General features: G+C 36.1%; 1 protein-coding gene across 12 annotated transcripts; it reads left to right on the top strand.

The window, feature by feature from the left end:
* Positions 1-23,393: 23,393 nt before the first annotated feature.
* Positions 23,394-108,983, top strand: RBM26 (RNA binding motif protein 26). Of its 12 annotated transcripts, none has more exons than XM_032864179.1 (22): positions 23,394-23,589; positions 53,730-53,848; positions 54,478-54,614; positions 57,528-57,616; positions 58,489-58,706; positions 60,626-60,886; positions 61,661-61,900; positions 62,321-62,491; positions 62,927-63,082; positions 69,448-69,559; positions 70,666-70,825; positions 72,785-72,949; positions 73,598-73,729; positions 74,945-75,016; positions 82,033-82,158; positions 82,487-82,561; positions 83,949-84,116; positions 85,768-85,872; positions 89,364-89,564; positions 92,266-92,352; positions 100,678-100,791; positions 108,036-108,983. In XM_032864179.1, exons 1-22 carry the CDS (start codon positions 23,519-23,521, stop codon positions 108,057-108,059), a joined length of 3,003 nt encoding a protein of 1,000 aa, XP_032720070.1. In that variant the 5' UTR covers positions 23,394-23,518; the 3' UTR covers positions 108,060-108,983. The 12 variants fall into 12 exon arrangements, with proteins under 12 accessions (XP_032720070.1, XP_032720064.1, XP_032720065.1 ...); XM_032864173.1 differs by lacking the exon at positions 108,036-108,983 and adding an exon at positions 102,439-103,170; XM_032864174.1 differs by lacking the exon at positions 108,036-108,983 and adding an exon at positions 102,439-103,170 and having other exon boundaries at positions 73,607-73,729.
* Positions 108,984-144,179: the final 35,196 nt, after the last annotated feature.

The following is a 144,179-nucleotide window of genomic DNA, read 5'->3' on the forward strand; positions in this document are numbered from 1 at the left end:
TTGTATTTGTGATCGTTCTGAGGAGAAATTACAGAGAATTTCTCTTTAGTAAAAAGTTAAAAAATTTATACAACTGTTTTTTCTACTTAAAAAAAATCTCGGTTATTAATTAAAAGAAGATGTGTTGATAAGTGAGTTTTGTCTGTTCTCTGTGGTTGGGTACAAGCTGTATAATCTGTTCCAACCTACTCATCTACATTACTCATCTCTATCACTGAATAATTGAAAGTTAGTTTCACATTTGGGCACTTACTGCTTGTCTTCTCATACATTCTTAATATTGTATTGTTGATAAGTTGATAATGCACCCCTTTATATTAGAAATAAATAATTAATTAAAGGTGTTGAACTCTGGGAATATGAGCTATCAGCTTTCCTTTCCTCCCTAAATATTGAGTTTATTACTTAGATCACTTGGATCAGTGGTTAAAGTTAGCCCATCCTCTGCTGAACACTGAATAAGCATCTTCAGGAAGCTCCTTCTGCAAATGAGCTAATTAATTTGATCAGAAAAGACAGAAAGAAGCAAGTGTACAGTTCATAGTACTTGCTAGGAAATATTTGCAACACAGGGGAACTTGCTGAAAACTGTATGAAACATTCTTAGGCTTTGTCTATAAATTTTAAGATGAACATTGAACAAATTAACTCCATTCATTCATTCATTCATTTACTTAGTCCACAAAGATTTGCTGAATCTTTGATTATATCTTATATCAAGTCCTAGAAGTAGAGCCTGAGATGAGGATTCTTGTTAAAATAATTAGTTGAGGAAGCGATCTCAAAAGAAGGTGGGTGAGAGAGGCAAGATGGTACAGGGGAAAAGGTTGAGAAGGACGTAATCTCTTTAAGACATTAGCTTCAGTCTAGTTCCCCAGGAAATTCTCATCCCATCTTGAGTGAATGGGGCCAAATTTTGTGCCCCTTGTTGGTTGGTTATCACATGGCAGCTATAGCTCTCAGGGTGTGGCTGTTCCAGTCTCCTGCTGAAAGGAAGAGAGCAATTCTCCTGAGGTGGGGACAGCTCTGAATGGCTAACAACAGGAACTCATAACAGCTAGGGGACTGGGGGTAGACAAACCAGCCAGATAAAGGGAAGGTGGCCACCCACACAGTCTAGTAGATGACTGTTAGAAATGGTCACGACTTACATTTTTAGAGGTAGAATGTACTTTAGAGATTAGATAGGGAGGTACCCGGGTGGCTCAGTCAGACTTCCAACTTTTGATTTTGGCTCAGGTCATGATATCAGGGTCGTGAGATCAAGCCTGCATTGGGCTCTGCGATGGGCATGGAACCTGTTTAAGATTCTGTCTCTCCCTCTCTCTCTGCCCCTCCCTACTGCTCACACACTTCCGCTTTCTCAAAAAAACCAAACCATACCCAAAACACAACACTCATTTTCTACATAAGCAATGCTGAGGCTCAGAGACATAGTCTTAAGAGTACCTAATTTGGCACAATGTGGATTACAGCACATACATAACTTCCACCAGGATAATTTTATTATATCGTAATTCCTAATTCCAGAAATTTTTCTTTTGATTAGTATATACGTTGCAGAAATCTTATCTCCAGTATTTTTCTTTCAGAGAACTAAAGGAACTGATAACATATTTTGAGACTAAATGAGTTTTGTGAGAGGAAAGAATTAATAGCCCAGAAACAAGTAAATGGACTGCTCCTGCCTACAATGAATTTAAGAAGAATTCAATATCTAAATTTAGATGATAATGATAAAAAAAGGCAGCCCCAAACTGGAGATAAGAATAAGAAATAAGAGATCAATTTTTTCCTATCACAAGTGATGAGGCAGAAAAATCCCAAGCAGCAATAATGCGTAGTAATGAGAGAGAAGAAAGAGATGTCTTGTCATTGGATTTTTTATTAACAGCACTAAGTATTTTGACCACATTTTATGAGAAAGAACCTGAGAGAAACCGAGTTAGGACTCTGTTTTCAAGTCTTTAGACTTGACTTAGACAAAACCCAGGAATGTGACTTTTCTCTTAAAACATTCTTGCTCCTGGGTGCCTGGGTGGCTCAGTGGGTTAAAGCCTCTGCCTTTGGCTCAGGTCATGATCCCGGGATCCTGCGATGGAGCCCGCATTGGGATCTCAGCTCATCAGGGAACTTGCTTCTTCCTCTCTCTCTCTCTCTCTGCCTACTTGTGATCTCTGTCAAAAAAGAAAAAAAAAAAAAAAAGAATTTGCTTCAAGATGTATTTACATTGTCTTTAGGACGAATAACCAAAATGTGAGGGTTATGAATTCTGTTTATCTGTTTATTATCAGGAGTTCTTAACTGGAAGTCCTGGTGTGCCCGAAAGGTCCATGGATAGAATTCAGAGGGTGTTTGAACTTGAGGGGTAAAAAATTTACATCTTTATTTTCAGTAAGGTTTAACTGAAGTTTAGAAAGTCCTTCAAGTATGAATGTTGGCAAAACCTTGGTTGCCGTGACTTGGTCACCACTAGAATTCATAGATATTTTTAGACCACAGTGAAGTTATAGATGTCTTAAACTATCATTTGTGCTAATCATTTCTCAAAAAGTGCTGCCGTACGGGCTCTCAGCCTCCCAGTTTGGAGCTGGCCAAGTCCAGTCCTCCGACTGGTGAAGCTATATAACCTCATAATAGAAATTTAACTACCACAGCTTCCAAGAATTTTGGCATTCTTTGAGGGAACCTATCCATTTCTTGTGAAGCAAGGTATGGAAACTTTAATTAAATTTATGATAATATATTTTTTGGCGATCCAAATTGTCAATACTTGTAACCAACAAACCCCCAAACTGGACATCAATAGGATACCTTACATGACAGACACGTTCCCTTGTCAAAGGTGATCGTTCTTATTCTTATTCAGTAACAACGACCTTCACACGGTGTTCTAAAAATAAAACTTAACTTTGACTTGAAATTAACAGATTTGAAATCTATTATAAGTTAGTGTATTTTTGAAAGCTCATATGTTGTTACATTACAATAATAATATTTTATAATGTTTTCAGTTGAATTACTTATTTTTGGTAATCCTATATGTTTTATGTATTCAAAACCTTATTCTTGGTAGGAATCCATAGGCTTGATCACGCTGCCAAAAGGGTCCATGATATAAAAAAAAGTTAAGAACCCTGGAATTAGGAGGTATTTATTACTTATATCAATTATGACACTAAATAGTCACTTTCACTGGCCTTTGTTTCTGTGTTCTGACTCAAATTAGTTAATTATTTCCTTAACTCATATTATCTCCTATTTTTATACCTTTAGTGAGATGTTTTTTACATATTATAAAATGTACCCACTTCAGGTATACAATTCAGTGATTCAATTAGTAACCTTATTTTTTTAAAGATGTGTTTACTTATTTTAGAGAGAGAGAGCGTGTGCACAAGCAGGAGGGGCAGAGGGAGGAGTGAGAATCTCAAGCAGACTCCACGCTGAGGTTGGAGCCCCACATGGGGCTTCATCTTATGACCCTGAGATCGTGACCTGAGCCAAAACCAAAAGTTGAACACTTAACTAATTGCACCACCAAAGCACTCCTCAATTAGTAACATTACTGAGTGCTGCAATTATCACCATAAGTCAGTTTTAGAACACTTACAACTCCAAACAAAATCAGTCTTTAATTTATTATTGGGCATATTAAAATTATAACCTACCCTCATCATTGATTATGTTTTTTAGATTTTAGGAATTCATCTATAATAAAAGTCCTATGATTATGCTAACACTTAACACAGCATGAGTGGTGTGCATTTTAGAAACAAGTCTAATTTAAAAATACTCATTCTAATTGATTCAGGTAGTAGTCATCAATGGATGCTCAAACTAGTGTGTAAATGTTTGAGAAGTAACAGGATGGTTACACAATTTCAAAGTATCTTTCCAAAAGTCTTCTACTAAGTCTAAGAGGTAACATAACAATGTTATAGTGGAGAACTGTGACAGACACCACCTTCGCCAAATGATCAAGGTTAAGCACAAATAGTGAGACAAGTCAGCAGCATATGCCTCCTAATGTGGTACACTGAGAACCCAGCATCCTTTCTGTGATATTCCTGTATAACTTGAATCTAACAATGAGAAAACATCAGACAAAACCCAATTTGAAGGACCATCTACAAAATAATTGTCCCGCACTCTTCAAAGAGGCCAGCTTCATGAAAAATACAAAGAAAGTCTCGGGGCTTCCATATTGAAGGAAAGTAAAGAGTTATGACAACTGAATGTTATGCATGATCCCAAATTTCTTTTTCTGTAATTGCCTTTACAGGTCTATTAGTAAAATCTGAGTAAAGGCTGTGTAGTATATAATAGTGTTGTTTTTGAAAATTGTGCTCTTGTTACATACGAAAATGTTCCTGATTTTAGAAAATGCACACTGAAATGTAATAGCAGGAAAGAACTTAATCTTAAATGATTCAGTGTGTGTGTATGTGTGTGTGTGTGTGTGTGCATGTGTGTGCGTGCACACTCACATGTAGAGAAGGAAAAAAGAAGATTATGAGACAATAAAAGTTAACATTTGCGGAATCTGGGTAGAGGTTATTCTAGAATTCATTGTACTATTTTTGAAACTTCTCTGTAAGGATGACACTATGTTAAAGGAAAACAAAATAAAAGACAGCCCTAAGTGTACTCACTGTCCTACCAAACTCCGAAAGTTCTGACACCTCAATTTACATCACTTTTGGTTGTATTTAGCTGCTGGCTAATTTTCTCCATAGATTTTTTTGCTTCTTTCATTTGAGTATTTGTGCTCTCTTCTTTTGTTTATTATTTCCTTAGGGCATAGGTTGCTGAGTTTCAAACATATGGCCATTTTCATTTTCTGCCATTCACCTACAAAAAAAAAAAAAAGCGAAAAAGGACCAACCATTGTGATAAACTAAAATAAACTATAGAAATGTGGAGCAGAATGAGTCATATATTTTGGGAATCTGCAACTTTGGTTAGCTACCAACTCAATTTATGACCTTGGAAAAAAGCACATCACTGCTTTGAACCCTATTCTTCCCATAATCTTTTTCAAAACAGCACTGAAAGGATTAACTGATGAATGTGCATCACGTTGACTCTTCTTGGTTTAGCTCTTAAAAGAGGTACCACAAATAAATACCACTATAAATAGCAAACTTATGAAAATCTTTTTCTTGGTATTTTAGTAGTTGTTTTAGAACTCTAAAAGCTTTTCATAATGTTCAAAGTATTACCAGCACTGGCTGGAAGTTGATTTTCTCCCTGTGGACATTATATTATTGAATAATATTGATGAGAATAGGAATCATGCCAGGGATTCATAGATCACGAGTATTTTGCCATTTTTGTCTTTTCATTTCTAGACTGAAAGTATCTAATTATTTTTTCTTCCAAGTTTTTACCCTCTCTACCAGGCCTGTTAATTTACCTGCCTGGCGTCCATCCACCCTTCTTCCAGATCAAGTTTAATTTGGAGACAAAGGGCGCCTGGGTGGCTCGATGGGTAAAGCCTCTGCCTTCGAACAGGTCATGATCTCAGGGTCCTGGGATTGAGCCCCGCATCAGGATCTCTGCTCAGCAGGGAGCCTCCTTTGCCCTCTCTCTCTGCCTGCCTCTCTACTTGCGATCTTTCTCTCTGTCAAAAAAAAAAAAAAAAAAAAAAATCTTAAATAAAATGATTTGGACACCAACCTGCCCCAACTCGGTTCATATGGTTTAGCTGGTACTGACCCAGGAGGATGAAGTCGATGGCACAGATGGGACCAATCAGAGCAGCACATACCCTGTCTACAACAATTGTAGGAATAGGCACATGATACCAAGAACCATGAGTTCTCTTAATGACGCTAAAATGAAGAAACAGGTGATCTCTTTCCACTGAGATTGCTAAACTGGGAGAATGTAAGCCCATTATTTCTAGTAGCTCTCTTGCCTCCAGGAGGGGAAAATAGGTCTAAGCCTGTTTCTAATACAGGTAAAAGCACAGGTGAGAGATAAAGGAAATAATTTCCTAATGCTTATTTGAGTGCCTAGATTGGTATGCCTGCATAGAGATAACCTAAAGTTCACTAATGGGGGTCAATATATTCCCTGGTTTTTGTTGTCACTGTTGTTTGGCTTAAGTTGTTGGGAGAGCTCCAACAAAATCATTTGGTACCGGTGGCGGAGACAGCTGGTTGCTTATTCAACATCCATTTTCTCCTTTATCCTTAGCAACATAATCTCAATTTTATTTAAGGTTCCAAATGCCCCAGCTTTAAAAAAAAAAAAAAAAAAAAAGTACTTTGCAACCTTCTTTGTAGACAGGTATGACTATGTAACTAAGTACTAGTCAAGATATATAGGTGAAAGTGATAGGTTGGGATTTATTAGAAGGCTCTTATTAACAGAAGGCTTGGATGAGTCCTTTCATTCCTTGCCCTTCTATTTATTCCTGCCTAAAATGGACATATGATGGTTGCAATTCCTGTTGCCATCTTGTGACCTTGAGGATGGAAGCTATGTGTCAAGAAAAGCACTGTCAAACTATAGAAAGGCCTGGATTCCTATTGTCTTTATGGAACTCCATGCTAGTGCGAAGAGTCAACACTCGAACTTCTTTTATGTAAAACAATAAACTCTTAGGTGTTTAAGCCATAGCAGTCAGGTTTCTATTGCTAGCAGCTGATAAAATCCCTATGTAATATGATACATCTGCAGTCAAATACTAGTGGTACTTCATGAAATGCTTAAATTGATTTTTTGTGAATGGAAACTGAAGAGAAACAGAACTTTTTTGCTTCAAGCTATCATTAATTTACCTCGTTTATGAACTTCAGGTGACAAGCAATAATTCTGGTTGCTACTACCTCAATCCTTTTTCTGATCATCTCTACACACTAAAGAAAATTCTAGATGGGTCAAATGTGGCAGTTCAGAGTCACACGAGCTTGCAGATGTTCCTAATTGCTTGCCTTGGGCTCATTTGTTCTTGGGCTCATTATTCCATTTTAAGTCATTGTCAGCTTATTACTTGGATTTCTTACATCCAACCTTTGTTACTAAACCCAATTCTCTGTACTGGCATTACAGTAATCATTCAAATATAAATCATGATCTTAAAAAAATTCCTCACAGAACTAAATGAACTGGAGAGTAAGCAAAATTAGGCAGAAGCTGGAGGGAGGTCAACACTTGAAGGAAAAGGCAACAGGTGAAAATATTATATGTGATTTCTATCCTGAGGGCAGGCTCCAGTGAAGGAGCTAAAATTTGAAGAGAAACCCATGGCCATTCCGGTTTCAAGAAATAAGAAACAAAGCATAGAGTTTGGGGTGACCACTATAGTCAGAATTAAAAAGGGGAAATATACAAGAGAGGTTCAGAGAGGAGAGTTCCAAATACTCGGCTCAAATTTTAGTTAAAGACTGAACTCTAACTTGCTCAGGGCAGACTTAAAGTAACCCAGAGAACTCAAAAGATCTGAACAGAGATTTCGGCTGCTGCCTTCCATAGGTAAAACAGTGTGAGTCCAGTGATGTTAATCACCTTTAAACAACAAGAACAAAACAAGATACCACTCTTAGTCAAGTAGGAATAGAAAGAGAACTTCTTCAATTTGTTAAAGAACATCTACAAAAGCCCTGCAACTAATGTCATACTTAATACCGAGAAAGTTGAGGTTTTCCAGATAAGATTAGGTACTGGGCAAGGACGTCTCCTGCACCACTGCTTTTTAATATCATACTGTTAAGTACAGCTAATGCAATAAGACAAGAAAAGGAAATAAAAGTTATAAAGATTGGGAAAGAAGAAATAAGTCTTTGTTCTTGATGACATGATCGCCTATGTAGAAAAGCTTCCAAAATTGAAACAAACAAACAAACAAAAAAACCCAACAAAAACCATGGGAGAATTCTTTATAATCTGCTAGTGGGGATAGATTTTCTATAAATCAAAATCTAAAAGACTGTAAACAAGATTGATAAAATTTATGTAGATATGAAAATTTCTGCATGCTAAATATATACCATAAATCAAAAGACAACAAAGTGGCAACACATAGCACAAAGGGCTAGTCACCCTAACAAGGAGAGACAGCAATTTAATAAGGACCAACAACCCAACAGAAAAATGAGCAAATGATTATGAACAGTAAGTTCCTGAAAAAGAAATAAAAATGGCTTTGTCACTCCTGTTCAATTAACGCACTCATAGTAAGAGAAATGTACATGTCACCTACCAGACTGGTAAAATTCATAAGTTTGATAACATTTAGTTGACAATATTGTGATGAAATAGCTACACTGTTCCTGAAGGAATGTAAATTGGTAAAACCTTCATATATAGTAATGTGGCAACATCCATTAATATTATAAACTCATATGTCTTTTTACCTAGCATTCCCACTTTTGGGGACTTCATCCTTTAGATACACTCTTTACAAATACAACATGGTCCATGTATATAAGGTTATTATTAAAAAATTATTTGCAGGGTGCCTGGGTGGCTCAGTGGGTTAAAGCCTCTGCCTTCGGCTCAGGTCATGATCCCAGGGTCCTGGGATCGAGCCCCACATCAGGCTCTCTGCTCAGCAGGGAGCCTGCTTCCCCCCCCCACCCCGCCTGCCTCTCTGTCTACATGGGATCTCTGTCAAATAAATAAACCTTAAAAAAAAAAATACTCCTTTAAAAAATTATTTCCAAGAGAAAAAGATCAGAAACAACAGTTCAGGGGTGCCTGGGCGGCTCAGTGGGTTAAAGCCTCTGCCTTCGGCTCAGGTCATGATCCCAGGGTCCTGGGATCGAGCCCCACATCGGGTTCTCTGCTCTGCAGGGAGCCTGCCTCCTCCTCTCTCTCTGCCTGCCTCTCTGCCCACTTGTGATCTCTCTCTGTCAAATAAATAAAATCTTTATAAAAATAAAAAAAAGAAACAACAGTTCAACAAATGGGAACATGTAAATAAATTGATATGTTCTTAAAATGCACTTGCTATTCACTATACAAATGTTTATTTTTATAAAAAGATTTTATTTATTTATTAGAGAGATGGAGAGAGAGCACAAGCAGGCAGAGCAGCAGTCAGAGTGAGAGGGAGAAGCAGGCTCCCTGCTGAGCAGTGAGCCCGATGCAGGGCTCAATCCCAGGACCCCAGGGATCATGATCTGAGCCGAAGGCAGCTGCTTAACTGAATGAGCCACCCAGGCGTTCCTCCAGTATACAAATGTTTAAGAAAAATGAGTAAGTTTTCTATAATAGACTTAATCGAAAGATTTCCAAGATATATTAGTGATAAAACTAAAATACAGAATAGGATATATGATATGCTACTTATTGCATAGGAAAAGGTGGATTAGAACGAGACTTTACATTCATGTATGCCTGTGTATTCCTAAGTAAATCCTGGAAGGATACTTAAGAAAATAATGAATGGTGTTTATGTATGTGGAGGGGCTGAGAACTGAGTGAATGGGAATGTGTTTATATTTTATTACATATATAAGAATTAAACTTAAAATGTGTAATATTTTACCTATCATGTTAAATGTTTACAACCAGCAAGTTTTCATTATAGTTTGGTCCACTTTACCAGAACCAAAAATCTTGGTAAAAAAACAATTTTGGAAGCGCAGGCTATGGAAAAAATAAATGGAAAGAATGAAATTTCAGTTGTCTGCCATTTCTAAATAAAATTAGTGATATTGGTATCTTATTTGTGAATATATTTTTAACTGAAGAACTTTTTATTAATACATTCTATTATTTAAATAATAACTACATATTTTTCAGAATCCAGCACCTTTTATTTATTTTTTATTGTTACGTTAGTCGTCATACAGTACGTCATTATTTTTGATGTAGTGTGCCAAGATTCATTGTTTACATATAAACAAACACCCAGTGCTCCAATACTTGCCCTCCTTAATACCCTCATCGGGCCAACGAATTCCCCCACCCCTCTCCCCTCTAAAACCCTCAGTTTGTGGGGCAAATTGGAGGGGGAGAGAAAGCATGAGAGACCGTGGACTCTGAGAAACAAACAGAACAAAGCACCTTTTCAAAGAAAATAATCTTTGGTAGTGATTTAAAGAACAAAGCAAAAAATGTTTGAGCTCCCTCTGCCGGCTCTGTAGTAGCACATCAGCATGTAGTTTGGTTTTATTTAGAAACAAACTGGCACACAGTTAATGCCATTAATTCATTTGCCAATATTAAAGAGAATAGTTTTAAACTGTGTGTTTTCCATGCTCTTACACATGTTAAGTTCTGCTAATGTACTACTACAATTAGCAAGTAAGATGAACATTCAATATTAATGTTGAAGTTTTATATAGTATGTGCCTGTTCCATTTAATACATCCCTTAATATTGGGTTAAGCCTCTGCCTCCCGCTCAGGTCATGATCCCAGGTCCTGGGATGGAGCACGCATCGGGCTTTCCGCTCAACAGGGAGCCTGCTACCCCCTCTCTCTCTGCCTGCCTCTCTGCCTACTTGTGATCTCTCTCTCTGTCAAATGAATAAATCTTAAAAAAAAAAAAAAAAAAATCCCTAAATATGGTACCACATTAGTGGGTTGTGTAGGAAAAAATTTCTACATGCACAATATGTATAGGGGTATTTTAGCTTTTTAATTTATTATGGCTTTCAAATTTCAGTGTTCATAAATGTTACCGTTGTGTTAGTATATTCATATTTAATTAGTTAAAAATATATGCATATTTTGAAGCTAGGGAGGAATGTAAAATATTTGCAGAGTTAAGCAATAATTCACATGACAATTTTGAGTATCTATAGTTTTTTGTCACAACAGCACAATCTATGATGTGCTTTGCAAAATTACAACTTACCTCTTCCTTTTATGTTTTCTATTTTTATTTTCCAGAACACTTATTAGTGTCTCAGTGGTGACCATCTGATCCTTCTCTTTATCCACTAAATTCTTCAATTTTTTTGTGTTGAACTTAATTAAACCTCTCAAAGGATGCCTTTTAAAAAAGCAATTCAGGTTTTCACCTCTCTTTTATTTTTTATCAGTTCCATTTTCCTCTTGCTTGTTCTGACTGCTATTGCTCTCTCAAACTACTGGTGCTTCTCGTTTCATGTGTTGCTGAATTCTGGTTGCTGAAATATTGGGAATTCCCCATGTGGTGGAAGGTCAAAGTGCTTCTAGTCAATGGTGTGCTGGAGCCCTCTGTTAGCAGCCTGTAAGAGCTTATTTACAAGAATTCTGCAAGCTGGTTGTTTGGACAACTATTAAAAACTATCTAAACTTAAAATTACCTCAATTATACCTTAAAAGGCAATAAGTACTAAAAACTTATTACTTCCTAATTATTCGACCCTATTTTATTATTATTTGGGCCCCTCGGGTTATTTATATCTATTGTATCTGCATGGTGGAAATAGTGTGCAAAGATATGTTACTGTGACTCTCTTTCCAACTCTGTAATCAGCGATATGTTGATAACCTGAAATAGGCTAGTTTGGGAGCATTTATACCATGGAAATTGGCAACTGCCACAGAGTAGGACTCGATTTATTGTTTTGTTGATTATCTAGACATAAAAAAGTAATCCAGAAAATGTTACAGATACAAGCATTTTGTAAAAATCATCTAAAACATTTCGTCAGAACCAATTTGTGATAGAGAATTTGTAATAAAGAGTATTGTATATTTTATTATTTGTTAAGTTGTGTTTTACATATCCTTTGTATCGGTAAAACTTAGTACATACATATGTATCCATACATTTTATTTTCTAGAAAGACAGTTGCTAAACATTAACCAGCAGAGCCCCAGTCTCTATCCCCGAAGGTAGGATAGAAAGGCAAGCAGTCAATTCTCTGCTGATGCTCCTGGAGGAATCACTGATGTACTACTCATACAGCCTCAATGGTAGTGCTGTGGTTTTAAAGTAAGTCCACAAATTCTTTGAGGACTTTTTATACAAAAAGTCCACAGCACCTCCCCCGCTCCCCGCCCCACCGGAATGTGAGCTGTACTGTAACTCTAAAGAACAGAATGTGAAAGAAGTGATGGTATTAGATTTCCCAATGATGTAGGCAAACATGGTGGGGAAGGGGTCTGATACCGAAAGGGGCAGGGATGGATGAAACTCCCAAGTTTCCTCCTGTTGGCCCCTCTATCTCCTGACTACTTATTCTCCAGACATGTGACTACCTGCTCTGTTTGGGATGTTCTGCAATTCCACAAGCTAAAAGGTCTCAGACTCCTTGAGGGTATGGCGCAACGGGCTCTGAAATCAGGCAAATTGGCTTGAAATGTTGGCTCTCCCACCTCCCACTGTGCGATGTGCCCAAATCCCCTGAGTCCTTCCTCTTAGCCTCAATCTCCTCATCTCTACATGGGGACATGAATAGTATTTACCTTATGGGATTCATGTGATGAGTAAATGCATGTCAGCTCTGAGAATTCCATGAACAAAATAGGCTATTCAAGACCCTGGATTGATGGAAAATGATGACATATTTTTTCTTTAATTTACAAGGACATAAGCAATCAGATAGATGCACCTTATGCTCCACAAAGCAATTGCCTTAAAAATATCTTTAAGCAGCATTTTTTCCCCTAAAGGTCTCTTTGCTTAACACATTCCTGGAACTTTTCTTTTGAAGTTGCCTCCAGCATGAGTATCTTTAGTAGTGACAAATCTCTTTCCTTTGGGGATGCATTAGGACCAGAACAGCCAATCGGAGTCAAGTACAGTATTAAGGGGCATCCTTTCAGTTAAATGTGAGGGGCAATTCTGAAGTTCTAATCTGGTCCCAATACATGTGTCCCGCTCTATCAGCTGCCACAACTCCCCGTAAAAGGCACTCAGAATTCCTCAAACCTTACCATTTCCTGAACAAGCCTTTCCCTGCTCCCAGGACTCTGGACGACTACTCCCCCTGAATAGAATGGCACAGCTTTATCTCGCTGATCCATCCAGAAATATCCTACTTAACTGGCATGCCCCAGCTCACATTCAACTCCTTTGTAAAGCTTCTTCTCTGTCAATGGGGCACATTAGCACAGTGAGAGCCCAAAAATAGGGCTCAAGGGAAGCAGCAGACCAGGTTGTGGACCAGGGGGCCAAGTGGGGAAGGTCTGAATCCTGCCTCTACAATGTGGTCACAAGTTCTGTGATCTTAGATGAGTTATTTTACTTCCCCATGAATCAGTCTCCTCCACAGTGAAATAAGATAGAGTGGTAGCTACGTCAAAAGTCTGTTTTGAAAAAAAAAAAAAAAAAAAAAAAAGGTCTGTTTTGGAGATTAGATAAAGCACCTAGAATAGTACCCAGCAAATATTTGCCTAATAAAGTCCTAGATCTATCATTTCTTAGCAAGGTGACCCTCTGTGGGTTATTTAACCATTTTGCATCTCAATTTCTTGACTTTAAAACAAGAAAAATAATATCAATTTCATAGGATTTTTGAGGATTAAATAATGTATGTAATTTGCCTAGTACTTTATCATATGTAGAGCCTCACATATGGCAGAATATCAACAAAATGGTAGTTTAAAAAAAAGTTTGTTGCTTCTTCTGAACTCATAATGCTTTATTTTTATCTTATTATATCAAATTATAATAGCCTAGATTGGGAACTCCTTGAGAGGACAGGAGATTTGTCATTATTCTTTGGATAAAGGGAAAACTGGTTCACCTGGCAACTAGGATGTGAAAAGGGAACTGAAAGTTGAAACAGAAACTACCACTAGCAAAACCATATCATCACCCACAAAATAGAGAAACTGTACAAAACCATGACACGCAAGCTAAATTGTCTTCAGACTCTGCATAGCAACTTATCAGACGCATGGTAGTCTGAGTAAGACCACACAGACAGACCAACCGAACAGTAACTCCACAACAAGTCATGTGTCCTAAAGATACAACTACCGATCGTTCCTAGTTTACAAATTCAGAGCAATCTCTGCCAAGGCCATCCTATGACTACTTCCGGTTCTACAAACTCTATATAAGTATTCTTTTGTAAGTGCCACCTGTTGAAATGTTGAACTCCCCACAGTGTACATTCTCCCTCGTAGCAGCCAGCTGATAAACCTGATTTGAAGAAAGGAAAAAGAACTATCTATTATATGTTAGGCACTGGGAATAAAACAGTGAATGGAAAAAAGCTTTTGCTTTCAAGAAATGGGATCTTTTAATGTGGTGGACAACTATTAACAATACAGGGTGATATAATTATAGTAGGGATGCACACTGTGAACACTCAACCCAGTCAGAAAAGACTTCTTAGAGGAAGTGATTTTTTAAGATAAATTCTGAAGTGTGATTAAGAGTGAAGTACAGAATAAGGCTGGGCACGGTAAATGTTCTTAACAGCAGGGGTTCTTTGTGCAAAGAAGAGAATAAAGGGCAGTGTGTTTTGGAATAGAATAAAGGACAGTTAGGAATAGACTGAGGATTTTATAGGCCTAAGGCATCAAAAATATTATAATGCTTTTCCATTTTAAAGTCAATTCAAAATAATGTTAATAACAAAATACATGCAGGAAATTCCTTCTGTCTGGTTTTTATCATGTTCAGTTGGACTTTAAGAGAAATTCCCAAATTCTCTAAAAAAATATTTATGTTCCTGTTTTGATTTTTCTTTTTTAAGATCTTATTTATTTGTCAGAGAGAGTGCATGAGAGCACAAGCAGGGGGAGTGGCAGGCAGAGGGAGAAGCAGGCTCTCTGCTGAGCAAGGAGCCCAACACGGAATTACCTGAGCTGAAGGCACTTAACCAGCTGAGCCACCCAGGCATCCCCTATTTTGATGTTTTCTTCAGCATGTACTAGTTTGCTTATTGCTCAATACAGTACTGTTTATTTGGGGAACTACACAAATACTTCAGTAGAGTGTGAAAGGTGAGGAAGTGAGATGAATTTGGAGAGCCAGACAGATACCAAATAATGAAAGATTAAGTAAAATGTGGTTAAAGAAGCAGTCACTGTTGTTTAGTGATCTGAGTTCAAGTTCTACCATGCTTGAGTACTCCCTGAATGTACTTAGACCACTCAAGGCTTTAATTTTCTCAGCTATAAAATGGGAATGCTAAATTGTGAGGATTAACATAATATCTATAAAGCACTTAGCACGGTGCTTAATACCATAAAACACACTACATTTCAATTAGATGTTTTTTTTTTTTTTCAATTAGATGTTATTATGAATAAATTTGTACTTCAGTCTGGTAATCGGGGAGTCAATAAAAGATTTTAAATTGTGACATGATTAGCATGGGCTTTTATGGATTTCTTTGGCTGCAGTGTGTAGCCTGGGCTAAATGATAATGAGTAGACTGTAGATGTACTTATGAGGAAGACTCAATAAGTATTAATGATTAATTGGATGGTGGTTGAGGAGATATATGCATATATATATACATATACACATATATACACACACACATTATATATTCATATTCACATATGCACACACAAAGCCCCTTGTATAAACTGCCATAGATGATGACAGATAGGTATAATTCTCAGTATCCAGAGGAAAAAAATCTGTAATGTTGTTAAAACCATCTGTCAGAAACCATAAGAGACTCTTAATCTCACAAAACAAACTGAGGGTTGTGGTGGGGGTGAAGGGAGTAGGGAGAGGGTGGTTGGGTTAGGGGCACTGGGGAGGGTGTGTGTTATGGTAAGTGCTGTAAAGTGTGTAAACCTGGCGATTCATAGACCTGTACCCCTGGGGCTAATAATACATTATATGTTAATAAAAAAATAAAAATAAAATAAAATAAAATAAACCACCCATCTGTCAGGTAAATGATGTGATGTTTATGTTGTCAAAATAATTTGAAATAGAGTAAGATGAGAGTATAGAATATCAATGAAATAAGACTGATCATGAGTTGATAACTGTTGAAACTAGATGATAGGGAAGATTATACTTTTCTGTGTTTGTCTATGTTTAAATTTTTCCAAAATAAAGAACATTTAAGAAATTATTAAGGAAGGAAGCTTGCCTGTCTTGTTTACATCTATATTTTCAGGACCTAGAGAAGTTCATAGCACACAGTAGGCTCTCAGTATATTATTTGTTGAATGAAGGAACACTGGGAAACAATACTTATACCCTGGGTGAGAGTCTCACAGCTTAGGCTCAGAGTAAAGGGTCTTGGGCTTCTCTTCATCTTTCATAATACAAGTAACATTCCATCAGCTACTGTAAAGATGAGTGCCTCAAAACAAAAACAAAAACATACCCAAAGAGAAAACAAAGAAGGTTGACAAACTTCACTTTGGAATTCACCATGAGAAGTAGGTATTTACAGGCTTATATGCATATGATCTCTAGAGAGCCTCTGTGGGGACTCTGCCGTATTATTTCACGTCATTGCTTTTTTCCCAACACATATTTATTATGGAGCAATCTCTGTCCTTCAAGCCAAGGATCAGAAGAAAACTGGGTATACCCTTTTGTTCCTCCCCCTCTCATTGCCTGGCTAGTAAGAAGTGAGGGAGGAATGAACCATCTTTTGAAGAAAGTTCAACTCTACATTTCGTTCTTGTTTCCTTAGTAGCCTCAGGACAAAAAATATCTATTACAAAAGTAATGATGTAGAACCTTAATTAGGGTCTTTGAAATTCAAGCCCAATTTTATTGAAGGCCAATACCTCAGCAGAGGAAAATAACCAATGACACTGAAACAACAGACATCAGCCATAATTAAATACCCGCATGAGACACTCTCTAGTTTTAAAGCTGTGCTGTCCAAGAGCATAGCCATTAGCAAGGTGTAGCTATTGGGCACTTGTGATGTGGCATGCTTAAATTAAGAGAGCTACAAGGGTAAGATACACACTGGATATCGAAGACTCAGTAACCAGAAAAAAGTAAAATATCTCAATAAGTCTTATATTACACACTGAAATGACAGTATTTTAGTTACTATGGGCAAAATAAAATATATTAAAAGTAATTTCACCTTTAACTTAGTTAAAAATATGGCCACTAGAAAATGTAAAATTACATATGTGGCTCCTATTATATTTTTATTGGACAGTGCTTTCCTCAAATGGAAGAACTTTACTCTCCTTAATTAGAATAAAAAGCTCAGTGTATTAATAGCACAACTCCTAGTCCTCTTATTCTACTGTTCTGCTACGTTTTAGATCCCTTCCATTAAAGTACTGCTATAGGGAGTCATTATAATCAATTATGGGTATAAATGGAGTGCCCACTAAAGAATTGGTGATTGTCCTTCAAATTCTTTTATTGCAACCAGAAGTACTCTGATCTTATTAAGGGGGAAATCATATGTCCTCTGATCCTAGTTTACACGACTAGCAATTGCTGAAGGGTTTTCTCTCAAATTACCTAAGGACATACCTCACCACAGCAAAACCTTATTTCTCTTTTCAAGTTATTGGTCTCTAGTCTCAGATGAGAAAACTATATTCCCTTTATTAACATGATCTTGATTCTACTTCTAGGGAAACAAAAATCCTAGCATTTTTATGTTAAAGGTGATTTGCCTCCTTTTTGTTTTTATTTAAAAACTCCCAAATTTAATTAAGCTTTCTAAGAAGTGTATACGTTCATGTTTTTAATTCAACCTGCCACACTGAAAACCTCTCAATTGATGCACATTGTATTTTATTTTTATTATTTTAAAAAGATTTTATTTGTTTGACAGATTGTGTGTGTGAGTGCACAAGCAGGGGGAGTGGCAGAGGGAGAGGGAGAAGCTGGCTCAATCCCAGAACCCCAGGATCATGACCTGAGTCCACGGCAGATACTTAACCAATCAAGCCATGCAGGTACCCCTGCACATTAGATTTTAAATAAAATCTTGTTTAAAAATCTTAACATGGCCCTTGTTTACCTAATTTGGCCTATAGCTGTTTCTTCCTGACTTGACACACTCTCACCTCTCTGACCTTTAAGATCCTGGCCCTTCCTTACCTCAGGAACATACCTCAGGAACATTTATGTAGGCCAGAAATGTTCTTGTCTCTATTTTGCTTCACATGGCTAACTTGTACTCATTATTCCATTTTCTTAACCATTTAAATATCATATCCTTAGAGAAACCATGCTTCAGCATGCTAAACTGTTAAAATGGTTCATTTCCCCCTCTTTAGAATATCTAATATATTTTGTAAGTTTTTTTCCTATATGATTATTTGTTAGAAGTCTGCCTTCTTCATGAGCCTATAAGCTCCTTAGGGCAGATACAGTGTCTTTTTCGTCTATCACTGTATTCTCAGTAAGCAGTGGAGAAGAGACCTTTAGGAAACATTTGTTGAACAATGCATTGGAAAGGCCTAGTAGAATACAAGGGTTGAAAACAGGAGATAAAGAAGTAACTGAAGAAAAAAAGTACTCAAGGAGGTCACAGGGAATTCAATTCAATGAGAGGTACTAAATCAATGACAGCCAGAGAAAGTCATAGGCTTGCCAGAAGGTATGTGTTGGGATGAGATTATATTAAATTGAGTTGGATAGGGATGGTTTCAAAGAAGCAATTGGGCCAGAAGGTATGGCTAGATTTTGTTATTAATTATGACTTTAATTTACAAAAATAGAATGAATCAGATAACTTGTGTCATTAGTTGGATTCTCCGGGGAGATGCTGAGTTAGAAGTGCAAAAGCTTTACTGCAGACTAGCACTTGTGAAAGTGAAAGAGAGGAAGCAGGACTGGGCAGGGGAAGCTGTCAGACTGCCATGCAAGATCTCACAGAGCCTCTATCATCAACGTTGAGTATGTCCTTATACAATACCTGACACTGTCTTTGGCTGAGAATGGGCTTGGGGAAAAGGGGCTGCCTTGAAAATAGTGTAACTTCAGCTTGAAAGCTCAGATAAACCTAGGAGTTAACAGCTGGAGGCTGTCAGCTAACTATATGCCTTCAGTTGCGCATCGAGCCCTTTCTCGAAGGAATATCTGAGAAGTGACCACCTGTGACGACCATGCAACCAATTAATTTATAAATTCAATAAGGGATTTTTATTTTACAAGCTCAACAATCTTGTTCTAGGAAGTATTTGGAAGAACAAAGGTTTACATTAAGTAAAATTTGAAAAAAAAAAAAAAAGCAAAAAGGGGGGATTTGCCCTTATAGGTATTAAGATAGACTATAAGATGTTGGAAAATAAAAACAACGGGTTTTTTTTGTTTTGGTAAGTAAAAACAACAGGTTTTATTTATGACAGTTGTAGTCATAAACAGAGAGACCAACTGAAGAGTTCAGATCCAGAGCCATATATAAATGGAAATAAGATATACAATAAAAGTGCCATCAAAAACCAATGAGAAAGGGATATACTGCTGTGTAGAATTTCAGAGAAAAATTGGCTTGCCATCTGGAGAAAAAATAGGCTAGCTCCCCACCTTACACCAAATAAAGGAATGTATTCCAGAGAGAATAAGGATCTAAATGTGATTCTCTGGAGAGTAATGAACTATAAAGGAAATAGAACATATAGAGTATCTTTGTGATGTAAAAATACAGGCTGAGTTTTTAAACCAGAGCCCAAAGACACCACTGAGAGTAATAAGATTACATCCATCAGCTAGGAGAGAGAACTGGAAGAACCTATGAAGGAGTTAACTACACTATGGAGAATCTTCCTAGGATCAGGGCAGCTAAATAAACCATGAGGAGATACAAGTCTATTAGGAAGTATCATTATGGCTTGTCTGTCCAAAATATTTTCCCTTGCCTCTACTTCTTTCCTATTTAAAATTAAGCACATATCCTTCAGTAAACATTTCTGAGTTCCAGACACTGTGCTAAGCGTGGGAAGTACAATGATGAATAAGCTTGAGTCCTAGTCCTTAAAGAGTTCATAATCTAGTTAAGGAGACAGAGGAGAAAACTAAACAAGATGTTTTAACTCATATCCTACAGGTAGCAACCAAGAGGCAACTATCCTTGCCTAGGGCATCAGTGAGAAGCTGGTTTTTGAGCAATGAGGAAACTCATTCCAGGCAAAAGGAACATCACTAACAAAGTCAACGGGCTTTCAAAGAGCACGGTGTATTGGAAAATGTTAACTAGGTAACCTAATACTGACATACATTCTGAAATGTTTGTTACTGAATGCAGAAAGTATTCAACAGAGGTTGTTTTAGTCATTTCTTAGCAGCAGTGATAATAACACTAGCTAATTATCACTTAAAAAAAAGATTTTATTTATTTGACAGAGAGAGAGATCACAAGGAGGCACAGAGGCAGGCAGAGAGAGGGGGAAGCAGGCTCCCCACTGAGCAGAGAGCCTGATGCGGGGCTCAGTCCCAGGATCCTGAAGCCATGACCTGAGCCAAAGGCAGAGGCTTAACTCACTGAGCTACCCAGGTGCCCCTAATTATCACTTTTGAAGGCAAAGCCAAAGATGAAGTACTGAAGTGATAAGGGATAGATGTTAATGGTTAAGAAAGAGAAGCACGCTACAAAGCACTGATGACTAAATATGGAATAATAACAAGCACCGTACAATGGATTCAGAGGAGGAAGAGGTCATTGTCAGCTTCGTTGGTCAAGGAAGATTTCATTGAAATGGCAGAGCTTCACTGAATCATTAAAAAAACTGAGAGCTGATTGAATATATTGGGGCTTTGCTTGGAGCAGGAGCTGCAAAACTATAGTTACTAAGGGAGAGATAATCAGATACTTGGAAAAATAAAGCAAGAGTGCTGTAACAGACGCAAGCACAGGAGAAAATCTGAGTGACTCTTGGTTTAGAGCAGGGAGGTTAGGGATGCCTTTCCAAAGGGAAGGCTGTATACACTGAATTATGATGGATGAGTTGATTTCATCAAGTGAAAGGGAAGAAAAAACATTCGCAATAGCCCCATTTAGTGTGGGAACACACCTCCTTCCAAGGAACATGCAATAGCTCAAGATGGCTGAAGCAAAGCCTGAAAGAGAGTGAAAGAACTTTCTAAGGCAAATAGGTAGGGGTTTGATTATGAAAGCCCTTTTATAGAATGTTGGAAAATTTTGATTTTTATCCTAAAGACAACGTGGGAGTTGATGAAGATTGTAAGCAGGGAAGTTACAAGATTACATGCAAGTTTTACAATGATTGCTATTCAAGTCAATGATGATAAAGGCAACTAAAGATGAACTGATAATGGGGGCAGCCAAAGAGGCAGAGATTAAAAGGCTGTTGCTATTGTTTAGGAAAAGTCAAAGAAGACTTCAAACATACAGTACCAGTGGTATTAGGAGAGAGTGGGTAAGGTTTGAGCAACCAGAGAAAGAAGCGGAGGTGTTCCTTGTGGAAATGATGTAGATAAGTGTTTGGAGAAGTAGAGGGTGAGTAAATCGGTTTACCTAGAGTATACAGTATTGGTAGAACGGTGGTTAGCTTTGGAAGGCAGGAGCAGAGGGACATACATTTAAGGAACAGTTGGTGATGAAGTTGAAAACCCTCCTGGAGTCAGCCCGAGACAAGTCTCTTAAATAAACAAGCTAAACAATTAGGATTTTACTTTTCCCACAGCAACATTAAAATTAAAAAATCAGGGGTGCCTGAGTGGCTCAGTGGGTTAAAGCCTCTGCTTTCAGCTCAGGTCATGATCCCAGGGTCCTGGGATTGAGCCGGCATCAGGCTCTCTGCTCAGCGGTGAGCTTGCTTCTCACCATCCCCCCCATTCCACATGGCCTGCCTCTCTGCTTACTTGTGACCTCTGTCAAATAAATAAATAAAATCTTAAAAAGATTAAAAAATCACTTTTATTGTCATAAAATATACATAAAATTTACTGTTTTAATCATTTTAAGTGTACAATTCGATCTCATTAACCATGCAACCGTCAACCCTGTTCCTCTCCAGAAACTTTTCAGCATCCCAAATAACTCTTTCCCCATCCTACCCCTTACTCTCCCACCACTGACACCCAACCAACCATTCTACTTTCTGTCTCTGAGTTTGGCTACTCTAGGTACCTCATAAGTAGAATCATATGATATTTGTCCTCTTGCTTCTAACTTATTTCACTTGGCTAATCACTTTAACCAACATCTGGGTGATTCGGTGACTGAATTCTAATTTCATTCTACTCTACATGCTGTATTTTAAAACAAATGTCTAGCTTTTCTTATTTGATAATCTTTCCCACTTATTGCTTAAGGACACTTCAATCTAGCAAATTACAAACGCAGAGTTCTTAAGGACAATTTCGTCTACCACCGCCTGCCACGAGAGCTTTTTATTGTTCTACTTATTCTAAATGTCTTTATGTTGCTAATTATTTTCATTTCATTATAGTTTACAGGCACTAGACCTTTCGCAAAATCCCACCTAGTACCTTAACCATAGTAAATAGCAAATAAATTAACACAGACAGGATTCAAACTTCCCCAGAAGGGAAGTTAATTTATTTAGAACGCTGATATGAAGGGTCTTTTGACACTATTTAATTTCCTATCTGTGGCTGAATCGGCTCTAAAGGAAGAGAATTAAAAACACACTGTTCTTATTTTAGCTGGGGGAAAAGTCCGAAGTTTCAAATGGTTCGAAAACTATTTCGGAACCGTCGAGGTTATCTCACCTTTCTTTTGGGGGCAGCCCTAGATCATTACCTCTCTGCAATCAAGGCGAGTAATTTTGGACAAGACACCAATCCTCTAGAAGTCTCCAAGGGTTAGATTACACCAGCCTGTGCTTCCCAATCCTGGCCACACCACAGCGCACAGTACGGTACTGCAGGATAAACGGAGGAGGCAGTACAGCACACCTGGAGACCACGGGCCGCCCTGAGTCCCCAGCACAACGTGCAGACGCTCTCAAGTAGCGCTCCGGTCCGGAGGTTCGTTCCACTCATGCGCCACAGCCATCTATTACATAGGACGAACTGGGACTCCCACTCTTTCTGAAATCAGGGGCCTCTCCCTTCTCGTAAGAAAGGAAATCTTTATTTCCGTACGCGGACCAAGGCGTAAAATAAAAACACAAAGGCCGCGAACCACGTAAATAAGCAAAAAAAAAAAAAAAAAAAAAAAAAACCCGAAGTACCGCACTCAACCAGCGCGCTCCCCGCCGATCTTACGTCTCTTCCCAGCAGGCACCGGGAGTCACCGCGAGACTTCATCAATTCTCGCGAGATTTATCGGCAGCCATCTTCTTGGGGGTGCTAGGAGCCGGGAAGACCCCCCGAATCGTTTCCATTGAGCTGCCCTTCGTCTTCGCTTTCTTCACTTTTGCCTGTTCTGCGTTGCCAACACCACCTGATCCCGAGGCTGAGTGAAAGCCCGGATCTAGGCGCGTGTCGCGCTCCGGGTTCAAGATTTGCTCGGGTGGAGGGAAGGGGGAGGGCCCGGGCAAACCGTTGCTGCCTCAGTCGGGGTCCGGGGACGGGGAGCTCCTGGCACCCCGTGGATTCGCGGCCTGCGACGGTACCCGCAGAGCTGTTCGCTGATCGGGGCTCGCGGGAACTTGCCACCGGCGCCTCCCACCGCGGCCCACGCGGGAGGCGCGCGGAGGAGGGGGCGGGGGCAGCGGCGGCTGTAGCGGCCGCGACCTGGGCGGGCAGAGGAGTGTGACGGGCCTCGGGGCCGCTGTGGATGGTTTCTAAAATGATCATTGAAAACTTCGAGGCACTCAAGTCCTGGCTCAGCAAGACTCTCGAGCCCATGTGAGTATCCGGGGGCTATCTCCTTGCAGGGATGAAAGTGGGATTTAGGCGGACACAGAGATCTGTGCAGTTGCCCGAAGTGCCTGTGATGGAGGCCGAAGCGGTGAACATAGATCCCCGGGTTTTGTGTTTTCTCCATTTCCACCCTCGCTTACAGGTTCAGGATTCCCCAGAGAGCCTGAGCTGACCTTTATCATACCGCTGAGTTGGTCCTCCAAATGATACCTCCTCTTGTTTTCCCGTTATATGTAGACCGATCCCAATCTACACAAACATTTGGTGAGGGCCCCCAAATCGGTTTCTTTTCTTTTAGTGAATCCGAGCATAACCTCTTGCCCACAGACTGTTTTACCTTGTTTCTTTAAATGAAGTGAATGGCCCTTGTTAGGGATGAGGACAGTTCTAATGTAAGCCATTCACGTTTTACCTAAATATAGTCCCCGAAAGAAAGGCCACGTTTCCCATGTGCTATCTGGCTCACCCGCACCTCTCTTAACTGATTGAAGATGTAACAGGTGCTAAGCTGCCCAGTAAGATTCCCTTTTCCCACTAGCAGATTTGTTAGCTTGGAGAGGAGGAAGAAAATGTTATTTATCCATATGGTATATTTGGCACGTTTAAGTGGGGTGCTGTAGATGGACTCAGTGTGTGTGTGTGTGTGGGGGTTGTTCAGAATGCTGGAATGTTTTATATTGGAAAAAATAAGAGTGTTTTAAGGATTTAACTTTTAATACATACAAAATATATCGTGGGTCAGGTGCTTTATCATTAGTTGATTTACAATAAAATGAAAGAGGGAAAATCCATTCATTTAATAAGTTTATTAAGTGTCTGCTGTATATTGTGGGAAGCCTTGGTGATAGAGCTTTTAAATTCCAAAGTTGAGAAGACAATAATAAATGAGTATTAAAGAAATAAGATAATTCCAGATTAAAATAGCAGTGACGGTTGTAATAATAGAGGGTCATATAAAAGACTGATTAGAAGGCCTCTCACAGGAGGTAGCATTTGAGCAACGCTTAAGGAGGAGAAGAAACCATCTGTGTCAAAGTCAGGAGAAAGACTGTTCCTTGTAGAAGGAACAGCAAGTGCAAAGGCCCTTTAGCAGATATGATCATGGTGTGTTCAGGAAGAGAAGGAAGGCAACTCTGGCTGCAAGGAACATTGTGATGGGGGAGAGAATGGAATAACAGGAGGTTGGAAAATTAGTCAGGAGCACATTATTTAGGATTTGTGAGGTCATGGTTAAGACCTAGGATCTTATTTAAAATACAGTGAGACCTTAAATAATTTAAAGCAAGCAGGGATTGATTTGATTTTAACACCGCTTGCTTTGCGGAGATTAAGGGGGCAAGAATGAAGAGACTATTCTGAAGGGCACGGTAGGCAGAAATGTAGGTCGTTTATATTAGAATGGTAATGGAGACAGAACAAAATATGATTTATAAGTAGATCTGATAAAACTTGCTGTTGGGAGTGGATGTGGGAGATAATGGAAAGGGAAATCAAGGATAATGACTAAGAAGTGAGCCTAAACAGCTGGGTGGGTGATGATGGAGAAGGCTGGGGGAGAACAGGTTGAGGGGAGGAGGAAAGGTAGTTGGTGTTTGTTACACCTTCAAGTTAGATATTTAAGAGGTGGTTGGGTTGAGTCTAGAACTCACGTAGGACTAGAGAAAGAAAGAGTCTTGCAGAGAGTATTTGAAACTACGGAATTGTGGGAGATTTCCTAGTCAGAATGTTGATAGGGAAGAAATGAGGGCCCACATTTGAGGTAGATCTCAAGACTGAGATTTATGGTACTTAAGAAACAAATGTATGGCAAGAGAGGCGGGTTGTCAATTTGATGAGATGCTACAGAGTGGATGAAAAGGGTAGAGGCAGATAAGTGGCCCTTAAGTTGGGATAGGTAGGAGTCATTGGTGACTTTAGCAAAATAGTTTCATTGAAGTGAGATGGTCCAGATAGAAGCCTCATTTCAGTGGATGGAGAGAGAGAGAGTGCAACAGTGGTTGTAGTGGTTTAGTGGATGAACTTCAGAGTCAGAATGGCTGACTTTGAATTTTGCCTCTGCCACCTACCAGCTATATAATATTGGGTAAATTACTTAACTTAGTGCCTCCCGTTTCCTCATCTGTATGGGGAAATAATACGTATTAATCTTTAGACACTGCCTGGTTTGTAATTAGCACTCAATAGGTATTATATGAACAGAAAGTGTAAAAAAAGATTTTTGAGTTTAAATAGCATTCCTTTTTAAAGAAATTTTTGAGTTACAGTTGACACACAATGTTACATTAGTTTCAGGTAAGCAACATAGTGATTTAACATCTCTATATGTTATACTGTAACCTAAAAGAAGGTTATAGTTACGTAGTGTATGCTTGTGACTTTTATTCATTTTTAATAGAGTATGTTTCAGATATCTTATAGCCTACTTAGATGACTGTAGCACTGCAGTCATTACTGTTAGGATAAATAAGGCTGCTAGTACAGCCTAGACAGTGGTAGGAATTGGGATTGGTCCTTTCATAATGTACATTGCTGTGGTAAAATTGAGCCCTTATCCAAGTTCCTGTCCTTTCATTGCATTTTAGGTGAGTTCTCTATGACTTTTAAAGCTGATTCCAATTGCTTAAGACTTGTGGTTTCTAGCCTTGGTTTTGTGAAACTTTAGGATGTGTTATCTAAAGGGATTTTTTTGCTTTACTTTAAAGGTGTAATTGCCAAATAGCACTTATTTGAAGGGAGGACATTTGAAGGCCCAAGGTTAAGATGTAACTCAAAACTTGTATGGAACTTTCTAGCTACCTGTGCTAGTAAAATATCTCATGGTTTTGGACTTCCCCTGCATTTTCAATGTTAATTCAGCAAGCATAGAGTACTTAATCTGTACTTTTTTTTTTTTTTTTTTAAAGATTTTATTTATTTATTTGACAGAGAGAGATCACAAGTAGGCAGAGAGGCAGGCAGAGAGAGAGGGGGAAGCAGGCTCCCTGCTGAGCAGAGAGCCCGATGCGGGGCTCGATCCCAGGACGCTGGGATCATGACCTGAGCCGAAAGCAGAGGCTTTAACCCACTGAGCCACCCAGGCGCCCCCTTAATCTGTACTTTGTGGTGTGTTAGATACTGGGGATATTGGGAAACGACCTGAAATAACTGTATTCATATTGTTTACCATTTAGCAGGGAAGACAAATGTTGAACAAGTAATTATAAGATCTTTGAGTATTGTGAAGTCCAGAGTGCTGTGAAATGTATGTTTGGAAGGTCAAGAAAGGCTTTTGCTGGCATAACATTTGATCTTAGCTTAAAAGGATGAGGATCAGTTTGCTAGGGCGAAACGGTGGGAGAGCTGTGAAAGCATTCTAGGTTTTGAAGAACAGATTTATGAAAGCCTTAAAATGAAAGGAAAAAAGTGTCTTGGGGGAAATGAAAGAAATTGAAAAAAAGAGCTAAGGATAGCTCCAGAGAGGAGCAGGATCATTCAGGACTTTGTTGAGTCATGTTAAGGATTTTGGATGTTAATTGAAAGATAGTGGGAAGCCAGTGAGGCGTTTTAGTGCATGACAGTTTTCAGATGGACATGAAAACAGACAAAACCCCAGCCTGGTTGCAGTGTTTTTGGCGTGAAATAAAAGTTGGTAAATCTGCTTGTTATTTGATTATAAGGTCTGTGGATGTGTCAGGGCTCTGAGTTTTGCGGTTTTTTCCCCCCATTGAAAATGTAGGTGTTAAAATTGGCATCTTGAAATACTTAAGATTGATATTTTGTTCTCTCAAGCATTTGCTTAGTCATACTTGCTATAATAAAATGAAATTAGATGTTGGTCTTTTCTTTAACATTTATTTCTTTTTGCTAATGTGAAGTCCTGGAAAAAAATTTTAAGCTTTGTGTGTGTGTGTGTGTGTGTGTGTGTTCACTTTTTCTGTTTTTGTTTTCTAAACAAATAGAGAAGGTTTTCTGCTGTATTTTGAAACTTTTTATGAGTTTTTACATCACTAAATGGGTAACTTAATAAAATCATAGACTTTTTTAGCCGGAGGGAAACCTCAAAATCAAATCAAATTCAAAAAAACTCCTTAATTTTTCAGACGATGGAGAGGCAGATAGACTTAATGATGTTACCAGATTTTGTGAGGTTAGTAGTAAAAAACAGAATGCATAGTTTTGTGTTCCTGCTGCTATATAGTGCTGGGGAGTTAATGTTGTGTAGGGGAAAGAAGCCAAGTTTTGTAACTGTATAAACTAGTGCTCACAGCTAAGTTCTGCCACTTACTGAGTAATCTAGCCAAATGAACCTCCCCTTTCCTTATTGGTATAATAGGGGGAATTATACTTATTTCCTTCTGCAGTTGAAAGAAATGAGACACTTTTTTTTTTTCAAGATTTTTTTTTCAAGATTTCTAAATTAATTAGAGAGCCACAGCCTGAGATGGTCACGGTGAGGAGAGGGAGAGGGAGAAGAGAGAATATTAAGCAGACTCCCTACTGAGCTTGGAGCCCTGCCAGCTCATCTAACAACCCTGGGATCATGACCTGAGCCACCAAGAGTTGGATGCTTCTCCGATGAGCCACCCAGCAACCCCTGAGACACAATTTTTAGGAGCCTAGCCCTTCTGTCTTTCCTTAAATACTGCTTGATTAAACATAAATAGGTTACTTTTATTACGACCACTGCTGCTGCCACTACACCTGCATGTGTATGCATTGTTGATAGTTTTCTATTACTTCCAAGTTCTGAGAGGTAAGGAGACCTCCATTTTGCAAGTGAAGACAGTCTGGCACAAAGTTCAGGTACTTGTTTAGAGTCACACGGTAATTTAAACTCGCGCTTTTTTGCCTCTGGAGCCATGTACTTAATTTACTGCTACACAGTATAGTGTATTCTGCCCTCTTACTGTATGCACTTTTTATCCTATTACATATTCATAATACTAGCTGCCGTTATAAAGGAGTAAAGTTTGAAAGCATTATGGTTATCAGTGCTTTACAGTTTAAGAAAGAAACTTCTTCAGTTTTTGTAGTCTTTCTCCCCTCACCCACACTTGTTAGCTATACCTTTCTTACCACATTAAAATTATTTTTGTTCCTGTTTTACAGGAAGAATTTGAAAGGGGATCTTTCCACTGCTGAACTTTATTCCTCTTTCCCTCCTTTGATCTTTCTTTTACAGACCTTTTTGCAATAGAAAGTCAATTTCCTAGTCCTTAAGGAAGAAAAACTCAGCAACAACAGCAGCAAAAGCAAAAAAATAAAATAATACTTTTCTTCCAGTCATTTTCATGCTAGCTTTTCCTTTCACTAGTAAATCTAGAAATAGTAGTCAGTTTTTAATTTTTCCCTCCTTTGTCCCCAACCATTTAGTTTCCTTTGTCATTTAGTTTCTTCCTCCTTATACACAAAATTGCTTACCTCAGTGTTACCAATGAATTTATTAAATGTAGAGATTTTATATTCTTTGTCCTGTATATATAACATTAAGCAATGCTGATGCTGCTTTTTTTTTTTTTTTTTGAACTTCTATCTTAAATCCCTAATACTTTGGCTTCTCTTTCTTCTCAAATCAGCTGTCCTTTTCAGTTCTTTTTCTTGCCTTTTAGTTACATTTTTTCAAGTTCTTTTTTCATGCCTTTTTTCCTCTCAACTATTTCTACTTCTGTCATCTCATTCACGTTCATTCCCATGGATAGTTTCCATTATAATCTGTTCCAGTGGTTCTTAAAACCTGTGTGTGTGTGTGTGTGTGTGTGTGTGTGTGTTGGAGTCTTTGAAAGTTTGATTAAAGACTTCCTACCTTAGAATATTGCATATGCTGTATATAAATTTGCTTTGAATTTCAGAGCTTTTCCAAGAGAACCTCTAATCTCTACATCATTTTTCACATATATATTTTCAGGCATAACCTCTCTTCAAAGCCTTATTCCAGTTGCTAGCTGTATATCCACCTGGTTCTCCCATCTGAACTTCAAACTACATTTCTGAAAATAAATGTTCTCTGAATTTACTAATTTCTATTTCATTTCGTCAAATTTTCCAGGCTTGAAATTTTATTTTTTGTTTTTCCTCCCTTCATTCTTTCCCCCTTCAGTTAATCATTGGGTTCTATCTCTTTTAATAATTGTTACTAATGACATTGCTCAATAAGGGGGCCTCACACTCCTTATCTAAACTTTTGCAGTTTTTTTTTTTTTTTTTCCCCTTCCCTTAGTTCCATCCTGGATGCTCAGTCTTGTTTATATGCTTTCATTTGATCAAAATCTTTAGCATTCCTAAATAAATTGCATACATTTTGGCTTAGGATTCAAAATGTACAATCTGCTTATCTTTCCAGTTTTATCTTCCCATTTTTTTGGTGAGTCTTAATTTCAGCAAAGCTGAACTTTTTTCTATATCACATTGTTTATACTGTCCCCTTTTCAGACTTCTAGAGGGTAATATACATTGAGTGCTTATCATATACTAATCATTGTGTATTCATTGAATGTGATCTAGATTCTGTTATTTCAGTTTTAAATAATGAGGAAATTAAGTCTTAGGCAGATTAAGTAATACGGTTCATTTGTAGTTGATAAATAATGGAGAAATAATTCCAAACAAGATATTTTGATTTCAGAGCTTTGTTGCATGTTATGATATACTGCCTTTCTCCATATCCTTTACATATGTTGAAATCAAAGGTGAAGGATGATTCCAGTTCTTCCAGAATGTTATGATCCATCCATCTGGAAGGAGTGACATGACTCTTTTCTCCTAGCACTGGTTTGCATCAATTATGACATCCATCATTTGCATACTTGTTTAGTAATTAATTCTTACTACTTTAGCTTCATTATTAGAATCTCAGGTCCTTGAAAGTGGACTCCAAATCATAAGATTTTTAACTGTCTTCCTGTCGTATACAGCACACAGCATAGTGCCTTGTGTGTCATAAATTAAATGCACTGGTTGAAATTTCTAGTTTGGGTAATCATAACCTAAGGAGAGAGAAATGTAAACTCTAAATTCTACCAAACTTCAACGAGAATTTTATTTCCGAGCAGCAGATGTGTGAGCAATTTGAAAAGTTACTAATCTCTGGGTCTGTTTCTCTTTAGTTTTGCTTCATAGCACCTTCAGATTATGTAAAGCCTAAGTGATTTTTTTTTTTTTAAGGGGGAAAGGACACTGAAAAATAATAATAACATTTACTCAAAGTATTTTTGAATTCTGTTATGTGTAAGCTGTGGGCCTCCATGGAGCTGCCCAGAAAAGAATGCTATATGATAATTCTAGTCTGATGAATTTTACAGCTGGTAGAAGAATTTTTCTAGGGGCCCCTTGGGTGTCTAAGTCCTTAAGTATCTGTCTTCAGCTCAGGTGAGCCCAGCATCAGGTGCCCTGCTCAGCGGGAAGCCTGCTTCTCCCTCTGTCTCCCCCTGCTTGTGTTCCCTCTCTCGCTATGTCTCTCTAAATAAGTAAATAAAATGTTAAAAAATTTTTTTTTCTATACTTAATTATTGGTTAAAATATTTTTCATTATCTTCCTTATCCCTTTAACTTTTGTTGAGTTGACTCTCATTACCACATTTCGCTGCTCGACCTTTTTTGGCTTTTTCATCTGAGTGCTGAGTAGTTAAAATGGATATAGCATTTTCTGTATGTTTTAGCACATCCTTGTCTTTGGCTTACAGTAGTTCTCAAATAAAATCATTTTATATGCATATAAATCAAAACACAGAGGTACTATTATGAGCAAAATAGGAAGTCAGATATTCCGGTGTTTGGTGTCTACACATCAGGAGTGACTAATTTAAGCTTGAGCTAAAAAGCTTCTAGGAATATTTTTTCCTTCCTCCTGCTTCCTTAGTCCCAGAGAAAAGAGAATGAGAGAAATGAATGGATGGTATAAGCCCTTCCTACCAAACTTAGTCACTTACTTACTCCCACTACCTTATTTCTGTGGAACAGTCCTTTTTAGTCTACAAATAGTAACTTCTCAAAGAGGTGAAAATTTATTTTTAACTTGGGGTCATATTTAATATTGTGTGTGTGTGTGTGTGTGTGTAATAATGGAATTCACTTGAGATCTGCTACTGAGTGATTCTTCCTGAGATATTTTACCAACAAGTAAGCAGGTATGTTTATGTATTCTTCTTTCTCCTTTGTACACAATTGGTATCATACTTGGATGTCATTCCATATAATACATAAAAGTGTTGCCTTTTTATTAAGGTTACATAGTATTTTAATGTAATAGATATACCATAATTTAATCATCTGTATTGATGAACTGGACAAAAAGTACTACAGTGTATATATTTACCGCATGACACACCCATGTATACCCATCACTCTGATTCTGCTGTTAATATTTTAGTGTACTTGCCCCGTCCTTTGATTGATTGATTGATTGATTGATTGATTGATTGATTTGACAGAGATCACAAGTAGGCAGAGAGGCAGGCAAAGAGAAGAGAGAGGAGGAAGCAGGCTCCCTGCTGAGCAGAGAGCCCCATGTGGGGCTCCATCCCAGGACCCTGGGATCATGACCTGAGCCAAAGGCAGAGGCTTAACCCACTGGGTCACCCAGGTACCCCAAATGCACCACTTTTTTTTTTTTTTAAAAGATTTTATTTATTTATTGGATAGGCAGAGGTCACAAGTAGGCAGAGAGGCAGGCAGAGAGGAAAGGAGGAAGCAGGCTCCCGCTGAGCAGAGAGCCTGATGTGGGGCTCGATCCCAGGACTCTGGGATCCTGACCTGAGCCCAAGGTAGAGGCTTTAACCCACTGAGCCACCCAGGTGCCCCCCCCCCCTTTTTTAAAGATTTTATTTATTTATTTGACAGAGAGAGAGATCATGGGCAGGCAGAGAGGCAGGCAGAGAGGCAAGCAGAGAGAGGGCAAGAAGCAGGCTCCCTGCTGAGCAGAGAGCCTGATGCAGGGCTGGATCCCAGGACCCTGGGATCATGACCTGAGCCAAAGGCAGAGGCTTTAACCCACTGAGCCACCCAGGCGCCCCTCAGTATTTATAGTTTTAAAAGAAGTTTGATACAGTCTTTATATAATAGTGTACACAGATCTTAAAGTGTATCCTTTGATGAGTTTTGCAAATGTATACATCTTTGTAACTCAGTTCCCTGTCAAAATAAAGAACATTCCCATCATTCTGGAAAGTTCCCTCATTCCCCATCCCATGCTACCATTTACCCATAGAAATAAGCACTATTCTGATTTTTTCCCACTGTATATTAGTTTTGCTTGTTATGGAACTTCATTTAAATGGAATTTTAGAATGGGTGCTCTTTTGAGCAGGACTTCTTTTTACTTCTCAGATTGTTCTTGAGATTTATCCATATTGTTGCATGTATCTTGGTTTTTCCTTTTTACTGCTGAGTAGTAGTCCATTGTCAAATGCATGCTGTGTAGTTATAATAATACCTGTGCTATTTTTTTTAGTACTGACTAGTTAATTTAACAGAATTTTTCTTTTTTCTTTTTAATTGAAAATAATACATACTTGTTTTAATAAAATCTCAGAGTATAGGAATATAACCTAAAAGTGAGTCTTCCTAACCCATCCTGATATCGTATGTAAAAAGATCAACATAATTGTATATTTATAAAAATAAACATACATATACTATGTTTATATAGGTATATGCAATTGACTCTGAATATCACTGGTTTAAATTGCATGGGTCCAGGGTGCCTGGGTGGCTCAGTTGGTTAAGCATCTGCTTTTGGCTCAGGTCATGATCCCGGAGTTCTGGGATCAAACCCCAAGTCGGGGCTCCCTGCTCAGCGGAGAGCCTGCTTCTCCTTCTGCCCCTCACCCTGCTCATGCTCTCTTTCTCTCTCCAAAAAAAAGAAGGAAAGAAAGAAAAAAAGAAACGAATTAAATTGCATGGGTCCACTTACACATGAATGTTTTACAGTACTGTGAATGTATTTTTCTAATAACTCAATATTTTCTTTCATCTAGCTTATTTTACTGTAAAAATACAATATATAATTATATATAACGTACGAAATTTGTGTTAATTGTTTATATTGCTAAGGTTTCTGGTCAGCAGTAGGTTAGTAGAATTAAGATTTGGGGGAGTCAGAAGTTATACAGATTTTTGACTGTGTGGGATTATCACCCTTAACCTTTGCATTGTTCCAGGATCAACTGTAATTTTTTTTAACATGGGCAGGATCATGTTGTTTATATGTTACTGTAAGTGATATGGGTAACAGACACTCTGCATATCCTCCCATGTGAGTATATTCTTTAGTTTCCTGTTCTTCCCAGTGGTTCCATAGTATTACATTATGTGAATATACTATATAATTTATTTTAATAGTGCTTTACTTAAGACGTGGGCATTACTTTCTAGAAAAAAAATTAGCTTATTTTCTTAATGTATTAAATACCTGCACATAGTTGCAAGAAAGAAAAATTGCCAGAAGGCTTTGAAATGAAAAGTTAAAGTCCTCTTCACACTTCTCGCCCTAGCACTTTTAGTATTAATATGTAATCTTTATACCTTTAAAATGGCTGATTCCAATTTTGAGTAGCTCTGCCATACTTTACTTAGCCATATTTTTACTTGTGATTTAGTTCATTTCCTAGGGGTTTTTTGGTTTGTTTTTTTACTTTATAAATAACTGCAATGAACATCTTGCCATTTGTAGTTTATTTTTCTCTAATTTTTCCTTCTTTCTTTCCTTTCCTTCCCTCTCCAGCTCTCTCCCTTTCCTTTCCTTCTCTTTTTCGTTTCTCCTCCTCTTCCCACCCCCCTCCTGGTTCCCATTAGAGAGGAATTATTTTCCAGATGTCACCTAATACTGCTGTTGGAGGCCTTTTTAACATTAAAAGATGTGTTGAAAGCTCAGCCAGGTGTGCTTCTGGTGGTGATTGTTTAATAAATCCCGTAGTTCAGATTAGCTTTTTTTTTGAAGTCATGTACTGTGTTGTGGCAAGTACTTTATCTAGTGTTCTTGTCTCAGAGAGCCATTTAAAAAGTGACAGAGGGAGAGAGAGTGTGTCAGTATAAATTCTGGTCTGTTTTTGACTTTATAACTTTCTACATCCTGCTGTTTTGACACTCCCTGCTGCTTTGCCCACATTCTCCAATTATTAATTTTCCATTGCTTACTGGCAATTTAAAAGCTACTGTGAAAAAGCATTTCTACAAATTTAAGATTCATACAAATCTTAAAAAGTTACCAAAAGTAAAAGATACTTGATTACAATTTCTACATAAAAGCATTAAAATATGCTGTTCAGCAGATCGTTTGTTGCTCTTTGTAATACAGTTTTTTTAATTGAATAAATTTGCTGAGTAACATTGTATAATTTTTAAGGTGTAGTGTCTCTTTAATACATTTATATATCTTAGTATGACTGTCGATGTAGTGATATTTATCATATAATTATAGTACAGTATTATTGTCCGTGTCTATAATAACTGTGGATTAGGTCTCTGTGGCCTATTTATTACTCATTACAAGTTGTGACCTTAAATACCATCATGCCTGTCTCTCCCCACCCCCGCCCCTCAGACCTGCCCACCCATCATAGCCACCATTTTACTCTTTTTCACAGGTTTAACTTTTTTTAGATTTCACATGTAAGTGATTCATACAGTACTTATCTTTCTGTCTGATTTATCTTGCTTAGCATAATGCACTGAAGGTCCATCTTTTTTTTCACAAAAGTAAAGATAGCTTCCTTTCTTGTGGCTGAATAATATTCTGTTTTATTTATGTACCGCATCTTTTTATTTATATATTGATGGGCATTTGGGTTGTTTTTAGATCTTGGCTGTTGTGAATAATGCTGTGATAAAAATAGAAATTCATATATCTCATCAAAATCTTGTTCTCATTTCTGTTGGGTACATATCCAGAAGAGGAATTGTTGGACCGAATGCTCTTTCAAAAATTTTTTGAGGAACCTCCATGTTATTTTTTTATAGTGGCTGGGCCACTTTTTTCCCCCACCAACAGTGTATTCCCCAAAAGGGTTCTCTTTTCACTACCTCTTCACTAGCATCTGTTGTTTCTTGTCTTCTTGATGGTAGCTTTTCTAACACGTGTGAGACAGTTTCTCCTTGTTGTGATTTGCATTTCCCAGATGATTCATGATACTTAGCATCTTTTCATGTGTGTGTTGACCATTTTGATGTTATTTGGGGAGGTGGCTATTTAGTTCTAATTTTTTAATTGGAATGTTTTAGAGTTGATGGAGTTTTTATATCCTTTGGATATTAACCCTTCCAGTTTATGGTTTACAAAAATCTCCCTATCTTCAGGTTATCTTTCATTTTGTTGAGGGTTTTGTTTGCTCTACAGAAGCCTGTAGTTGGATGTAGTCCCACTTGTTTATGCTTTTACTGCTTTTGCTTTTGGTGTCCGCTTCAAAAACTCATTGCCAATACATTTGTCAAGGAGTTTACCACCAATTTTCTTTAAGACCTTTGTTTCAGGTCTTAAATTTAAGTCTTTTCATCTGTTTTGAGTTAGTTTTTGTATATGGTATAAGCTTTTGGTCAAGTTTTATTTTTTTTTGCATACAGCTTTCCAAATTTCTCAGCATTTATTGAAGATACTATTGACTCTCCTTTCCCCAATGTAAATTCTTGGCTTCTTTGTTATAAATTAATTGACCATGTTTGCATGGGTTTATTTTTGGACTCTGTTCTGTTTTATTGATCTGTGTGTCTGTTTTTATACCAATACCACACTTAAAATTACTATACTTTGTAATATAGTTTGAAATCAGGGAGTGTGGTACCTCTAGCTTTGTTCTTTTATTGCTTTGGCTATTCAGGGTCTTTCGTGGTTCCACGAAAGTTTTAGAATTGTTTGTTCTATTTATCTGAAAAATACTATTGGAATTTTGGTCAGGATTTCACTGAATCTTTAGATTGTTTTGAGCAGTGATGGACAATTTCACGATATTAATTCCTCCGCTCCATGAACATGGGATCTCTTCCCATTTGTTTGTTTGATTTCTTTCACAGTCTTGTAGTTTCTGTTTTACAGATCTTTCGCTTGCTTAAATTTATTCCTAGGCATTTTATTATTTTGGGTGCTATTGTAAAAGGGATATTTTCTTCATTTTCTGTGTTTCATCATTAGTATAAAGAAATGCAACTGACTTCTGTATTTTGATTTTGTATTCTGCAACTTTACTGAAGTCATTGATTAGTTCCAAAAGCTTTTTGGTTGAGGTTTTTTTTTTTTTTTAATTAAATCATGTTATTGGGAAATAGTTTTATTTTTTACTTTCCAATTTAGATGCCACTTATTCTTTTGCCTTGCCTAATTGCTCTAGTAAGGACTACAGTTATGTATTGAATAGGAGAAGTGAGAGTGGGCATCGTTGCCTTATTCCTGATCTTACAAGAAAAGCTTTCAGTTTTTCTCCATTGGATATAATGTGAGCTGTGAGTTTGTCCTATATGATAGCCTTTATTGTGTTGAGGTATGGTTCTTCTCTGCTCTATCTGTTAAGGTCTTTTATTATGAAGGGATGTTGTATACTGTCAAATGTTTTTTCTGCATCTGTTGAGATGATTGTGTGATTTTTATCTTTTATTAATGTGGTGTCTTCTTACATTTGTTGATTTGCATATGTTGAACCATTTTTCCATCCCAGGGATAAATTCCATTTGTTTTGACGTATAATCCCTTTAATATGTTCCTGAATTTGGTTTGCAAATACTTTGTTGGGAATATTTGCATATGTATTCATTAGGGATATTGGTGTGTAGTTTTTTTGTGGTGTTCTTATCTGATTTTGGTGTCAGGGTAATGCTAGCCTCATAAAAGGAGTCAGGAAGTGTTCCCTCCTCGTTATTTTGGAAGAGTATGAATATTATTTTGGAAGAGCTAATTCTTCTTTAAATGCATCAGAGACTTCTCCAGTAAAGCCATCTAGTCCTGGCATTTTCTTGTGTTGGGAGTTTTTGATTACTGATTCAACCTCTTTACTAATTATTGGTCTGTTTAAATTTTCTATTTCTTCCTGATTCATTCTTGGTAGGCTGTGTGTTTTAGGGATGTATACATTTTGTCTAGTTTATATAATTTGTTGGCATCTAATTATTCATAGTACTTTAAGATTTTATGCATTTCTGTAATATCTATTGTGTTGTAATGCCTTCTTTTTCATTTTTTTAAGGTTTTATTTATTTATTCATGAGAGATGGGGGTGGGCAAAGGCAGAGGGAGAAGCAGGATCCCCGCAGGGAACCCATTGTGGAACTTGTTCCCAGGACCCTGAGATCATGACCGGAGCCAAAGGCAGCTGCTTAACAGACTGAGCCACCCAGGCACCTTCTTTTTCATTTCTGATTTTATTTTATTTTATTTTATTTTATTTTATTTTATTTTATTTTATTTTTGAGCATTCACTTCTTTTCCTCTTAGTCTAGGTAAAGGTTTATCAGTTTTGTTTATCTTTTTAAAGAACCAGCTCTTAGTTTTGTTAATCCTTTCTGATGTTTATCTGGTCTTTATTTCATGTATTTCTACTGTAGTCATTATTAACTTTGGGCTTAATTTATTCTTTTCCTAGTTCCTTGAGTTGTAAAGTTAAGTTGTTTATATGAGATATTCTAATTTTTTAATATATACATTTACTGCTATAAATTTTCCTCTCAGAACTGCTTTTGCTGCATCCCACAATATTTGATTTGTTACGTTTTTATTTCATTTGTTTCAAGATAATTTTTCATTCCCTATTTGGTTTCTTCTTTGACCTAGTAGTTTGGAAGTGCATTGCTTAGTTTCCACATATTTGTAGATTTTCTTACTTTCCTCTTGTTGATTTCTAGTTTCATACCATTGTGGTCAGAGAAGACAGTTGGTATGATTTCAGTTTTCATAAATTTGCCAAGATTTGTTTTGTGGCATATCTTGTGCTCTATCTTGGAGACTGTTCTATGTGCACTTGAGAAAAATGTTTATTTTGCTGCTGTTGGATGGAATGTTCTATATGTCTGTTAAGACCATTTGTTCTGAAATGTAGTTCAATTCCAGTGTTTCCTTACTGATTTCTGCCTTGATAATCTGTCCATAACAGATGGTGGGGTATTGAAGTCCCCTACATTTACTTGTTGTATTGCTGTTTTTCCTTTAAGATCTGTTTTAGTTGCTTAATATATTTCTTTTCTTTCTTTTTTTTTTTTTTTAAAGATTTTATTTATTTATTTGACACAGAGAGAGAGAGAAATCCTAAGTAGGCAGAGAGGCAGGCAGCGGGGGAGGGGGAAACAGGCTCCCTGCTGAGCAGAGAGGCCATGTGGAGCTCCATCCCAGGACCCTGAGACCCTGACCTGAGCTGAAGTCAGAGGCTTAACCCACTGAGCCACCCAGGCGCCCCAGTTGTTTAATATATTTCAGTGCTCAGGATTTGGGAGTGTATACGTTTGCCATTGCTGTATCTTCTTAATGGGTTGACTCCTTTATCATTATATAATGACCTTCTTGGCTCCATAGCTCAGGGGTTAGAGCACTGGTCTTGTATAATGACCTTCTTTGACTCTTGTTACCTTTTTTGGCTTGAGGTCTATTTGTCTAATGTAATTATAACTCTGCCCACCTTTTTGTTTTTGTTTACTTCAAATATCATCTTCTGTCATTTCACTTTTGAGCCTGTGTATGTCCTTAGAGTGGAAATGAGTCTCTTGTAGTTTGATTTTGTTTTTTTTTATCCATCCAGCCACTCTGTGTTTTGATTGGTGAGTTAATGTTCATTTATGTTTAGGATGATTGTTGATATTTAAGGATTTACTACTGCTGTTTCATCTTTTTTTCTTCTGGTTATTTTGTTCTTTTCATTGTTTTTCCTTTTGTTTCTGTCTGTAAGTTGGTTTTCCATGGTGATTTGCTCAGTCTTCCATTTTGTTTAGTTTCATGTCTCTGCTGTAGGTTTTTGCTTTGTGGTTACCTTGAGGTTACATAAAAAATCTAGACAAGCAGCCATTTTCTGCTAATAAAAATTTATGTTCATTTTCTTATAAGGATTCCATTGTTTTAATCTTCCCTTTTGTATTTTTGATATCATAAGTTGTATCTTTTTATATTGTGATTTCATTATCAAGTTGTAGCTATATTTTTAATATGCACTTGTTTTAAAAATTTTTATTTTTTTATGTTAAGTAGGCTCCATGCCTAATGTGAGGCTCAAACTCACAACCCTGAGACTAGAGTTGCAGGCTTCACCACCTGAGCCAGTCAGGTGACTCTTTAATATGCTATTTATTGATTGATTGATTGATTTAAATTTTTATTTGTTTGACAGAGATCACTAGTATGCAGAGAGGCAGGCAGAGAGGGGGAAGCAGGTTCCCCGTCAAGTAGAGAGCCCGATGCGGGGCTTGATTCCAGGACCCTGGGATCATGACCTGAGCTGAAGGCAGAGGCTTTAACCCACTGGGCCACCCAGGCGCCCCTAATATGCTTTTTTAAACCTTTATGCCGTAGGTAGGAATTTAATACACTTCTAAAAAAGAGTTACAGTATTCTCATTCTGGATGTTCTATTTATTACCTTAATTAGAGTTTTCTGTCCTTTGGTCTTTTCACTTCAGCTTGAAGAGCTCTTTTTAGCTTTTTTTTTTTTTTTTTTTTTTTTAAGATTTATTTATTTATTTTAGAGAGAGAGAAAGGGAGCAAGTGAGCATGGGAGAGAAAGTCTTAAGCATACTCCATGCTGAGCATGGAGCCCAATGCAGGGCTTGATCTCAGGACCCTGAGTTTACCACCTGAGTGGAAACCAGGTGTTGTACGTTTAGCCTGCTGTGCCACCCAGGCACCGCTTAACATTTCTTATGAGCATGTCTAATGATCGTGAACTCCCTTAACTTCTGTTTGTCTAGGAAGACCTCTATGTCTCCGTTGTCTCTCAAAAATAAATAAAAACAACCAGCCAAGAGTATTCCACTGGCAGAGTTATTTTTGAGATACAAAGGAGACGTAGAGGTTTTCCTAATTTCAATCTTTTGAATATGTCATTCCATTTTCTCTTGACCTATAGAGTGTCTGCTGAGAAGTCAGCTGATAGCTTATGGGGGTACCTTTGTAGGTTACTGTCTTTTTTTCCTGGGCTGCTTTAAAATTCTTTATCATTGACTTTTGACAGTTTTCATATAATGTGTCTTGGAGAAGATCTTTTGTGTTGGTGTAATAAGGTGTTCTGTTAGCTTTGTGGATTTGTATATCCAATTATTTCCCTAGGTTTAGGAAGTTATCAACTATCATTTAAATATGTTCTGTGCTCCCTTCTCCCACTCTCTTTTTTTTGAGATACCCATTATTATTGTGGGGCTTGAATTCATGACCCTGAGATCAGCATTGGTATGCTTTACTGACTGAGCCAGCCAACACCTAGGGTTGTTGTTTTTTTTGTTTGTTTGCTTTTTTTTTTTTAACTTTTTAAAGATCTTACTTCTTTCTTCTCTTCCACCTGAATCATTTCCATATTTCTGTTGTTGAATGTGTTAATTCTCTCTTCCATAGGATCTGCTGTATTTCTAGTACATTCTAATTCATTCTTCATATATTGAGTTTTTCACCCCAGAATTTTTTTTTTTTTTTAGTTTTAATCTCTCCTGCAAAATACTCCTTCTGTTTGTTAATTTTATCCCTGAGATCACTGAATTGTTTTTCTGAGTTTTCTGGTTACTCATTGAATTTCTTCATAATAGCTGTTCTCTATCCCAAGTTAGATCACAGTATTTCATGTCTTTGGGTTCAGTTACTGGAAAATTGTCATTTTTTATTGTGATGCCATATTACTGTGGTTTTTCATGGTGTTCGATGGGAAGTGCTTCAATTTCTCCATTTAAAGTAGTAAACACGTTTCTTATTTAGGTAAGGTTTTGTTTATTTTGATTCTTAACAATTCAACAGGTTTGTAATTAGGAGCCTTCATTTTGTTTCCCAGAAGGTGGCACTATAGTACAAGCCTTTGGTTTCTCTTGACAGAGCTGACTCACGGTTAAGGTTGTTGAGCAGGTCCATTTAAAAGAAAAAAAAAAGGACCAAAGGGTGGCTGCAGAGCTTGGGGAGGAGTGTATATTTAGCACTTCAGGCTTTGGGATGTTAGTGGTCTGCGGGGGATCCTCAAGTTGTTGGGGGGAGGATACCAGAGGTCCTGGGTGGTCCTCTTATCCCCCAGGGCAGATAGCAAAAGACCCTTTCCTTCTGTTCTCTTTGCCTACTTCCTTTTCCTTCCCCTCTTCCCAGTCACTGTGGTCTCTGCAGAGAGAGCAACTGGTTTTTGCAGCTTCAGCATGCATGGTCGGGCAGACCCCTGTTGTGCCTTTACCCACCACCTCCTCTGCCGGAAAGGTTGTGCTGGCTGCCTGCTGGACCAGCCACCACCTTTTCTGCTGTTGCTACAGCCTCTGTGGTCAAGTCCACTCACTTTCAGGTGTGCAGATGGATAGATCTCTCCGGTGTTTGTGTGTCCTTTGCAGAGGTGCTCCCCCCCGCCCCCCCACTTCAGTTGTGGATATCTAGTTAGTTGTAAATCATAGAGGAGAGAAAAAGGTAATGACCCATGCTGTCATGATGCTGATGTCTATAATATAATTTTAAATGTAATAAGTACTTCAAGACCTTTTTGGGGCATTTTATAAGAAATTGCCAATGTGACTGTATTTGTATGTTTATATTTTCTTTAATGATATCTCTAGTATTTATTTTACGTTTTATAAAGTTTAATTCTTTATAATAGTGAATGAGATAGGTCCCATTTTGAAAACTGTTCATACACTTGCAGTGATCATCAGTCTCTGAAGTTTTTCATGTACTCTCTCAAATTGGATTCTGTTAAACTTTGAAGCTTCTGATGACATTAAATAGCCAAAATTGGAAGAACAGTTCTGTGAGGAATTATGGCTGTTCATTTGGGTTAGGAAGAGGCTTTGTTGGCTTCAGAGTAAGATTAGATTTTACTGCCATGCAGAAGTGTTTGGACATTTTGGGGACTAGGTTGTGGTATACCGGGAAAGATACATTAAATCTGGGCTGTAACTAACAGATTTTTTTTCTCTTTTTTAAGATGAGTGTGTGGAGGTTTGATTAGATTAAGCATTTTTGCAGGCAGAGAAGATTAGTTAGCTGTTCTTTCTTGTAGCTTTAAGAGCAAGTTGTGAAATGCCTGAATTTGGACTTTGGCAGGAGGCTAAGAAGAAATGGCAATGTTCTTGGGACTTGGGTATTGACAGAGATGAGATGGAAAGGCAATGAGGAAAGACCTGTCGGTATGCTAGAGACATTTTATTGACTTTGTATCTGCGACAGGTCTTTGAACTTGTTGGTACACTTTAAGTTTGTCATAATTGGTTTTGACCTAAAGTGAGAGCTGTTTTTTTTGAGTTTTTGTTGATAATACTCTTGATTTAGTGTGCTCTTAAATAGTGTGACAATTAGTCGATACTTCTCAGCACATTGTAGTTGGGTCTGGGAAAAAGGTAGACGTAGTTACCTAGAATCCCTGTAGGGGAAACAAACAAGCATAGCATACCACAATAACAATTTAGTAGGACACACATGTGTGCAGATCTTAAGGTCTGGCAGTTCTGGAAAAATTTATAAAATGTTTCTGCTTAGTTGAATTTTGTTATTATTTATCTCTTCCAAAGGGTTAAAATTTACTCATGAGTGTTCAGAAAGGGGGGATTCTGTGGCTCTTAAAAAATAGGTAGATGGAAATTTTTTTAATTTTCAGGTTACATACCGAATTATTTTAAAGTTCAGTTAGCTAGGTTTTTTCCAAACTTCTTATTTTAGTGCTATTTCTTTTGGATAATTCTGCCTCTTCTTGGTCACAAAAAGAAAATATTTCCTGGCTTCCTTTCTCTTTTAGTAACTAGATGAACTACCTCAGCTCTGGTTTGTAAGTCGGTAGAATGTGCATATGAGTAACTGAAGCGGTGGCCTTTGGAGGCCAGAGTCCTTTCCCAGAGAACTCAAGTCTTCTATGAATTGGAATATGAAACAAGGACTAAATGTGGAATTTTGTTGTGGGCTGACATATCAGCATTTCACCTCCAGTCCCACTTTTCTTTTAAGAGAGAGTTCTGTGACATGATACTATAACCATACCTGTCTGTGCTCAGTTTGCCATTTGGGCTACTGTTCTTTGCAGTGAACAGCATAGAGTTTTCCAATCTGAGTTAGTTGGTCTTATCTTTGAGAAGATGAAATTGACTTTGTCTTTGAATCACATACTTTACAGATACTTTCTTTTTTTTTTTTTTTTTTTAAGATTTTATTTATTTATTGGACAGAGAGGGAACACAAGCCGGGGGAGTAGGAGAGGGAGAAGCAGGCTTCCTGCAGAGCAGGGAGCTCAATGTGGAGCTCGGTCCCAGGTCCCTGGGATCATGACCTGAGCTGAAGGCAGATGCTTAACCAACTGAGCCACCCAGGCACCCTTAACAGATACTTTTATTTTATTTTATTTTTAAGATTTTATTTATTTATTTGAGAGAGAAACAGTGAGAGAGAGCATGAGAGGCAAGAAGGTCAGAGGGAGAAGCAGATTCCCCATGGAGCTGGGAGCCCGATGCGGGACTCCATCCTGGGACTCCAGGACCATGACCTGAGCCGAAGGCAGTTGCTTAACCAACTGAGCCACCCAGGTGCCCTAACAGATACTTTTAAAATGAGTTTTAAAACATTGGTTCTCAAGTGTGATGGGAGGACTCGTGAGCTTTCCTGAGACCTTTTATAGGGCCTGTGAAGTCCTCCCATTTCCAACTATTTATCTGTATGAGGTCAGATTTTTTTTTTTTTTTTTAAGATTTTATTTATTTGACAGACAGAGATCACAAGTAGGCCCAGAGGCAGGCTCCCTGCGAGCAGAGAGCCCGACACGGGCCTCCATCCCAGGACCCTGAGATCATGATCTGAGCTGAAGGCAGAGGCTTTAACCCACTGAGCCACCCAGGTGCCCCGAGAGGTCAGATTTTTTTATGTATTTCAGCCAAAATATCATATACCAACAGATTGAATATAAAAAAAGATATTAGAATTGTTCTTTTAAGCCAGACATTTAATGGTATTTGTAAATTGTGAAACATTGTTTTCTCACCAAATTTTTATTCTGTTGTGGAAGTATTTTTTCATTTAAAAAAAAGTAGGGTATTTCGTTTCAGGGCAGGCTGTTAGTCATGGAACTCTGCCTATCCCTGCCCTGCGTAGGGATATGGCCCAAAGTGGGGAAGATGAGTCATTTTCAAGGAGCAGTGTGATGCAGGAGGAGAGAAAGACAGTTCCCTTTCCCTGGATTCACTATCAGAATGATGTAAACCTGGAACTGCTCGGGGCCATCTTTGTTGCCCTGTGGAGAGGGTCTGCTTAAAATGAAATGAATTCAGGGGAAAGCAGAATGGAAAGATGGTCCTGGTGATTATCATTGGAACCTCTGGATCCAGCTATGCCTTAAGTTAATTAAAAATTAATTTACTAAATTCCTGCTTTTGATTACCACCCACCCCAACCCAAAGGGCTACTCATGTTAAATTGTAGGTTTGTTATTTAATTTGAGTTGTTATTTTAAACTAAATAACTTAAATTTTTTCAGTTTTCCTAATATGATAAATATTGATAGATGTAGTCCTTTTAAATGAAAGCTCTTTAGAGTTCTCTGTAGTTTTTAACATGTAAATCGATCTTGAGACCAAAATGTTTGAGGACTACTGTTCTCAGGAAAAGAAGACATTGCTGCTATTTCTTGGGACTAATATAGGGAATGAAAGACCTGACTGAATAGTTTTCAGTGTTGTAATTACATGTATTGTAGTAAGTGTTTGCCGTGATAAGTGATTTGTATGATGCTCATGGATGGATCATGTTAAGATATGCTTATTTTGTGGTCGTGATTTTATTTTGTAGAATGAAATGGGTGTGATCATTCTTAACGAATAACCTTTGCTGTAGCTAATTACTACATGCAAATAATCTGTTGTTGCCTCCTTATTTGAATTGAATGAAACTTTATAATAAACTATGGCAATCGAATTTTTCAGTGTTTATATTATATTTGTTGTAATGGGATTTGGATTTTTAAAAGAATAATCCTAAGTACAGAATAATAGAACTATGACTTTGATGCAAATTAGATATTTTTCTTGAATATAAAGTGAAAATTTGGTAGGAACAGATGTGGGTGTATATCCGTGTTCTAAAGTTACTGAGTTAACATATTCAAATTTAATTTTTAATTTCCACTGCCACCTCCAGCTACACCTTCTCAAGATTACCAAAAATGGAAGCTTGGGTTAAATTCCTTAAGTTATCTTCCACAGAATTTCTAAAGCCTCCAAGAAACTTGAGCAAAACAAAACAAACTTCTTTTTGAAAGAATGTACTGGAAGGCTAGCTTTTTTGTTTTCCTTGTCATTACTATTTTGAAAGTCCTAAATTAAAATTAAAAGCTAATATGAAGAGTGTGTTAGGAAGATTAATTATAATCTTTATATCTATAATCTTTAAATCTTTTTAATATATAATCTTTATATATCGGAGTGATTTGATTCATGTCAGTGCTTTTGGGAAGTTTTATTATAACATTTGATTTTCTGCATTGGTTTGGCTTCTCCAACATTCTTAGTGTATGTACATCCCTCGTCAGATACTTTAGGAAAAGAATGACCTTCCTAGATGGTTACCCCTGCTAATGTGTTTCATTATTATTACTATATCCTTAACACAAATTCAGAGATTGCTTAAATTTTACTTTTTTTGCCTTTAAAAGCATTGATTTGAACGATTTCATAGTGATCTGCACACTTAATCTGTTAAAGCTCATTGAGCATTTGATTTTAAATCTTTAGAGGTGAGAGATTAGAAATCCAGCTGTTCATGAATACTCTGTTTTCTCCATCCCACTGGACTCCTGTGCTTCATGTATAAGTAGGCATCCACTTCAGACCTTTTCTTTTGGGCTCCTTTGGCCTGGGCGGTTCTTTTTCCAGCTAGCCCAAAGCTTGCTTGTATTCCATTTTGATCCCTGTTTAAATTCTGATCCCTGTTTAAATGTTATTTCAAGGTTCTTCCCTGATGATCTTAAATATATTCATTCATTCTTTCTCCTCTTTCCATTTCTTTCCTCCTTCCTTCCCTTCATTCCTTTTACTCTATATTTTATCTTCATGCTTTACATTATTTTTCCTCAGTGCACTTGCACATGACAATATATTGTATGTATCTATGTACATATTTTGTCTCCTCCACCGGAGTTTCAGCAGCCCCAGTGTAAATTCTCTGAGGACAGGAACTTAAATTATTTTTGAAGTTGAATCCTTAGGATCTAGAACAGTGTCTTACATATAGGTGCTTATTAAATATTTTTGAAAGATGAAGGTAATATTTGGAAGATAACCAACTATTTTATTCTCAGTACTTACCTTCATGAAGATGAAAAAGAAAGGGTCCTTGATAAAAGTGAGCTATTGATCTAGTGGGATAGATTTGTATATATTTTCTCTTATTATTTCTTAGGTATTGTGTTAGGCCCAGAGGCTACATATGTGTGTAAGAAGTTCCGTTTTTGGATTTTGGTATAAACTCTTATGTAGTACATATATAAACTCTTATATATATCTGTAGTGCCAGGTCACTTAAATTTTTTTATTGCTAATACTTACAAATTAATTGAAAAGAATACTATATTGTCTTATATTTCATATATTTGCAAAATATTCCATAAACAAAATTAAACCTAAGGGTTATTCTCTTTCAGGTTTGTGAGGGATTTACTATTCAATCCAGTGCTTATCTGCCAGGGGCTGTTCAGCCTATGCTTGAAATCATTCTAATGATGGAAAATGCACTTTGTTTCAGGCAATTTATTCTGCCTTTGGGAGGCCTCTGATTATTAAAAAAGTTCATCTCTATTTTAAGCCAAAATCTGTTGCTTCTACTTACTGGCTCTAATTATATCCCATGGAGGATGTATTGAATAAGTGTAATCTTTCTTATGATAGTCCTTCAATTATTTGAAAATCTACCAAGTTCTCTCTGACATTTCAATTTTCCAGGCTAAGAATCCCTAGTAAGCTCTCTGATAATGATATCCATTTACCATTCTGGTCATATTCTGGGAATCTGTTTGGGTTTGCTCCTGTATTTGTAGAAGTGCAATGAAAGCTGTGGCTCTCTTTAAGGCTTGGGGAGCTGTACTGCTTCCTCTTTAGTGCTGTGTTCTTTTTAAATTAACATATAATGTATTATTTGCCCCAGGGGTACAGGTCTGTGAATCATCAGTCTCACACAGTTCAAAGTACTCACCATAGCACATACCCTCCACAGTGTCCATCACCCAGCCACCCCATCCTTTTCCTCCCCCGCAGCAGCCGACAGGTGTTGGCGAGAATGGGGGGAAAGGGGAACCCCCCTCTTACATTGTTGGTGGGAATGCAAGCTGGTGCAGCCACTTCGGAAAACAGTATGGAGGTTCCTCAAAAAGTTGAAAATAGAGCTACCCTACGACCCAGCAATCACATTACTGGGCATTTACCCTAAAGATAAAAATGTGGGGATCCCAAGGGACATGTGCACCTGAATGTTTATAGCAGCATAGCAGCAGTGCTCACAATAGCCAAACTATGGAAAGAACCTAGATGTCCGTCAACAGATGAATGGATAAAGAAGATGTGGTGTATATATATATACGATGGAATACTATGTAGCCACCAAAAAACCCGAAATCTTGACATGTGCAACGAAGTGGATGGGACTAGAGGGTATTATGCTGAGCAAGCAAGTCACTCAGAGAAAAGCAATTATCATATGATCTCTCAAAATGAGGAATTGGAGAGGAAGGGCGGGGTTCTTGAGGGGAAGGGAGGGAAAAATGAAATGATGGAATTGAGATGGGAGACAAACCATAGTACTGTTATCTTTTTTAAATTGCATCTTTATGATTTAAGTTTCCCCCCAACCATTTCACCCTTTATCTCATTTGACATACTAAAATACTTAGTTGCTCCTTCTCCAACCCACCTTTCACAAATGCTGTTGGCAAGTCATGTCTCACGCCTGCCTTATTCTGTAGTTAGTTTTGTGTTTTGCCCACCCAAACTTCTCAATCCCCCAACACACACAGACACAGACACAGGAGTAATTGGAGTTGGAGCACTCTGTGGTTGGTTTGATGCTTTTTTAGCAGGTTATGTACTTGCTGGATTGAGAAGTCCTTATGGAATATAGAATCAGTGGGAATTCAGCCTGTTTGCTAAGATAGGGATGAAACCTGTCACTCAGTGCTCTTTGTACCTAAACATTTTCAAAATCTGTCCCTTCTCTCTGATCTGAAAGATTTCAGTTCCACTTTTCTTTCACTGTTTCTAGAATGCTAGTAACATAGTACAGGGTAGAGTCTAGCTCTGACAAGATCTGTTCATTGAAACTGCAAACTTATCAACAATGGCAACTGGTGCCATCAAGTACCACATGAACAGTCTCGCTTGCCATGGAGACTTTTTTTTAAATAACCTCTTACTATCTTAATATAATTTTCTTTTGATTAAGTAATTTAAACATTTTTACTGCATTAATTTTACATAGCATGTTGTTGGGTGTTCAGATGAAGTAGTATTGGCACTTTTAATTAAAACATGGAAAAGAGAATATGTATTTTGCCCTTTCTCCTTGATTTATAACGTGGCATATTATTAAACCTCTGTAGTTCAGATAGTCTTTTACTTAGCTGCAATTTACGTGTACATATCTTTTTTAAAAAAAATATTGAATAGGAAATGACTATAGGATTTAAGAAAAATTGCCTCTCAAATGTAAATCTACCCATTTTGGCATTAAATGTATATAAACCTTGTTTCTACTATATAATTTGTAATTTAACCAATTTTAAGAAGTAATTTGCCCTTTCAGACTGTTTCAAGGATTTAGAATTTTTGTGTATAGTAGTTCATTTGCTGTAGTTGTGATTTTATTGGTTTTTTATTCAGTTCAGTAGCTTCCTATAAAAGACGTTGAGCAGTGATTGTTCAGGAATGATTTTGTCTTACTGTTTTATAAAACTGTGGTCTATAAACCATAATAATTACAGAAATCACAAAGGTCTTTTAATACATTTTTTAAAAAGATTTTATTTATTAGAGAGTTCAAACAGTAGGGAGCGGCAGAGGGAGAGGGAGAAGCAGACTCTTTGCTGAACAGGGAACCAACATGGGGCTCAATCCCAGGACCCTGAAGTCATGACATGAGCTGAAGGTAGACACTTAATTGACTGAGCCACCCAGGCGCGCCTGTGTTTTTAACTGCTAAAATTTTATTTGGCTCAACCTGTCCTATTTAGAAAAGTAATGGAGTGGCAATGGAATAGATTTGGTGTTTAGTTAAGAGAAATGTAAAGTCACAGTTAAGTCATTAGAAAAGTCATTTTTAAGTTGAAAATTCACCACAACAGTAAGACCAATGTTGAGTTAAACTATAGCATTTGGACTCAATGTGGAGACTGTAAATTTGTTCATTAATAGCAGTTGCAATAAAACAGTATAACACAGTGGTAGTATTATGTTTCACATTGATTTTTCAATTATTTGAATATGTTTATCTTGTTGCCTAGTTAAGTGTTTAGTTGACTGTGCTTATTCAGGTTACCTAACATGAATAGGCATTGTTTCATTATTTGTCATGCAGTATTACTGAATTGGTGGGTATGAGTATATCTGTAAATACATCATAAGGTTATATATGTCCCATTTCTTTGAGCTTATTTCATCACCGATGTATTTCTATACTCATTGTGATAAAACATAAAAAGTCATAAATCATTTTGTCTATTTTTTTTAAATGTTCATTAAGTATATTGAAAAAAGAATTTCAAAGAAAAAGTCCTTAAAAATCTTTCATGTTCTTCTCCTACCACATTAACCCCCCATGTTGCATCTCCTCTCCCTCATATCAGGGAGATCATATGATAGTTGTCTTTCTCTGATTGACTTATTTCGCTAAGCATGATACCCTCTAGTTCCATCCACGTTGTCGCAAATGGCAAGATTTCATTTCTTTTGATGGCTGCATAGTATTCCATTGTATATATATACCACATCTTCTTTATCCATTCGTCTGTTGATGGACATCTAGGTTCTTTCCATAGTTTGGCTATTGTAGACATTGCTGCCATAAACATTCGGGTGTACGTGCCCCTTCAGATCACTACGTTTGTATCTTTAGGGTAAATACCCAGCAGTGCAATTGCTGGGTCATAGGGTAGGAGAAGAGTAAATGAAGCAAGATGGGATTGGGAGGGAGACAAACCATAAGTGACTCTTAATCTCACAAAACAAACTGAGGGTTGCTGGGCACAGGGGGGTTGGGAGAGGGGGCTGGTTATGGACATTGGGTAGGGTATGTGCTATGGTGAGTGCTGTGAAGTGTGTAAACGTGGAGATTTACAGACCTGTACCCCTGGGGGGGGAAAAATATATATATATGTTTATAAAAAATAAAATTATAAAAAAAAATCTTTCATGTTCCATTAAAATGGAATTTTTTTCTTCTTGTTTGAGTAATAGCCTATTTCAAGACATTGTAAATACATGTAAATAGATCTATGAGAAAAGTATGATTACTGACAAATTACCCTTCAACTTAATTCATTAACACAGCAGACATTTACCACCTCATGATACTTATCATCCCTGCGTCAGGAATTTGGAAGCAGGTTAGCGAAGTATTTCTGGCTCTGAATCATGAGATTGCAGTTAAGCTGTAGATCAGTTCTGCGGTCTTCTCAAGGTTCCACGGTGACTGTAGAATTCACTTCCAAGCTCATTCCCATTTGGCTACTGGAAAGAGACCTCAGTGCTCTGTTGACTAGAGTCCTCATTTCATTGCCACATGGTACTCTCCATAAGGCTGCTTTACTGTCCTTGGAGCATAGCAGCTGTTTTCCCTAGAAGTGATTCCAGAGTGAGAGCAAGGATGATGCCACAATACTTTGTAGTCCTAGTCTCTGAAGGTAGACACCCTCACTTCTGCTGTTCAGTTTGTTTAGAAGCAAGTCCCTAAATTGAGCCTACTCTCAAAGGGTGGGGAATCAGGCTCTGCCTTCAAAGGCAGGAGTGAAGAATTGGCAGACGTACTTAATGACCACAGTAATGTAAATTAGGAAGTCTTAGAACATATGATAAATGCTATATTAGTTCCTTAATAGAGTAGTTGTCAATTCTGATGCTGTATTAGACTCATCTGTGTAGCCGTTCTAAAACAAAAAAGCAAAACACAAATGGTTTGAATTAGGTCTGTTGATTTGCTTGCAGTCAGGTGTTTCTATAGGTGTTTTTTACTGTGCAACCAAAGCTCTTCATTATCTTTTAAAAGATGTACTGTTTGATTCAGTGACATACGTTACTGCTGTTCTTTTGTAGAACTGTTACAGAATAGAGCTGAATACAGTATGTACAGTTCATGGCACAAACTAGGTGTTCGGTAGATATTAGTGTTGGGCTATTGCTATTATTTTATTCTTATTTAACCTAACTTATAAAGTGATCATTAATTAAATGGATAACAATTTTAGCTTTATCGAAAAACAGTTAATTTGGCTTTTTGTCAGGATGGGCATGGCTCAGGCATCAAAAACTTTATTGCCTCACTCTGTTCCTCCTTCAGTTAGTCCCCACTGTCTCCCCACATCCAAAAAAAAAAAAAAAACCAGTAATGTTTGTTTGTACTTCCATATATTTATTATTCAAACATAAGCCAGTCCAAATACATAGTTTTTTCTCTTCCCCCCACACAAATGGTAACATGATGACCAGTTTTCTCTACCTTGCTTTTTAAACATAACAAATTATAAGGAGAATTTCTGTGACAGGAACACGTCCTCATTCTTTTTTGTGTCTTTTTGCTGTATTCATTCTTTACTGTAGATTAGTATAATTTCTTTTTCCAGTCCTCTGTAAATGGACATTTTGCACATTTCTTATTTTGCAATGAATGTGCCAATGAGACTTGTGTATGTGTCACTTTGTATATGTAAGTATGTCTGTAAAGTAACTTCAGAGAAGTAGAATTGCTAGGTCATTTGTACTTGGGATTGGATGCTACCATTCCTTAGGGGCTACCAGTCTCCTCACAGCAGCCACAGTGTTTGAAAACTGCTTGTATCCCCATAGTCTTACCTCCAGAATATATTTTCATACCTTTACATTTGCCAGCTATATAACTGTAAAATTGTATTTCAGTATAGCTTGAGTTTGAATTTCTCTTATGGATGAGGGTGTATTTTTACTCATTTAGACTTATTTTTCTGTTTAGTGTCTATATTATTTGTTTCCTTTCTCTTACAGTTTTGGTCTTACTGATACAAACTACATATTAGGAGAATTCACCTTTTGGAATGGGAAGCTTTTTTTGTCTTTTGACTCTTTCATTCCAAAGTTTTTGGCTTTTTTTTTTTTTTTGGTGTAATCAAATCATTCTTATAGATTTCTGTCATTACTCAGAAAATCTTCATTACTCCAAAGTTGTAAAATAACTTTCTTATTTTTTTCCCTAATACTTCAGTGGTTTCATGTTTTTCAGTTTTAGATTTATTATGGTGTATAGAATCAGTTATGGAACCAACTTAGTTTTTAAGTAGATAACTATCAACTTGTCTCAGTATCATTTATTGTGTAATTCATCCCTTGTTCATTGACTTGGATGCTACCTTTATAAAATCAAAATTCATACATTTATTTACTTGGGTCTGTTTCTAAACCTGTAGTATGTTTTCAGGTTTTCTTTTAGTGCCCTCTCTGTCTGGGTTTTCTAGCTAGTTCTTGGGGTGGAGGTAAGGCAAGGGCGCTTTTTGTATTTTTATTCTTTCCATGCTAATAGTTTTTGATGGTACTGTGTTATAACTTCTCTTTTTAGTAATAATAAAGCCTACGGCGTTTAATACATATATTAGTACAAATGTGGAAGGATACAGAGTAGTGGCCATGTATGTAATATAAAATATATTACTATAAGGGAGAACTTAACATTTCTTTATTGCTTTCCATGGGTAGCTGCTTTTTACATATATTAATCCACTTAACTGTTTATCATACAACTAAGTCTGTAACTGGAATTTTTAGAATGTGCAATTGTTTATGGCTAAATTTCCTTCAATATTGCTTTTTTTTCTTCAGTTGTGATGCAGATCCATCAGCCCTAGCAAAATATGTTCTCGCTTTGGTAAAGAAAGACAAAAGTGAGAAAGAGTTAAAGGCATTATGTATTGATCAACTGGATGTATTTCTTCAAAAAGGTAACATCTTTAGTTTAAAAATACTACTTTATTTTAATAAATCCTTTAAAGCGAGATTTACCATAATATTAAAGGAACTCAATAAGAGAATAGACTATAATTGTAACAAAGTTGAATAAACAGTATTATTACTGATTATAGCTTATTTATAATGAAAACCTTTTTCATTAATATCTTTATTCTCTTTCTTAAAGCAAGCTGGTATTTTTCCTTAAAAGATTAAGTAAATGAATGCTTGTTTATTTAAAGATCGTGTTGCTTAAGAAACTACTTGGAATGTTAGCTTGATACTGCTTCTAACTTTTTTCATTTTGCTACTGTCTAGATAATAATAATACTTATGTTCAGCACTCTGGGTGCAGGGTCAGAGTCTAGTAATGGCTGGAAGTGACTGGCCCAGAAGCTCTGGCCATCTTAGTTCCACTACCCTGAATTTGAATGGATTAATATTACCATAAGATTTGTGTCATGACTCACTGGTTGGGAAGCTGTTGGTCTTAGTATATTTCCAGAGTTATAAAAGTCAGTATATACTTCATCATATTGAACTCTGATGTGTAGAAGAGGAGGAATCAATCTTAGTAAGTGTCTTTAATCTACATTTTTTTGGTCTTGGTTTTTGTTTTTAGAGACACAGATATTTGTGGAAAAGCTTTTTGATGCTGTGAATACAAAGAGTTACCTACCTCCTCCAGAGCAGCCATCATCAGGAAGCTTAAAGGTAGAATTTTTTCAGCACCAAGAAAAAGATATTAAAAAAGAAGAGGTAAGGATTTGTGTGTAAAACCTTAGATGCTCTTTAAAAATATAAGGAATCATTAAACTGAGTTTTACTTTCTGTATTTGTGTCAAGGGTCCTCAGGATCATCCGTAGGAGCAGTCATAGCACTTAGCGCTTAGTCATACTCAAGGCTGTGACTTCCTACATCAGAATCAGCAAAAAGAAAAAGTAGGTGTTGCACAGTCTGGGGGAAAACAGACATAAGCTTCCAGAGACTTCTCCTAGGAGAGTCACAAAGGATGCACGTAACAAGTAGTTTCAACACATTTGAACAAGGGAAGCTCATTAGAGACTCAGTGTCCAGGGTTTTTATTTGCGGCTGGTCACAGATGCACCTTCTGCCTACTATGTACTAAAATTGCGATTTCCCGGAGGAAAGCATGTGTTCAGCTTAGAGCCATATCAGTGACACAAAACAATTCAGGCATATGGTGAGCTATTATTGTCAGGGAATGATGGGAACCCTCCAGAAATCAAAGTTCACAGATACCAGCCTAGAGCCTACCTTATACGAAGCAGGCCTTTCTAAAGATAACAGTCTTAGGCTTGCTTTTTAACTGTTTTCTGCATAGTATCTTATATCTGTGGACTTTCATTATCTGTGTTCTGTGAAAATAATTAGATTAACACTAGACTAATTTGCTCTGTCCTGCCTGCATTTTGTAGGGGACTGTTTTTAAGGTAGTCATGTCTAAAGACCTTCACAGGGCAGTGGGCATGACTTCATCCTTTAAGAGATTTTGAAGAGTTTACCTTTTATACAAGATTGCCGTTCTTGCTTAATAATCATAAAAATTCAGATCTTCTCAATTTGATGTTTAAAGATTGTAAATTCGAGCAAAACTAATTGATAGTTAAGCTGATATATTTCTGCAGTTAGTCTTGCTTTAGGTCAAATAAATCTTGGTTAAATTTTTGCTTTATCAGTCAGTGCTTTATGAGCTTGGAAATGTTACTTTTCCAAGCCTTAGTCTGCTTAGCTGTGAAATGGAAATATATAGGGTTTTTTTGAGGAATAATAAAATGTTGTCTCTAAAGCACTTGGCGTAGTGTGTAGCACATAGTATATTCTCAATAAATGGCAGTTCCTATTATTGTTGAGAGATTGTTGGTGTGATGGAAGATGTGATTGGGTTTTTCCCCTCATACTCTTTTTTTTCTTTACAGATTATGTAAGTAATGTTTATTATGTAATAATATATGTATAACTTTACATAGTAATTCTCAAATATATTTTTATTTCTGTATCTGAACATATTTACACACATGTACATGTATATAGTTACACAGACGTGCACATAAAACACCTCTTCTCTGTGTAAGGGAAAACCAGAAATAATTTTGTGCGTATTTCATACCTAACAGTGGGGGTTCTGTTCTGTTAATAAGGCAGAAAGGAAGAGTGGCTGTGGTGCTGGCACACTGCTTATACCACATAGAGATGCACAATAATTTATTTAAGTTTTGCTCACCAATGGAAGTTTGGTGGGTTAGTTCTAGATTTTTGCTGTTTCAAATCATATTTTAATTCTTAGATAATCTTAAGCAGTCTTCTCTTGATTTGAGAAGCAGTAAGAAGTCTATCCCCAAAATGAGTTAGTGGCAAAAACCTTAGTCCTACGTCTATTGACATAATAATATTTCTCCACAGTTTTCTTGACCAATTGTGAAGGATATTTATCCCTGATCTTTCAGAACTGTCAAAATGTCAGATGACAACCTGGATTTAAAATACCGTGGGTATAGTAAAAGTTCCCAGTTGAGCATGTACTGTGGAATATGATGATCTCTCAACATAAATTACTCGCGAGTGTGTGTTGAAGCAAGTAGAAGGGAAAAGGTGCATTGAACCCTGTTTTGCTTTGTTTTTTTTTTTTTGTTTTTTTTTTTTTTTTTTTGGGTGGGAAAGGGTTGAAATGGGTGGGAAAAGGAGAATGAAAGTATTTATAAGAACAAAAAGACTGTTAAAAAAAGAAAAAAAGAAGGCTTTTAAGCAGTGCTTCTCAGAGTTTGGCCTATTGATAGGATTTCCATTTAATTTATCACCCAACATTGGACACTTCTGACAGTAAGAGGCTTTTACCCAGAGGGGTATTGGAACAGCTGGCATAAACTGGGACACTGTTATATTATCCTGAAGACTGCCTGCATCAGATTGTCTTAGAGTTCTTATTAAAAGTGCAAAATCTTGAGTCCTTTCGTATTTACAGAAGCCACATGTTCAGTATTTCCTGTATTTGTTTATCCTCTAAATCTTTTTTTTTCTAGTAACACCTGTTAATGTCCTATATAACCAGTGTTCTGGACAGTATAGCATGGAAAATTCTGGCCTCAGAAAAGTAGCCCTGATAAAGGGAATGTTTTCCAGGGCTGCTTGCTATTGATAATATAATACGAATGGAGGCCCCTTATAGGAAAGAGGAATATATAGCTGCCATACTGTTGAGAACTGGAGAGCTGTTTGATCTTATGTATCATTTTCTCTTATTTCTCTTTTTCTGACTTGGTTAATTCTAACGCATTCTGCTATATTTCCTAATGTGTTTGGTGCTAGGCCAAATCTGTGGAACCAAAACAAGAGTGTGTGTTAAAATTTCGAAAGAATTAAAATTGACTTTCTACTAATAATGTTAAAATGAGGACATTGGCCTAAGTGTTTTCCCACCACTATTATCTAAGATAAACATTTCTGAGTTTCTTTAGCATTCACTTTAACTTTCAGCAAGCCTTTCTTCTGTGGTTAAATTAAGTGATTGTACTTAGAAGAGAAATTTTTTTTAATGCTTTTAGAAAAGAATAATTTCACGTCTGTATTTTCATGTCAATTAAATCATTGAACTAGTGACATGGCAAGGAATAATTTGCTAAACTTAATGCATATTTTTCTTTGTATATCAGATCACAAAGGAGGAAGAGCGAGAGAAGAAGTTTTCCAGAAGGCTAAATCATAGTCCTCCCCAGTCAAGTTCCCGATACAGAGAAAATAGGTGATTGATTGATTGAACCATGTTCAGTGTTTAGACATTGGATATCTTTTATATGAATGCTTAGACTTGATTATCTTTCACCTAGGGGCAAGTAATATCTACTCTTCTGTTGGTCTAGGAAAGTGTAACTCAGTTCCTTTCTTACAAAGAATATCTATATCAGATTCGTAGGTCCTAGAAGTGAGATCTGGAATAGTGCTTAAAAAAATTATTATGGTATTTATTTCTAACTTCAAATTCCAGTGAAATCTTTTTTTTTTTTTTCAAGATTTTATTTATTTATTTGACAGACAGAGATCATAAGTAGGCAGAGGGGCAGGCAGAGAGATAGGAGGAAGTGGGCTCCCTGCTGAGCAGAGAGCGTGATGCGGGGCTCGATCCCAGGACCCTGAGATCATGACCTGAGCTGAAGGCAGAGGCTTTAACCCACTGAACCATCCAGGCGCCCCTCCAGTGAAATCTTAATGTGAGAACTTTTTTGCATGAAGTTTCCCTTTAGTGTGAATAAATTATTTTTCCCATTGAGATTTCAGAAGCATTTAGTGTGGGCAATAGGTGGGCCACATGCCTTTAAGTATGAGGTTGTGTGTGTACAGGACACCATGTGCTAGGAGATGGCATGTACTGATCCTAAATGTATAGATGTCTTTGTGTATAAGGGTAAAGATTGAGACTTTGACAGTTTTTTCCCTTTAAAGGGGTTTTAGAGTTCTTGAGCAGATCATGTTCAGTTTTTCAATTTGAGTTTCCTAAATATGTGGTGGAATAAAGAATCATGATGTTTACAGGAATTAAATGTGACTTTTTCATTTAATGAGTTTTTTCTGTATCCACTTAATTATTTTCCTAAAAGTGATCATTTATTTCTTTAGAAGTCGTGATGAGAGGAAAAAAGATGATCGTTCTCGCAAAAGAGATTATGATCGAAACCCTCCTCGAAGAGATTCATATAGAGACCGGTACAATAGAAGACGAGGCCGAAGTCGCAGTTACAGCAGGAGTCGGAGTCGAAGTTGGAGTAAAGAGAGGCTTCGTGACCGGGATAGGGATAGAAGCAGGACTAGAAGCAGAAGCAGAACACGAAGCCGGGGTAAATAATCCACATATATGTGTGTTCTGATTAGCATTCTTCTTTTGTGAATAAGCTATATTTGAGGATTTTAAAAATGGTTTTAATTTTTGTCAGCGTTGTCTTCATTTTTCTATTGTGATGTATTTTGTGGTCTAAATGAATGTTTTTTAAAAAAATTCCTTTAAAAATTTTATTTAATGCTAATTAAAACCACAGTGAATCACCACTGCATGCCCATTATAATGACTACAAGTAAAAAGGCTGACTTTATCTAATACTGGTAAGGATAGAGGTAAACTGAAATTCTCTGGAAAACACTTTCACAGTATCTTAAATTTAAATCTACACCTACCACGTGACCCAACCATCCCAACTCCAACCTATTTATTTAAGAGAAACGAAAGTGTATTTCCGCACAAAGACTGTACGCAAATGATCATGGTACCTTCCTTTGAAATAGACAGAAACTAGAAACAACCCAGATGCCATGTGAGTGGATAAACTGAGGGATCCATACAGTGGAAGAAAAGAATGGAACTTTTGGTATATGTCACAAAAGGATGAGTCTCAAAATAATAATGCTGAGTGAAAGAAGCCAGACAAAAAAGAATATACATACATATCAAGTTTTAGAAAATACAAACTAATCTCTGGTGACAGGAAACAAATCATTGCTTGCCTGGGATGGAGTAAAGGGTGGAGAATTATCAAGGAGTGCAAGGATATTTTGGGGGGTGATGAATATCTATGTATATAATTTTGGTTATGTTTGGTTTCACATGTATATACATAGATAAAATTCATTGTATAAATATGTTCAGTTTATTATATAAGAGTTATATTTTAAAATCAGGAAAACAGTTAAAATTCTCATTTCAGGTGAATATATTTGCAAGACCATGTCATTTCCAACATTTTATTTTCCAGTGTGTGTTATTGAAAGGAAGATACTGGAGGCAATAAAACAACTAAAACACTTTCAAGTAAAATACCTTTACTCAAACTTAGATTTTTGCTACTCTTTTAGCCTTTACTGTACAGTCAACTTTAGTCTTTGGGAAATAATATTTATGGCCTTTGTATATGCTTTATACTTTTACTGTTGCCCTGGCGTTTTCCCTTTCTGTGATCTAGGTATACTAGGTCTTTTCTGCACATTGCTTCACTTAACTAATCTCCTTAATTCCTTTTCTCTCTCCTTGGGACCATATATAGCCCAGTTAATTTTTTTTTTTTAAAGATTTTATTTATTTATTTATTTGACAGATCACAAGTAGGCAGAGAGGCAGGCAGAGAAAGAGAGGGGGAAGCAGACTCCCCGCTGAGCAGAGAGCCCGATGCAGGGCTTGATCCCAGGACCCTGGGATCATGACCCGAGCTGAAGGCAGAGGCTTTAACCCACTGAGCCACCCAGGCGCCCCCCAGTTAATGTTTTTTTTCATGTTTAGTGTGAACTCCTTTTCCTTTCTCTTGGCTCATCTGTTTCCATCTTCAATAAATAGTTTTCACTACTAATATTATTAATAGTGTATACTATTTATTTAAAAACCCATGCTGGGATCTTTAGGTGAATTACAACTCAAATGTTCATCGCAGAAAAAATAACAGTACTTTATTGTATATTTTGTTTTGTGGGCTGAAGTTACGCATCCTAAGATTGCACTGAAGAGAATAAAAAATATCTTTTCTATAAACAGCACTCTAAGGAGAAAAAGCTCATTAAGTACAGCAAACTTTGTGTGATTTTATACTTCAGGTCATATTGAAAAAAACATTAGCTTATCTTGGAACATTGTGTATTCATTTAGTAGTTTTTAAAGAGAAGGAGGCTTGTGTACAATGTGAACGTTTTCTCTGTGTTTAGCAAAAATACCACTATTTTGTATATCTGTGACTTTTTTAATATAGTTTTATAAGTTATTTATATTTTGTTGCAGAAAGGGATCTAGTAAAACCTAAATATGACCTGGATAGAACAGATCCACTAGAAAACAATTATACTCCTGTCTCTTCGGTACCAAATATTTCCTCTGGTCACTACCCTGTACCTACTTTGAGCAGCACTATTACAGTAATTGCTCCTACCCATCATGGTAATAACACTACCGAAAGTTGGTCTGAATTTCATGAGGACCAAGTGGACCATAACTCCTATGTAAGACCACCAATGCCAAAGAAACGGTGTAGAGACTATGATGGTAAGTCTTTGCTGTTTTCTGAAGTACTGAACTAGTATTTCCAGGTGACTAAATTCTGTAAGCTTAGGTTGCACAGTTATTCATGGACAGCCCAGTTAATGGTGGTAAGTTAGTCTTAGGAGGCACTTCTTGAATTCTTCAGTATTATTTAAACCTCTGTTAGTCACTACTGACTATTGTATATCAGTCTAAAGACAGTGCTTCTTTACACATAAATCTTAATATATTTTTGGAGTTTATCAAATAAGAGTAGTATCTACTGAGTTGTTATCTGGGAATCTGCTACTGAAACATTCTTGACAAAACTCACTTCTTTAGAAATAAACGGTTATTGGCATGTAAATTAGAACCTAGAAATGTGAATATCACCTATAAGAATTTTATAAATGAAGACTCTCAAAGTTTTACTGTAAAAACTTTGTAAATTGTACTAAAGTTATAGTTGCATTATTCTCAGAGTTTTAAGTGAAATTTAAATAAAGGAAATGAAAAATAAATAAAGGAATTTCTTCTAATGACAAAGTATATAAAAGTTTTATGCCCGCTTGCTAGCTAGGTATACACATTTTAATTTGTGGATATATTTTTTAATGTGTTTGTTAGCTATATTTACATCATAAGTATTTTATGTTACTGGAAATTAGCTCTTGTGTTATGGTTAGTTATACTGGCCCAATATTAAAAATATTCTTTTTAAAATATCTTACCTTTGTTAACTTACAGAAAATTTATTTATCTGACACTTTCCATATTTCTCATTATGCTTGCTTACAGAAAAGGGTTTCTGTATGAGAGGAGACATGTGCCCTTTTGACCATGGAAGTGACCCTGTAGTTGTAGAAGATGTGAATCTTCCTGGCATGCTGCCTTTCCCAGCACAGCCGCCAGTTGTTGAAGGACCACCTCCTCCTGGACTTCCCCCACCTCCACCAATTCTTACACCTCCACCTGTGAATCTGAGACCCCCAGTGCCTCCGCCAGGCCCATTACCACCCAGCCTACCACCTGTCACAGGTAAGTAAATATATTTGTTTGCCAGTACCCATTATCTGTCCATTCATAGCCTTTTTAGAAGTTAATAGTTTGATGCCTGCTTTTGTTAAAAATACCTGAAATAATCTTAAAGATGCCTGCTAGAAACCAAGGGCAAGATACTCTTATTTAGAATATACCCGCACTTTGCAGGTGTTGCCAAACCTATGGTTTACTGTGGTTTGGAGGGGCCCTGACTTAGCACATCCCTGACGAATCCCAGCTCTCAGTAGTTCTTTATAGCTTAAGACAAACCTGTTTTGGAATACAGTAAAAGGATATTTTACCCTAGAAAACTAATATAGTTATAAGAATTTGAGTTTATAGATACTGTAATTTTGCTGATAAATGAGAAGACCATGTTTGGATATACAATAACTTATTTTATTTGTTTGCTTTCAGATGATATTTCTTATTCTTTGGTTTTGACAGGACCACCACCTCCACTTCCTCCTTTGCAGCCATCTGGCATGGATGCTCCCCCAAACTCTGCAACCAGTTCTGTTCCTACCGTAGTAACAACTGGCATTCATCACCAGCCGCCTCCTGCTCCACCCTCTCTTTTTACTGCAGGTGCAGTTTTGCCCCTTTATATTCATCATGTAGTGAGGGTTTAGAGCAGAGTTTTAGATATGGAATTAAAAAATGTCTAGAGAGTGACTAGCTCTATTAGGTTTATTTTTCTTAGTAAAATCGTATAGAATAAAGTGTAGGCATGGGGGATGTATATTAAATAGAAGTCCCTTGGATTTTTAAAAGACTAAGTTTTATGTATGTGTATGTATATGTATATATAATATAATTACATGTATTATATATACAGATATATATAAAATTTCTTTTACTGTTATATTTTCCATTTAACTTTTTATTTTTATAAAACTAAATTTTCTTTTTAATACATGTAGCATGTCAGCTCTGTATTAGTAATGTTATATAATTTACTTTTTCTTTTATCAATATTCAAGAATTACCAAGTGGTGTTTTATAATTGTTTTTTAATTACAGTTTTTGTATTACCAGATACATATGACACAGATGGCTACAATCCTGAAGCCCCAAGCATAACAAATACTTCCAGACCTATGTATAGACACAGAGTGCACGCACAAAGGCCTAACTTGATAGGACTAACATCAGGGGATATGGATTTGCCACCCAGAGGTACTATGATTAATCTTTTCTTCTTATTTTCATATCAGGAGTGGCAAATATTTAGAAAGAATGTGGTCCTCCATTTATTGGGGTTGAATAAGGGATGGTGATTAAGTTTATTCCTCTGATCCTTTGGTCTTTCTTAAGAGAAAAGATAATGTGTAGTTTTCTATTTGTGTTACTGATGACACTTTATTCTATCACCGGAGGGGAAAGGAATTTCCTGAAAGTTCGTACTTTCTTTTTTTTTTTAAAGGAGAATAAATCTTTAAAGAAATTCTTTAAGACTGTATTTATTTGAGAGAGTGAGCGCGCGCGCGCGCGCGAGAGAGAGAGAGAGAGAGAGAGAGAAAGCACAAGCTGGGGGGAGGATGAGGCAGAGGCAGAGGGAGAAGCAGATTCCCCACTGTGCAGGGAGCCTGACTCAGAGCTCAGTCCCAGGGCCCAGTGATCATGACCTGAGCCGAAGGCAGATGCTTAACCGACTGAGCCAACCAGGTGTCCCCAAAATACATATTTTTTAAGGTAGTTTTTTGGAGGGTTATTTTTTTATCATTTGCAGTCTTTCTTTTAAAGATTTATTTTATTTATTTAAGGGGGGAGGGGCAGAGAGGGGGAGAGCGAATATTAAGCAGACTCCATGCCCAGCATGGAGCTTTATATGGGGCTTGATATCACAACCCTGAGATCACGACCTGAGCTTAAATCAAGAGAAATGGAGAGTCAGACATTTAACTGCGCCACTCAGGCACCTCTGTTATTTGTAGTCTTGCGCTCTTGAAAGTAATGATTTAGGGGTGCTGGGTAGCTCAGTCAGTTAAGCATCTGCTTTTGGCTGGGATGGTGATCTCAGGGGCCTTCGGATCAAGAAATGCTTTAGTTCCTGAAGATTTTTTTTGTAGATTGGATAATGAAATAAGTTTTACAAGCTTCTACAAACTTGTGCTTGATACATATTTTACATAGAAGAATTTGTTACTGGTTTGATCATAATATTTTAATCAAAAGGAATTATGTTTTAGGAAGTGACTTATCATCTTTTAAAATTTTTTTAGAGGGGACAGACTTTTTGATAAAATTTCTAAATGAGAAAAGAAGGTAAGAGTTTAGATGAGGAAGTCACAAGCAGGGGCAGCAAAACTGCTCTGCTAGAAGTACAAACTGATAGGTTTAGAGGAAGGGAGAAAGGTCACATTAATTTGAAAGAGGGAGCGTTGGCTACAGAAACAGGAAGTGAGGGGTTGTCATCCATAATGGAAAATGTATGTAGGCCAATAAAATATATTTTTTTCCCTAACTACTTCAACTAACTTTTAAATCCTATTTTCTTTGTAGTCTTATCTTTTTTTTCTAGTAACCAAAAAAAAAAAAAAAAAAAGATTCATGGTTGATGCCTCATCAATCATGAATAAAACTGCAACTTGTTGAATGGTAGTGCCTAATGTGGTTTAGTAAACTTGTGAATACTTACACTTTGCATTTTTTTTATTTGTTCATTGAAATGATCAAATTCTGCATCTAACTTGAGTGTTCAGGGGACTTTTTGTTACAGAGGTATAAGGAACATTATAATTTTTTGTTTTTAAGATTTATTTATTTATTTACTTGACAGATAGAGATCACAAGTAGGCAGAGAGGCAGGCAGAGAGAGAGAGGAGGAGGCAGGTTACCCGCTGAGCAGAGAGCCCGATGTGGGGCTAGAGCCCGATGTGGGGCTCGATCCCAGGACACTGGGACCATGACCTGAGCCGAAGGCAGAGGCTTTAACCCACTGAGCCACCCAGGTGCCCCGGGAACATTATAATTTATAACCAATTTAATTTATATCATCTTTGATTTTACAGGAAAGCATTTCACGTGGATGTCACTTTTCCCTCACACTTTTTAAATTCTTATTGAGGAATTCTAATAGCTATAATTAACAACAACAGAAGAAAAAAATTTTTTTTGAGTTTTATATAAGGGATAAGATTGTTTATAAATGAAAATTATAAGCCACTTAAGATTGTGGCTTTTCATCTCCCAAGTCTCTCCTGCCTAATTCAGAGAAAACCCCATTCTTCTTTGGTCATTGCTTAGCACCTTTCTTTTTATCATACCTATAGTCTTTGCTTTTACTGGAACCTCCTACATGAAGTCATCTCTTTCTTACCTTGCTGCTTAGGTGTGGCAAAAATATATGCTACTACAGATCAATATTAGTTTCATTCCAGTGCCAGGCAAACTTTTTTGATGGTGGTCAAGAAAAGAAAGAGGGATCATGTTCCTTATATAAATCTCTTACCATGTAGAAATTGCAGTTATGGTAATTTCAGCTCCACATGTGTAGTTACAAGTTGTGGGAAGTGGCCCCATTGAGAGAGCAATGTCTAGTATGTATGGTTAGAAATTTGAATGCCTTTTCCTATAGATTCATTGTATATAGTGATTATTTTTGTACTGTTCTTCATATATATCACATAGTATTTTTGTCATGTGGTTTAGGAATATATTCTCCACTAATAACATTGTTTTTATGTACCACAGAACTGATTTAGCACCCCCATTTTAATTGAGTAGTACCTATATTTTTGTTTCCTCATCTTTTTTCATTCTTCCTCCCCCCCCGCCCCGCAAAATGTTTTCATCTTTTGCGCATTTGGTTTGAAACTTATTTTCCTGGATGGTGACAGATACATAATTAAAAGTTTTGATATTATTTATTACATAATTAGTGTACATTTCTTACTATCTATAGATGATGGACTTAATTTAAATTTGTTATAGGCTATTATGCGATAATTATATTATTCCATACTTTAAACTTGATGGGGAATCATCATCATTAAACAAAAGAAAAAATTTAGGCTCATTGATACCTTAGAATTACTAAGAAAAATGCCTGAGAGGCTCTGAGAATTGTTCTTTCCAGATTTCTTTTTTTTTTTAATTTTTATTTTTATTTTATTTTTTTAATTTTTTTTTTAAATTTTATTTTTTATAAACATACAATATATTTTTTTCCCCAGGGGTACAGGTCTGTGAATCGCAAGGTTTACACACTTCACCGCACTCACCATAGCACATCCCTCCCCTCCAGATTTCTAAGAAGGTAGAGAATTTCATAGATGTTCCTTGACTGGATATAGGTGGGAGTAAGGGCTAAGTAGTTTTCCATTTGCTGTCAACAAAACCAGGGCTAAAAATTTTAAGCATAAAAACAATTTATTAAAAGGATAATGTGGGGGAAAACTCAGTATATATAACTAATAGACTCATTTGCTAATTGAATACCAAGAGGAACTTATTTCCATTTTTAATACTCCTTAAATAAGTTACAATGAAAGACAGTCTGAGTCAGAGAATATAAGATGAATTGGAACAAACACATCACAATGACTAGGGGAGAATATATCACTGCCTTTCTTAGTGAACCTTCAGATAAAGAACATATTAAAGTAAAAAAGGATATTTGATAACTCAAAAACATTAAGAAAGTCAGTGAATCGGGTTGGGAGGCAAGAGTAAGGCCACAAATCCTGTTGCAGAACTGGTCTTGCGAAGGTGCCACTGAGCAAAGACGCTGCCAGCTTGCACTGTGAATATCACCAGTGTTCAGATAGTGGATGTTTCCACCTGATCTGCTGTGGAAACATAGGACGATTTAGCCAGAGAAAGGGGGTAGGTAAAGCAATTACATTCCATAATACTTTTGAGAAACTGAAAACTTAATGACTGGAACAGAGGGAGTGAGATATGTGGAGGGAGGTATGAGACCGGTTAAGGGCATTTAAAGAATTCTAGAAAAAGAGATGACAGTATAATAGCTGGGGTAGGGTACTAACAGTGGAAAATGAGAGATTTCAATTTAGTGGAATTGATGACATTATTGGATTGCGGGACTTAGAATGGGTGAAATGGAGAGCATGAAATTGAAGACATCAGATTTCTGCTCTGGATAATTGGGCAGCTGATAATCTCATTGAGAGGAAGAACAGATTTGGTAGGAAAATAAATTTAGTTTTGGAAGTGTTTAATTTGTTGTGTCCTGGGACGTTTGAAGAGAAATGTCCAGTTGGAAGTAAGATCTGGACGTCAGGTCTCTTAAGAGAGAGATGGTTTAGAAAATACAGATTTTTAATCATGAGCATGTAAAACAGTGGTTCTTAATCTTTTCTTCTGTGCCATTAGTAATTATGGGAGGTATAGGAAGATGGAATGAAGCATATCCAAATCTGCAAGCCTGACTGATAAGGGTTCTGAAAACTCTTCTCATATGTTTCTGATATACTTTTCTTCCCTTTGAGAATCACTAAAAATGATGAATGAAGCCATGGTAATAGATGTCTTAAGGTGATTGTGTAGAGTGAGATTAGAAAGTGCAAGTAAGTAACTTTGGAGAACACCAGTATTTGAAGCTGTGGGCAGAGAAGGGGGAGCTTAAGTAGGGCACTGAGAAAATGAAGTCAGGAAGGCACAAACAAAAGGAGGGAGTGAGGAGTCCTGAAAAATCCAAAGAAGATAGGAAAAGAAGTGATCAACAGCATTTAATGATAAGAGGTCAAGTAAGAGAAGGACTGGGATATATTTATAAGCTTAAGCAACAAGTTAGGACATCAGCAAATTTAGGATGAGAAAGTTAAGTTCAGTAATGAGAGCTGCTGCCAGTTTTTGGAGGATTAGTGAATGGGTGGTAGGGAAGCAGGTTAGCAAGTGTAACATCTCTTAGGAAATAGCTGTGAATGTGGGGAGCAAAGGATGGTGGTACCTGGAGGGGAAGTAGTTTTACGAGATTTCATTTAAAAATGGGGTAATTTGAGCTTGCTAAATGTTGATGGGAAGTTCCAGTTTAGAGGAAGAGGTTGAAGATGAAAACAGCAGAGCTCTGGCACACTGATTTTACTGATCTTTATATGGGATGAATTACTGGAAGGAACTCCAGGAGCAGAAATTCAGTTAGTACATTAGACTTGGTGATAAGTAATGCAAGTTTGGACCAGGGTTGTTTCGGTGAGAAAGGAGAGGAAATATATGCAAGGTGAGTTGAAGGGATGTGGGCAGACTCAGAAATCAAATAGTAGTTTCATTAATGGAAATGCTTAAGAAAGATTTAAAAGTACATTTGATATGAAGATAATTTGTACTTTGTATGTACTCTGAGTTTTGAGAAACCTGTAGGATTTTGAGAACTAGATGGCCAGAGAAAACCAACAAGTTAGAAATTGAGAACTGACTTCTGGACAAGAGTTCATGTGTGGTGGAGAGATTGCTATGATCTCCTTCATGGAGATCAGAGTTGTAGCCATCCATGAGATGTTGTGCTGGAACACCTGAAGTTATTTTGGTTAGTTATGTGTTTAGAAATATTAAGAACAGGAGGTATGCAATCACTTTATACATCTTTAAAAAGAATTTTAAAATTATATTTTTCTATGTGGATTAAGGTTTGCATGTTTTAAGCTTTAGTGTTGTTTCAGAATAACAGGTTAAATGTACCTGTTTGTCACATTCCAACTAAGTAAATGTAAAGTTGGAAGTAGCAGATGTGTACAGCTCTTTTAATCTTGAATACCTTTTTATTTTTTTTTTAAGATTTTATTTATTTATTTGAGAAAGAGACAGTGAGAGAGACCATGAGCGAGGAGAAGGTCAGAGGGAGAAGCAGACTCCCCATGGAGCTGGGAGCCCGATGTGGGACTCGATCCCGGGACCCCGGGATCATGACCTGAGCCGAAGGCAGTCGTCCAACCAACTGAGCCACCCAGGCGTCCCTTGAATACCTTTTTAAATCAAGTGTGCTTTCAATCTTGAATACCTTTCTAAATCAAGTGTGCTTTGTGTTACTGTGTTGATATTTAAATAGGCAACTTCAATCACAACTGTATCAATTCTTTTTTTTTAAGTTATCAATTCTTGAAGGTCATTGGGTTAATGTTAAATTTTGAATAAATTTCAATTTGAATAAATGTTAAATTTAGGTCGTGCATTTGATTTCAAAACTATGAACTCAAAGCCTTAAATAAATCAGAAACTTAAATTTCTGATTTATTTGTACATTTATTTACGGGGAGGGTGATGGCCAATGAAAATAGTGACATTGATTTTACCTTTACCGTTCCCTTCCCCCCACCGCTACCTTCAAAAGAAGTGGCCTGTAGAGTCATATTGTAATTTGACATGTAAGAATTACTGAGTCTTCTTTAGTTAGATATGAAGTGAATTCAGAATAAGTTAAAATCCTTTAGATTATTATATTTGAATCTGCATTTATTTCTGTTTCTTCTAAAAATGTATATTTGGACAAGAAGCCAGAACTTTGTTTTCAGTATGCATGTAAGGAAGTATCTGTGATAAACAGAAAATATTAATCTGTGCTCTCTTTTCTTTTCAAATAGAAAAACCTCCTAATAAAAGCAGTATGAGAATAGTAGTGGATTCAGAATCAAGGAAAAGAACCATTGGTTCCGGGGAGCCTGGAGCTCCTACAAAGAAGACCTGGTTTGATAAGTAAGCTGGCAGGATTGAGAAATTTTAATGTATAGTGATTTTTAGGATACTGGAATATTATTTGGCAATATAGTATTCTCTTTCAAAATGAGCATTATATAATTCTTTTCTCTAAGCAGTCTCACACTATAGTGTACATTGATTTCTAAATATTTGTAAGTTAATAGGTACTTGGAGAGTATTTTCATACAGAAGTGTTGTGGTGGTCAAGGACACAATTTTTCCTCTTCCTTCCTTTCCCCACCTCCAGAAAAAAACACTGCTTAACTTAGAGATGTCAGTGAAAACTACCTATATAAAGGATAGTCGTGAGACTACTATTGTAGAAGGAAGTTGGGTCAGGTTTGGGAAGAGGCTTTAGCATGTAGGCAAGTCCTATTAAGAGCTGGAAAGTGATCTTTTGGGGAGCTGGGGAGGCTGGATAGTCATTAAAGTTGTCAGGGAAGGGCTTCAGAGAAAGAGGATCATTGAAAGAACCAGAATGTTGGGGTGCGTGTGAAGATTCTCTTATAACATTTGTAAGTTAAAGGAGAGAGGATCACACTTTCAGAGCTTTAACATAATTTAGTAATGGGTACTATCTAGTTCTGGCTCTGCCTGTAATTCTGTGATGTAAGGAAAGTGTGTAACCTCTCTGGGCCACAGTTTTGGCCTTTTTTCAAGTGCCAAATATATGGTTTACAGTTTTGACATTTTTTTTTTTTTAAGGTGGAAAGTGGTTCAGATGGTTATACCTTGTTTTTAATCAGTGTTTTAGAATAGGATACATTTCAGTAAGCTAGCTTTTGCAAAAGTGCAACAAAAATTGTATATGCAAATTTACTGAAAGAGCACTGGACCTTTCCTGCTTAAGTGGGCGTGGATTCAAAGTGGGACATAATAAATGGCATAAGAGAACTCTTCTCAGTTAGCTACTATGAAAGATATGTACGGTAGTAATTAGGAAATTTCAGTTTTTGGAAGAAAATTTCAATTTTCTTTATCAATCAGTAATTTCAGTTTTGAAAAAACAATAGAACTTAAATTGTAAAACCTTACTAATCTCTGCTTGATAGGGGGCAGGATTTATAAATAAATATATTAATCAACTTGATTTTTTGTTACAGGCCAAATTTTAATAGAACAAACAGCCCAGGCTTCCAGAAGAAGGTTCAGTTTGGAAATGAAAACACCAAACTTGAACTTAGAAAAGTTCCTCCAGAATTAAATAATATCAGCAAACTTAATGAACATTTTAGTCGATTTGGAACCTTGGTTAACTTACAGGTAAGAGCTATGCAGTAATTCTGTGGTCTTTGCTTAATTATTTAGGGAGGGATTTTAATGCAGTAAGAAAAATACTTTTATAAAGGAATATGGAAAATTTGGTGACATTCTAAATTTGGAAAATTGGAATGATACGAAACTATATTTTTAAAACAATGTGTGATTTTGAGTAAGTTTTTTGCTCTCAGGAGGCAAGGAGTTTTGATTGATCATATTATATACTTTCTACCTAATAGAAGTTATTACAAAATTATAGCAAACTTTAATCAGAGTAGAAAAATCTAATCTTTTAAAATTATTTTTTAGTTTTTAAAAAGACTTTATTTGACACAGAGAGAGTACAAGCAGGGAGAGGGAGAAGCAGGCTCCCACTGAGAGGAGACCCCACCGTGGGGCTCGGATCCCGGGATGCTGGCTGGGATCATGACCTGAGCCAAAGGCAGATGCTTAATCCACTGAGGCACCCAGGTGCCCAGGAATATCTAATCTTTAATAGTGTTCATTTCCTCAGTTTCTCTGAAGCATTACAACAGAATGCTTCAGTCAGGATGTTTCTGCTGCTCGTATATCGGGAAGCACTTAAACGATAACCTTTGGGGGGCCCAAATATCAGCTAATTAAGGAATACTTAATTAGTTCAAATATTTACTTTTCCTCTATCACTTTTGAACATCCTTAAGGATTAAGTATCGGTGTAATTTGTATATGATTTCACCTAAAATTAGACCTTGGCTTGGGTATTTGTAATTTGTGAGATTATTTAGTATTGAGTTAACATTATATATGTCAAAAATACTGTAATAATGTTGGGCTTTTTTTCCAGTATGTATGGTGTTCTTTTCAACTAAAATAATTACTTCCCATAACCTGATAAAAATAACTTTTAGAGAGTACAACTGAAGTCGATTATTTGGAAAAGTTTGCTTTTTTGACATTTAAAAGATAATACAGGGGCACCTGGGTGGCTCAGTGGGTTAAAGGCCTCCCTGCTCTGGAGAGCCTGCTTCCCCACCCCGCCGCCTCTGCCTGCCTCTCTGCCTACTTGTGATCTCTGTCTGTCAGATAAATAAATAAAATCTTTAAAAATAAATAAATAAAAAATAATATAAAAAGAACATGAAAAAATGCATGCTTGCTTGGTGTGGGGCAATAGAAGTTTTTTTTTTCCCCCCTAGAGATTTTATTTGACAGAGTGAGAGCACAAGTAGGCAGAGAGGCAGAGAGAGAGAGAGAGAGAGAGAGGAGGAAGCAGGCTCCCTGCCTAGCAGAGAGCCCGATGCGGGACTCAATCCCAGGACCCCGAGATCATGACCTGAGCTGAAGGCAGAGGCTTAACCCACTGAGCCACCTAGGCGCCCCGGGGCAATAGAAGTTTATATAGAATTTAAAGGAAATGTTTCCACCTTAACTCTTCGTGTACTTCTCATTCCTTTCCCCATATATCCCCATAATCCTATTATTGTTAAAAATATATATTATTCTAGGTTTTTTGTATTTATCTATTTATCAGTTAGCACACGCAAAAGATACATATATGTTAAAAAAATATGCAGGCCCATGGTATACATATTACTCCACAGTTATGTAATCTTGAATATCTCTGAGTATCTTTTTACAGCAATTCAATTTTATCTACCACATTTAGATGTAGACACAAAAAAGTTTTCAGAATATTCTTTTCCTCTTGCAATTTAAGTGCCCTGGTAAAATTAGGGAAATTTTCAAAACTGAGGAGCAAAACATGGTATCTCACTACTGTATCAGTTTGCATTTTTTATACAGTCCTTAGTTAACATTTCTTTGGGAGTGAAAGTAAACTGTGGTAAATAATCTAGGTGTAAGAAAGGGTAAAGATAGAATACTTCCTGGAAGGACCAGAATTTCATCTCTTGAGGAATTTTATTGGATGAAACAATGGATTCTTTTGGAATTCACTGGTCTTAATATTTTAAATCTTAGGTTGCTTATAATGGTGATCCTGAAGGTGCCCTTATCCAATTTGCAACATATGAAGAAGCAAAGAAAGCTATATCAAGTACAGAAGCAGTACTAAACAATCGCTTTATTAAGGTTTATTGGCACAGAGAAGGAAGTACCCAGCAGTTACAAACTACTTCTCCAAAGGTAAGAGAGAGATTTGTGTGAAATTCAATGCTTTTCTCAGAAAGCTCTTAGCATACAGTGTTTAAGAGCAGGAGTACTGCAGTCAGGTAGACTTAAATTCAGATTCCGGCTCTACCTCCGAAACGTGAAGACTGAAGGAACTTATTTAATGTCCCTAACCTGTTCTCTTTATTGTGAAGTTAGTCCCTAGTTTAGAGAATCATTGGATGATAAGATAAAAAGCATATAGAAAAGTCCCTAGTAGATAGGAGATAGTCAGTATGTGGTAGCTTATACATATTCCAGAAACTCATACTGTGTGTTCGTTTTGGAAATCCTTCCCTTCCTTTCTCCCTCCCACCTTCCCTCTTTTCTCTTTTTCAGTCACTGAATCAGTCACTAATGTTAGATCAGTTGCTTACAGGAGGATTTTATAGCAGTTTGTTTCTCGATTGAATTTTCTCCTGTTCATTATTTCCTTTATTAATAAGTTAATTTATGCAAAGAAAAACATCTATGTATGTGTGTGAAGGAATTTGGAAGACAGGTTTTGATTATAAGCTGCGCTTTTAAAACTGTCTGCATGGGCGATGTAATAACAAATAACAGAGGTTACTTGACCTGTTCATGAGCTGATCCTCTTGTTTAACATTTTTTTCTTGTTCTGAGGTAATGCAGCCCTTAGTCCAGCAGCCCATTTTGCCTGTTGTGAAGCAGTCAGTCAAAGAGCGATTGGGTCCGGTACCTTCAAATACTATTGAACCAGCAGAAGCACAGAGTGCCAGTTCAGACCTTCCTCAGGTAAATGAAAAGTCTTATTGTGTGTGTCTCATAACAGGTTCTCAGCAAATTAGTGTCCCTTGTGATTCGAATTATAGTTAATTGTGTATATCTTATACAGAAATACAGTCTGTACGTATATGAACTCCGCCTGTAAATTTTCTTTTTACCATTAGCATAAGATTTTCACATTCTGTTTTTCCTATAGTATTTGAATTTTAAATTCTTTTCTCTAGTTAATACTTGAGTTCCCTTTCACTTTGTGAAGGAATTAATTTTAAGCAAAACTGCCTGAAAAATGAAGTTCAGTATATTAAATCTTATTTTTCCCATCATCTTTTACTTGACTAGATTTCTATTCCAGAGAAGATGATACAGTAGACTGCACCAAAAGCTTTTGCGAAGGGAAGGCTTAAGCCATCAGGTTTTAGCATGCTTGATGATACTGTTTCAAGTTACTTACATAGTTCTCAGAACTTTGCATCACTCATTCCTGAGTTTCAGATTCTCTTCTCCACATGTCATTCCCTTCCCACTCCCTTCCACACTTGAGTGGCAGTTTCTTGTTTCTGCACCCTCCGTCTTTGAAACTTAGCTTTCTTTTTCTCTAGATATTTTAGCATTTGTTGTTCAATGTAAGCATTAGGATGTAGTTAGGATGCTATTTTATTAAAATAGTCTTCTGGGTAATTCCTGAAGAGTCAGATAATGAGATTGTATGGAAACATGCAGAATGGAAATTGATAAATTTTCAATTACTAAAAAAACCTCCCAGTGATAATAATTCCCCATCCTGTTATCTCAAATCATCACCAGATACAGTGTATTTGGCTATAGAAACATACTTTAGGAAAGAATGGCTTTTATTTTTAAGCTCAAGAAGCAGGCAGATATTTTAGTTACTCTAATATTTACAGTGTTCACACTTTCTGCACACTTGTCAACATAGGATTCTAAGAATTTATGATTCTGTATCAGTGGAGGGACTTTAATAAATACTTAGTTGAAACCTTACTTTACATCATGATTTTTTTATGAGTGCATAATACTGCGTACTATTTGTTTTTCTACACACATTTTCTTTCTGTCTCTGTCTTTGAAAAAGGCCCAAGTTTGTGTGATTAACATCAGTATACTTAACGAGTTAGTATATATTAGTAGAATCAGAATGTTCAAAATCCCAACAGACCTGTGTGTTTGGGGAAACACTGAATATGTCCATTTTAATTTTTTTAGAATGTAACTAAGTTATCTGTGAAGGACAGGTTGGGTTTTGTATCAAAGCCATCTGTTTCAGCAACTGAAAAGGTAAGAAGAACAATAGCATGATCTGTTTGTCTTGGCTTCATAAATGTTTTCAGGTGGCATCTTAATTTTTTAATTTTTTTCATAGTTCTAAACTCTTGCTTCTTAATAGTATCTGTATCTCTTATTCCTACCTTTTTGCTTTCCATCTGCTGAAAAAGAAAAAAATTTGCCTACCTTTTTTTTTTTTTTACTTTTTGCATCAGCATTTTAATATTTGCCTCTCACTATGTGTCCATGTGCTTCCTTCTTTTCATTTTCTCATTTTATTACTATATTTTCTTTAGCGACATTGTGCATTTTAATTTGAAAACTCTGGCAGCCTAATGGAAAAGGCCACAAATTAGGAATTTTACCTGAGTTTGAGTTCTGGCTCTTCACTTACTAACCGCATGATACTGGGCAGTGCTCTTAACCTTTCCAATTCCTTTTCCTTGTTGGAGAAATGATTGTAAATTTGTGTTGCTCACAGAGTTTTGTGAGGATTAAATAAAATGATTCATTTAAAAGTATTTTTTAAATTGGAAAGGATGATGTAAATGTAAATTTGTTATTTATTACTAACAGCTATTGTTCATAGCCTGACAATTGTCATTTGTCATTTCTTTTTTTAAACAGTGGGGTAATTACTGATTAAATGGACCTATCTCATAGTTTTGTGTAGGTGTGTTATTTATTTTTTCCATTTAGGTATGAGTGAATGCTTTGGTCTTTAGTCTTATTTGATATATGGAATCACAGAATAGGATTAGATCATTTTTCTCATTTCTGTGTCCTCACCTTAGAAGGAAAGTAAGGCCCAGTGGATAAACTAGGAATTACTGAGTCAGGACTGGAATGTGGGCTCCTCTATTTTATATCTATGGCTCTTTCCATTATTAAGATTATGTAGAAAGTTGAGTCTATATGTTACATAGAGCATCCCGTGAAAGGGCTGACCTCTCTTTGCTGGTTCTTCAGTATATTCTCTTCCTTATTTGCCATGTTAAACTAAGGCAATTCTAGAAATTTGAATTTGAATCTCATTCCGTATTTCAGATTTTCGTCTTGGGCACCTCAACATTACTTCAGGCATAATATGCTTAAAAAATGATGATTTCCCACCTAAATTAACCTCTCCTCCTCACTCCAACTCTGGAAGTTATACCACCCTTTTCCAAGTTGTGCAGTCTAAAAACCTGAGAGTCATTCACTTGTGTTTGTCATCCACTTCTTTTTCTCCACCACCTTCAGTTTCTTGGCCTCTGGATGTGGTGTCCTAGCCATATGCTCCTGTAGTTTATACTACCACCACTGTACTCCCAGACTTATTTTAATGTTAACTTCTTACAGAAGTTAAGAACTTCATTTCCCCAGCTACATAACTGCTTGATTCATAGCATATCATATCTCAGTTATTTGGGGCTTATGTCTCTGTGTTAGATCTTCTTTTTACCTTAGCAAGCCTTTTTCTGCTCATTATTTCTCACTCTTTCCTGCCTTTTTTCTTTTTCTTTTTTTTGGTGGTGATTGGTGATTTTCCTGGAGTGCATTTTCCTCTAAGTGAATTCTAGTCATTCTTTTAAAGATTTGAAAAAATCTCTTTACCCTATTCTATAAAATCTTTAATTTTTCCCCCATATGATGCCTCCCTCTTTTCCCCCCTGTATTTGTCTATATTTTAGTCCATGCTACTGACTTTAGCAGTATCTAAATATTTGCTTTGATTAGGTTTATCCACCTTGATAGTAAGTAACTAAGGAATAAAGAAAATAAGTCTGTCACACTTTGCTTAGTAATGACCAATTCTGGAGAGTTCTGAAAACTTTATACTTAGCATCTGTTTACGTCAAGATTTAGACCCTGAAATTTATAGCTTTTACAGAACTTTTCTGGTATGTTTGCTTCTTTTTTTTTTTTTTTTAATGTGTTTTATATAGCTTTAGGATAAAAGAGATACAGATTTGGAATTGATAGTGTACATTTAGTAATAGAGTTACCATTAACTGAAAAATCACTAATGGTAGTATTTTTATGAAGCAATACTGTAAATACTCTAAAGAATCTTTTAAGGAAAGCAGTTATTTAGAAGTGTGTAACTTTCAGTCATCTTCAGTGAACTTCTTTATAGAATAGCGTTTTGTTTTTGCTTATTTTTGGTTGTTCCCGTTCCCCAAGTCTGTAGGGGTTTTTGATGAAGAATCCTTAGAGCTTAGTGATTCAGAGAAGTCTTAGGAAGGATAGAAGAATGTTTCCCATCATCAAATTGAAGGCTGGGAAATACTCAAAACTAGTACCTATACAGTGTCTTCTGTCGTTATGAAAGCAAGTAAGTATACAAATATAAAAAATTTCCGCTTCCTCTGAACAACACTGAGTAAACCCTTCAGTGATTCTTTATTCTAAAAGTCCATTTTTATGTTGAGAGAGAAAACTTAAAACCTAATTTATACACTGAAATCTTAAGACATTGCAATAGCTGTTAAATAGTATGATTTGGAAAGAGTGATCAGTGAAATGACGTTTGAGTACTTCTCAAGATAGAGTGATTTATTAAGAATAAAGGTGGCATCTGTCTGTACTGCCTTGATTAGTCTACAGAAAGACTTAAGACTGTCCAAATTATCTCCCTAAGACCCTTTTAACTAAGAAAGTAAAATGATTAATTACATGAATATTTAAGGTTTGTGTATCATTATCAGTTTCAGGTGTAGGATGTTATTGTTCTTAGCAGCTTAGCAATAGTTTCTTTCTCTCCCCCACCCCCGACCTTTTTTAAATCTAAAAATATGTATCTTTGTCTCTTTGCAATATGATATGTTAACATATGCACCATGGGACTTTTAAAAGGGAAATTATGTGGTATACTGAAGGAACATTGCGAATCATTTGGAGACTTCAGCTGTTAACAGCTGACATTAGGTATGATCCTGAACAAAGCTTACTCTCTCAGTTTCCTTAACTAAAAAATGCAGCCATCTAAGTAACCCTCTGATGTTTTAATTTTCATTTGTTTTGTAATTTTGCTACTTTAAATATAACAGTTAAGGAATTTATGAGTTTCTTTTCATAACTGTTATTGAATACTTTTGATTTTTTTTAAGATTTTATTTATTTATTTGACAGAAAGAGAGATAGTAAGAGAGGGAACACAAGCAGGGGGAGTGGGAGAGGGAGAAGCAGGCTTCCTGCTGAGCAGGGAGCCTGATGCAGGGCTCGATCCCATAACTCTGGGATCATGACCTGAGCCGAAGGCAGATGCTCGATGGCTGAGCCACCCAGGTTCCCCTGATTTTTTTTTTAAATGCATTGATCTCTCTCAGGATTATTACCTGGATTATTTAGTCAGAATTATTACCAAGATTGTTTTGTTTTTTTTTTTTTAAAGATTTTATTTATTTATTTGACAGAGATCACAAGTAGAGAGGCAGGCAGAGAGAGAGAGATGAGGAAAGCAGGCTCCCCGCTGAGCAGGGAGCTCAATGCAGAACTCGATCCCAGGACCCTGAGATCATGACCTGAGCCGAAGGCAGCGGCTTAACCCACTGAGCCACCCAGGCGCCCCTGTTTTTCTTTTTATTTACAAGAATTAATAGTAGTTACGTCTGATAATAATTTACATAGGAATAAGATAAAGAGGTGTTAATGGATTATAACATGTCTTGTTAAGAAATTGACTTTTGTCTTGGAAAGTGAGAGGTAGTGGTATGTACATTTTAATAACAAAGCATATATGATACTTTTCAGCTCACTTTTTGAATTCAACAAACCTTTGACACCAAACCTAATAAGTATGTTAAGATAAGAGATAATTATAAGCAATAGCTCATGAATGTCTACCTAAAAATCCTAAGCTAAGTATTAGCAAGTTCTCAGTGATAAGAAGAAAGAAAATACGTACTGGCCAGGTAGAATTTATTCCAGAAATGCAAGATTGAGTTAACATTTGAAAATCCACTTAATTTACCACATTAATAAAATAAGGGGGAGAAAAGTGGGAAGAACCTCCTATGATTATTTCAGTAGAAAAAGCATATGATGAAATTTATTAGTCACAAAAAAAACAGCACACAAAATAAGAATAGAAACTTCCTTAATTTGATAAAGTTTTTCTTCATAAAACATCTAGAGCTAAAATACTGAATAGTGGAATATTGAATGATTTTCTTCTTGAGATCAGGAACAAGATCTCTTCTTGAAATCATCACTTTTTTAAGTGTAGGGCCTAACCAGTATAGTAAGGCAAGAAAATGAAATAAATGGTGAAAAGATGGCAAAAGAAGAAACAAAACTATATTTACTCGCAGATGACATCATATATGTGAAAAATCCAAAGGAATTCACCAACCTTTGGAATTAATAGGTGAATTCAGTAAGGTCAATATATAAAAAAATACAGCGCAGGCAGAAACCCATTTGGAAAATAGAGAAGGTGTGATTGTTTGAAAAGCCACCACCTGTGCTCTGACTGTTCTCAGGAGTTGTAGCACCTTCTATTCTTTTGGATTTGTCATGTCCTTCCACTGGTTTCATTCTTAACAGATTTTCTTCTCTTTTATCACAACTCCATCTTTGTCTGTTGAAAATACAGATATCCCTTGCTATTCATACTCTTACTGTCTAAACTCTAGAACCAAATAGATTCAAATAGTGAGCAGTTTTTGTGATCATATAGTTCATTGTTTATAAGACATTTTATTTTCACCTTTGAGCACCTCTGAATTAGGCTACATCTTATTTGTGTTTGAGGCTATAATTGGCAACATTTTTGTCTTTAGTAGGGGTACATTGTGATAATGTGTTTCATAGTGACGTCCTGAACTCAGTGAAATATGCCAGCTAATGTTCTGTGTAGAGAGAATAGAAGGCAGTTCCTGGATAAAACAAGGAGGTGGGATGCTTTTAGGAGTAAAGGAGTCTTCTCATTCTTGTCATACAGTTTTATTCACTTCGAATCAGTATTCTTTAGTCTGATATCAGATGTTAACAAATACACTTTGAAAAGGAGTGTTCCCTTCTCACTGAAATTGGAGAAATGCCAAATTAAACAAGTTACATGGGTTTCTTTACTTCAGGCCTTCTTACAGCTTTTATGGTAAAATGCATCTTAAAACTAGAAGGTAGGTTTGTATTATTTCCAACTTATTTGAGTATAAAAATCTTTGGTCACAACTTTTCAACTCTTTATGGCGTGCTCATGAAGGAAACAGTTTATGAGACACTTAGACTGTCTTTAGCACATTATCTTGTGTTTCTCTATAAAGTTATTCTGTCATCCTTGTATGATCGTGCAGTTTAGCATCACGTGGTATGGTAAGGTAGCTTAGAAGAAATTTTTTTTCTGATATTACAGAGAATGGTGACTGAAGTTAGACTGCAAAGTAAATCTGTATTTACTCCATATATTACCGAAGGCAACCGTTTCATTATTTTTAGTGATATCTGAGTATTATTTTTCGTTATTGAAGAAAATTATCAGTCAGATTTGATACACCTCAAGTATTATAAAGAACCTTTATTTTTAAACATCAGTTTTATTGTGTAGAACCAGTATAATTAATAGTATTCTAGGTTTTTATGTTACTTGGAGGCTAAAACATTCTTGAATACTTAGACTAGTGATGAGTTGTCTAATCTTTGTGATGTTTACTAATCTAACTTCATGAAAGCACATTAGAAAATAGTGTCTGGTACTTCTCTGATAGAACCAGATGTTTATATTTTAGTAGCTAAAAGGTCGGGCTTTTTCTCACTGATAATCTTCTGTTTGTGTAGTTCTTTTAACCTATTTTAAGAAGGGAACTCCCTTAACACTTTGGAAACTGTGTTTTTTTTTTCCCTCTGGAAAGTTACATTGTTCACACATATGGTTCCATGTTTAGTTTTTATAACATTCATAGATTACTCTTAAGGGATCTCTAGACTCCTTTCTTAAAAACTGGTAACTGGCCACACCCTGGAACCTACAGCTTCCTGCTTTTGAAGAATGAAAAAGGTGGCCTATACACTTTTATTTTCATGAATGACCCTTGTCTAGATTGTACACTTCAGTCTATCATCATTTCAGTTTAATTTAGTGCAAAACTATTCATTGAGTGTTTACTACATGCCCTTGCACTATTCTAGGCACTGAAGATAGAGTGGTGAATGAAGCAAAAAAAAGCTGTTCCCTCATGGAATGAATTTTTGAGTTTGTAAGGACATTAGATGCCATCAACTTAAACATTCTCATTTTATAGATGAACAAACAGGCCCAAAGAAGGTGCTTGAAGTTACCCAGAGTCTCATAATCAGTTGGTAACAAGGTTTAGGTACTAGAAGTGCAAAGAGGAGAAAGACGTGGTTTTGGTGGTTTTACTGAATAGACGGACACATAAATTAATACATCATTAGGTCATTTTAGTTAGGTGTTTGAATAGCCGTAGGAATAAAATTTCATGGAAGGATCTGGGTAGAAGAAATAAATAATTAGGGGTTTGCGGAGGTCTTGACCATTTGGTGCTGAACTTGAGCTAGGTTTAAGGGAATAGGGTCACTTAAAACAGAGGGATCAATGCATCAAAAGGAAAGGAGAAAGAAAGCAGTTTCTTAAGTTCTTAACAAAGGTTAATTTCAGAACTATAAATCGTGAATGATCATGTTAAATTGAGGGACAGTATCCAGTTTCCTCCTGTGTCATGCTCTTGTGTACAGTGTTTGCTCTAGTCACTAGGAATATTAAGTAAATGTTTTTAGCAACTAATATTTTCACAGTGATACAGTAATTGCAGTGTTTTTTTCTTGATTTCCAGTTTTTGTGTGTTCTTTTTTTTTCTATAGGTATATGCTGTTTAGTTTTTTTATTTTATAGTTTATGCCTCAGTCATACCCTTTCAAATCACTAAATGTGGTTTAGTTGATAATGTTACAATTATTTAAATAATACATTTATTTCAGTGTACTAATTTTTGACAAAAGTGTTTTAAAATTGGGTTTTGTAGAAAAGACAGGTATCATGAATGCTTAATACATTTTTTAATAAATTGAATTTGTATTGGTAGGTGTTGTCTACATCTACTGGCCTAACTAAAACAGTATATAATCCAGCTGCTTTGAAGGCTGCGCAGAAAACCTTACTCGTTTCCACCTCTGCAGTTGATAATAATGAAGCACAGAAAAAAAAACAGGTAAATACAGATAATAGTGTCCAAAATGTGCTTGTAGGAAAGCTTTTCTGCATATATGTGTTTTTTTCAAGACTTATCACAAGACAGAACTAAAAGAAAAGTGTATGTTGGCTGCCACTGAACTTCTCTGTTTTTCATAGTGTAATAATAGGTATTATTTTGGGTTGAAGGATTCTCTTGAAACTTACATACGTATTTAACTTGTAAACTTTACATTTAATTGTTGCCAAACTGCTGCATTTACAACCATTTATTTCCTCTGGAATATCTATGTATCAGAAAAATACACAGTAAATATTCTAGTGATATTCTTGGTCTCTTTCACTAGGAGGCACTGAAACTTCAGCAAGATGTAAGGAAAAGGAAACAAGAAATTTTAGAAAAGCACATTGAAACACAGAAGGTAAAAATATTAGATTTGGCAAAATATATTTATGTTCTTTTAATTTTAAGTAAATTTAATTTGACACTATATAGCTAATGCTAAGAAATATATTTTACATAATTGGAAAGGGTAAAACTGAAATATTTGTGATAAGGTATATATATCAGTTGATTAATGTATTGAGGATGAAGAGCATTAAATGGTGAACTGGGGTTTGGAGTGATTTCAAGGAACTCGGGTGGTCACCTTGAAGTGAAAATGAGTGTTTATCAAGATATGTTGCTGCATAGTAGTTTGTCAACTGATAGTGAATTGGAACCTTTTTCTCAGGTTTTTTTTCTGTTGAAATATGTATCTTTCTTTAATTGGCTTGGAGTCCTCTAGTTTTGTGTCGTCCACTGTGGTAGGTAGTAGCTTCGTCCAACTTTTGAGTACTTGAGAAAGGTCTTGTCTAAATCGTTATGTGCTGTGGATATAAAATGCATACTAGATTTCAAAGATGTCATATGAAGGAAAAAAGTAAAACATCTCAGTAATTTTTTTTGAAATACAGCATTTTGGATATATTGAGTTAAACACAGTATTAACTTTACTGGTTTGGGTTTTTTAAAGTCTTTTTAATGGGGCTGCTAGAAAAATGTAAAATTGCATGGTTTGCGATATTTTGTGCAGGGTTGCTCTGTGACATTTAATTAGTGTCAGTTCTTGATTATGTCTAGTAATAAAAGTTAGGGCATTTCAAAATAGTGAAAATGCAGAAACTTCTTAAATTTCCACTTATAATTTCTAATTTAAATTTGGATATACTTGGTAAAGAGAAATTACAGTACTTTACAAGCTGAAACCAGCTTGACTGAGAAAACCTGTAATATGTGGTATCTTCTACCCCATATTGCCTTGTTTATCTTTTGATTCCTGTCCATGTTGTGGATATCAGTCTTACGTTAGCCAGTTATTGTTCCTTGTGACAAAGAAAGTAAGTAATGTTTTAAGATTTCATTATGTGAAGGGAGCCATAAAACTTCTTCTGGTTCTTTCTGGGTTACAGACTACATTTGGAGTGGGAATACTTAGGGCCAGTAATATCCATAAGGATTGGAAAGTAAAATTACTGATACTACTTTAAATTGACCACTTTTTAGTGGTCAGATTGAATTTCGTATGTTTGTGCTTTGAACTTATATTCTGAGAGACCAGTGATAACGTGTAATTCTTTACAAAGTGTGCCAAGATTAAGACTTGAGATAGCACCACCAAAATCTGTTATTCTGCTTAGAAGTTGTAAGCCTTGCCATAAATATATAAACTAAAACTAGTAGTTATTTATATTTATTTTGCTGTGTTTGCTTTGTTAATAGTATGAGGAATATGTATCTTAATTTTTTCTTTTTTAAAAATTTGGCAGATGTTAATTTCAAAACTGGAGAAAAACAAATCAATGAAGTCTGAAGATAAAGCAGAAATAATGAAAACTTTAGAGGTTTTGACAAAAAATATTACCAAATTGAAAGATGAAGTCAAAGCTGTTTCTCCTGGACGTTGTCTTCCAAAAAGTATAAAAACCAAGACTCAGGTATTTTACTTTGTGTTGTTCTTCATTATACTACTTACTAAAAAACATTTAAATGTTACACTGCTTTAAGATTATTTTCCTTTTAGGTAATATCTTTTGCTTAAAATCTGACTATTCTTTGCTAACATTTTTTCCCTCCTTCATTAATTAATAGTAAATATGTATAGATAAGCAAACTCTATTAATCTTTTAAATCCTGTTTCTATTAATTTTTAAAATTCTTTAGATTACAGTTGTAAAGTCAGTAATTAGGAGAATAGTTACGGATAATCTTTAAAAGATAACTTGAGGACAAAGTGATACAAGTTTGAGGGAAGAATTTGAACTTTATTTTATTTTATAAGGAGTTCATAGTACAAAAGGTTAATAAACAGAGGTAACATTCCAGATGCACCTGGGTATCGCAGTTGGTTAAGCATCTGCCTTTGGCTCAGGTCATGATCTCTGGGTCCTGGAATCAAGTTCCATGTCCAGCTCCCTATTCAGTGGGGAGTCTGCTTCTCTTTCTCTCTCTACTCCTCTGCTTGTTCGTTCTCTCTCTTTCTCTGAAATTAGTAAATAAAATCTTAAAAAAAAAAAAACATTCCAGCAGCCTTATATTGAATTGATTAAAAGGGGGGAAATTCAAGTACATCAATCTGTTGGATGTGAATAAGTGAGGAAGATAATTTCATGTGATAGTAAGTGATTTTTAAAAATCTCCAGTTATACAGTATTTATACTTGGTGTTGTGTGTATGAACGTATATGTGTAAAATCATGAATTCATATTGATATTTCTGATTGTCTCCAGTACCACAGGATGCTTCTTTTCCTCCTCTTATTCCATATTTTATTTCCTGTTGCCATAATGACAGCTTGCTTCCCACTAACATCAGTACAGTATTCATTTTCACAGTCATTTAATACATTCCACATAGTTCCTGAATTGCTGTAACAATAGCACTTCCGACCATTAAGTAAAAGATTCAAAATGTATTTGCATTTTTTACAAGCTCACAATATATTCAACTAAGTATAGGGTTAGAACTGTGGCCTATGATTACTTTTTTTCCCCTTTTGTGTGATTATGCCATCAATTTAATGAAGTTAAATGTATGTCTATTTGTAGTCAATTTTGGATCCCCCTCCATTTCATTCTTGCTGACTTTATTTTTTGAATAAAACATAAACATGATTTGAAAGTTAAATTATATTAAAAAAGTATATATAGAATACCTTTTCCCTTTGATCCCTGCCACTCTATCCCCATTCTTCTCTCCCTCTTGGTATGTGTGTATGTATTCTTTCCTACGTAAAAGCATACTATATATTGCTCATTAACATCTTGTTTTTGTTTTTGTTTTTGTTTTTTTCTTTTCACAGTTATTTCCTGAAAATTACTTCATATCAGCCCATAGAAATCTCACTCTGGCTTCTGTATGGAAAATGAACTATAGGGAAATGAATGGAAGTAGGAACAAGTTAGGAAGCTATTGTAGTAGTGTAGACCAGAAGTGATTGATGGCTTGGACTAGGGTGGTAGGACTGGAGATACAGAAGGAATGTATGGATTAAATGAGAATGTATAAAAGCTCTTTGAAAAAAAAAAAAAGTTTTTTTGTAAATGCAGGATATTTTTGTCACTTAAATTATTAATTACCATTTTCTAGATGCAGAAAGAATTGCTTGATACAGAACTGGATTTATATAAGAAGATGCAAGCTGGAGAAGAAGTCACTGAACTTAGGAGAAAGTATACAGAATTACAGCTGGAAGTATGTTTCACCACAACTACATAGTATGCCAAAGAGGAGCAGATGTAGTCATGGTGGCCAATTTGAAAATATGTCCCCCTCATTCTAGTCTATAATTGTTGGTAGTCTGTGACATATATACTGGGATTTGATATAGGAAAGAGAGAAGAAGTTAGCAAATTTTTCAGAACTGGTAGAGAAAATCTTTATTTAATGAGGGGTGGCAGCAGTTCTACCTCTATACCTAAGTCCTTCCACTTCTAGTGAGTTAGGTTCTTTTCCTAATTTTAGTCTCTCCTTCTCCCTGGGACCAAGATCTATTAAAGCCTTTTCAGTTATTACAAAGATAGATATTCTGTGTATATACAGACATATTATCTTGAGTTGCTGTAAGGATTAGACTTTAGTGGAGAACTGTATTAAAAGCATGCTTGCTTAAGTTTTGCCTATAGATGGTGCTGTGGATGTTTATAAAAGAAAATAAACTTCTTATTTAGCTATATGATTGTATAAGAAAAATTTAGTGAAATTGATCATTATAATGAGCATTTGTAACATTTAGCAAAAAAGTGTTTAAAAATCAGAATTACATTTTGAAGTACAGAGACGTTAATGTCATTAATGCAGTTGGTACTTGGGTACATTTATGATTGATGCCACAATTAAAATTTTTTATATTTTACATTATTTTGCCTTCATCTGAGAATTATGCTTTTTTTGCCCAAATTTGTTAGCGCCTTGATGATTTTTTTTCTAATAGGACATATTCTGAATTTAGTACTGGCATCTGGTATTAAAGACTTAACATTTAGTAGCCAAACCACTGTGCTGTCTTAAGGCTCCATCTTGCCTGTCATAGAAACATAGGATGGTCTGTCAACCTGCATACATTTTGCATTCTCTGGAAACTTGATAGGGTTGCCTTTGTGTTCTGGCCAAGGTAACAGGTTTTGAAAAAGATAGATTTCTTTCAGTTAATATAGAAATTGTTTTTTCTTTATTATGGAGATTACTTGCCTATGTTGGTGGCACTTTATTTTATTTTATTTTTAATTTTTATTTATTTTTTTAAATTTCATTGTTCCAGAATTCATTGTTTGTTGGTGATACTTTAAAAAACAGGTTATTTTTTAAATTTTGGCTCAGAAATTTTAGTAAATAAATAGTGGTTCTACCAGTAATCTTTATTAGTCCATGCTTTGTTTCTTTATCATAATAAAACTAAATGCTGAATGGCATTTTCTGGTTTACTTATATGATGGCTAGACTTCAGTTTGTAGTTACCATTGGAATATGCAGTAATGTATTATTTCCCAGAGTGTATCACTGACCATACCAATTCCATTTTTTGTTAACATATTAGTGCAAAAAGCTTTTGAGGCCAAATAAACTTGGAAATGTTTATATTAAACATGCTTGTTGCTATAGGGTTTCTTTAGAGGCTTTTGGTTCGTGAATCCCTAAATATACGTATTCAGTATTGCTCAGATTTGTTCATAAATCCTCTTTTTCAGGGAACATTTTGAGATAGTGTTGCTCAGAGCATAAGTCTGTATATGCTGCTCCATTATGAACATTAATCCTTGACCTGTGAAGTTTATTATTTGGGTTTTAGATTATTATTTTAGCAAATGTTAAGATGAACTGTCTTGAGATGAACAAACAAATATTTATACTTAAAGAGATTTGCCAGTGGTGCCTACTTGACATTTCTACTTGGATACTTCACATCCTCAGACTCAACCTGTTCAAAATTGAATTTGTCTTGCCCCTAAATTCCATTTACACAGTTACCCAAACCAGAAATCTGGGAATCTTCATTGATTTCCTCCCTTTCCTTCATTGTCCATATCAATTAATTACCAAGTTTTATACATATTACCTCCAAATGTATCTTAAAATATATTTACCTCTCTGTGATGCCACCACTGTAGACGAAGCTTCAGTCTTGTTGTTGGAGCTATTTTAGTAGCCTACTGACTGGTTTCCCAGCTTGTTCTTACTTTTTTCTACTCTGTTCTTAAAACTAGCCAGAATAACATGTTAAATACCGATTTGATGGTATCACTCTGCTTTTGTGTTTAAAATGTTTTAACTGATTTTCTTAGCTCTTGGGATAAAATTAAAAATCCTTAATTGTTGTCCTTAAAATTTTCGTGATCTGGTTCTGCCTATCTCTCTAGCTTCATTTTTTCATCCCATGTAGTCCAGTTGCACTGCATTTCCTGTATTCTTGGACGTACCATGTTTCTTTCAAATTTGATTGCTTTGTTCATGCTGTAGCCCCCACTCCACACCCTTATGTTTTTTGTTCTTTGTGTCTTCTTTGATTCACTGAACACATATTAAATATCTACTCTTTCAGCTGCTATTGTAAGTGCTAGGGATCAAGTAGAAAATAAAACAAGTAAATATCCTCACGGAGCTTTCATTCTAGTATCTTACTCATTGCCAGTCTTTAATGTTCTGTTCAAGTCTTTAAAGCATTTCCTTACTCTTTGCTTTACTTCTCATTAGTACTGTTAAGTAACTTGGTTGCTAAAGGTCTCTTACCCCTCTAGGATTTGAGTTTCAGAAAGGAAAGGACTTTCATATAAGAAGTACTTGTTAAATATTTGTGCAGTGAAGGAATAGTATACTATTCATATAGAAAAATGTGGTGGAATATAAGTTATTGTGCTACATTGGTTGTAAAGTGTTGTTAGTATAAGTGACTAAAATGATGAATTTGAGATAATTATACCTACTAAAGTCAACAGGCAAACAAATACACTACTTAGAAGTTTTAAGTGGAAAAATAAATTTATGTGCTGCATTGGTTGTAAAGTGATGTTAGTATAAGTGACTAAAATGATGAATTTGAGATGATTTATACCTACTGAAGTCAACAGGCAAACAAATACACTACTTAGAAGTTTTAAGTGGGAAAATAAATTTATTGTATATTATGTATGTATTAAACTGCTGAATTAACATTTTAACATTATGTATTATTTGGAAATCAAGAATTGTTGGTCTTTTTATGATACAGTCTGATATCTTGGAAAGTAGGAACTTAGTAGAAAAAGGCACATTTAATAATTTCAAAACATTGTTTAAATTAATGTTATTTTGTTTTCTAATTGCATCGGCTACCTAAAATGCTTTCACTTTAAAAACTAAAACCCTCAGGGGTGCCTGGGTGGCTCAGTGGGCTAAGCCTCTGCCTTCGGCTCAGGTCATGATCTCAGGGTCCTGGGATCGAGCCCCATGTTGGGCTCTCTGCTCAGAGGGGAGCCTGCTTCCACCACCCCCCCGCCTGCCTCTCTGCCTCTCTGTCAAATAAATAAATAAAATCTTTTTTAAAAAAACCAAAAACTAAAACCCTACCTTAAATTATGAGATACTTTCATAGGCCAGTATTTGAATATGATGTCAAATTGTATAAAAGATTGACTATTCTCACAGAATATATGTAACACGGCCTATGTTAGAAATTGTGATGTTTAACTTGTGTGTCTGATCTCTTCAAGGCTGCAAAACGAGGGATCCTTTCATCTGGTCGGGGTAGAGGAATTCACTCAAGAGGTCGAGGTGCAGCTCATGGCCGAGGCAGGGGTCGAGGTCGAGGTCGAGGTGTGCCTGGTCATGCCGTGGTGGATCATCGTCCCAGGGCGTTGGAGATTTCTGCGTTTACAGAGAGTGATAGAGAAGATCTTCTTCCTCATTTTGCGGTACTTTCTTACTGTCCAACAGAACACGTACTGATAATCATTGTTGGGGATAATGGATATTGAAGGGGAAATTATGAAAATATGAGTAATTTAAACCCTTTAATCTGACCAAAGGGTTTGATTAATCCATAATAGTCTTTTGCTAATTATTTAAAAAATCGAGGGATTTTTTGTTTGTTTGTTTAATTACTGTCTGGAAGACAGGTTGCTATTCTTAACAGTAGGCCTTCAGATATTGTGAAATGAATGATTTAAATTTTGCTGTTTCAGAGGGGGATGTCCTGTAGTTTAGTTTCGTTTGATATATACATGGAACAGAAAATTTAACACATTGCAAAGGGCACCTAGATACTCTAAAATTAAGATGGAATTTTATGTCTTAATACCATACTCTTGATCTAGCTGACCTTCGAAATGAAACCAGACAAAATTTTGATATGTGCCCTTGAGGTTGCCTCTATTCACTGGCAGGATGTAATTGAAGGGAATGAGTCTAATGTAGACCTGTGAGAAAGGAGAATGAGATTCTAGTCCTGGCTAACCCATTCTTTTACTTGGACTTCCTGGGATCCATTGGGCTTGTGTGTAGAATAGAGATTATATTTGCCTAAAGGCCTTTTCAACTTAAATATTGTGATTCTTAGTGGTATCCCAAAGGTTAGTTACTAAGCATCGGCCTTGCCTTCAGGACTATAGTAACTGCTCTGGAGATACAAAAGAAATAACCAGTTCTTCACCTTCAAAGATCTTATATATATTGTTTTAACACAAGGCAGTTAAAGTAAGCTGCAAACATAATTTACCACACCATCAAGCTAAATTTATTAAAAACTGTAAGTACTTGAGTAACTCAGAAAAGTATCTTTCATATAGGCATATGATGGAAAAAGAACAGTATAGGAGAATTTCATAAGGTAGGAAAACTGGAGCTTAGATCTTGAAGGATCTGTAAGCTTATAGATAGGTACACAAAAGATTGAATCTTTTGGAAATTCCAATTTAGATGTTTGACAGTCATATTCTAGGCTGTTAATAGAAGTTACAAAGGTGAAACTATATTTTGTCAGGACATGGGGAATTATTGAAAGGAATGGAAAATATTAAAGAAGTAACTAAAATGATTAATATTTAAGGATGAGGAGTCTGGAAAGTCTTATGCTTGATGGTTTCAAAGGGAGAAAGAAAGGGATCAGAGAACTAGAAAGGATCTTAGAGATAATTTTGCCCAATTTTTGCCTGTTACTCACCCCAGCTTCTCCCACCCCTTTCACAAAGGAAAGGAGATTCAGATAATTAAGTGTTTTGCATGCAGTTATATAGCTAATCAAGAAACTAGCAAAGAATATGCTAAAATAATCCAGATAAACCAGTGAGTTTGTTATGCATGTACTTTAGTGACAACTAGGATGGATTTTGGTTTTATAAATATTCAAAGCCTCTAAATGGAGATTCTTGTGTGTATTTAGAGATTTGAACTCCTCTCAAAGTTAGTAGTGGTAATGCACATTTAAAAATAGTCTTTAAGAATGGTGCATGTTTAAAATTTAGTTTTCTGTCTCAACCTGGCATTTGAACATGTGACAAGTAACAGAAGAAAAGAAAACTGCATTATTATAGGACCATTAACTGTTACAGATTGTGATTAACAACATGCTTTCATTAATTTATCCACCTAAACCAGTAGTAGTATTAGTAATAAAAATAATAGCTAAAAGTTTTAGAGCATTTATTTTGTGGCAGGTATTATTCTGAGTCTTACGTAATTCATTATATTATGCGTTATCTCAACAACTCTGAGGTACATACCCACTTTAGAGATGAAGAAGATGAACCATGAAGAGATTAAGTAACTTGTTCAAGTTCAAACAGCTAGTAACTGACAGAGCTGAAAGGAGCTGATTGATGCTAGAGTATTGTTATCTTTACAGAAATTTGCGATTTCTGTAAAAAAATTTCTGGAGTGTGTGTGTGTGTGTGTGTGTATTTAATGAGATTATAGTTATTTTGTTTTGGGGTAGGAAAGAAGGCAGGTATTAGTAATGATGAAGGACTAGAATTTTATATGATAAAGGTTGCTGTTTAAAGGAAATATGATAAAAAAAATCCTGCTACATAGAGAAAAAATAAAATCCAACAAAATAAAAGCAAGCATAATTTATTTAGTTGTTTTTTAAAGTGTGTTGTGTAGAGGAGTATGTAATAGGAGTGAAAGCAAGGTCAGTTCGGATGTTAAATCAAAAGACCTAGACTCTCCTGCTATTTAACTTAAATTAAATAAATTTGAGAAAATTATTTAAATTCTCTGAATCTTCTTTTTGGCACCTTCTTTAAATTGGGAATGACACAAAAAACTCATAGAATATCCTGAGGATTAAATATTCGGTTTCAGAAAGAATTTAGCATATTCTAGGATTACGAAGGTCAGTAAGGAAGCCCAATTGTGACTGTTATTTCATTTTTTTAAGGAATAGTTGATTCAATCGTAAGTTTCCCTAATTCTAAAAAGTATAGAATTGTAAATAGGACCATTCTTTATCTTATAATATCAAGTACTAAAATGAATTATTCATCATTTTTTTCTGTTAATCACCATGAATTGTTATATATTCTGGGTTACATTTATTGGTAATTTTAAAAGCCATTAGGATTTTGGATGTTTCAAAATATTTATTTGGAGGAAATACTTCTTTTTAATTTAAAGCAATATGGTGAAATTGAAGATTGTCAGATTGATGACTCTTCACTTCATGCAGTAATTACATTCAAGACAAGAGCAGAAGCTGAAGCAGTAAGTATTAGAAATAATCTGATTTATTGAAAATTCAGATTTAAATGTTATATAAATATTGCTTTTAAGTCTTAATATAAAGGAATTTTTTTTTTACTTACTAAATAACTACAGTTTGACAGTAGATAGATTATAAGAAGTAATTCATGGCCACAAAGAATGTCCTAAAGCAGTTAGGCAATTCTGTTTATAACATGATATTATTAGAATAGTCACCAAGATGAATAGTAAGTTGTATTGTCTTGAGACACTAGCAGTTCTCCTTCCTTTCTCTTTCATAGGGGATAGGGCCACACCCAACTTTCCATTATCCTTTTTCTCACCTGGCCCAGAACAAAGTCTGCTTTGGCAGAAAGAGTGATGAGAGATAAGGTAGAAGCTAAGATAAATCGTGATGTCAGATCTTCTAAAGCATCCCTTATCTGCTGCTTCCTAGTTCCAGTAGGCTGAACTTTAACGTGTCCCTAGCTCAGCATCCCCAACTAAGCCTCTATAACTTTCTGCCCAGGCATGATACATTGCTGTAGCTTTTAGGGTCCTTTTATTATGGTTGTCTTAAACCATGCATCTTGAATTGTCTTTATAAAGGATGAGTATATGCAACCTTGTCTTCCATCGGGGTTTAAAAGATTTAAAAAAAAGGAAAATGGGTATAGGAGATTGATAGGAATGTTTTTAGCCCTGTGTGTTCTTTCTTCAGGATTGTAGAGAAATAGATGTACCATCTTGTCCTTGGAAAAATGCAATAAGAGTTCCAAACAGTTAACCTAATGTGAATGAAAGAGTAGTATGCTTTTCAGAAGTTTTTTTCAATATATATATATTTTTTAAGATTTTATTTATTCATTTGACAGAGATCACAAACAGGCAGAGAGGCAGGCAGAGAGAGAGGGGAGGAAGCAGGCCCCTTGAGAGCAGAGAGCCCGATGCGGGGCCGATCCCAGGACCCCGGGATCACGACCCGAGCCGAAGGCAGAGGCTTTAACCCACTGAGCCACCCAGGCACCCCTGCTTTTCAGAAGTTTTTAAGTGGATTGTGGTCTAAATTAAAGTGTTTAAAAACTTTCTAAATTGATGTGTCTTCTTTGTAGTGAATATTCCCTGACAACACAATGGTACCTTACTGGGGACCTTGGAGCATTGTAACCAATAAAAGACTGTGGATCTGAAAAGTCTCAGTGAAGTGCTCAGCTGGGGCCTTGTAATAACTAGTGTCAAGATTAGTGGTGTAGGAGGTGGATAGTTTTATGGAATAGGAGTTCCTAATCCTAGAGTTTTGTTTTTTTAAAATCTACTTTTGGGTAATGTTTCACTTAAAGATCTTTTTTCAGAGTAAAAAATGTTACTGACTGATGAGAGTTTAAAACTTTTATAAACTTGTATGTGTACATGTTATATTAAGAAATAGATCTTTGATCAAGTTTTCTCTCAAAGGTATTATTGAGTATAAGTTGAAAAATAAGCTTCTTTTTCTTAGGTAGCTTGAGTAAGTCTCTTTATGTTCTATTTTCTAGGCACTAGTCCTAAAACAGTGGTAGTTGTCATTATATAAATGATTATAAGTTTGTTAAAACTTCTTGTTTATGTGGCTAAGGGAAAAAAACTTTTTACCTTTGAAATAATTTTTGAAAGTTTGGCTCTTGGAAAATTTATTGACATACAGCCTCTTTCTTGGGTATTGCTTTTTCCACCTCAGATATGTATATTTATATGTACATACTATATATGTGTGTACATATTTGTATATAAAAATATATTTTATATGTACATATTTATATATATATAAATACATGTATATTTATACAATGCATATGTTTTCCAAATGAATAGCAATCAATTCAAAAGACTAGGGATTGATGTATGACAAACACTGAATTTTATGGGGGTTGAAGAAGTGACAAAATAAGTTAGATCCAATAAGAATTATCTTTTCGGAGTAAATACCATTTTAGTTGGAATTACTTAATAGCCTGAAAGGAAGAACTACCATTGCTATGCTAAACATTTGAATTAAATTATAGAAGTTGTTGATCCAAAGCCAAATAAGCCAAAACAATTCTTAAAATTTTGTAACTTTCTGTTGTAGAAAAGAATAGAAAATTAAGTTGAAGCTTATCTTCTCCAAACAGAATATAGGCTAAGGCAGTGGTTTTCCAAACGTCTAGATTTGGGGGACCATTGAAGTTTGGGAATTTAAAAAAATTAGTGTGTTTGATATAGAGGCGCCAGTTTTTAATTTTGTTAAGGATGAATGCTTATAAAATATAAAATAAATTTCACGTACCATCATCATCATTTTGTAAAATAAAGAAAATTTTGACACCAAAAATGTAAGAGGTTATAAACTCAAGGTAAATGATAGGTCTTCCCAGGAAAAGAAAATTATCCACCGTTTTTGATGTTAATTTCCAAATATTTCTTTGTTTTTATTTTCTGAACTGTTGTCCTAGGTGAGTGAATGAATGTCTCTGTATTTTCTGTAATCAATAAATGGTATAGTATTTCATAGTGAAAGTACAAAATGTACTTCAGACATTCATATATGACTGAAAAGTGAGAAGTTTTCCCCATATAGATGTACCAAATTTAATCAGCCATGCTGATGGCCTTTAAATTGTTTTTGTTCTTTTACAGTGCAGCAGTGAACATTCTTGGAGCATATTTCTCGGTGTACATATGTGAATATGAATATAAGATATATTCTTGATGCAATATAACTGCATGAAATGATATGTGCACTTAAATTTTTGATGGATAGTTCTAAGATTGCTTCCTTCATTCCCCCTCATATAGGTTGTACCACATTTCCTTGCCCACCAAAGATGTATGAGAGTGCCTTTTCCCCACACACTTGCCGTAGTGTATACTCTGTGTAGTGGTTTGCTCATATAAAATACATGGGTACATGAGCCATAGAATGGTATCAGTTTTATTTTGGTAAAATAGCAACTCATTTCAGTTTTAATACACTTTTATGATTAAAATTGAACGTTTTCACATTTGTTTAAATGCTCTTTATTTCTGTTTCTGTCAACTGTTAATGTCATTTGTTTACTCTCTTGCTGAGTTCTATTATGATTTTTTTCTTTCTGATTTTTTTTTCAATTCTTTTCCTAGAAAATTAGCTCATAATTTCTAAACATTTCAATGAAAATTCATATGACTTTTATTTGGCATAAGGTGTGAAATAGGGAGCCTACTTGATTTTACTGAATAAAAGCTGGTTTCCCAAACTTAGGTGAACTACCCTTAGTGTGTAAAAATTTTCCATGTTTATTGGATCATGTTCGGGATTCATTCTCTTCTATTGATCAGTTTTCTTTTCATGTGCCTCTTCTGCACTGCTTTAATTAAGCTAAACTTTATATTTTAATAGTTTGTCAGGGTTGTTGTTTGGATTCCTTCTTATTATGCTCACCTATTAACTCATTTTAAGCATCTTCCTCATAGATTTTACATGTTTATTTTTTATATAAGCTTACCAGGTTCTAAAAAGAATAATACATGGGAGATTTAACATCTTTGTGATACAAATATTCCTCTATAACATCATTATATTTCAATCCTTTATTCTCTAACAGCATTTAGAGGTTTTCTTTATATAGATTTTATTTATATATGTAAAATCGATATAGGTAATATACATATGCTGCAGGTTTCATAATATATAACATATAAGTATAAAATATAGTAACATATAGTATTTAATGTGAAATATATATAACATACGTATAATTTTTTACATAAATAAATATATTAGTTTTCCCCCAGTCATTTAACTTCTAGTTATTTTAAATGAGGTCTTCTTTATGTAGAAAAATCAATTGTCTGTTCTTATTAGATATGTAGCTGCCATCTTACCAAATTATCTTTTGATAGTTTTTTAGTTTTGTTGTCCTTGGTATTTCAGGTAACCATATCCATCTTTAATGTTTATAACTTCTTACTTTCTGTTACTTATTGGTACCTTTAGAAAAATATTAAAAAACAGTAATAGTAATTGTGTCTCCACTCATGACATTCCATTCATTGTCTTGCTCATGAAATGAATGAAAACATTTCTAATAATTTTAGTATTATATATGGTGCTAGCTTTTTAGATTAAGATAGAATACAAATGATTCCTGTTTTTTGGAAGCTGTAGTGATTTTGGGTTTTGATCAGAGAGAGATGTTATCGTAATTTTTGTGTATTTATAGAAATATGAGGGTTTCCCCCTCTCATCTATTTATATTGTTTCCTGAGATTGACTAACCATTTGCTTCTGGTACAGATCCCCATGGTACTGTATTTTTCTTTGATAAATCACTGAAGTCTGAAGTCTTCCTTTTTTAAAAAAATTTTTATTTATTTTTACTTCTAAAAGACTTTATTGAAATATAGTTGATAGGCATGTTATATTAGTTTCAGGGGTACAGCATAGTGATTTGGCAATTCTCTTACTCATTTCTCACCATGATAAGTATGGTCACCATCTGTCACCGTATAACATTATTACAATATTACTGATTATATTTCCTATATTATACTCTTGATCCATGTGACTTACTTATTTTTTAACCAAAGGTTGTACCTCTTAATCCTCTGTAGATAATTTTGCCCATTCCCCTATCCATCTCCCCTCTGGCAACCACCAGTCTGTTCTCTGTATTTAAGAGTGTTTGCTTTGTTTTTTATATCCTGCATATAAGTGAAATCATACGGTATTTGTCTTTCTCTGACTTACTTCACTTAGCATAATACCCCTCCAGATTCATCATGTTGTCGCGGATGATAAGGTTTTATTCTTGTATTTATTTGTAGTTTTAATTCAGTCTTTGGAAGTAAGATTTGTTTGTAGACTGGAGGGGTGTTATTTACATCAGGTATCAATACTACTTGGCTTTATAAAAAGTCACTGGAAAGTTTTCCATCTTTCTTTGTGCTGAGTTAATTTTAAGTAGCATTGGAGATACATTTTCTTAAATGTTTAATAGAGTTTATCTGTGAATATATCAGCTTCTACTGATTTAGATCCATGTATCTTTTTAAAACCTTTTTCTTTTCTGTAGGAAAGATTTGTTTATTTATTGCTTTTTTTAAAAGATTTAATTTATTTATCAGAAGGGGAGAGGGAGAGTGAGCACAAGCAGGGGGAGCAGCAGGCAGTGGGAGAAGTAGGCTCCGCGCTGAGCAAGGAGCCCAGTGAATGCGGGACTTGGTCTCAGGACCCTGGGATCATGACCTGAGCTGAAGGCAGATACTCAACCAACTGAGACACCCAGGAGTCCCTATATATATATTTTTTCTTTTTTGGCTTTATTTTGGTACTTTGGTGTTTTTTTTTTTTTTTTAAGTTTTTTTTTTTTATTAATTTATTTATTTAACAGACAGAGCTCACAAGTAGACAGAGAGGCAGGAAGAGAGAGAGGAAGGGAAGCAGGCTTCCTGCTGAGCAGAGAGCCTGATGTGGAGCTCTATCCCAGGACTCCGGGATCATGACCTGAGCCAAAGGCAGAGGCATTAACCCACTGAGCCACCCGGGTACCCCCTACTTTGGTGGTTTTTCATTGAAATTATCAACTATTTTCATTAAGATGAGCAAATTTAATTTTATCTTCTGGAGTTATTTTCCCCACTTTTCTTTATTTTGTTTATTTTTACAGTTAGCCCCACTTCCACCTTTATAATCACTACCACCTTGCTCAAATAAGCATCCTGTAGAATACATTTAAACATGTTTTTGTTAACATTTTGTAAGTAGTTACAAAGTTCATTTTTAAATGTACATTTTAATAAAATGGTTACAGAACTCTTGAAGTGACTGCCACAGTATTGAAAAGCATTGACCTAGTTGATATTATACTATTAAGCAATAGTAAGACAGTGTGATATGGACTTGGCCAAAATATTCCAGAGAGCATAAGGACAAAATAATGTCAGAATAACTAAGAATATTCTGAAAAAGATGAAGAGTGATACCAAATTCATTGTGTAATAATTAATTTAGTAATGGTATGGATAGACAATAAAATAGTTCAGAAAAAGACCTGAATCTATGAAAGAATTGTAGAGGACTACAAGGAGATATTTTATTTAAATCAGGAAATTTAAATTTACTGAGTAATCTGAAAATAATGTTACGACATTTGGCTATTGGGAAAAAATTATACATTATGCCTTTTTTTTTGGTATCAAAATAAAGGTGCATAAAAGTTTTTTTCTTTTTTCTGTACATATGACTAGTAAAAAGCTGGGGATTCCTAAAAGTAATTTTAGTGTGGAGGGGGCTTTTTAAAGGACTGGCACAATCTGGAAGCCATAAAGGTAAACACTGATAAATTACAGTAGATGAAAATTTAAACTTACTTATTTAAATTTATGACAAAAAGAACAGCAGCAGCCCCTTTCCCTTTAGTATAAACATCCATTGTAATTGTAAAATCAAGATCCAGTTGAGAAAAGAATATTTTGCCAAACAAATAGGGCAAAGTTCCATTCAAGAAATTAGTTTAAATATGGTGTAGGTGTGTGTGTATGTAAGTAGCCATTCAAGAAAAGTGAAAAATCTATTGTTATGGCTATGGAAAGGGTCTGTGAAATAATTGAATTAATAATATAAGAATGAGGTGTGAGACCAGTAAAGTATGTTCCCATGTACATATCCTATATATGTATATGCACGAACACTCTTCATAAGTGCATAGGACTTTTTTTAGTGGGTTGCAGGACTTTTTTCCAAACTCTTCATAGAATAGTGGTTATCTCTTCAGGATAGGACAATCATGGATTATGATATTTTACATTATGTAACCAGAAATTTTGGAATTTTTAAAAAAATAAAATGGGTAGATTATAGAATTTTTTAAACATTAAAGATTTTATGTTACAAATTACTTAAAATAAATTTGTATATTTTAAAAGGAAGAACTCAGTTATCTCAAATTTATATAGCCAAATAGTCAAAAATTTCTAATGGCGAATGTTGATAAAATGTTAAATATACCTAGCTTTGAAATCATCCTATAAAATGTTAAAAACTTTAGAGGGTTGTAGACTCACCTTATAAATTTGAAGATATATGTGCTAAATACAGAGATTGACAGTATTAGGTCATCAGAAATGTTAAGAACTTATAGAACTTAAGAACTTAGAGAAAATTTTTGGCCTTTTTTAACTGGATGAAAAGATGAGCTTTATGAGTAGACATTTTGCATGACACTATTGGAATTTCTTATAGTAACATATTTTTATGTAATAGTTTTAGCTTTAAAAAATTATAAGTCATTTCTAAACTTAAATATCATATATAAGTACTTAAAAATTTTTTTAATTTTATGACATTGTGGTGAGGCCATGGACTAAAAACTCCTGAGCTGCATTTTGTAATAGGTATGAAATCTCTTAAATTTATAATAGATTTACATGTGCAGATTTAAAATTTATACCTAGAGACTTAAATATCACACAACTCATGGTTAGGTGTTGTTGAACATGTAATTGTTTCTGGATTTCACATTATACTATGAGGTTGTGCTATAAATCTTTCATGACTATGAGTTATTCTGGTATGTTGCTAACATTCATTTATATTTGTTCATGTTATTTTAATTTGAATGCACATTTCCTAATCACTTAATTTAGCAGATACTAAGTTTGACTTTTACCTTACATAGTTATGAAAGCTTTGTAGGAAATACTTTAGTTTCAGTAGAAACATTCAGGGTTTTTTTCCTTCATGGAGATACTTAGGTTTCGTAAGAGTGATACATGTAGAGCATCATATTTAAAGATAATGTGATACCTTATTGATGTAATTTTAAAATAATGTGATACTTTACGCATGCAGAAGTATTCTTATATCTGTTAAAGGTTTCTAGTTTGTAGTTACTATATATGTCATTCATAAATTAACAAGAATTAAAATACAATAAAGTACCTTTAGCCTGCTGATCCTAATTTGGACTTCAGTTCAGAACCTACAGCCAGGATCTTGAAATGTCTTGAGATTGTTGCCTTTAATAGCCATTATCATTGTATTGTAAACATGTATACATAGTTCTAGTCAGATACTGGCCATTTGTAGAATAGCTCTGCTCAATCATGAGAAAGTGTTCTCATTTTCTTTTTAAAGTTATTTCCAAACACAGAGCTGATTTTAGAAGTAAATAACCATAAAAAGTAAATTATAAATTATAATAATAAATACTAAATGGAGAAATAACCACAAAGTTAATGGATAGGTATCTTCTCTTTTGTTTTACTAATTTAAATATTAGATACTATAACATTTCATTGTTTAGAAATTATTAATATTCTGCATTCTAATGTTCTTAATTATTTTAGGCTGCAGTTCATGGAGCTCGTTTCAAAGGGCAGGATCTAAAACTGGCATGGAATAAACCAATAACTAATATTTCAGCTGTTGAAACAGAAGAAGTTGAACCTGATGAAGAGGAAGTATGTTTTTTTTTTTTTTAATTTGTGTTGGATCTTAAATGTTCACATTTTTATATGAAATATGATTTTATGGCTGTGATTTTAACATAAAATTTTATTCCTGAGCCATATTCCAGGCAGGGGATGTCAGATAAATGCAGACCAGCTTTAAATTTTCTGGATTAATGAGAACTATGGATTACTAATCCAAAAAAAGAAAGAAAAAAAGAAAATCATATATATACTCAGTTTTCATTTACTCTTAGAACACAATAATTATTCTTTAGATTTTTATCCACAGGAAATCTTGTAATATTTTAAGTTTTAGAGTATATCTCCTCCTTATTTGCTTTATTAACATTTCAGGTTTCCTTTATTTTAATTCATACCGTTTTAGTTCATTAGAGTGAATGCCTTCTATATGGTAGATACTGTGATAGGCACAAAAATGAATAAGACACGGTCCCTATCATCAAGGAGCTTTAATCGGGAAAGGGGGGTGGTGACAGACACATAAGAAACTAATTATAATGAAAGGCAGAGTGATACGCTCAATAAGAGATCTGAACAATATGCTGTGGGAACCCTGGGGAAGGAGTGGTTATTTCTGACCAAAAGAGTCTTGAAGAAGGTGGTGACAGTGGAGCTGAACCCTAAGTGATAAAAAAAGCTTTCCATAACCAAGAGCTTGGGCTGGGAATAGATTGAGAGAGGCATTTTAGGTGTGGAAGGGGAATAGGTGTTGAACAGTCCATTTTTCTTGGTACAGCAATTAGTATGATGGCTGAGAGGTGTGAACATAAAGAAGAATGAAGTGGGAGAGCCCTTTGAAATCATAAACATAACTCTATTTGATTTGATCATGAAATAAGCTATAGGAAAAAGTTGAGGTTAATAAAGGTAAGGTGGGGAAACAATGATTCCATGTTTTACCTTTGTTAGATTTTCTTAATGGCACTTCATTTTGTTTGAAGAGCATTCGAGGCTGTTATACATATCCATAGTCAAATGCAAGAATAAAATGTGTATTTTGAAACTCATATACATGATTTGTCATTTTATATTTTAGATTATACCTTTGTCCTTCCATGAGTTTGAATTGAATGGGGAGAAAAGCAGGAGAGCTCCTGGTATTAGGTATTTTGAAAAGTTTGAAAAGCAGTCTGAGAAGCTTTTATGAAGGGAATGGGGAAAAGCAAGGAATGCTATAAAAGAAATGTTTGTTTCATATAGCAGAAAAAAATATAAATCTATAAATCTTGATAGATGTTTCTACAAGTTATTGGTTGATTTAGTGTCCAGGCTTAGACAGGGTAAGTCAGAGAACACTTATTGATGTTTTCTTTTTTTAAAAACTAAAGGTATTGAGCACTGTTTTGTAGGTGTAGAAGATGGCATAATTTGATCAAGTGAGGCAGGAGAAATGGCATGTAAAAGGCTTACTTGGATATTTTTTTAGTGCCTGTTCGATATAAACCATAGAATAGATATTGTAGAGAAACCATTGAGTGGATAAAGGTTGCTTTTCTTTGTTCTTGAAAATTGTAGCTATAGAAATACCTTTTGTATTCACCTCTTTTGAGAGAAATCAGTATTTAAAAGTGTTACCTTTTTTCTTTTCTTTTTTTTTTTTTTTGGGTAAATTCCTAAATGCATTTTAACCTAAAGTTTCAGGAAGAGTCTTTGGTGGATGACTCATTACTTCAAGATGATGATGAAGAAGAAGAGGACAATGAATCTCGTTCTTGGAGAAGATGATTTGACTGATCATTGATCTGCATATGCTAGAACTCTACCTGTGTTTCATTAGTATTATCTAATGTACTTTTACATATTTGTAAAAACAATTTTTTTGGTAAAATGTGATGAAGATGGATTTCACAAATAGAAGAGAAGAAAACTACCTTCTGATCCTGTATTTTGAAAGATTGATGTTTGCATTTTATTTCAGTAAACAATTGCTAAAGACATCACACTAGAAACATATGCAATGTTTTTATTACATACTTCTACTGAACATTACGGAATTCTTTGGGTTCTTTGTAATTTAATGAATAGGTCTAAAACCTTACGACCAATACTTGTTATAACTTAGAGGATTTTGTTTTACTCCAAATAAGGAATGAATTTGCATTTAAAATCTTAATGAATGTTTTCAAAAATGAATAGATAACATAGTACTCTAACTAAAGTCTCCCAATTTATGTACTCATAATATTACATAGTAGTATGCTTAGGCTTTACTATGTATTAGCCTTTTGTTGGACTTGTGTATGTATTTTACCATATGGGTTTTAATGATAACGGTGTATGACTGCTTTGCATATGAGTCCTTATGCATTCAGATGTTAAAAATAAAGTGGAATGGTCTCTTGAAAAGAAAAGAAAAAAAAAAAAAAACCAATGACAAAAAAACCCCACAAAGACCAAGACAATGTTCCTTGATTTTAAAAAAGAAAAAAGAAAAAAAAAAAGGAAAGAAAAGAAAAAAAAAATTAAAATAAATAGACCATTCCAGATGGTGATCTACCCTTCCCCCCAATTATCACAAAAGGAGCTATAATCACTAATTTATTAATAATGGTTACTGGTACCTTTACAATAATGTACAATCCAATGTAAAAAATTTATACCACTTCAGTTTGGTTTGATCCTATAAATTTTCAACAGATGTCTTAAAATTTAAAAGCAGGCTGATTAGTTTGGAACCAGACTTCAAGTAGAGCTAACATTTGGTGAATAAGAAAACATCACATTACATTTTGGATGTATGAAAGAAAACTTGACCATTTGAAGATGTATGAATAAAGAAATGTACTATAGATACTACTTTAGGAAAACACTGTTTGGTAAGTGTTCCAGTCTGATATTTTAAGTGTGCATTTCCTATACTTGTATAAAAATCTTTGACATTTGCAACAGTATTGTGACTTTTAAGTGGATTTCTCTGGCAAATGAACATTATCATTGAAAGTTGATACAGCAGTTTCAGGAAATAAATGCATTCTTTGTAGAATGAGGGGGTGGGAGATTACATATTTACCTTTCAAAATTTATTTCATTTGCAAGTGTTTCTTCCCCTCCTGAGATTATAGTGATCATATTCAGTGTCACATTAAAAAAAATCAACTTTCTTCTCGTACTGGGCTCCTCACAGTCACAAACTGTAATTCCAACACCATAATCCTCTGTCAGTGGGATAACTAATGGATGCTGTTCCTCTTTTGCTTTTTTCCTCCCACACTTAGGGTTAAAGTTGTATATATGTTCTTGATGGTAATCCTATTTCACAGGAATGTTTTGGCTTACATTTGGTACATGTCTTAATATTTAAAATTTCAAAATCTATTTCTTTTGTCAAAATAGTGACTTTACTCAAAAACTTCTTTACTTAGATCTGTGATATATTTTTATGTAGTCTCTTGTATGTTGACTATGTGCTATTCTGATTCATTAGGTAAGTTTGTTTTCTTTTCTTTTTAGTAGTCGTGAAAGGTGCCAAATTGGCAGAGGCTCACGTTTCTTCTCTTTACACCAAACAGGTATTATAAAGAAAGAAAATCTTTCAAAGGCCAGTTAAATCTCCATGCTGATTTTTGGCTTTATAATTTGACTAGTAAATTTTAGCCTGATTTTTAGAAATTATTATAAAATTCCCTTATAATGTAACTGAAATTACCTACTTATTTAAATCCATAAGTAGCTTATCAGTTTCCCTAGTCTTAAATTCTCTAGTAACCTAAAATTAAAATGTTTTAAGCCATGTTGCTTTGAATGAATCAGAAAACAAGTATGTTTCACTTTCGTTCCAAAGAATGAGGAGTAAATATTACATTCATTAGGTTCACAGTTACATTTTCATTATCATTAAGATGATTTTAAGTATAAATACTAGTACTTAATTGCTACTGGGTTTTTGAAATTAATGAATATGCTTATAAATACTATGCATGTACTTTCATGTGTTCTGATTTTAAACTCAAGGTATCCCTTTGAAGTAGTTGCTAATTCCCATTTTACAGATAAGGAAACTTAGGCTAATAGAGATAGAGTGACTTCCCAAAGTCACAGCTAGTGAGTGGAAGGACTAGATTTGAATGCAGGCATTCTGATTTGGGTGCTTTTTTTTTTTTTTAAACTCTACATTTCTACTCCTTCCTAAATATTGATTGAGCATGAGATTGTGTTTGCAGTAACTATGGTAGTTCTTGCACAAAATTGGTAGACGACTTGGTCATTACCCAGTTCATACCTTTACCCTCCCTTCTAATACAGCACTTTGTTCATATCTCTGTTATAGTACTTATGTTGTAATATAATTTATCTGGTTTATATGTCTGTCTTCCCCACTAAATTACAAGCTCCTCTAGGAAGGGGACCATGTCTTATTCATCTTTTTATCTCTAGTGATTATCACAAAGCCTGGCTCATAATGGGCACTCAGATGTTTGTTGGGTGAATTAATGAATGAATGCATATTTAAATCTCCAATAATGGAGTGACAATTACCTCCCTTGTTAATTCTTATCAATTTTCCAAATCTCTCCTGAAGGTCTTCTCAGTTATTGAGACCATTTTGCTAAACAGTTGAACAGTTACGTATTGCAGAAGTGGGTTAAAAATACTGATGGAGGAATATACATATAGTCTTAATGGAATTTCCACAACAGTTAAGACATTAATAATTTTGGAGTATTAAATGTTGTAGTCTGTTTCAGGAGTAAACTAGCCTTTGGTTTCTGTCTGTGTGTAAGAATATAAATGCCAAGAGCCACGAATCTAGTCCATCCCACTAATTTTTTAATATCCAAAGATGACCTAGCGTGGAGGTGCCAGATAAGAGTTAAGCGATTTAGCTTTTGGTTCCAGCTCTGCAACTGACTCTTTGGCCTTAGACAAGTCTCTCAACTTATCCAGGGTGTTTCCTTGTCTGTAAAATGAAAGGGCTTGGACTAGATGATCTTAAGGTCCCTTTCACACTGTAGTTTCCTTGGTGTAGTATATTTAATATAAAACACTTTTTAATGTATCTGTGCCAGTCCCCCCTACCTGTTGATGGTATTGTTGTTTCTGTCATCTTATCAATGGAAACAACTTAGATTTGGTTATGATAGTCTGAATAATTGTGTCTCAGTACAGTTTTGTATATAGTGTTCCCAAATGCTTGCTTTTGCTGGCACAAAATTCATTTAACTTCTAAAGTATAGCTTAGCTTCCGTATTCACTAGACTTGGTAGACTTCTGCTTACAACTTTCCTTTTGCTTCTAAACTCGAAGTCTAAAACTCTTTCTGTTAATGATATGCTACCTAAAACTTGAAACATATATTTAACTCTACAATTCTCCCAACAAGTTCTTTGCTTTAGTACAGATCTGGGCTGAGTTTGAAGTGAAAAAAGGATTCAGAACAGTGTAGGTAGCTGCTACTTAACCAAAAAAAAAAAGAGAGAAATTATATATTACTGGTTAAAAGATTGATTAGGATTACCTCAAGGGATGGTTAAGTTGTCATTTTATATATTTCACTCAATATTTTATGTCTTAAGCAGTGTTGTTTAAATGTTATTGAATAATTGTGAGATTTTAAAAAATTAATTTTAGTATTTAATTGATGCCCAACTATTTAATGAAATCATGTTGCAGGAATGGGAGAGTATTACATAGCTCTTGTTTTATTGTAATACAATCAAGTGTATCAACCAATAGTTTACCATAAAGACAAAACTTCAGTGGTTTAGGCTGATTACCTGCAGAAAAGTATGGCTGAGCTTAATTGTAGGAAGTTTCCTGTGACTAGAACTGTTTTATGGGGACTGTATTTCCAATCTTCAACTTGGGACACTAATCATTGGCTCTAAGGATTACATAAGAAAGCAAAACATTTGCTTGTTTGGTATGTTGAAATATCAGTGGTTATTTTAGAGTGTTATACAAACTTTACCGACCTATATTTTCTTTTTTTCTTACCTTACACATAAAGTGAACCAGTTGTAGAAAATTAGTTTTAGTCGTCCTAGAATTTGTAGAAATATTTACAAGCTTTTTTTCTTACCTTACACAAAAATCTTTGAATCTTTTAAAACAAAAATGTCCTGCGTGGAATTCTAGTTAATTAGTTCACTTTTTGGTCTTTTCTCTCAGGGCTTTTATTCTTCTAAAGCCCTATAAATAAAAACAAAAATTTAGGATTAAGTCATCAGTGAATGATGTTTGTAAGGCAGAGAGAAAATTTCGTTTTCCCAAATCTCAGGAACTACCCTGTTCTTGTTAACTTCTTGAACTGGCTAGTTGCTTTCAGGTATGTATACAGGCTTTTAGAGGAGAGTAGCATTTTTTTTTGTTGTTATTTTCTCTCTCTCTCTCTCTCTGATCATTATATACTTATCAGATGACTAGAGATTATCTTCCAAATTAGCTACCTAAAAGTTCTGAGAAAAAAAGAAATCTTGGTGAAATGACTGCCATTCTCACTATTTTCTAATGAAAACATCATACTTGGTTAGTAGAAAAATTCTGAGTTTGGTAAATAACTTTCTTGCAGTTTATCAGTAATATGTATTCATTACATAGTGTATCAAGAGCACTTATTTGTTTTACTTTTTTTGGTATCAATTTATTATTGTTCCTGATTCCTCCCTCCCTATTACTTTATTTCATCCATCCACTAACTTCCCATCATCCAGTTAGTCTCCCTTTGTATATGAAGCACTGTCTCATTCTGATGTGTCCCTTTTTATTTTTGGATGTTTAATCATTGTGCTTAGTACAGAATTTTATGTCCTGTAGTGTAATTAAAGAATGAAATGGTTATCATACAGAGTTTAAGGAAATTAGATACACCTCACAATTACTTTGAAATCATTGGGAAATTTTAAGAAAATTGTTCTTTTATTTTTACATACTCTATCTTGGAATTTGTTTGTGATTTCTTAAAGTTACTTTGGCTATCCACACTTCTTTAACAATTGACTATCTTATCAGTTACTGCACTTCCTGAGCAGAAGTTATAGATCATGGCTTTGTTGTAGCGCTGTGATCTTTGGCTTAATATTTTAAGGAGGAAGCATGATGCAGAGAGGTTTTGTTAAAATCTTTAACCCAAAGCTGATTTTTTGTGAAATTTGTCTGCAACTTTGATTTTGATTCCTTTCTCAAATAGATTTTTTCTTAATGTTTAGAAAAGTTGGAGATCAATTTATGGTGTGATTCGGTTTTTAGATTTATTTATTTTCAAAGTTTTTTTTAATAGTCTTCTCTTTTTCCAGCAGAGAGAGAGCATCATTGCCTGAATTTAGCTTTGTGACTACAACAGCAAGACCTGTTCCTGTCTGGAGACGACTGTTATAATATCATCCTATCATTTTATGTTTGCTCTTTATCAATTTGAATAGATGTTTACATGTACTATAATTCGCATTTTGTCTTTTCGCAGTTCTCTAATTGCTACATCTGAGTCCAGAAGTATGTCTGAGTGTGTGCTTTGTCTGACTTTGCTCTTAAACGTCTTCTCCCCTTACTTTATAGCCATTTAGTTTTTAAACACTAAGAAGGAAAAAGACCTCTTGGCTTCCTAATATGAGATAAGTTCAGTCTCAGCCAAGTTGAAAATTGTGTCTAGGAAATCTATAAAGCCATGATATTGTGTTCATTAGCATGAACAATTTAGAATGAAGAAAATGATTAAAAAGTTAAGCATTGGTCTGTTTTTAATTTTTCCGGGTTTTAGGATGCATTTCTGGGGTTAGGATAGTCACTTAAGTAATTTTGAACAGATGCTAAAATACTTTTTTATACACTGTAATAACTTGCCTATTTCTTCTAAATATACTTAACTGAAATTGTTGCCAAGGCCACTTACCCAAATAATTTTTTAAAAAAGTTTCTTAGCTCTTCAAAGCCAACAAGGAGAATAATTTTCTTTTCAAGTAATACAGGATGATCTGTGGATTATAAATATTGAGAAATGTCTATTAAATGTCTAATTTACACAGTTTTCCATATTTTCCTCACTTGCAATCAAGACATCAAAGACAATCTTAAAAGCAAGGGGAAATTGTGTTGTGTGTCTAACGTGTTTAAAAGGTGTATGTTCATAATATTTATTTATAAGCAATATGGGTTAGAATTATTTATAAAGAGTGTGATTAAATCTGATCCTAAATATTTACTCCAAATACCTTTTTTTATAATGAGCATCATATAAAGCTTTCAGAAAATTAGAGTATTCCTTCATAGATTCCCATGAGGCATTTGAGAAGTTGGAAAGTTATACTTTATTAGAAAAGCCCAATTATACTTGATTCTTTTCACCCTTGTTTTTTTAGTTTCTTTAAGCCATGCTCATATTTTCACTTTTTTTTTTGCGCAGTTGACTGTTCTGCACTTTTTTCTTGAGTGTGCAGTGCATTTGTCTTCATGAAAAATAAAAAGAATGAACACATCAATCATAATGTAAATTATTTTGATCCACATTAGTTGATAATTGCTTTGTTAATACTAGGTTTGTGTTTAAAGGCAAAGTACATATATTTCGGAAGGTCTTCTAATATAATTATGACCTAGTAGCATACAGGACATTTTTAAAATTAGATTTTTGTTTTAGTTCATATTTGCAAACTAGCATATAGCCACAAGGAGTTCAGAGATACTTTCCCAAGTTAGTTCAGTATTTTTTCTTTTCAAGGAAAGAAGATTCTCTTCCCTGATGGTAGTGACTTAACTTGCTAGGTTAGAAACCCAAAGAACATAGACTGAAGAGAGACCATACTTGTTAACAGTTTTGATTGGTTCTTGGATGTGGACCATATACCAGCACCCTCAACATTACTTTGTCATCTTTCTTTTTCTTTCCCTTGCTTTTATATTAAAAGACAAAATAAAGCAAAGCAAAATTAAACATGCCATTGGGAATCAGAAGTCGAGATGATTTGACTCAGCAAGATCATTGTACTTTTTGAAAATTTCTATGAGAGCCAATAGGTCAGTTACATATTTAAATTCCTATGTGTTTATTAATTAAAGATAAGGATTTTCATTATTTTGTTTTCCTGAATAGGATTCTCATGGAGCTATGTGTAGATAACTGTACAGAATCACTTTTGTGTAATTGAATGAAGTGGTTTACCTCTGCATGATTGCATTATGGAAGCCTTTTATATATCTTTATATTTTTCAATATACTTAGATTTTACACTATTAGCAGTTCTAGTCATGCTATATTTGTTTTTTTTAAATAGAGTTTATAAATATTTATGCTCAAAATACAGATCAACTAAATATTTTTGGTCTTGTTTACAAGATAAATAATACTTTAAAGTGATGCAGCCCCTCAAGTGTCTTAGGAAAAAGTTATTGGTGCTAAAAAACCTTTCAATATCATTTTTGAACCTGTTATCTAGACTTCGCTAGGCTTTAATGTATGATCACTTGTGACTTACTCTAATCTAGCAGCATAAAGTGGTCTGTGGTAAGTCAGGTAAAGAGCCCAGCCTGTTAGAATTTAAAAATATGATACAGAATTACAGTACACTTATTTATGCCCAGCTTCCAAAAAAAGTAAGTAGTTTCTTCAGTTTGTCGTCAGCTCTTTTGATAAGAGGAACTTTAATCTGGCTAGAATTAAAAAAAAAAATGATACATTCAGCATGGCTCAGTTATCCCAAATTTCAAGTGGAAAACTTTTCTAGTCCTAAAAATATGTTGTAATCCTGCTCTGCTTCAAATTCCCATCTGTCTTTAACTGAACAGGAGGCGGCAGGGTAATTCTTACATAATAATAGAACATTTGATGAGTTGTAAAGGGATGCATTATTTACATTATACAAGTGTTGCGTTGATGTGTAGATTGTTTTCTACATCTAGAAGACTTCATTCCAGCACCTTAGTGAATGTTAAGATACAGTTTTTAAGTATCAACAAAGCATTCATAGATGTTTACTTTTGATTCTCAGAATCCTAAATCTGTTTTGGATGTGATATTACTTCAGAACATGTTATCTGGCACAAGACTTCCTTTAATAAATGGTTTAGTTTTGCTCAATTTCTGTGGATTGTTGAACCTAAAAACACCAAAGGAGTCTTTTCTGGTCTGGAGACTGGATTGTTCCAGTTTTTAATACCTGTGCCCATAAGTATCCCATTTCACGAATGTGTGTTGGCATGGGGAAAAAATTCCCTGCTCTTTGAGTGGAGCGAAAGTAATTGGTTAAGCTGTAGCAGCTTTTTTTTGGTTTATTTTTCAAAGTGATAATAAAACTTGAAAAAGGTAAAACTTGAATTAGAAAACTACTCTTGTATGCTTAGAATGTTTATAGTATTACATGTTTATGTGGGTTGTCAACATTTTTATTATTTATAGTTGAATTATGTTGTTTTGTTTGTTAAATATCCATAATGTTTATTATTTTTATATTTTGAAAAATTTTTAAATAAAATAGTCTTACTAAAAACAGTTGTTAACTTTTTAAAATTGTCCTGCATCTTGCATCAGTTATATTAATATGGAATAGAAAGAAGAATTTGAAGCCCTCAGGTATTTCACAGTTGAGAATTTTGAAAATATTTATATATGTGTGTGTGTATATATATACACACACACACACACACACACACACACATATATATATACACACATATACGTACAAGTGGCTCCACATTGCCTCTTCTCTCTACCCTCCATTCCCACTTTAAATTGTTCTAAGTCACCTTTGGTACCAATTTGTTATTGGCCTAGTGACTCCTTTTCTAACACACATACAGATCCTCCATACCCTTCTCCTTAATTCTTGCCTCTCTACTGCTAGAATTTATCTCTTTATTCTATTCGGGGGCCAGAAAGTTTCTCCTTATCATGAGTAATAAATGTAACTACTGTGTCAAAGAAAGACTGACATATATTCTGAAATGAAATTCTGTAAAGTGCTTATGCTGTCAGCCTCCAAAGCCATTGAAAGTTTCTAGAACTTCCCTCTAATTTTCAGTTTTCATCTCAGTGTTTTCCTGATTTGACCTGCTTTTTCAGCATTCAGCATGCTCATTTCATATTCAGTTTCACTGATTGATAAATATTGCAATTTTTTTTGTTTTCATTGCAGATATACCTTCTGTCATCTATAATGTGGGTTAAATAAGCTTGGTAATAACCTGTCTTCCACTTGTGACACTGCTTCTACAAGAAAATACGTTATCATCTCAGAAGTGCACAAGTCTCGATACAAATCTAGTTAAAGCTGCTTATGAAATAGTGGAGGTTTTTGGTTAATAATGATGTACTGGGTAAAATTATCTTTAAAACATACTTCACATATCCAGCGCTGTGGATATTTGCAGATTGAGCACATTATCAACCTTCACTTAACTTGAAAAAAATATTTCTGCATGAAGTATGAATGACTTTGGTCTTTAAAAGAAATATTTTTAAATCACATGTAATATCTTACTGTATAGAAAGCTAGAAGTTAAAAAGCCAGATAGCCTGTTTTTTGTAAATGATCACAGAACATTTAAAAATGGGGTTATATAATGTATACCATTTAGTGGTCTTTTTTCATTTATGATAGATCATACCTTTTTTTTTTTTTTTTTTAAAGATTTTATTTATTTATTTGACAGAGAGATCACAAGCAGGCAGAGAGGCAGGCAGAGAGAGGAGGAAGCAGGCTCCCTGCTGAGCAGAGAGCCCCATGCGGGGCTTGATCCCAGGACTCCGAGATCATGACCTGAGCCGAAGGCAGCGGCTTAACCCACTGAGCCACCCAGGCGCCCCGATCATACCATTTTTTAAAGCCCCTCTAGTTGTAGATGAATCATAATGTATTGAATCCTCATTTTGGGTGTGTAGGGCCTGTCTGTCCGTTTTTTATTTTAATATACATGATGCTGTACCCTTGAATATCTTTGATTATTCCTGCAAGATATATTCTCAAAACTACTGGGTTAAAGTGTACTTGTTTTTAAAACTCACGTTATGTTTTCAGTTTGATCTTTTACAGAGCAGAGATGTATAACTGTGTAGGTACTTCCACAGTTTAGCTTTGGAGAGCAGCATAAATTCAGTTTTTTGCACGTGTTAAAACCGAATTTATATGCCTATTTTAACAGGAACCAAATTATGCTTGATAGAGTAGTTCAACTCTGATGCAGTAGTGACACTATTAGTATTTTCCACAGTATGTTGCTGCCAGGATTTTGTATACCATACCAAAGTCTTTTTATAGTCTCATATCTAGTCTGTATTGAAAGGACAAGTAATCTTTACATTTATTAAATAAGATAAAACAAATGGCAGAATCAGGACTGGAATTTCCACTTCTCAATATCACAAGCACTAGAAGAATACACAAAGACCACATAATTTATAGCAATGACAAACTCCCCATATTTTTTTAAATTTCAACTCCAAACTGCTTTTCTTCAGGAAAACAATTTGTTTTCCCCATGAAATTCATGAACATTTGTTTCTGAAACACAAAGCATGAAATGGACTAAAGGAAATTATATAGAAATGGGAAGACAATGGGTTCCATAGATTTTCCTTCTATGTCCTAAACAAAAAAATTTTAAAAATTGAAAAAATAATCTATTTTCTTGGGAAGAATAAAATCCCTTGCAAACCATGAACATTTTCCTGAGCTATTTATGTAATGGTGATGTTTTATCTAATATTTATCTAATTCACTACATTGTATGACATTAATTCAGTATCTGAGGGTTTGCAGTGTTGTGTTTTCTTGCCAGTCTTTGATTCACCTTTTTAAAACCTAGAATGTGTTACTGAAGTATGGAACAATACACTTTGTGTTTAGTGCTATGAGAATCATGATTCTGATTATATAAAATGAGTATGCAATGTATTTGAGGATTTTGAATTTAGGAAATGGAGTTAATGAAAAGACTTCTGACTTCAAGGAGGATAGAGTGCAAGTTAAACGCAAAGTAAGCTTTTAAAATCTCCCACATTTTTGAAACACTTAATGTTAAAACGTTACTTATTCCAAAGATCTCATTTAAATAAAAAATTTCAGGGTTGTTACCATACAATTTTTAGAAGTAATATCTATGACGTAAGACTTAATGATCATCACTTTTTATTAGAAGTTGATGTTAGGAAGAAATACTGAGAGATGTCTGCAATTTTGGAGTTAGAAATGAATAGCAGTCAAATTTGTACTAAGTTTAATGCAGCATTTAGTTTTTGTGTGATAAGTCTAGTAGGTAATATGCCAATTTCACATTTTATTTTTTAATCAAGTTAATATTCAGAGTTAGCAGAAATTAAAGAATGATAGAAGATCTCTGGCACTTAGCATTTGTCATGTCTGAATGAGGTAAGAATTTAAACATCAAACAGGTAACTCTTAAAAATATTCTTTGAGTATTGATTTGATTGTTAGCCACGATAGCCCTCACATATGCCATATTTGTAATAATAAATGGATGAAAACTACATATGTTGAGAACAAAATAGCATCCTAACCAATGATTCTATGGTTAACCTAGAGTAGGTTTTTAAATTTTGTTTTATCAAGATACCCAGTGAAAAAGAGGAGAGTATCCTCAAATTGGGAATACTCACAGAATAGAGCCTTCTAAGGTGCTGGAGATGGGGAGACTAGATTTAGTCCTGCATTTGTGGAAGTTCTAATTGAAAGAAAGCAGCCTACAAGCAAGAATGCATTTGTATTTTAGGTTTTTTCCCAAGCTGATGAGCTTTATTGAGCATCATATATATATTGCTCAGTTTATAAAATTTATTAAAAGTACATATCCAGGGCACCTGGGTGGCTCAGTCAGGTAAGTGTCTGACTCGATCTTAGCTCAGGTCTTGATTGCAGGGGTGTGAGTTATATAAAATACAAAAATGTGTATTAAAAACATGTACCCAAGAATACATTTATACAGTGTCCCTCCTGTGTTCCTCATGGGGAAACAATACAGGGGTGATTGCAGCCTGAGTTCCAAGGTATCCCTCCAAAAAAAGACCCACCCTTTTTCTCTGCCACAAGAGCACCTCAGCATAACTTATATTACCACATAAAGCATAAGCCACACCATTCAGACCTGATGTTCAACCACGTTCAATTTCCTAAGATTTTCACTCTGCTACATACTTACGTAACCTATGTGTGACTCCTCTTGCCCAGTTGGACCTGGGAATTTTCCAAAAGATGAACAGTTAGGGCCTTTCTGTGTGCAATTCTAGCTATGGCTTACTAAGAATCATAAACATATAAGAATAATTTTTTTTTCTATATACTAGCATCAAACAGGTGGGAGACTGAAATTTAAAGTGCAATGCTAGTTACAACCAAACCGGGAAAAAAAAAATGATATACCTAAAAGAAAATCTAACCATGTACAGGACTTGTATGCTAAAAACTACAAAATGCCAATAACCAAGGAAGACATAAATAAATGGAGAGCTGGAGTTCATGGATTGGAAAACCCAACATAATATGTTCATTCTCCGAATTCACACACAGGTTTAATATAATACCAAAATCGCAATAAGTTTTTTATAGGTAAGATTATCTTAAAGTTTATATGGAAAGGCGAAAGAGAATACAATTTTAAGAGAAATGGAATAAAAGGAATCAGTCTACCTGTTTCAAGACTTAAAGCTATAGTAATTGAGAATGTGTTTATAATGGAGGGGTCTTCACGGGAGGATAAGCACATGGATCAGGGAAACAATAGAGACCTAAAGATGCACAAAAATACACCCGAATGATTTTTGACAGGGTACAAAAACAATTGAATGTAGGAAATCTTCAAATGATCCTGGAACACATGACATCCATTGGCAAAAACGAATACTCCTCTCCCTGACCTAAGAATCACCCCTCATTCAACAATTGACTCAAAATGAATCAAGGATTTAAATATAAAACAATAAAATTTGTAGGAAAAAAAAATCTGTGTGATCTAGGACTGAGCAAAAGTTCTTATACTTGACACTAAAAGTATGGTCCCATACAACATGACAAATGGGACTTCATCAAAATTTAAAACTTGCTGTGTGAAAGAATTTGTTATAATAACATAAGCTACACATGGAAGAAATTTGCAAACCACATGGAGTATGTGTCAGCACTGGTATCTAGAATATATAATTCCTTAAAAGCTCAACAATAAAATGCAAACAATCCAGCTAGTACATGGGCTAAAGACATTTCACCAAAGAGACTATTCAGGTGGCAGATAAGCACATGAAAAGGTAGTCGACATCCTCTGCCATTAGGGAAGTGGAAATTAAAACCACTGTAAGATGTTCTTACCTGCTGTCAGAATGACCAAAGAAAAAGGGACAAAATCAAATGCTGGCAAGGATACATAGAAACTGGATCACTCACTGAGGCACTTGTGTGGCTCAGTAGCTTAAGTGTGCACTCTTGTTTTCAGCTCAAGTCGTGATTCAGGATCCAGAGATCAAGCCTTACACAGGGCTCAGTTCTGGGCATGCAGCCTGCTTAAAATTCTCTCCTGCTTTTGTCCCCTTACCTCTCTTAAAAAAAAAACAAAAAACAAAGCAAAAAAAACAACTGGATCACTCATAGATAGCTAGTGGGAATGTTAAATTGTATAGTCAGTCTGGGAAACAGTGTGGCAGTTTCTTAAAATAGCTAAACCAACCATCATATCAACCAAAGTTATACTCCTGGGCATTTAACTTATTTTCACACAAATATATATAAATGTTCACAATAGTAAACCACTGGGAAGTAATCTAACATGTCTTTGAATATGTGAAAGATTGATTTGATATATTCATTCCATGAAGTACTACTCAGCATTAAAAACAACAACAAACAAACAAAAACCACATTATTGATATGTGCCACACCTTGTATGAATTTTCAGAGACTATGCTGAGTGGAAATTAAAAAAAAAAAAAAAAGCCAATCCCAAAAGACTACTTACTGTGTGATTCCATTCATATAATATTCTTGAAGTGACAAAAAGTTGCTAGGTGTTATGGAAGTGGTAGGTGTGAATGTAAAAGGACAACATGAGAGATCTTAAGGTAATAGGAATGTTCTGTGTCTTGACTAGATGGTTGTTAACGTTGTACTACAGTTTTTGCAAGATATTACCGTTGAGGGAAATTGGTAAAGGATACACGAGATCTTTATTTCTTACAACTGCTTGTGAATTTAAGTTATCTCAAAAAGCTTAATTTGGGAAAAAAGTAAAGGCACACTAATACCCAGCTCCATCTTAGGGCACAATCTGGAGAAATGCCTTGGAAGGATGCATGCTACTCATAAAGAATGAAACCCTTGAGGTATATAAAAGGAATCGAGTTCACATGCTTGGGAATTTCTGGAAGTACTGCACACTTACTTCTCCCACTGGTTACATACCCAGTGCCAGTAAATTAAGTAGTCCTGCATACATGGTGACTCATTTATTCTTCCCATCAGTACTGCTGCCTGAAAGAGACTTCATACTGAGAAATGGCAGAGCTCACCTATGAAAAGGTGGGTGAGGATTAAAACAACTGATGCTTACTTATTTTTCCCTGCCCTTTTTACCATAGTTCAGGGGAGGGTGGGTGGTGTGTGTGAAATCATCCACAAGAGAAAACATAGAACAAAAGCAAAAATATAAATTAAATGCTCTAAAGGAAAAAAAAAAAAAAACAGTTTTATGGAAGTATAAAGCAAATGAACCTGACCTATGATGTCAGGAAAGTCTTCCCACGAAAAGTGATCTTTTAGTTGAGGTCTGAAAGCTGAGCAGGATCTTACTAGAAGGAGAGCATATTCTTGAGGAATAAACCATTTTGTGCGAAAATACCGTATCATACAAGGACCAAATATGGTATATTTGAGGGCAGAAGGAAGCCCAGTGCGACTGCAATGCAGTGATAAACAATTTGGGAATGATTTACTACAGAAATACTAATCTATGGGTGAGAATGAGATTCCTAGAGATCGCATATAGATTGAGGAAGTCTACATTTAATCCAGATAATGTAGACAGATTCTGTAAAGGAGAATTAGAAAGGACAGCCAAAGGAGTAGGAACAAAACCAGGAATGATAGTTACGAATAGTCCCCCAACCCCGTGCCCCCTGCCAAAAAAATGTTTAGGAAGGAGGTGGTGATAAAGTGTCAAATGTTAAAAGGCAAAGTAAGATGAAATGTGAAAAATGTCCATTGGATTTGGGGATAACGAAGTCATTGACTCTGGAATATGCTTTTGTCTTTTTGTTGTTTTGTTTTGCTTATTTTTTAATGATGGATATGGGAGACAAAATGGATAGGCTAAAGAGCAAAAGGAAGGTGAGGATGTAAAAACAGAGTACAGGCAGGTTCTTTGAGATTTTTAAGGGTGGGAGTGAGAGATCAGTAGTTTGCAAGGCAAGTAGGACAAAGGGAGGCCAGAAAATCATGTTTAATCTTCACAGAAAAGTCCTAATAAGAAGTTAAGAAGATTAACAATGATAGTTTAAGGTGCCAAAACACAGGGAATGAGAAAAAATCCAAAACACATTTAGGACTGCCTTTAGAAGGTAATAGAGAAAAGTAAGGAGAGGAGGAAAATGTCATGTTTTTAGAAAGTTTGGTGGTAGAATTCAAAGGGTTCCCATTAGATGACTTCAGTTTTCTTTGCAGGTGCTTGGGAATATCATTTGCTTCATGGCCTCCACACTATAATGGTAAATAACATTCTCACCCCACTTTTATCATTTTTCCCAGTTACCCCTGAGCATTCCCTAAATAGTCTTAACTAGTCCCCTGTCATTCTTCTGTCATCCAGACTCAACTGGACCTTTCCCCACAGCCTCTACTGCCAATCTCTGTGGCCTCTGTTACAACACTGCTTTACTGGATATACCCACACTTCACAGTGCCCCTCTCCCTTACCAGTACCACACCTTCAGGGCAGCAAAGCTGCACTGCAGTCTGAGGAAGTCCATGATCCTTCTTCAAATCTATCAATCTTTGCTCCTGGGACCCAATGCATAACATCTTTTAACACAGCTCCTTTTATTTCTTGCCCTCTCAAGCCAGTGAGTAAACAAATATCTTGCCATCCCTTTTATAATCTTTTTCTGCTCTATCTACTCTCTCTTTTTTTTTTTTAAAAGATTTTATTTATTTGTTTGACAGACACAGCAAACAGCGAGAGAGGGAACACAAGCAGGGGGAGTGGGAGAGGGAGAAGCAGGCTTCCCACTGAGCAAGGAGCCTGATGCAGGGCTTAATCCCAGCACCCTGGGATCATGACATGAACTGAAGGCAGCTGCTTAATGGCCGAGCCACCCAGGCGCCCCTCTATCTACTCTCCTGATATTTAGAAGGAAGGAATTCCTGTAAACATCAATTTATGAAAATACGTAGGAGTGGCTAGGAGCATGAAGCACTTGGGATGTAAAGGGTTTTAAAAGAAATAGAAACTAGGATAGGAGGAGTCTGGAAAGAAGGTTCAGAGCATGGTAAGATCTTTGAACTTCATCCTGAGGTGTTGTAATGGGGGGGCACTGAACAGTTTGAAAGTTTAGAAGAAAGAAGGGGATGGAGTAGAAGGAAGAGATGAGGGCAGGGAAATGTGAAGTGGTTATTTTTGCAGTGATGAGGTGGATATACTGGAGGCAGGGAGGACATTGAATATAACAAAAGCAGAGACTCCAGGTTTCTAAGCTGAGCAATAGAGGTGATGGTCATGTCGTACCCTGAGTTGGGCCAATGGGATTGGAAGCAAGTTTGTAGGACAAGAAGGGGAGTTGAATTCATGTGTGACATGTTGAGCTTCAGGGCCTTGAGGGATATGAAAATGGAAATACCCTCTAGGCAGATGTCTGCTATCTGAAGTGTATGAGAGGAGTCTGGGATGTAGATACAAGTCGAAGAACCATATACACTACCTGAGTGAGATTCTCCAGTGAGGACAGGTAGCATGCACAGTGGTAAAACTAAGGATGGTAAACCCCAATATTTGTAAAGGATAGAGGAAAGGGTACCCCTGAAGTAGATGAAAAAGAGTAGCTAGAAAAATAAAAAAAGACCTAACTGAAAGGATGTCACAAAAGCCAATGAAGGAGAGAACATCACAAATGGGGGCTTGATAAAGTAAGAAGTCAGTAAGATCAAGATGGAAAGAACCTGTGGAATGGCAAATTCAAAAGTGCATAGGCAGTTTCATGGAAGGAGAAGTCAGACTGGTGTTTGGTGGAGACTGAATGTGGGAAATTCAAAGCAGAAGGCAAAATGTAGTATGGTTAGCTTGAAGACTTTGCTGGGTAAAGGAAAGAAAAGGTCTATATTTTATAAGATGAAGGGAAAGAATCAATGGGAAGGAGGAGATTAAGAATGTAAGAGAAGTTGTTCATAACCGATAGATATTTCAGGGTGCACCGTGGAAAGGGAGGACAGAATGAGTTGCGTGAACAGTGATAGAGTATGCTAGAACATGGCCGCCACAGCCTGATCTTTTGAGGACTGCCCAAATGTGATGTACCAACAGAAATGCATGGAACTCGTGGACTTTTAAGTCAGTTTTAATAGAAAGTTCTTTTGCTCAGAACTCAGGGCAGCTGTGCCATGCCAGGGTATGAGGATGGCTGTTTTCATCCAATTCCTAGAAATCTTAACACAACTGAAATATAGTAATTTCTATTTACAAAACCTAAGTAACTTGCTCATAATAAGCGCCCAAATGTTTGTAAAATAAGTGGATTAGGTTGCCCTGGATTTTTCTGGGGGAAGGGAGAAAAAATTATAAAAAAGGGTGTAGGAAGGGGAGAATCCCAGGGAAGAAATGTACAATAACAAAACCTAGTACTAGAGTAAAAACACCCTGTATAAGGAAAAATATGTTTGTTTATGCTTGCTGCAAGTAAAACAAAAATGTTCTTTTTTCCTCTGAGGTACTTGTTTCTTTCAATGACCTATATCTTGGTGTCAGGGTAAAGAAAATTAGAGTTGGCACTTTGGTTCTTGCTTCTGCTTCCTAAAGACAACCAGCATAAGATGGCTGGAGGAGGGAGATGGAGCACCTGGGTTTAAAGAAACTGTGTGACCTCAAGCAAACAACTTACAGTGTCAATCTCAGTCCTCTCCTATGTATAATGGAAGTAAAAATAGCACCGTCTCACTATTGGTACTCTTCTCACTATTGAGAAAATCTGATTAAATTATGTGGATTAAGGATTTTCTTGGGATATGATAATGGCTCAATGGGTTCATAATTACTCAAAAGTCTCAGGAAATGGAAACTATTTCCTGTGGGTTACATATCTTAGGAAAAAGGAAAGGCCCAGATAGTGTTAAGGAAAATGGATGCAGTGTAGTTCCATCATCCACTCCCAGTGCCTTATTCAGAAATATGAATTGGATTTATCCTCAGACCTGATCTGCTTTAGATACAGAGAATCCTGGGGAAGGCTCATCATTTCCCCTTCTCCACTCTACCTGCTTCTAATATACTCTGAAACCCGAATCTAAGGAGGTATGTCAGCTGTGGAATAGTCAGAGTTGAGCTCTTTGTGTTGCAGAGAACTCTGGCTACTTCCTACCAGTTCAATATCTTGGGGTAAACTGGTTTCAGAGGCGCATATGGCCTGGAATTCCAGAATTATTCAAGGTTGAAGATAATCACTCTGTGCTTCTTTTCCATAATCTCTCAGCCTTCTCTGTGTCTCTACTCCATTCTGCTCTCTCTACTAGATCGAAACTCTTTTCTGTACTTTCCAGTACACACTCTGGGAAGATTTTCTAATTAGCTAAATAAATGCACTCTGCTGTCCTATATTATTCAGCTATTGCAAATAAAACAGCAGCAGCAGCAACAACAAAAACAAACCCACAGACGTGAAAGGAAATATAAAAAAAATCCCAGTGGCTTACAATAAGCCTTTGTTCTTCTGCATGTGCACAGGTTGATGGTGATTCCGCTGATCTAGAACTGGGGTCAACTGGGAAGATTTGCTTGAGGCTGTGGGTTGACATTAGCTCATGTCATGTATGTATGTTCATTCATACATATATGAACGTATATTCATTCTGGGGGCGAGGCTGAAGCCCTAGCTGAAGCTAGGCTAAGAAGCAGCTTCCTGGGCATTCTCTTCTCATGTTGGATAATTGAACAATTCATGCCTCTTGAGACCTCAGTCTGGCACATTGTCACATCTACCCATATTTCATCAGCTTAAGCAAGGCACATAGTCAAAGCCATCAATATGGTAGTAAATATACTTTTCTTACTCTAATAAAGCAATGTCACATGGGAAAGAGCATGGGTGTAGAATTCTAAAACAGGAAGTTATGAAGAATTATAAACAATGATTCAAACTTTGTCCCAGACAACTATAATCTATGTGTGCACCAGGTGGCCACTCTCATCAAATCTTTGGCTGTACTTAACAAGAGGCTGCTGAGTAGAACAGCCCACAGTGGAAACAATGGGTCAGTGGGTGCGACCCACATGACTCGTATCTAGTATGTGAACACTAGGAAAGGTGTCAGTCGCATAAGAGAATATAGAGAATAGAGGGGAATGGATCGCCCTCATTCATAACATTTTACCATGAATATGCTTCAAAAGCAAGGTTAGTTGAGTCTGGAGGTACATTTCTTGAAATGGATGAGTTATGATTCAAAAGAAATGTAGTTAGGAACCCTCAAATATTTGAGTCTTAATACAAAAACTACAGGCAGTCTTTGCTCTAGACTACTCCAATGTACATGAATTTCACTTACCATAGTTTACTTAAATAACAGCAGTCCCACAACACTGTGATTCAAAATCAGTTAACCACAGTATATCAACTGTGAGTGCTTAAAGTATAAACTTCAACGCTAGCTCTTAAGTCTGCAAATCACTGTGTGAATAAGAGATGTGCATCATGATCAGTGAACAATCACATTGCTTCTTTCAAACTCTGTCTGTGATTGGTCACTATGCATCTTTTATTCAGTTCACACACATATAGCAAAGCATGTCATTGTGTTGCCTTCTTGTCTCCCAGTGATAAGTTCATGTAGCAGTTTATAAAAATGGGTAATTGAGTATTAGTTACACCAGCTTAAAACTGATGGAGATGGTCATTCTTTCAAGAGCAAAGAATAGAAGGGAACAGAGAGCTGTCAGGGAAGTGGGACTAACTCACAGTTGCTGCTTAGATTTCTAAGGGGATCACACAGCTGATTCTGAAAGTGACAAAAGATGCTGGAAGGATGCATATGAGACCTGAAGTGGGAGCATCTCTTCTCCCTTTCTTCCCGTGGTAGTCTCCCAATAGCTTCTCCCATGGCAGTTAGTCTAGGAAATACAGTTTGCAGATATACAATCAAAGCCGGAGGTAGGAGGGTTGGACTGGGTCTGAAAAGCGCTAGGTAAGTACTGCAATAGCAGCCATCACTATTTCTCCTAGGGATTGTTGCAAAAATTAAGTTGCTAATGCTTTGCTTTGATACGTCAGGTCTCTGAAGAGGCATGTCTATGGGGCCACTGTTATAAGTCTGCTACCCTTGTAATTCATGCCTTGAAATAAATGGAAACAGGTTGCCCAAATATCAACCAGAGGTCAATTACAACCACTTTTTCTTGGTCCACAAAAATCAGACATCCCCCCACCCCCATTATAATTGTTATTTGCTAATAGTTTGTTTCATTTCTCCTAAAATGGCTAACCTTTGTGTGATTCTGTGTCTAAGAACTTAGCTTTTCTTCTTTTATCTATTCTCAGGCTGTGGGGTTGCTTTTTCTTTACTCTATTTCTTATTTACCTCTCTGCTTCTGCTAATGAGGTATCCTGGGTGTTGATTCTTTAAGAGTATTTTTCAGTTTGCTACTCAAAGAAAAAGAGGCTAAGGATTCTGAGATTTTAATTTATTTCAACTTTCTTGGTTTCTTTCTTATACTCCTCCTGGCCTATTGGGAAGAAACAAGTCCACCCCTTGGAGAATTTGAAACTTATGCTCTGGAAAAGAAAACAATGGCTTGTATGTACTTCTTAATATTTCTTTTTTTTTTGTTTTCTTTTTCTTTTTTTTTTTTAATAACTTTATTTTTTATAAACATATATATATATATATATTTTTTCCCCCAGGGGTACAGGTCTGTGAATCTCCACGTTTACAAACTTCACAGCACTCACCATAGCACATACCCTACCCAATGTCCATAACCCCCCCCAACCCCCCTCTGCCCAGCAACCCTCAGTTTGTTTTGTGAGATTAAGAGTCACTTATGGTTTGTCTCCCTCCCAATCCCAACTTGTTTCATTTACTCTTCTCCTACCACATTAACCCCCCATGTTGCATCTCCTCTCCCTCATATCAGGGAGATCATATGATAGTTGTCTTTCTCCGATTGACTTATTTCGCTAAGCATGATACCCTCTAGTTCCATCCATGTTGTCGCAAATGGCAAGATTTCATTTCTTTTGATGGCTGCATAGTATTCCATTGTATATATATACCACATCTTCTTTATCCATTCGTCTGTTGATGGACATCGAGGCTCTTTCCATAGTTTGGCTATTGTAGACATTGCTGCTATAAACATTCGGGTGCACGTGCCCCTTCGGATCACTACGTTTGTATCTTTAGGGTAAATACCCAGCAGTGCAATTGCTGGGTCATAGGGTAGTTCTATTTTCAACATTTTGAGGAACCTCCATGCTGTTTTCCAGAGTGGTTGCACCAGCTTGCATTCCCACCAACAATGTAGGAGGGTTCCCCTCTCTCCGCATCCTCGCCAGCATCTGTCATTTCCGGACTTGTTAATTTTAGCCATTCTGACTGGTGTGAGGTGGTATCTCATTGTGGTTTTGATTTGTATTTCCCTGATGCCGAGTGATATGGAGCACTTTTTCATGTGTCTGTTGGCCATCTGGATGTCTTCTTTGCAGAAATGTCTGTTCATGTCTTCTGCCCATTTCTTGATGGGATTATTTGTTCTTTGGGTGTTGAGTTTGCTAAGTTCTTTATAGATTCTGGACACTAGCCCTTTATCTGATATGTCGTTTGCAAATATCTTCTCCCATTCTGTCAGTTGTCTTTTGGTTTTGTTAACTGTTTCCTTTGCTGTGCAAAAGCTTTTGATCTTGATAAAATCCCAATAGTTCATTTTTGCCCTTGCTTCCCTTGCCTTTGGCGATGTTCCTAGGAAGATGTTGCTGCGGCTGAGGTCGAAGAGGTTGCTGCCTGTGTTCTCCTCAAGGATGTTGATGGATTCCTTTCTCACATTGAGGTCCTTCATCCATTTTGAGTCTATTTTCGTGTGTGGTGTAAGGAAATGATCCAATTTCATTTTTCTGCATGTGGCTGTCCAATTTTCCCAACACCATTTATTGAAGAGGCTGTCTTTTTTCCATTGGACATTCTTTCCTGCTTTGTCGAAGATTAGTTGACCATAGAGTTGAGGGTCTATTTCTGGGCTCTCTATTCTGTTCCATTGATCTATGTGTCTGTTTTTGTGCCAGTACCATGCTGTCTTGATGATGACAGCTTTGTAATAGAGCTTGAAGTCCGGAATTGTGATGCCACCAACTCTGGCTTTCTTTTTCAATATTCCTTTGGCTATTCGCGGTCTTTTCTGGTTCCATATAAATTTTAGGATTATTTGTTCCATTTCTTTGAAAAAAATGGATGGTACTTTGATAGGAATTGCATTAAATGTGTAGATTGCTTTAGGTAGCATAGACATTTTCACAATATTTATTCTTCCAATCCAGGAGCATGGAACATTTTTCCATTTCTTTGTGTCTTCCTCAATTTCTTTCATGAGTACTTTATAGTTTTCTGTGTATAGATTCTTAGTCTCTTTGGTTAGGTTTATTCCTAGGTATCTTATAGTTTTGGGTGCAATTGTAAATGGGATGGACTCCTTAATTTCTCTTTCTTCTGTCTTATTGTTGGTGTAGAGAAATGCGACTGATTTCTGTGCATTGATTTTATATCCTGACACATTACTGAATTCCTGTACAAGTTCTAGCAGTTTTGGAGTGGAGTCTTTTGGGTTTTCCACATATAGTATCATATCATCTGCGAAGAGTGATAGTTTGACTTCTTCTTTGCCGATTTGGATGCCTTTAATTTCTTTTTGTTGTCTGATTGCTGAGGCTAGGACTTCTAGTACTATGTTGAATAGCAGTGGTGATAACGGACATCCCTGCCGTGTTCCTGACCTTAGCGGAAAAGCTTTCAGTTTTTCTCCATTGAGAATGATATTTGCGATGGGTTTTTCATAGATGGCTTTGATAATATTGAGGTATGTGCCCTCTATCCCTACACTTTGAAGAGTTTTGATCAGGAAGGGATGCTGTACTTTGTCAAATGCTTTTTCAGCATCTATGGAGAGTATCATATGGTTCCTGTTTTTTCTTTTATTAATGTGTTGTATCACATTGATTGATTTGCGGATGTTGAACCAACCTTGCAGCCCTGGAATAAATCCCACTTGGTCGTGGTGAATAATCCTTTTAATGTACTGTTGAATCCTATTGGCTAGTATTTTGGTGAGAATTTTTGCATCTGTGTTCATCAAGGATATTGGTCTGTAGTTCTCTTTTTTGATGGGATCCTTGTCTGGTTTGGGGATCAAGGTGAGGCTGGCCTCATAAAATGAGTTTGGAAGTTTTCCTTCCATTTCTATTTTTTGGAACAGTCTCAGGAGAATAGGAATTAGTTCTTCTTTAAATGTTTGGTAGAATTCCCCCGGGAAGCCGTCTGGCCCTGGGCTTTTGTTTGTTTGGAGATTTTTGATGACTGTTTCAATCTCCTTACTGGTTATGGGTCTGTTCAGGCTTTCTATTTCTTCCTGGTTCAGTTGTGGTAGTTTATATGTCTCTAGGAATGCATCCATTTCTTCCAGATTGTCAAATTTGTTGGCATAGAGTTGCTCATAATATGTTCTTATAATTGTCTGTATTTCTTTGGTGTTAGTTGTGATCTCTCCTCTTTCATTCATGATTTTATTTATTTGGGTCCTTTCTCTTCTCTTTTTGATAAGTCTGGCCAGGGGCTTATCAATCTTATTAATTCTTTCAAAGAACCAGCTCCTAGTTTCGTTGATTTGTTCTATTGTTTTTTTGGTTTCTATTTCATTGATTTCTGCTCTGATCTTTATGATCTCTCTTCTCCTGCTGGGTTTAGGGTTTCTTTCTTGTTCTTTCTCCAGCTCCTTTAGGTGTAGGGTTAGGTTGTGTACCTGAGACCTTTCTTGTTTCTTGAGAAAGGCTTGTACCGCTATATATTTTCCTCTCAGGACTGCCTTTGTTGTGTCCCACAGATTTTGAACTGTTGTATTTTCATTATCATTTGTTTCCATGAATTTTTTCAATTCTTCTTTAATTTCCTGGTTGACCCATTCATTCTTTAGAAGGATGCTGTTTAGTCGCCATATATTTGGGTTCTTTCCAAATTTCCTCTTGTGATTGAGTTCTAGCTTCAGAGCATTGTGGTCTGAAAATATGCAGGGAATGATCCCAATTTTTTGATAACAGTTAAGACCTGATTTAGAACCAAGGATGTGATCTATTCTGGAGAATGTTCCATGTGCACTAGAGAAGAATGTGTATTCTGTTGCTTTGGGATGAAATGTTCTGAATATATCTGTGATGTCCATCTGGTCCAGTGTGTCATTTAAGGCCTTTATTTCCTTGTTGATTTTTTGCTTGGATGATCTGTCCATTTCAGTGAGGGGAGTGTTAAAGTCCCCTACTATTATTGTATGATTGTCGATGTGTTTCTTTGATTTTGTTATTAATTGGTTTATATAGTTGGCTGCTCCCACGTTAGGGGCATAGATATTTACAATTGTTAGATCTTCTTGTTGGACAGATCCTTTGAGTATGATATAGTGTCCATCTTCATCTCTTATTATAGTCTTTGGTTTAAAATCTAATTGATCTGATATAAGGATTGCCACTCCTGCTTTCTTCTGATGTCCATTAGCATGGTAAATTCTTTTCCACCCCCTCACTTTAAATCTGAAAGTGTCTTCGGGTTTAAAATGAGTTTCTTGTAGGCAACATATAGATGGGTTTTGTTTTTTTATCCATTCTGATACCCTGTGTCTTTTGATTGGGGCATTTAGCCCATTAACATTCAGGGTAACTATTGAGAGATATGAATTTAGTGCCATTGTATTGCCTGTAAGGTGACTGCTATTGTATATTGTTTCTGTTCCTTTCTGATCTACTACTTTTAGGTTCTCTCTTTGCTTAGAGGACCCCTTTCAATATTTCCTGTAGAGCTGGCTTGGTGTTTGCAAATTCTTTCAGTTTTTGTTTGTCCTGGAAGCTTTTAATCTCTCCTTCTATTTTCAATGATAGCCTAGCTGGATATAGTATTCTTGGCTGCATGTTTTTCTCGTTTAGTACTCTGAATATATCATGCCAGCTCTTTCTGGCCTGCCAGGTCTCTGTGGATAAGTCTGCTGCCAATCTAATATTTTTACCATTGTATGTTACAGACTTCTTCTCCCGGGCTGCTTTCAGGATTTTCTCTTTGTCACTAAGACTTGTAAATTTGACTATTAGGTGACGGGGTGTGGACCTATTCTTATTGATTTTGAGTGGGGTTCTCTGAACCTCCTGGATTTTGATGCTTGTTCCCTTTGCCATATTGGGGAAATTCTCTCCAATAATTCTCTCCAATATACCTTCTGCTCCCCTCTCTCTTTCTTCTTCTTCTGGAATCCCAATTATTCTAATGTTGTTTCGTCTTATGGTGTCACTTATCTCTCGAATTCTGCCCTCGTGGTCCAGTAGTTGTTTGTCCCTCTTTTGTTCAGCTTCCTTATTCTCTGTCATTTGGTCTTCTATATCGCTAATTCTTTCTTCTGCCTCATTTATCCTAGCAGTGAGAGCCTCCATTTTTGATTGCACCTCATTAATAGCTTTTTTGATTTCAACTTGATTAGATTTTAGTTCTTTTATTTCTCCAGAAAGGGCTTTTATATCTCCCGAGAGGGTTTCTCTAATATCTTCCATGCCTTTTTCGAGCCCGGCTAGAACCTTGAGAATCGTCATTCTGAACTCTAAATCTGACATATTACCAATGTCTGTATTGATTAGGTCCTTAGCCTTTGGTACTGCCTCTTGTTCTTTTTTTTGTGGTGAATTTTTCCGCCTTGTCATTTTGTCCAGATAAGAGTATATGAAGGAGTAAGTAAAATACTAAAAGGGTGGCAACAACCCCAGGAAAATATGCTTTAGCCAAATCAGAAGAGATCTCAAATCGTGAGGGGGGGGGAAGAGACAATAAAAAGAGGTTCAGAAAGAAAAAAATAAAATAAAATAAAAAAGAAAAAAGAAACAAATAAAAAAAAGAAAACCAATAATGAAAAAAATATAAAAAGGAAAAAATATATATATATTGGATAAACTAGTTAAAAAACGTTAAAAAAGAAAAGGGTAAAAATTTAAAAAAATTTAGAAGAAGAGAAAAAAATTGAAAAAGAAAAAAAAATTAAATTAACTGCAAGGCTAAAGAATCATGGGGAGAAAGCCATGAGTTCCGTGCTTTGCTTTCTCCTCCTCTGGAATTCCGCTGCTCTCCTTGGTATTGAAACCGCACTCCTCGTAAGTGAACTTGGTCCTGGCTGGGTTTCTTGTTGATCTTCTGGGGGAGGGGCCTGTTGTAGTGATTTTCAAGTGTCTTTGCCCCAGGCGGAGTCGCACCGCCCTTACCAGGGGCCGGGCTGAGTAATCCGCTCGGGTTTGCTTTCGGGAGCTTTTGTTCCCTGAGCGCTTTCCGTAGAGTCCGGAGGACGGGAAGGAAGATGGCGGCCGCCCAGTCTCCGGCCCGGAGGAGCCGAGAGCCCGGGGCCCCACTCCTCAGTGCGCCCTCAGGGAACAGCGTCCAATTACTCCCGTCTGCCTGGCCTCCGGCCGCGCTCCGAGCTCACCGAGCCTGCGACCGGTTCAGGGTAAGCCCGAGCTGTGAGCTCACTCCTCGGCTCCGTCTCTGTAGCCGGCTTCCCTGTTCTAATACCTGCGAGCTCTGCGACACTCAGACACCCCGATCCTTCTGTGACCCTGCGGGACCTGAGGCCACACTGGCCCCGCGTGGGCTTCACCCCAGTTAAGCCTCTGGAGAGATGTCCCTCAGCGGAACAGACTTTTAAAAGTCCCGATTTTGTGCTCCGTTGCTCCGCCGCTTGCCGGGAGCCGGCCCCTCCCCCCGCGGTCTGTCTTCCCGTCGCTTTGGATTCACTTCTCCGCCAGTCCTACCTTTCAGAAAGTGGTTGATTTTCTGTTTCTAGAATTGCTGTTCTTCTTCTCTTCGATCTCCCGTTGGATTTGTAGGTGTTCGCAATCTTTAGATAAGCTATCTAGCTGATCTCCCGCTACCTGAAGTAGTCTCAGCTGCTACTTCTCCGCCATCTTGACTCCTCATGTTCCTTTTTTTTTGTTTTCTTTTACATACACTCTTTTACACATAATAAGCATTTATGTATGATAAAGATAGACAACTACAGTATTTGAGTTGTTTAAAAAAATACTATTATGAAGTTCTGGGGTCCTGTCTAACACTCACTTATACTGGTGGCAGTGGCACCTGGGTGGAAGAGGATAATGTGAATATGCAGAGACAGTTTAAAAATTATTAATTGGACAACCAACTGAAAAACTAATATAGATGATAAGGCCTGCTTATATTCTAATTTCCATAGCTATTTTTTCAAATATGTCTTTGATACCCTAAGAAGCTATGAGAAAGATACGAGTTAAACTGACCAGTGCTGCTTTTTTGTTGAATTTTTTTTGTGTTTACTATTTTTTATGGCAAACTTTTAGAGGCACTTCACTTTTTTTTTTTTTTCTTGGCACTTTACTTTTGATTACAAAATAATTTATAGTGTGTTTATTCTAGTGACATGGACTAAGCTGTTACCAGTTTTGAAAAACTATGCCTCCATGGCTTTAAGGGAAGATTGGATTGGTATGAAAAACCAGTTTAGGTCTTTATGCCCAGTGACACCATTGCTTGAGAAATACTAAGTGAAGGTTCTAAACCATTATGTATAATGTATAATCTAATGTATAACACACATGCACATATAATAAATAAAACTAACATTTTCTATGAAGTAGTCATTCTTATTGATCAACTACAGACATAAGAAGTGTATTGTATTGGAAAGAGTCTTAGGTGATAAGGTTTGGTTCAGCCTCTACTACTAATTAGCTCTGTGGCCTAGGCAAAGTCATTTAACCTCTCTAGGACTCACTTTGCTTATCCGTAATAAGAGAGAATAGACCAAGAGGGATAAGCAGGATTCATCTTGACCACCAACTCCAGAGAGCAGTCTGTTTGTTAAGTGCTGAGTTGAGAATTCTAAGGCTGAGTCTGGGCTTAATGAGAAAGAGTGCCATGATCGATTAGTGCTGTCTGCTATGGGTGCAGGAGGTGGAGTGTGGCACTGAGAGTGCCATATATTAACTGTCTCTCTAGACTAGATTACCTCCAAGTCCGGTTGTACTATTCCATATAATTCAAGTTATTCATCACGTAAATTTAGGTTTATAAACATAAAACAAAGTGGGAAAACAAACCTCGAGTTTCCCTGATCTAAATGTGGATTTTGGAAAAATACACTTTCTCCTTTTGGAAATAAGAATAAAAAAGGAAGTTTGCCAGAACTTTTTGAAAGAGTTTTAAAATAATGTAAATTTATCTCCCTTCACTCTTCCATTCTCTCATGAAATATTTATTAAGTACCAACTTTGAAATTGACACAGTGCTGCATGTTGAATATTTGCTGAATTGAATTGAAATGGGGGATAGAAAGATGAATAGGCACAGCCCTTCCTCTTGTGGAGTTCATGGCCCACTGGAGAAGGCACATATCTTAGTAGATAATTCCAGTACAACATGTTAAATGCTATAATGGTCTTATGAAGCTCAAAAATTGAAATGACCAACTTTGTCTCAAGGAGTTGCTGCAGGTTCTATAGAGATGATATCTGAGCTGAGTGTTAACTGATGAATAAAAAATTTGTCTGGTGGAGAAGAAGAGCTTAGGTATGTTGGCATTTTTGAAAAAGAGTTTCTCCCCACAAATTATTTACATTTTTCAGGTTGTTTTGGTTAAGGTAGAGTCTAAAAAATTGAAATATAATTGTTAATGAGGATTCTGATGTTTGTTTAAGAAACTTTAGTCAAATGATGCAGGCCTGGAAATGTAATTTGAACTGCCTGAGAGAGGAGGGATGAGTCATTCAGATAGAAGTTTAAATATCTCTGGATGATAACACCAGGAAACAGCTTGGAAGCAGAGAGGACAGAACTATACTGATCAAAACTGGAGATTCAGAGAGAATGGAAGCAGGCACACTGGCTGGGAGGGGGGCAGAGGATTGGAGGGGTTCATGAGGGAATTTGTGTAAGCGTTTGGGAACGGGTGGCCTGAAATCAGGGGCCTCCCAGGAAAGGACCTCGCTTCTCTAGGAAAATAAAGATGGAAATGGTACCTTATGCTAGAGAATAGCAGCAAGGTAACATATGAAGTTATGAGAATGATCGTCAAGGGTCAGGTGAACAGAGGAGTCAGTTGCCAGAAGAAAAGTTATGTGGAGCCAGGGAAAGATAAGCTGATTGTGTGCTAGTGGGTGAAGATTTCATTTTTAATATGTATAAACTACACCCCACCCCAAAATAGAAAAAAAAATACTCCATATACCATAATTGTTTCTGGGGAAAAGTGGGGGAAAGTCTCAGATGAGAAACCTTCTTGGAGGGAAGAGATTCAGATCTCAACTCCTCCTTAGGAGCTATTGAAAACTTGGGGAGAAGCGAGTGTGGACTTAGAGGATAGGCTTCCTGACAAAAACTTGGATGTTGTTTGGAGGTTGCTGATGTTCTGAGTTGTGACTGTGTCAGCATGCCTGGTAGATAGAGTTAGGAGTTGGACTTGCTGCTTCTTCTTCTTCTTTTTTTTTTTTTTTTAAGATTTTATTTATTTATTAGAGATCACAAGCAGGCAGAGAGGCAGGCAAAGAGAAAGGAGGAAGCAGGCTCCCTGCGGAGCAGAGAGCCCGATGCGGGGCTCAATCCCAGGACCCTGAGATCATGACCTGAGCCAAAGGCAGAGGCTTTAACCCACTGAGCCACCCAGGCACCCCTGGATTTGCTTCTTAAGCTGTGCGTTCCTATTTCGGCAACAGGTGAGCCTCCCTAGTGTGATGATTGACTTACAGTGATGTCTAAGCCCTCACCTGTATAAGACTGGCTATGAGGAAGAGCAGCCTCCATTTACCCACTGAAAAAGCACTTTTATAGGCCAAACAGCAGGACTTTTGTTGTTCTAAAAGGATAGCCAGTATGTTAGATGAATAAAAATGTGGCTCATGTTGTGAATGACGTAGAGTGGGTCCTGTGTCTGCCACATACGACTGGGATTTGTGGGAGTATATATGTAACTTTAGTTACATGGCACACTTTGCGGGAAGCCACTCAATGAACTGATCATTTTCTAGTGCATTCAATGAACTCATTAAGCAGCCTGCATCGGAGTTGGAGGTGATGCCTATCACTGCTTTCTACTCATGGTGAGGCATAATAAATACTATTGGCTGACAGAGATAGGGGAAATCGATTCAGGTTTCAATTTAAGCACACTATTTTCTGGCTGAGAATTGTGTCTGTGGCATGTATATTTAATTTTGGTCAACTTCTTTTCTTGCTAATTTTTTTGTGATCTAAAAGAAAATTTCACGGAGCATAGTGAGATTTCCTTACTATGTAAAAAGTGCTTTGTTCTTCTTTAGAAAGCTATTAGGCAGGATTCTACTAAAGCTATATATTCATATTAAAACATACATGCAGAGGCAATGACCCAGCATCCCACTCCTAAGTATATACTCCATGGAAATGAAACTATATATGCACCAAAGTAAATGTACAGGAATGCTCATAGCAACAAACCCGTGTTTATCAATAGTAGAATATTCTGTACGTACCATGGAATATTATACAATGAAAAAGTGTAAACTAAACACAACAACATAGATATGCCCCAAACATAATATTGAGTAAAGAAATCAGACATTCCCACCTTCCCAAAAAAAGAAGTCAGACCAGAAGAATAGATTTTGTATGACTTGATTTGTATCAATTTCAAAAACAGGCAAAAGAAATTTGTGCTGACAGAATTCAAAGGAGTGTTTACATTTGAAGGGCTAATGAACGAGAAGGGACATATCATTCTGCAGTTCAATTTCTTGATGTTGATGGTGGTTAAACAGGTGTATTTACTTTGTAAAATGTCGATATATATACTTATGATTTGTGTGTTTTTCTGCAACTATATTTTTACATCCATAAAAAATTTTAAGAGGTTTGTTTAGTAATAAATGTTCTATTTATATTATTCTAGTCTTGTAAAGATAGGTTTAATTATTTCTTAGCATATTAAGGTCAAGTCTTTGTTACAAGAATTGGTATTTTTATTCTATTGTTTTTGTTAAATACATATGTGTAATAGCTAATATTTTCTGAATTTTATGACATTCTCTACAGTAGTTAATCTTGTGGTAAACAATGCTGAATTTTAAGAATTTTAAGAATTTTAATTCTAAGGTAACAAATTATATCAAAAGTTTCTTACAGAGTGGAAGATTTTCTTCCACTAATAGCATTGATTGGGACAAATCATGTTTTTAATTTGTGTATTTATTTTCTTCAGTATGAGTATTATGTAGCTCATTTAAACATGATTTGCCTTTGTTGCCATCTTTACTTTCTGTGTTTCTTCCTACTGTATGGCATTGTTTGGTATCCTCCCTTTTTATGAAGAGAATTTCAGATCATATTTTCCCTTTCTGTATGTATTTATCCACAAAGTACATACATATGGGCTTTTTCTGTCTTGTCTTATATCATTGATGTCTTCCCAGAAAGCTCTGTGTGTGTGTGCACACACGTGTGTGTGTGTGTGTGTGTATAGTGATAATAGAGAAACTGCCGTCAGAAGTTGAAAGAAACTGAGGACAATAGTTCACATCCCGGATTTCAGACAGGAGGCTCTACCTTCTGAGAAATTTAGTGTTGTAAAACATTCTCTTAAGAACTCACAGAGATGATAAAATTACCAGACCTTCGTAAAGCAAACGAGATAACAAGCTCTAATGTTTTTCAACCCTTTCGGCTTGATAGAATCATTGACTGTTAGTACTGGCTGGGCAGAATGCAGACAGCATGCAGCTTCATGGAAATGTCACTCAGAGTCTCCCAGTGCTGTGATTGTGCTTCACGGCTCTAGGCTTGAAGGAGACACAACCCTGAACCTCCAGCTCTCTGCAGAGAGACGGTAGAAGGTGAACTGCCTGGGCCACCTTTGCAGGGAGGGCCCCTGCCTTGCTGGACATGGGTGCCCTTTAAGAAGAAAGCTGCAATGTCTAGGATTTCCTTCCATTATGCTCCACTTTTAAATTTTTAAACTTTGCTGCAGTCCTAAGGGCTGTGGTATAAGAACAGAGCTTTCCAATCTTATCTATTTTCCAGTGTAGGATAAACATGTTGGGTTTAGTTAAATTATGAATGCTGATAATATTCATTTGGTACAATTTATATTCTTCTTTTATCTTCTTATTTTTGACAGTTTAGGCTGGGGCATAAAGCATAATTATATTCTTGGCATCCTCCCTTAGAAGTTTTAAATCAGTTCATGAGGCTTTCAGCTAGGCTGCTGTCATTTATCCATCAGCATTCAGTCCACTTAATCCCGGCCTCTCAGCTGAGCAGCCCTAGCCCCTGTTGTGAATGATTGGCCTGCTCCAGTGCTCCCAGCTTCTCCTGTCACATCGCATTTGCATAAAAGAGGACAGATAACCAAATTTGAGCACACAAATGAAAATGCTAAGCGCTAAACCTGTCACAGTTGTTGTTCAACTAATTGTGAAAAATTTGATTTGCTCGCCTTTCACTGTTTGTCATGTGGACCCCCTTCTCAAATGTGTCTTGGCTTCTGCCTCTGTGTACGGAGCTTTTAAACTCTTGAGCACAAGCAGCCCACCCTGGGGATTACTTACCTCTCCTACCAGCTTTTAATGTTGGCTCATCTTCTTGACTAAATTAGGCCAACATGGCAAACAAACACATAATTAAAAACCCAGGAAAGACAACTGCAGTTGCACTTCTTAAATCGATTTTTACAATGCTGGTGTATGCCTCTGTATGCTCTTCCATTTGATAATTTTATTTCTTTAAATAACCTCTGGTAGAAAATTGAGGATGGGTGCTGTAGCCAGCCTTGTTATTTGGAAACCTATGTGTTTCTTACTTTCTGTTTCTCAAATAACAGAAATTGTATAATGGGTCTTAAAAAGCACATTTCTATTCCCTAATACTTTACCTGACATGCCAGTATACATTTTTAATCAAGGTTTCAAATGATTCCATTTGAAATAGTATTAGAAACAATGGATAAAATTCCTTTGCCTTACAACACTCAATCACAGGAGCTCTGTTTAAATGGTATGCGATATGGGTGTTTTGAAAATATGTATATGTATTATGTATAGTCTGGTTCGGTGTTCATTACGCAGAGGCTTTAACTAGTCTCTTTGTCTAGGCGTTCAGTTGATGATTTCTTGGTGCCCATGAAAACAATACGTATGGTGTGGCTACAAAGTGAAAAAACTTGTTTTCCAGGAGTCACACGAGAAAATGTCTCTTTTCTTAAGAACAAGACCTCTGATTGCTTTACTGTGTTAACTTGTCCCTAGTATTTTAGGTATGTAATCTCCAAGCCACAACGAAGATGGCATTAACTAAAGTTGAAACCTTTTAAAGTTGAATACAGCTTAAATGACCTTTGAGAATTGGAGGGTTCGAGCCTTGAAATTGTGTTGAAATGAAATGTGACATTACAGTGACAGTTTGCGGTTTGCAAAAGTTGGATGTAACATTATGTATTACAGTATTCCTTTGAGATTTATTTTTAGTAGGTCATAAGACATGGACTAATCGAAGAAGTATTTGAATATATATAATTTTATACAGTCCTATCCTAAAGAAAACAGCATCGTTCTCTTTGTCATAACCCCCTTAAGATGCTGAGGGTTTAAATCTAACTTGAAAATTTGAAGGTACACTAATCTCTTTACAACGTTTAATCACATTTTAGTTCAAAGAAATTAGGTTATGGTATGAAATGCTCACTCCTTTAAAACATACATGATAAATTTAAGGGTTTAACTTTTGTTTTTGACAGAGCTGGAGGAATAATTGTATGCCTATTACATTTTGTTTATACGTCACTATTTTTATGTCATTGTAGTTTCTTTTTTGGGTGAAGTATCTGTGAAACTGTATGTATAAGTTTCAACTAGATGTGGCTACATAGGAACAGTATTATGAGATTTCAGTGTCTCCAAACAAAAAAGCAGGAAAGGACCACAGAATTAATTTAACCCTCCAGAAAGGATTGAATGAAAGCTTTACCAGAGAGATCTCTTATTATGGCAGTTAGTACAGACACTTAAGTGGATTAGGAAGATAATAAATTAATAAATATACTCCATTGTCTACTTTCATTCTACTTCCAGGTTGTGCTAATTTCTCTTCAGTAATATCTCTTAGTCTTTATCCACATAGATTTCATTTTTGCATTCATTTAATTACAGACCTTATAATTATGCAGGCGGCATTAACACTGTGGTTGTTAATTGTCTGGGCCTTAGAGCCAGACTACATTGGTTGCAACCTATCTCATGCCCTCAGTACTGTGTGACCTGGGGTGTAACTGGTTGTTACCTCCAGACGTCTCTTTTACATAACAGAGATTATGATAACACCTTCCTCATAGAGAAGTTATTAGATTTATATGAGTTCATGCACATGATGCTTTTAGATCAGAATAACTCAAGAATAGTAGCTCTTATTACAGTGCATACAAGATTAATGTTTTTCTTTTTGCTTTGGACCTATTTTAAATAATTTCCTAAGATTTCTAAGCAATCACATTTAGCATTTTAATGGCTTATATAACATACATAGTTTACCCAATATTTCCCCAACTATTGGATATTCACATTATTAGTAGTTTTTTAAAAATACATGAACACAGCTATGTGTATCTCTGTTCATTAAGGCTCTTTTCCCTCCAGAACCCCACATTTTGTATTTTTCCTCTGATTTAAGTTTCCAGGGGTTGGGATTCTGTTTCATAAGGCATGAAAATTTTAATGGATATTGAATTATATTGCAAAATCCTCATCCAAAGAGTCTGAACACTTTAAAATGTTAAGTTTGATCTCGACCCTCACTTGTGATGGTCTTGCTAGTATTTCCTGCCTGTGTGTGATCATCATTTCCAAGTCCTGTCCGAGGTCAAGGACTCCCCAAACTTTTGCTGTGGTCTTCTCTTGTAGCTCGATGCTTGTCGCCCACTTCTTACTCATTTCACACTAGAATAACTCTTCTTAATGATTGTTTTTCTTACTACCATTAGAATCTTTCTTCTGTGACTTCTACTTCTTTTTGAGTCAAGTTAGAAGTTTTTATTCATTAAAATAAACTGCTAGACCAATTGTCATCTACTAAGCCTACGATTTCTATTTTATTTTACTAGGAGGCTGTGCAGCTTAGTTTCAAGAATGCAGGCTTCAAGTCAGACAGATCCGGTTTGAATCATGATGCTATTACTTAGGAGTTGAATAGCCTCAGGTAAATTCTGTGAACTTCAATTCCTCTAAGAACAACCACACCAAACTCGAATGGTCACTGTGACATACATGAGGTGTGTGAAATCTTGGCTGGCTTTAGATACTCAATAATTACTAGTTAATTTACTTTTCCGGTTACTACTCTGTTCCTACTTTTGCTCTTTTTTCAAACTATTTCCTGCAAATATTTTTCCTCTTTTATTTCCAAACCATTGCAAACACAGAGGATTCCTTTTCTCTCTCCGAATTTCCATATTTTTTCCCTTTGAAATCATTTTTGCTCATTTCTTTATATTGGATCTAGTTGCTTCAACAACTACTCTTATTGGGGATTTGAAGAGGTCTCAAATGGATGCTTTTGCATGCAAAAGTTTTTGTTTTAATATTAAACTTCAACTGGGATAAAATGCTGAGGAGATCTGTGAATTAATATAAAAATAAAAGTTATCAGTTGGGTGGGGAATGGGGAAAAGAGGAGAGAAGACGTTTATGGAACAATTTTTCTTCCCCTGTAATAAAACCATTTTGGTTCCTGCATGGCTCAAAGATATCCTCCTGGTATTCGCAGAACTTGGAGTAAAAGAGACATGGTGGCCAATAATTCTTTGGCTAATTATGTGTACAAAGTGCTTTTTCATCTTGCCCTTTTTAAAATTTTAATTGTGAGGTGCCTGGGTGGCTCAATAGGTCAAGTAGCTGCCTTCAGCTCAGGTCATGATCCCAGGGTCCTGGGATTGAGCCGTGCATCGGGCTCCTTGCTCAGCAGGAAGCCTGCTTCTGCCTCTCCCACTCCCCCTGCTTATGGTCCCTCTCTTGCTGTGTCTCTGTAAACAAATAAATTAAGTCTTTAAAAAAATAAACAAAATATTAATTGTATAGAAACACTTCTCTGACCTTAGGAAATTCACAAGTTGGAAAAATAAAACATATTTATACAAATCATAGACAAAGATTATGAAAGAATGCCATCAGCATGAAATGGCATAGACCATGATTCTCAAACTCAAGTGGTAAGGAAACTGAAGAGTATATGTAGTCCCTAAGAGTATTAAAATTTAACCTAAATGATGGCAACAACACAATGTTGACTTAACAAAATACATCTGAGTGTTGTTCTGTGGAATGCTGCTTTTTGACTCCTTGTACACAGATTATGTTATATTTACAGAGCCAACCATGGTTCAGGAAGAGTTTATGGAGGCATTGTTTCTAGGTTTTAAATGACAAGTGGGATTTGAAGATGGGAGTTTAAATCCAGCTAAGCAGGGACAGTGCATCGATGGAGAAAGGCAGAGAAAGAGAAAGTACATGATCTCGCCTAAAATCAGCGAGTGCTTTGATTTTATTTGGGAGGGAATCATGCCCATGATAAAAGTTCCACCCATGAGAAGGAGGTAGTGTTCATACTATGTGTAATGGTAAGTTACAGAAGGGTCTTCTCCCCTTTCCTGGAGGTTAACCTAACAGAAGTAAGGTGTGGGTTGGTTGTGCAGGTGGCATGCTAAAATCCAGAGATAGAAAAGCCTGGAGAAAAGGAGATCAGTTAGAAGATGGTTTCAGTGGTCCTGGTGTGAAGTACTGGGTATCATGGTGGTAAAGAATGGAAACGGAGGGGCATGCAAAACAAAGATTTCATAAAAAGAATTAAATAGGCCTGGGACCAGATAAAATTTAAAGCCAGGAAAGGTGAAGAAATCAAAATTCATTGACAATTCAAACTTGGGCAGAATATTAACTAAAATAATGAAACTGAGAGAGCTAGCTTGGGCAGAAATGCTGCATGCAATTCTGAATCTGTGAAGTTAGATATTCCAGTGATGTGATGGCTATGTAGCTGGCTGGATGATTGAGATTGGAGACGCAGATTTGGAGATCAAATTCAAAAGTTACATCGAAGGAGGAAATAGAAATAATGAACAAGAGTCAGGGGATATAACTCGTTTTAGTAGTCTGAGAGTGAAAGAAAAAAAGGGAACTAGGGAGATAGCTTGAGCAAGCAGGAGAATTAAAAGAAGGTTATTATATTTCAAGAAAAGAGAGGAAAACTGAAATGAGTCAGTAAAACAGGGGCACCTCTTTATTTTTATTTTTTAAAGACTTAATTTATATATTTGACAGAGAGAGAGACACAGCAAGAGAGGGACCACAAGTATGAGGAGTAGGCAAGGCAGAAGCAGGCTTCCTGCTGAGCAGGAAGCTCTGTGAGGGGCTCTGTTCAGGGCTCCGTGCAGGGCTCTGTGCAGGGCTATCCCAAGACTCTGGGATCATGACCTAAGCTGAAGGCAGACGTTTAACTGACTGAGCCACCCAGAGGCGCTCCAGGAGCACCTCTTTCCTATGGGAAGTTAATTGTTGTTGGTTGTTCCCTTGCCCGATGCAAATCACATGATCATATTGACTACAGTCCAAATCCCACATTTCCTTGGATCTGAGAACTAGGTTCCTTTTTTGCTGCTTTGTGGACAACAAAGAGAGGGAACGCCCTTTATCTTGCAGGAGGTAAGATCAGACCTTAGAGTGGGAAAAGAAACTACCATAAATCCACGAAATTTTGTGTGAATTAAAAATGTTTTGGCAGCATTCTTTTGCCCTCAGCATCTGGTTTGGAATTTTGTTAAGTGTTTTACTGGATTTTTTAATGTAATGATAGCTTTTCATTAAGAGTTTTGAAAATTGTAACAGCCAAGTCCCAGTCACTGCACAAATGATTATTATACTCATCCACAACTGTGGTGGGCATTAGCACTCCTCCTCTCCACTGTCTAGTTCTCCTTTACCCTCCAGCAGACGGGTGGGCGGCTTTTCTCCACCTGCTGCCCTGAGGACAGGTATGCTATGCAGGTTACTTTGGCCAAGGAGTGAGTGTGGAAGTAGTGTCAGTTGGGCTCAGCTACCCAGCCTGCTCATCCCTCTCACTGCCATCAGCCAGGGACATGCATGTTGGTGTGGAGATGCCTTATGGCTAAAGCAGGTGAGAATGAAGGCAGCCCATGGAAATGAGCTACCCTGGAGTGTTGTCCGTCATCTGTTATCTGGGAGAGTAAGAAAGAAACCTTTGTTGGACTTTTTTTTTTTTTTTTAAACCACAGCAAAATGAGTTGAAAAAAATATTAACAAAAAAGCAGTTGTAGGATGCCTAAAAGGTCTCTCTTCATTTACCTAAAAATTTTATAGTGGTTCAATGCATGAGTCCTTATACTTTGTCAGTTGTATAGTTTTACAATCATAATAATCATGTGTACAAAAGATAGTAATAACAGCTGACATTTAATAAACTTTTGCTGGGCCACCTGGATGGCTCAGTCGGTTAAGCATCTTCCTTTGGCTCAGGTCATGTTCTGAGGGTCCTGGTGGGATTGAGCCCCGCTGTCTGTCTGTCAGGCTCCCTGCTAAGCCAGGAGCCTGCTTCTCCTCCTGCCCCTCTCTCCCCCACCCCCCCGGCTCATGCATGCTCTCTTGCTTTCTCTCTCTCTTAAATAAGTAAAATCTTTTAAAAAAGAATAATAAGTTTTGCTGGGTGCCACTGCCTGTTCTGAACCCGTGTAAGCTCTGTGCATCTCTGTTTAGCCCTTTTGACAACCCTAAGAGGAGACTGCTATTAAGGAGGCTATTTACAGATGAGGAAACTAAGGATAGAGAGGATTTTTAACTTGCCCAAGGTGGGTTCAAGGTTGAAACCCAAGTCTCTCTAATTTTAGATTCTGTGTGCTTAGCTGCTGCAAAATGGCCCCTGGCTGTCTCCAGGAAAGGTGAGCCATAATTTATGCTCTGAATGTCTGAGTGCCATGGGTCCTATCGTTTCTCAGTGTAAAACCTGGCTTTCTCTTCTATTATAACTATATGCATCAGATTTTCAAACTTGAGATCCTTTCTGCTATGGATTATACTGATTAGCAAATCATTGAACTGAAAGACAAGATCCAGATCATTTTGAAGAATAGAGAAGTTTGTGAACATGAGAACTCTTGAATAGCCCATGGGCGGGAATCAGGCACTACTTAGAGTGGTGTACAGCGGAAACTTGAAAAGCTATTTAATTGATCACTTGATTCTATATGTACAGGGCTGGAAAACAAAAAACAAATACTATGTATATTGACCCCTCCCCCCAAAAGGACAATACTAGGTATGAGGATTCAAAGAATAAGCATAGTACCTTAAGGAGCCCATGATCTAGTGACTACATGAAACCAATAATAATAGCGGTAACCTCTAATATCTCTGGCAATTTAAAAATGAGCTAGTGTACTAAAAAACAGAAATTGTGCACTTAAAAAATATGTTCTTGGAATTTCACATACATTTCCCACTTAATGTTCAAATTAATCTTACATAATTGTTTTCCATGTTTTAAAATAGATAAAATATCAGCTTCAGAGAGGTCAATTAAATTACCTGATGCACTATAGGTGGTGGATGATACCCAATTTTGTTAGACATCAAGGCCTATGCCTTTCTTTACTAGTATTTCTAAAAGTGTGTTAGATCTTTCGTAGTGGTACATTACCGATTTTAATGCAGTGCATAAATACCGTGTTATAAGAGTTATGGTTTGTATGGTTTCTACTTCCCACTTACAATAGTAATATGTAGTTTTATTTTATTTTATTTTTAAGATTTTATTTATTTACTTGACAGAGAGAGAGAGAGAGATCACAAGGAGGCAGAGAGGCAGGCAGAGAGAGAGGGGGAAGCAGGCTCCCTGCTGAGCAGAGAGCCCAATGTGGGGCTCGATTCCAGGACCCTGAGATCATGACCTGAGCCGAAGGCAGAGGCTCAACCCACTGAGCCACCCGGGCACCCTTAAATTGATTTAAATAAAAATAGTATTCAGGTATGCAAAAATTGTGAACATGGCAGTCAAGGGCTTAAATGTGGGAAGCAGTCTTCTAGGCCACACTGCACCCATAGCTGCCAAAAGGCTGAGGGCTGAGACTAGGCCACGCTGTTGTAAGAAACAACTCCTAAATCCAAGAGTTCGAAAAAAATGGTTCATTTATTTAGAGCTCACATTATATATCTAATACGACTGGAAGTGACAGTGGTAGGGCGAGAGGTGTTTCTGTTCCATACAGTCACTCAGGAAACTAGACTGACAGAGATCCCACTATTTTATGTCACTCTACTGGAGACTGGAGGATTAAGGGGAACCAGATCCATGAAAGGTTAAAGAGTTTGGATCTTATCCTGAGGGCAAGAGGGATTAGTGCCTTTAATGCTTCTTGTTCTGTTCATTGCAAGCAAGAGAGTGTCATGGCCTAAGAAGATAATACAGTATGTTGCCTCAAGACCCATCACTAAGATTTTTGTGATTCAAACCTAATATATGAAAATCCAGGCTTATACTGCAAATAAACACGGGGACTGTTCAAATTGCAAAAGTGTTCTTTGCTTAAATAAAGGATTAATTGCAGGTTGCTCTTTAAGTGTAAATATCCCTTAGTATGTACTGTTTGAAATATTGAAATGAATATTTATTTACTGTGTAAACTCAACTTTTTAGAAGCTCTTCTGTAGTGCGGACTTCACCTGTTCCACAATGAAGGTAACAGTATAGCTTTAAAATGTGAATGTTGTTGCCATTAACATTAACAGCAGAATGGATTTTCTTTACCCCATGTGAATGCAATGGAAGCAAGTGTAATTTAGATTCTAGGCATTGTAACAAATATAAATTTGATAGGCAGGGACATTTCTTTGGTGATTATTTGAGCTGCTAAACTCTTGGTTTATGTTTCTGTAATAGCCCTTACCATGTTTTGTTACCTGGCTTACGTGGCTG

The sequence above is a fragment of the Lontra canadensis genome, unplaced genomic scaffold (genome assembly GCF_010015895.1).
Source record: "Lontra canadensis isolate GAN:19392208 unplaced genomic scaffold, GSC_riverotter_1.0 scaffold26, whole genome shotgun sequence".
Taxonomy (NCBI): domain Eukaryota; kingdom Metazoa; phylum Chordata; class Mammalia; order Carnivora; family Mustelidae; genus Lontra; species Lontra canadensis.

Bases quoted from the DNA above. Each gene is read 5' to 3' on its own strand.
- RBM26 (XM_032864173.1), top strand. From the start codon at position 23,519: ATGGTTTCTAAAATGATCATTGAAAACTTCGAGGCACTCAAGTCCTGG. The intron at 54,615-57,527 runs GTAAGGATTTGT...TTTGTATATCAG, and splicing joins AAGATATTAAAAAAGAAGAG to ATCACAAAGGAGGAAGAGCG. The intron at 58,707-60,625 runs GTAAATAATCCA...ATTTTGTTGCAG, and splicing joins AAGCAGAACACGAAGCCGGG to AAAGGGATCTAGTAAAACCT.